The sequence below is a fragment of the Corvus moneduloides genome, chromosome 4, assembly GCF_009650955.1.
Source record: "Corvus moneduloides isolate bCorMon1 chromosome 4, bCorMon1.pri, whole genome shotgun sequence".
NCBI lineage: Eukaryota > Metazoa > Chordata > Aves > Passeriformes > Corvidae > Corvus > Corvus moneduloides.
In genome coordinates, this window is record NC_045479.1 from 35,207,041 (window position 1) to 35,329,765 (window position 122,725).

The window sequence follows — 122,725 nt, forward strand, 5'->3', positions numbered from 1 at the left end:
ATTGTCACAGTATTCCTGAGTGTTATCTACATGTTTATTTGGCAGTAAGTTTTACACAAAGGTGAATCTCTGTAGTATTTGGAGATTGGATTTGTCCTTTAAATTCTTATAAAAGGTGAGATGGAAGAAAAAGAGATGGAAAGAATTATACAGAACTAATGCATAATAATAAAAGAAAATAATTATTAAAAAAATTACAGGTGCTGTAAGATGAGTTTATCAGCAGTGCAGAAGATCAACAGAAAAAAAAAAAAAAGTGTCAGTAAAATAGTGTGGAAGAGGGGGGAAAAGAGCCACATCTGAAATAGAATTTTGTCATTGCTGAAACACTCTGAACAGCAGAGTGATGATGTATAACCCCAGACTGGGTTCTTATAAATGCCTCTGCCTCTCAGTATACTATGTGGCTTGTAACTGTGTTCAAACACCCACCTTCAGGCCTGATGCTACCCTGAAGTTTCACCAATACACAGGTGCATGTATTTGAGAAGAGCTCTGCCTGCAATGTGGAAATAAATCACGCAAATGAATTACATTTTACTTTTTATTTTTAGTATACAGCTTTGGCTAGCTAAAAATGGGAATGTTAGCTGCCTGTATAGCTATACTCAGATTTTATTGATGAAAACACACAGTAAGTGGCTTATACCTAATATTAAAAGCTGTGCTTCAAATTCTAATTGTATATATTGGGGCTAGAGTTGGTCTTAACAAATTATCTGGTAAAAAGGCAATGGAATAATAAAAGTCAAATATAAATAACATGGCAAAGACTTACCATTTTTTAGAAGCATAGTCAGGTACAATCTGATTCTGAGTACAGAGATATTTTTATGTTAATCCCTAAAATATTTGCATAGTTTTATGGCTAATACTTTATATTGAGCAATATCTTTTGGAAGCTTAGGTAGGAGAAGAGAACAGTGGAAATGTAGGAATGAAGGGCCACTGGAAGCAGTTAAAAATGGGAGAAATGACAAGGCATGGCAGGACTGCAGCACGAGGCATCCACACCATCGTGCACAGTTCCTCACATTTTTCAGTGACAATGTGGGAGTTTCAGAAGCATTCCTTCCCAGCCTTTTTTTTAGGGGAGTAGACATTATTCTAGTCTTAGTTTCAAGAGGGTAGAAGGGAGGGAACTCTGTGGGTATTAAAGCTCTTTTAGTCAATAATAAACAGACTAATTAATTTTGGCATTTAACGAAATAAGGTTTGAGTTGGATCAGCTTTCCAAAGAAGCTCACAAGACAACTGTGTGGTCAGTTACACAAAATTTGAGGATAGGGATTGAGGCAGGAATGCAGAGTTGAAGACACATGAGAAAGCCAAGACAGAATGATAAACTGCATATACATTAATATTTAAGTCGCAGACAGAGGAAATGTGTGGAGTAGAACAGTGCTGCCACACTGCAGGTTCATTAAAACCTCTCTGGTGCAAGGCCTGCAAGGGCTAGTTCACACTGTATAAAACACATCACATTCTGCCAGTGTCACCTTCCTGGAGCTAAAAGGGCTGAGTGGCCTGTGCAGGAAATGGTTCATGGGTTTTAATAGATGTCTGCTTTCTGACAAGGCCAAAGCAGCCCGAGTTTGAAGTTTAATTGTAAAATGAAAGACAATCTTAGAGCCATCCAATCCAGCTCCACTGAAGATGTAAGGTTTTGCTGTAGGCTTCAGGAAGAATCCTGACACAGTTCCTTCTGATTGTTGCATTTAAAAAAGAAAGTTGTCTAAGTGGGACAAAAATAGTTTAATACCGTTTATCTTATTACAGGTTGTCATGAAGTTTTAAACATAACTTCTTTTACAATTTCCAGGTTTTCCTAAGGTTTTGCATTAGCATACATCTTAGTGGCAAAGCTTAATTAATTGCATCAACACTGATTTATTATCACTATGCACAATAAGTTTATTAAATTCTTTTCAATTACAAACACAGCTCTAAATTTTAGAAAAGCACAGGGCTTATAAAAGGCCACAGCTGTTCAATGAAAATGCTTGATGATTATACGGAAAAATGCTATATTTTGAGAGTTTCCTTTCTATCAAATGCTAAATGCATTAAGTAGATTTGGGCCAAAGTCTCTTAATGCAAATATAGGATACCAACCCCTATCTCAAAAAACAAAAGTACGTATTTTTCTTTTAGAAGTTGTCCTTTAATTTGCTGTACGAGTACATAAACATTACAGCTGTGACTGTGATTTATCTTCTATTTCTTGCCTGCATGAAGTTTCTGTACACAAATACTGACAGCAGTATCAGAGACTGTTTTGGTTCTAGGCCCTGGTATATAATACAACTTGAAATTTCTGCCTTACAAATCATAAAAACAGGCAGATGAAGCATTTGCTTTCTCGAAGTTTTATTTTGATCTCTAGTTGATCACTATTTCTTTATAATGGTTAAATATTTTGCTGATATTTTAAAATGATTCTTATTTAATTTTTAAACCAAGTCACTATTTTTAATGATATGGATGAGTAGATGAGTCTTGTTAGTAATGACAGATTTCTCTGTATAAGCTATTTTTCTTTATAAGCCATCATGTAGCAATGTAGCAAACAATTTAAGATTTGTCACACAAAGAAGCAAAATAGCCTTGGATTTTAAGGCTATTTTGCTATATATTGCTCATATTTCATTGTAATAACCCTTGTGATAATCCAAGCTTTTTGTAATTAAATGATGACAGCTTGAAATTAAAACTGTTTGTCAGGTTTTCAAACTTTTAGAGAAGAATTTTAATTCTGAGTCAATTAAAAGGAAAATTGATAAGGAAAATACTGTCATAACTTAAATAATTTTCATTCAGTGACTTTATAAAGCAAAGTAATCTTCTAAAAACAAGCTTAATTTTGTATCCTTTATTTTTAAAAGCAGGTTATGTAGTATGTTTAATAAAAGGGAGATTATACTCACTTCAGGGTGTTGAATCATCTTGTTACATCTTGATTGAGCATGAATAACTCACCTAAGCCCCTCAAAACATTTATTTTACTTGATTTTTTTTTTCCTGGACTCAAAAATTATGATTCCTAAATTCAGTCAATAGTCTAAATATCTATATTAAAAAAAAATAAAACATACATTGAACACAAATCTTCAGACTGGAAAAAAAAGACAAAACCCATTATGAATATTCAAAATGTGCAGTATCCTGGGTTTTTAAAATAAATATATATACATATAATCTTATTCTATACCTAGCAGAGAGCCAATTTCTTTTCTGTGAAAAGTGAAAAAATGCATATAAAATGGAAACCTTCACAGCAGAAATGGCTTTCAGATATTTTTAAGGCACAAAAGCTATAACTCCTCAGCCTTTGCCGATTCATGCTTCATATTTATAATATACATAAAAATTAAATACATGTCTAAAGTTTCAAGGTATTATGGTTCTGCTATATACTCTGGAGATTTCCTACAAGTACTTACAGATAACAGTCATGTTGTTTCTCAGTGACTTACAGTGTAAGCAGAATCCATCACTGTCAACAGCTTAACAGACAAAAGATAGATTTTTGAGCAAGATGAAAAATGTTACAGTTGAACCCACTGTTTTTTAAACAAATTAATTCAGTCATTCCCAAATCCTAATATGCTTCTTTCCCATTTAAACATGGGAGTGGTGACAGTTTTCAACTGGAGACCTCTAAGTAAATGAACCACTAAGAAATTCTCAACTTTGATAGGTAGCCACAATCAAAACCTTTAAAACACTGGAAATACAGATATTAACCAGCTTTTTTCACCACCTCAACAGAAAACCACTGAGTAGAAGTAAATGATGGATAAACTACACCTTGTTCAAAAGGATTTATGTTTTTCTTTCTGTACTTGCCAATATTTTCAAAGGTAATTTGAAGAACAACAAACATCATCTTTGCTAAATTTGGGGAAAGTGACATTATAAAGCATAACTGATGCCTTTTTTATTTCCCTACAGAATACTATAGCCATCCATGATCAAAAAACTGTGTCTGGTGAAAGCTAAATCATGTCCACAGCAATGTTCAGTTCCACTGGCATGAGCAGTCTATAGGCTCTTGAATGACGTACGTAATTTCAGTGCCATTTCCTGAGCAGCGCAATGGCACAGTCAGGACTCGTGTTCCCACTTCTCGACAACATTTACAGAATCTTAGATGGCTATCAATATTGACATTGAAAATTGTTGCAGATGGGCATTTTCCATCACAAGAAGCCACGTTTATCTAAGAGTAAAATAAAAGAAAATAAGAACAAGAATAAAAATTCGATAGCTCAATTTTTTAAATAAAAAGATTACATTTCAAACTTCTTTGTGATTAAAACCCATTTTTACATTTGAAAAGGACTTTGGTCTTAAAAATTATTTTATCTTCTAAAATTCATTCATTCTAAGCTTAGCCACATTTAAAATAATTTTTTTTTAATTAAACTTTTCTTGATTGTTTAATCACATGTTTTGTTTCAACCTTATGCTATGGATACCAAAACTGAATCCCCAGTTTACAAATTAATAACTTTGAAACAGCACAGTTGAATCTGTGTCCTTTTCATGTTCAGTGATAAAAAGTTAAATTCTTCTATGTAAAATGAAGGGAAGTTTATCTTTCTCCTTGAAGGTTCAAGAGGAAAAGCATATCAGTGAAAAACCTTTTCCCTTTTTTATTTTACTGTTTGTGTCTGAGGGCTGTGTTATCACTCAGAGAAATATATCCAAAAAGTAGATGCAGTAACAAACCAGCTGGAGCACATACTAGTTAGAAAATTATTTGTGCTCTAGGCTTCAGCAGAGCAAAGATTTCTCTCACTGTTACATTATGTGAAGAATTTTCTTAGCTGATACATTGACAGAAAAAAAATTACACTTTTTAACTAAACTTAAGCAGAGTTGAAATGGTGGGAAATCAAGGCTGGCTATACTAGGTCTAGTTCTCTTCATGACAGACTTAAATCTGATTTCTTATGCAGCGGGGGCGTATGAACGTTGCTTTGAGCCACTCCCTTCCAAGCCTGTGATGAAATATGCCATACCCATACAAGTTAGACCAAAAGATTACTCTTATAACTGAAATTTCCTGAGATTTGACAGGAGTAAAAAAAGATTTTGTCGTCCGCTTTAATAGTCTCAGTTATTAATTAATTAAATGTAATCATGCTCGGCCCTATCCAAGGTTTGACAGCAGTAATCTGGCCAAGAACAAATATGTAGTTCCCAGCCAGTCACAGCTGATACCACCATTTCATGGGCCAAATCAAGATCGAAAAAGAGCACCAGTGGGGGAGCTGGAGAGAAAAGGAAGGGGAGCTAAGGGTATGAGAACATGAAAATCTGGAGGTACTTCTGTGTGAAGGGTAAGGGAATCTGGACTGTGTGAAGGATGTGCAGCCATCAAGGAAAACGTGAACAAGGAGATACTGGGAAAAGGGGGCTGTAATACAGACGGAGGTGGGATGGTAGTAGGTCTTTTTGGAAGGTCAGTAGAGAGGGAAGAAAAGATAAAATGTTTACAATAGAAAGTCATAAAAAGGAAGGCTTCATCTGTTGCGCCATTCAAGACCTGACTTGGCCAACATTCTTGTTGCTCCTCTGTGAATGCCTTAGTTCTACAGCAATGTAGAACTGCAGCAATGTAGGCCGCAGCTGCGCAGAGCACTCTCTCCACGACTGCAGCACTGATTCCTAAGAGACACTAGAATGAGTTTGTTTCCACTCCCTATCCATTTGCCTAAATGCCACAGCTCTTAGCCTTTTTGTCTGTGGGAGAGCAGAGATCTTCACAGAATTGGATGAAAGGGCAAGGATCTTTTCACCTAGCTTAAAAAACCTGTGAGTTTTGACTAAGCCTTTCATTTTAATACTCTTTATTTAGTTAATACCATGTCCTTATTTTGTCATATTGCTGTCTCAGCCTAGGTTGTTAAAGTAACTGTGAAGCTCTCCAGACTCTTCTCTTAACTATGGAAAATTACTCTAATTTCATCTCTATATTTATACTCCCTCATTATCAACCCTTCTAAAACTAAATAAATACACCACACACTCCTACTATTAAAATTTGAACATGTCACTATTGACCTTCTATCAGGATGACTTTTAACATGTGATGACATTTTGCCTCTTCCCTAATGACTGCTTAGGATCTTCAACAGAATCTTGCCAGAGGCCTTTTAGAAGTTTTCAGATACTTTGTCAATTGCTTCTCTTTTAAGTGCTACATGAGAAGCACATTTGCTGCTCAGAAATTTCCCAGCGTCTGTAGATGGGGCTACACCAAAGCTGAGAAATAAGATGTCTCAAGCAAACCCATAAATAAATGGGATCATGAATTTATGATATGGAAACCTATACTATGTGAGGGAGAAGCCACGAGCATAAACGTCTTCAAAGAGGAATGTGGCAGTGTTCCATCACATTTTAAGTTGAAACATTTCTACTCCTCTTTTAGAGCAGGATATTATTTCAGCTAAAGAATTCAGTGCCTTCATTAGTTAAACTAATTATGGTCTGTAATTTTCATTTGAAGCCAGATGTTTCTCCAGGTAGGAGGGCTCAGTCTCTCAGTAATAGAAATAGCTAGTTTTACTCCATATATGAGTAGGATAACATTCCTAGGGCCAAGAGTCTGCTTTTGAGAAGAAAGCAGCATTTTTTGTTGCTTGTTGTTAGTTATAACCAACTTCTTAATACTTGGTTTGCCAAGCCATAGGCCCAGCATTGAACAGCTCTTTTATGCTTACCGGGCTCTGACTTATACAGTCATTTTTTCTTATGGTTGTCCTGATTGTCATTTTCTGGCAAATCCTTTCTTCCTTTTTGCCTGATAAAATACAAAAAATGCATACTGAATCAATACATCTTCTGTACTGTACTTCCTTCTTTAAAAAGTAAAAATATAAACATAATTTAAATAATTATACTTTGTTTTCATTAATGTACACACAGAAACTATTACTTCCATAATTTTCTTTTAAAATCCAATATATTAATAAAGAGTTCCTGTGCAGTATTATCTATTTTTAGCTGGCACATATGAGCATCAAGTGGCCCAAATAAGCTATACAAATTTTTAAAATATTAAACAATGAATATGTTTTTACATTGCACATATTGCAAGAGAAATATATGCAATTAGAAAAGAAAATGTCTTTAGTAATTTCGAATAGTATTAGAATTAATTCTGTTTAATTGGGAATTTCTAATGCAAATGGGATTTTGATCCTGACTTTTATAAAATTTTCAGAACTTAACATTTGAGAAGGTGAAGCTGTGAATGTGATTCCAACCTTCATGATATTTTTCATTATTAAAAATTAAGTGTAATTATATTATTTTAATATGTTTTTGAGAAAGATGTCTTTCAAAGCTTCTTTGAGGACATGCATTTATTTGCTAAATATGGAACACTTTTTATCACCACATCTGAAGCATGTAGCACATGAAGTCAGCATACAGATCTAGGATGAGGGAAATACTGAATTTTTATGTTCAGTCTTGGAGATATCGATAGGAGGGGTTTCTTTTTTAATTTGAAAAATAAAGCTGTACAGTGAAAAGCCATTTTTTAACATGGTAAAAGTCATAATATAATACTGAAACAATAAACATAATTTTTCATGCTTCACTCTGTTTCAGACCATTATTATTATCTGTGTAACAGCAGTTATTTAGATCTCCTGATTCACTACCCACACTACCCACCAAAATGATCTGTTAGTTTTGCTGTGCAACCATTCTGGACATACAGCATATAAAATAATAAGCACTATTCAGTAGTTTCTTGACCTTCCTTCATGGCTGAGTGTACAAAAAAACAACAACTCTTCTGTTCCCCAAAAACTTGAGAGCACTTTTATAAGATAAATGATCTCTGAGTAACCAAGATATTCTGCAACCACTGCTCCATTGAGTGCTGAAAAATTAGGTTGCCTGCAGAGTACAGCTATATTTTAACCTGTGCATTGAAGAATCAAACAAAATTATGTTACTGAATTAGCAGATCTCTGTATGAGCAAAGCTGTTAGACTATAACATTTCTCTTTTCTTTCCTCAGAAACACTTTAAAAAATTCTGTGATATTTTCATCTGAAAGTGTTTGCCAGCTTGAGTATGTGTAGACAGTGCAATCTTTGTAGTGCTGCAAGTTATATAGAGATATAAATCTAACATTTCAGCATATAAAGTGCTGATGTCTTAGGAAAGCTCTGCTGCTACACTTTTCTCTCTCCAACCTCGAACTGTAAAAAGGAACTGCATTCAATATCAGATGTGCTTTGTTTACTCACTCCTTATTTGAGTAAGGAATTTCTGTGACCTACCTATCCTAAAAAGCAAAGAATTATGAGTGTATTGCAACAGTTCTGTAACAATTTGTAATTTCTGGTATAAAAAGTATACCTTGCCATGGGGTTGTATTTGTATGTGTTGTGGCCCCCTCCCCGCCCCTGCCCTCAGTATTTCCTTAACTTTGTAAAACATATTACTTGTGACAAAGAAGAAATACAGTCACCCCGAGACAACAGCATAAATCCATGTCTGCAAAGGTGAGACCAGACAGTAACACACACTCTTGCTCTATTTTAAGGGAAAAAGATTTCCATCATTAAATTTAGAGACCTGGGATCAGATTCAGAATCTCTTGGTAAGAATATTCAGAATTATGATTTTTTTAAAGTAACATTTCTTATTAAAACTACCCTGTATATTAAGTTCATGTGATAAAACCAATTTCAACAATGAGCAGGAGGAATAACCATCAGCAGCATATGCCATAAATGGATGAACCTAATTCTGACAGGTGCTGAGCAGTGAATCTTAATCAGGCTTTAGAAAACCACTGATGTGGGAGGCCAACAGAGGATCAGCATCTCTCAGTAGCAGGCCCAGAACCATTAACTGCATGGTAACATTTAATGATGGTGACAGCTATGACACATATATCAAGCAGTGCTTACATTATTATCAAAAAAAAAAAGAGAAAATACATTATTAAAAATAATACCTGGTTCACAATTAATATTATCAGTAGGCACTACTGGACTAATGGCAAAGGGTAATAGACCCAATCCAGAACCTGCCAGAATCATTAGGAATAGAAGATGCTCATGAAATAAAAACATTTCTGTATAAATGACACTTCATTAATTCTTACACTGCCAACTGAAATTTTTCTTTTAGCAAAAAATTATGAGCTTTCCTGTTAGTCTTCTACAATTTAGAAACTCTGCAGCTGCTTCAAGTCTCACTAAAGATGGCCTACACTTTATTACCCTCCTGGTTATCACAAAACTGGAATGCTTACTTTTAAACCAAACTTTTGGAATTAGTCTCTCTATGGCAAGGTAAGAATTAAATGTATCCACTCACTTTGCATGCATTAAATCAAGCTCTTTCAGAAAAGTTATTTGTTCCCATTAAAATCCCAATGTGTTGCAAGCTCTATTTATAAGTACTCAACTGCTTCACCACAGGGCACATGCTTTTAGTTAAAAATAAAACAAAATAAAAATAAAATAGCATATAATTTTATGAATGATATCTGGGGGTTTTAGCAGCCACCTCAGCAAGTATTTCTGAAGTATAACAATGCCTTTCCTGAGGCCACAGAATATGGCCAAAATTATAAATCTTCCTGGTCCGCAGAGAACCAGCAGTCAATAATTTTTAAGACTAATTTTCTAAATAACACCAAGCTAATTTTTTTTTTGGATGGGCAGATTTAAGTATTTTTCCATTCAGTTTATCTCATGAGAGAAAGACTATTGATTTTAGTACAATTCTGGTGTGTTACTTCTCTGGTAATTGTCATAAAAAAATAGATTCTGTTGTATTAAAATACCTTTCGTTTTCCATGTTTTGGTTACAATGGAACAACAATATTTGCAGTTCACTTTCTAAGACTCGCATAGCTTGGAATCTTGGTGTTGTTCTGTGTTTTATAAATATCACTACTTCCCCTTATTTCTCCAAATTATATTCAATACATTGCACTTCAGTTTTATATAATAACTGTGCAATATATGGTTATAAGTCTGTGACTTGCTATTCAATAATATTAAGTAAAAGGTTGTATACAAAAGTTCCAAAGACTAATTTGCTTTTACTCTAATGTTGAACACAAAAAAGGCCAAAAAAGAGGGTTAAAATTTTCTGTAATATTGAACATGTCCTTGCTCTACACAATTAGTTTTACAAAAGTGTTTTATTTATATATATACACATAATTATATACTTAGATAATAAAAATTTTTCTAGTCAAAACTGCAGAGAAAACCAGTTTTTTCTCAATCAGTTTTTTAAACTGCATAAATTATGAAAATTTTATGTCAGCTTGAGTCACATTTCATCATATTTTAAAGTTACAAACTCAGAAAATGTGAATGTATTCCCAGATATTAAAAGCTGATTTTATATAAGCATTACTATCATCAATATTACTGTAATTTTTCCTCATTTCAGATTTAAGAAAAAACTTTCCAGGATTTTGGGCCTAGAAAAAACATATTAGGGATACAGAATAAATTGCTAAGTTTGAAGATGTATCGCAAAATGTCATTGAATCAGGAATCAATTTTAAGAGGAAATATTCTTGTCTTTTCAGGTGAAGATCTTACAGGCGCTATTTTAGAGCCAACTTAATGATAAAGAGAATGCTTTCAGTTTTTTAATTGAGACAACTTTTAATCTTCCATGGGTTATATTTGGAGAGATTTGGTTATACTCCAGAACAATAATATTAAAAATCACCGAGTCAGCAGCCAAATGAAGCAAGGCCTTTTAATAAGAGTAGTTAGGTAACTACAACAATTTTATGTGATTTGTAGGGGGAACTGCATGCTTTTTCACTCTTTATGTCCCAGCAACTGAGGTTAAAAAATAAGCCCTCCAAAACCAAAGCCAAACTAGCACATATTGCAGCCTTCGTGACTTACAGGTCTTGCAGCAGCCATCATTATACGTCTGCACAATTCCTCCATTCTAGGAAAATAAAAGAAGAATATAGCAAAAAAGTCTGGGCCCAATGCAAAGGAAATTGTGTCTCAAGACATTCCACATTTTAAAGATGCCAAACTAATAAAAAGTAGTGTCACTGAAATCGAGAGAACTACACAGATATGTATCAGCTGAAGGTTTGCTTCACAAATTCTTTAGTCTTTGAAACTGAAAATGAACTCACTGATGACAAGTTCAGTAGTGTTCAGTTTTCATCTGATCTAGTTTCCTTTGAAAAAGTCATTTAGTTTCTATCAGCATGTTTTTTATATCATCCACTACCATCTATTTCCCCACCACAGAGATTTATTAGGATAGTTTCAAAATTTTACATGAGTAGCCCAGATCTGCATATCAAGCAGACAACAGAACATAAACAGAACTCTTAGGATAACAACAGACAAAAGACAGACATTTTTTAGCTTCTATATCTTCATGTGAGCATAAATTTTTTACCTCGTTACAGAAAAATTACTGAATAAAGTGTTCGAGAACTTCTTAAATGAGCACTTAAACTCAGATATTCCTGAGTTACCCTGAACTGCCTGTGAGAAAGGCTTTCTTCTCAGCTACTAGTTCAAGCATATGCTTAGCATCTCTCAAAAACAGGTCAGACTGACTCAGAAAGTTAATTTTAGGGCTCCATTCCTTAAAATCTTAACCATTATTAGTAAGGAAAGACCCTAATAGATGATGTTAGAATGGTTCTAAGGAAGAAACTCAGAATAAACTCACAGTAGTACAGGCATTAATTTTAAATAGAATACCTTCTTCAGGATTGGAAGAAATAGGAACTTTTTTAAACAAATGGAAGGAATAAGTAGGACTAATAGCAAATGTATAATCTGTAGTCAAGGCAGCAATGGTACTTACCCTTTCTACATATATATTTATTATCATTTTTAGTTCATATTAAATATAGGATGTACTGCAAGTGCAAAAATTTTACAAGTATTATAAAGTTAGAGAATTATTAACTTAGAAGTTAAACTGCAAACAAATACACAATCTTTGTGAAGAGTACATGTTCTTCAAAGCAGTTTATATGGATATGCCACCTTTACATTTTTAAATATATGATCTAGGTAGATACCCTGGATACCTTTTGTTATGTTACACAAATTTTAGTTTAAGAGACAATAAAGTTTATATATACTCTTTTATCTTCCTAATCATTGCACAACTTAGGGAATTTTTAATATAGCTGACTTTTATATGCAGCATTTCTGGATTTCTTGATCTGATTTATTCACTGTCTGTGTTCTATGAACTTGGCAAAGTATTATTCCAAGTAACATATAGCAATTAGCACTTTGTATAGTGTTATGTCAAGTATGATTCCAATTCCACAATATTCTAATAGCAGTCATCAACAAAACCCAAGCCAAACTTTTACACTCCTCACAGATACTTGGTCACTCAGAAAGAAAACTAGAGTATAGGAAATGACTGCAAATTGCTCATTTACATATTTTTACTTACCACTTTTTTAATTTAAAGAAAGTATGTGAAGTTTGCATGTGTTGTGGAGTATAAGCCAAATTCCAGAGCAATTATTGTCACTTACCTTACCCAAAGTACAAACCTTTGTACACTCAGTGTCATTAAATGGGGGACAGACAACACTTGACCCCAGTACAATAGCCCCTGCAGCAGTCTTTGCACATTTGTAGTTGGTACAGTTGGAGGTCCAGGTGCTTCCTTCCTGAATATATAAAACAAAGCCACTGTCAGGAAAGCCAAACACTTCAACTTTATCTCCAGCCTAAAATGTCTATAAAAGTGGTGCCCTCATGCTGTAGCATCTACTGGAGTGCAAAGTCTGCTGCAGACCACCCGTAGGTGGCAAAAGGCAAAGATCATCCTCTAACTACCAGAGGTTACTCCTCCCCAGAGCCATGGCTCTAATCTCCAGCATGCTGCTGAGCATGGGTGTCCTACTGCAGGATGAAAGGACTCTGTGCCAGTTCAATAATTTCTTTTGCTCTGAAATCAATTCAAAGTATGAACCAAACCATGGCCACATCTAAATTTCTGTGTATGTGTATGCTGGGGCACACCATCAAGATCCTGAGCCCCAGTGCCTCAGTTTGCACTTTTCCTTTCTGTAGTAACCAGCATGAAGAGAAGAGTGGCCCTGAGAAGAGGGGGACATAGAAGTCCTGATATAGGCTCAGAACCTCTCAACACATCTAAATCACAGTACAAAATTTAGAGATAAAAATTGAACCTTGCCCTGCAGTTAAAGCATATCCAGCCTTAAGTAAATGATGACATTTGAATATCTTTGTAGAAAATATTATAACCAATAAGATATTTACATGTGTGAAATGGCAGGTCTTTAGATAAGCACACTCATTTCCAGTTATACATCATAAACAGTCTCTAACTGTGTAACCAGCAGTAAGGAGGTATGAAGCAAGACTGACAGCATGAGTTAACTAAGAAACACCTGTCAGACTCCTGTCTATTGTATCATTACAGTTATTTCCTATCTCTGTTCAGAGGCACTTACCTCATACACAATCAGCGTTCCATTCTCTGTATGAAAAGAGCAGGACACGTTTTGACACGTACCACAACAAGTATGGTGGCTGAAGGAAGGAATATATACTTGATGCTGGAAAGAAAGGAAAGAAAAAAAAACAAGTACTTTTTAAACATACATTATGCAGAAATTCTTTGATTTCTGAAATTAAAAACACCAGGGAAAACAATGGATGGATGGATGGATGGATGGATGGATGGATGGATGGATGGATTGACAGATAGATATGTTTATATAGTCTGCTAGAAACTGCCTCTCAAAATAATCGTGTACCCACAAGATACACATCATCACTGTTAAGTTCTCAAGTTCTTGCTGAGTAAACAGGACTAGCAAAAGTCTTCACCAAAACCTTTATCCTATTTGTGCAGTTGTGCTCACAAATTGCATCATTCCTGTATTTTAAGAATACTCACAGCTTCACATTGCTGGGAACAGTTCATCATTGTGAAATGCATGGCATTGTAGCCTGTGTTCTGATCTTTTTCTTGTAAACACTGCACAGTGTAACAAAGGTCTCCATCCAAGTACTGAATCACTGACTGTCCAGGATTCAGTACTGTGACCTCTTGGAAGATGCACACATCATCCTTCTCTAAAACCAAAAGAAATAAATGTTAGCAGAGGGAGAAAAAAAATCATGAAACAAATTAACAGAAACACTGATAAGACAAAAGTAGGGCAAAGTCCTATGCACTGCAAAAGTATTCTGTCTTTTCGACTTGATTGGTTTGTGGTTTTAATTACCAAACAAGAGCAGGAGGAATGATAATTCAGTTTTAGAAAATGCTACAATTACAAAACTGCCTAAAACTGATAGTGTTCGTACTATAGAAGTAAAAAAATTCTGTTGTTCTTATTTTAAAAGTGTTCTAATATTTACCATTCAGCTATTCTGTGCATCACAAAATGTAGCCTTTCTGTCAATTAAACTACTATGTCTACAAATACCTGTGGGCCAGTAATCTGCTCAGGCTGTACCATAAATGTGTGCTTGGCTCTTGGAGGCAGTTTAGCCTGGGCTGCTGCCAAGACTGCAGCTTGCCTCAGCACAGTGCAGCTGAAATCTAGTCTACATGGGTAGCTGAGTGAGGGACGGGAGCAGAGCTCTGATCTTAAGACTGGCTACCTGCTCTTGTGCTGGCTGAACAGGTCAGTTGCTCTGTGTGAGATGTCATCTCATGTGTGCTTGAAAGCAGACCAGGAGCAGCTGCCCTGCTCACACTCAGCTACCATTCACAGCCTGTTTCCTATTTGCCTCTCACCAGAGAGACTGTACCTGACTCTGAAAGCATGGGCAGTTCTGCAACACTCCCACACCCTGCCAGAATAGACATAAAATGGATGGCTTAGCAGACAAAGCACCACATTCAGAAAAGAGAGTATCATTGCATAACTAGATAGAGACTCATCAAATTAGGATAAAAGAGCATTTACGTTTGAGAAGGTTATAATGGTCCTATTTATGCTTTCTTTGCATAAAATGGTGTGCATAAATGCATAAAAAGCACCTTTTTTGCTAAAAACTGAAACACAACAATGAGGAATATGAAAAAGTTACCACAAATGTAGTGAGTGCATCCACAAGCACTGGAAACACTGCTATCTATTTTTTTAACTTCTCCCTGAGTATAAAAAGATAAAAGTTTACAAAGTCATACACAATTAAAGGTAGTGCTACATGGACAATTTTTCTCTAAAAATGTAAAATATTACTTTCATCACTTCCACCCCTGGTTTCATAAAAGAGAAAAGCTGCAATGTACGCAAGAAACAGTAACACATTCAGAGTTATTCAATGTATTTATCTCATCAAACAGAAAACAGCACTTCATTTTCCATAGGGGTGCATAGAATAGCAGAGTCAATAAACAGCATTTTTTCCTGAGAAAAAAAGTTTTTTCAATAATAAACATATTAGCAAAAGATTGCCTCCTAAGAATTTTCTTCTGAAAGAGTGGTGAAAGCTATTTAAATCTAAAAGTCCTTAATAGACTTTATGTTATGAAGTCTTCACATAAGGAACTTCAGGCATGGGATAAGGAAAATAGGATCATTATGGTATTAATGGGAGTTTGAACATTCACTCATAATTATTTTCCATCTCACAGTCTCTATTATGACAAACTACAGAGAAGCAAAATATTCATGACTTCTCACACTAGCTAAATTCAATAATGTTAAATCATTTTAATCAAAAGCATAAGTGATTAAGAAAATAACACATTTCTTCAGATGATATATATAATCATAAAGTTCATACCTCATTAATTATTTTTCAAAATGGGAATTACTTATGTAGAAAGCCTCACTAGCATACTGTTTCATGTCAACACTGACCAGGATAAAATTACAGTTTCTTTTTTTCTTTTTCCATCTTAAAACACACAAAGTGAAATTTCTCCAAGGAATGGTTAACAACACTATGCAGACACTTGTTGGAATCACATGCTTCAGCTGGGACTGGAAAGGCAATCCCACCCTGTCCCTGTTCACTCTTTACAACCAATTGAAACAAGGAGTGTAAAAGGGAGGGGTAGGAGAGTGGAACACCATTATTAACAATATTTAAAAGACACCACTTACCAATTTACAGGTCAGCATAGTAGCATTTTCACAGCTACATTCTGAAGAGATAAAGAAAACTGTGTTAATCAATTAGCTAACTCTTAGCTTTGGTTAACAGCTGTGACTAAGGAATAAAGAAATAATTACCACAACGCCATTCAGGACAACATTGCCCAAGTATTTTTTCCTTCACAGGTGTCATGTCATCTGTACAAATCATAGGAGGCTCAGAACAAAGATTTTCATCACAAACTAAATGAGAGGAAAAGACATATGAGAATGTATTCAACTTTCCTTCATGTTTTGCAGCTTACATTACTTTTCTAAAATACATTTAGAAATTACATTTCTAAAATAACATTCTTCTATATAAATATTATTGTATTTCTTAAGCATCTGAATTATACTTGGAATGAAAAACTAAACAAAGATTTTCAAAAGTGATTTTAGTTGTCTTAGAACAAAAAAACAACATGGAAGCTGTTTTATTAAATTTGTTTGAATATATGAACAATTGCATATTAATACTCCAAGGATAGGATTCAGTGCCACATTAATACACTGGTATTTAGATCACTGTGAAAATAACAATATTCTGTCTGGTGAACTAAATAACCTCTCCAGACTCCACTGACTGGGTTTGTTAGCCCACCACTGAGTATACCAAGAAGCTTGAACATACCTCAAACGAGGACACCCTCATTTGGATCTCTTAGTCTATACCTGTAGCCCACCCTAACTGCTGAATCTAAACAAATCCCCACACACCCACACACTGTCTGTCATTTCTACAGAATTTGGTGACATATTGAACTCACAGCAGTTACACTCACCGCAGTAGTAATGAGGACAACAGTAGTGTATGGTATTAAGGTCTACAGTGAGAATTTCCCCTTCACTGCACAAGGGAACAGGCTCAATACAGGATTCACAAACTAAATTTTAAAAAAAATCAGACATTTACAAAGTTTTAAATACTAAAAAGTTAGCACATGTGAATTCCATCTAATAGACTATATAACAAGCAGTATTGTGTTTGTTACTCAGATAACAGAACTTCTAAGGTTTTTATGGATATAAAAACTAAACAAAGTTCAAATATGATGTTCAAAATTATGATGGAAAGAAAAGATCCCCAAACCCAAGGATAATTATGCTCCAGTCAGCCAGATCTGTGTGAAATCTCACTGACCTCTCCAAGCATTCCTACCTTAAGTTACTTGGTTTAGAATTATAGTCTATTTTTGTAAATACTTGGCTATTCCTAAGCTCTCCATAAAAATATTAGAGGCTTCTTACCACAGAGATGAGAGAAACAACAGGGATCTTCCTGTTTTGCTTCAACAATAAATTGGTCTTCTCGGCAGTCTGGCTGGGAGGCATTAAAACAAACTGAAGGATCACATTCTGTAGGATGTGAAACAAACAACTTTTTTAAAGGAGTCACTGAAACAATACAAAAAGATTAAAAAATATATTCTTCATATACTATGTAAAATAAAATACACCAAAGTGATTGTAAATCAGGAGTAACAAAAAACACAAACACAAAAAAATATTGGAGAATGTTTAAAAAAACATACATTGTTGCCTGGTGCTATTTAGAGTGTCCCAGTCTGTCAGCAATCAAACCAACTTGTAACACAAATTTTCTCCCAACATACAATACAAGTATGGAAAACTTTCCACTAACTGTGGTTTTGTATTTCCCTTACCGCATCGGTACTGTGGGCAGCAGGACAGGGGCTGGTAGCCTACCACTAATTGTTCATTGGGTTTGCATGTTGGAATAATGGCATCACACAGTGACATGTTACATTCTGTGGGATAAAAAACAATCAATTTTGACATCTTTAAACAGCTACAAGTGCAAGTCCTATAGTTCAAACTATTTATACCATCTAGTACAGAGATCCACAAAACAAGAGCAGCCGAAGTCAGCTTAAAGTTCACTCCATACCATCACATAGATTTTTGAGCTCAACCCAAGCAAGCAGTTATATCCCTCTTAAAACTGGTATTCACTTGCTCTGCTTCCTATACATGAAACCAGCTATAAAGTCCCATTGATGTTCCTTTAGCAAATTCACAATACAGTATTGGTTACAGGTATCTAATGAGCAAAAGGACCATATCAGCTGGACCATATATTCTCATCTGCCTTGAATATGTTATGAAGAAATTAGTATATTTTGCTTAATATTTTAAGAGCAAAAAACTTATTCTTTTTCTTAACAATCATTGCTAGGCAGAATATTAGTATTCAGAGATCAGCTCCCAAAAAACTTCTTCTGGGAAACAGCAGTAGATCAGAGGATACTGCTCTTCACACCAAAGCACTAGAAAGAAAAGCAAGCAATCTCTGATGACTTCCCCAAATACCAAGGTACTTCTATCATTGAATATATATCAATTTATTATTAAATTCCTTGCAAGAGCTTAAAAAATAATTTTTAACAGAAGATTTGCTTAACTGGTGGACCTCTAAGAAAAAAATTTTTTCGGTGAATAATTCTTATAAAGAATAGAAGCCTCAATTGCTGGCCCAACCAGCCACAAGTACTTGAAAATTAATTCTAAAAAATGTTACCTTGAATTTAAAGTTTTTCAGCTGCCTGTGAATGTCATGCACTTAGACTTCTGTTACTGAACACAAATGTGGTACATACCACAAACTTTCTTGGGACAGCAAGCTCTCTCTTCAATGACATCGAGTAGAACTTCCCCTTCTCTTTCACAGACTGGTGCTGGATCCTCATTGCACTCAGGTTCTACAGCAACAATGCTTCCATTTTCTAAACAGCTGTACATGCAGCACCCTCTCATGGACCCATTCCAGATCTCCCCAGCAGAGCGGGGCTCTCCTTTATTATCTGTACATGCTGGGAAAAACAAACCCCCGTGATATCCCTTCAACAAGCAGACAGGTCCCATTTCCTGCAAGCAACCACGACTTGCATAACATTCTGCATAAAATAATATCACTGTGGAGCATTATCATAAAAGAATCCAAGAAAAAGGATGATGACCTTAAGAGCCCCAAAGGAACAAATGCTTCACTATGGTGAAAATGGGTGAGGGCAAGGGACAGAACCTGCCCAGGTTATTCCTTCCTAAGTTCTCAAGGGAGGAAAGCCTGGGAGCTATAGAAGAATGATCACTATTTTCCCCCCAGTAGGGGTACATCAGCACTGGGTCTTAAAGCCAAGATAACTGAAAACACAAACTGCTGCAGCTTGAGAAAAACGTAGGCTCTGTTCAAGGGACCTTTCTCAGATTCGCGCTTACTGAGGACTGACACAGAACTTAAACTCATCTCGTACCATGAACTGTTAGTATAACTGCGGTTAATATTTCATAACTGCAAAACTACTCTGTCCTACTGTACTTACTACATTTTTCTTCTGGTATACAGAGGTCAGAGTCTGTTCTATGCAGAATGGTGCCATTTTTACACACACAGTCTTCCCTTAAATAGGAACAGGGAGAATCTTCATAGAACCATTTATTCAAGCATGTCTTGGCTTCACAGGGTTGCACACAAGGCTGGTATTCCTTGCCCTCAGGACAGTTCAGTGCTGCAAGGAATAAAAAAGGACATTGAGTGCTTCTGTATTCTTTCAGAATTTCATTGGATAAATAGGTAGTAATAACAAGTGAGTTAGCACAGAAAGCATGCATTTATACTTTTAACAGTACTCTGTTACAGCAGCTAATTCAATGGAGATTAAAATTCATTCATGACTAAATGATGTATACGTATCTTAAGAACTTGTACCCTGATTTATCAATGCTGTGATAAATTGAGATGTTACTTACAAGAATAATAGAAAGAAATATATTTTTAACTTATCACTCGAAAAACTTCATCACTAAAGCCACATAGGGATACAGAACATGGCTGTCTGCTTACAACAATAATCAGGTGTCCTCCATTTAATGCAGATGTTGTGCTTGTTGCACAAAGCCACATATGCAGAAAGCGCATCACACTCATAATTCCAAAAATTAGAACTGTTGATCCACATCTTCTCACAAAATTCCTGTGGTGACACCTAGGAACATATTGCAATTGGGAATTAACAAGTATAAGGACTTTCTGTAATTAAAATAAATCAGTAATTAAGCGAAATAATATAGCCATAAGGGAAAAAATTGTTAGCAGTGTCTAAATTAAAACATATCATTTTTGTCAGAACACTCATTCTGCAAAACTTAAACTGACGAATTTTCTGTGCTCATCAGCAGACACAGAACACAGATCTAGTGAGATTGTCACACTACTTACAAGAACTTTTCAGTATAGCCCTGTCAACTAAAAGTGAACAATCTCAGCTAAACGTTGCTGCTATACCTTCCATACAATCCTTCTGTGAATTAATTACTTATTACTCTGTTTCTGTGTCTGTAGGACCTGATAGCCTATGTAACTGAGTCTAAATGCAGGTGGTGCAACCCATCTTATTTCTGTTGGATTTGTTTGCATAAATTTTTAACAACATGTAAAAGTCAGATTTTATTTCATTCTGCCTGTTCACTACTGTGTTGCAGCCGAGTTCTCCCTGTGATTTCAGTAAGTTTTCAAGCAGTCTCTCACTTCTGCCAAGAAGGTCATGATGATTCTGATGACTGTGTTACCTATCCTTGACGAGCTGCTCCCTGCCAGAGTGCACAGTATGCTCCATCCACTCTAGCTCTGCCACCATCTTGTATATGAAAAAAAACAAATTTCACAATGGATGAACCAACCCCTTGAAAATGTTGATGGTACATCAGTTTTTGCTATAAACCAGGAAAAGATGCCCTATTAGAGTTCTCCTGGGAATGTATATGCAGTAGGAATTCTGACTCCTCAGATTTCCTTAAATTATTATAAAATTAGTTATGTCAAAACAATTATGCAAAGCATCCTACTACTCACTGGTGCTACTCTATCTTCTAGATTCCAAACCACTGCTCTCTCCCACTAAGTTTCTGAGGCAAATATCTATTAATTTTGTATATAAAGAAACTACTTTAGTTCCTTCCTTTCAGAAGAACTCCCTGAATTTTTTCTACCTCAGGAAATTGACGAGACGTCTCAGGAATTTGAAAGACGGGGCTCAGCTGCATGCAACACCTTTAACAGCATTTGTCTGTGATGAAAACTAAAGTGTAACACAATAAGAACCAAGGGTGGAAAGGCAGAACAAGAAGAAATGAATTAGGAACGGGAACTCCAGTATCTCTCAGGAAGAAAGGGCCACTTGAGTAATTAATCCTTTTTATTTTTAGTTAAGTGGGGGAAGTCAGTCAGACCTCAGGGATTTGGGGCTTCCTCATTTTCTGTTCTGGGAAGCAGCTGTGCTGCACTACCCACCTCTAGTGATAGTCTGCATGCTACAGCTATATCCCCATTAGAAACTACCGTTTGTGGAAACAAATGATAGTGATTTCTGTAAGAAATGCAACAAAATTGTCAACATAATATTTGACTATGTCAAAAATTTTTAACTGAAAATTTCTTTAGTCCAATAAGTCTCCAACTGCATGAATCGCTGTTGTGTGCAGGAGAAGCATGAGGTTTTCTGTTCTAGTGATCCATGTTAAGCATTTAATAAAAATAACACCTTCGGAATGTGTATATCTTGACATGATGATCCGTTGTCTCTTCTTTGACAATTGCCCATTAAATAATTTCAAAAAAACAGCGTAATAGCACAGGGATCAATATAGATGTGTGTTTACAATGGACAACATGACTAAAGTACTAAAGCCAACGTGACAGGGGTATTACAACCATCCATTCCATTGTCAAATCATAAAAATAAGCAAAACATGAAAAATGTGCGTGTATCCATCACGCTTTTCTTAATTATACAACTTTTATTAGATTTGCTCCTGCAATTTTTCCGATCATCATACTCACTTTCTTGTGACAAGGGATGAAAGTGCTTCTGTTTAACAGTTCCATACAGTATGAGCAGTTATCTTCAGTACAATTTCTTGCTGGCCTCCTGGTTGTTACATCAAGTGATTTCTCAATTTCCCAACTCTTAATGAACATTTCGATTTCCTCCATATTTGTAATTATGGTCATGTTTTGCATTTTCAAGTCATCACTAGGATCTCCATTACAGACCCCTGGAGACAGAGCGTCATATTCAAAGCACAAACAAACATGCCACATTTCATTTGGGAAAGAAAAGTGCACTTGATAAGTTATGATCAACACTGCAGCAGGCTGACCTGTGCAACTTAGTCACCTGAGTTTATAAGTTAAAGCAGCTGTATACCCACTGCAGTTCCAACTTCCTGCTTGTGATTCTATTCTCAGCTCAATGGCTTAGTAAAGCAAGTAGATCATACAACACAACTCATGATATCTTTCACAGCAATTTACTTTTGAGAAAAACTGCTACCAAAATGTGCTGTTGACTGTAGCAAATTCACTGACACAGCACTAGATTCTGATCTCATTCACTGAATATCAGTTAGTTCCTTGGGAGTAACAGTAGATGGTTTTCAAATTAACTGCTCGTCACTGATTATTTGACACTGTACTGAAATTTAATTGAACATTCTAAGTGCAAGAAGTTATGAAAAGAATCTTTTGATGAACAAATTGCTTTATCTAGAGAAAATATTGTTCTTACTCAATTTATTAATACAAAACCACTATAAAAAACAACCTTCCCAGACCTCTGACATTCATTGTCTACCTGAATTCATTATTGTATGCATTCTGTTGATTAATCAATTAAACTATATGATCTCTTTAAGTGAGAACAAGTGAGTAATGCCAAAACTTTGATCTTCATACTGGCGTTTTATGTCTCGGGTACTGATCAGGCAGAGCTACTCTCTTGTTTTCACTTTCCTTCTGCACAGGTAAGCACATCCTAAGCCCTTGCCCTCCTGCTTTCAGCCCTGCAGTCTGATGCTCTCCAGGGTCCTTTGTTAGAACTGGATGAGCTTGGTGTAGCAGGTTGTTGTTCTTTCAGACAGCATGGAGAAATACAGAAGATGGCATTTAAATAAGAAGCATTTTACAGTAGCACCACTTTCCAGTATTCTTAACTCTTATGCTTTTTGCTGCAGATCACAAACTTAGAATTTTTAAGGCCATGCTGCAGAACTGCAGAATCAATACAGCTTTAAAAATAAAGCAAATTTACCACATAGTCCCACAAATTTTCCTAGGATGAGAAGAAGAAGATTGCAGAATCCCAGACAGGAACAAACAGCAGAGAAAGGAAAGAAGCACCAAAGAAAGCTTCAGAATTTACTGCAAAATATTAGGTAGTGCAACACTTTTAAGCTAAGTTTGGATTTGTCTGCATTGTCTTACTCTCTTTATCTTTCCATGACACAAAGAGGAACTATTCTGTAAGTCTTCCTACATTTGACCTCATCTCATCCCACTCGTTCTGCATGCATAGAGAAGATGGCATGATACTGGGAAAACATGCAGAGCCAGCCTTCACCTTCTCTCACTAGATCTTTTGTTCAAGCAGAATATAGAAATTGATTTTAAAGACTTGATTTGTTTATATTTATATTTAAAGCATATCTGATTTGCTTTTTAGTTTTTAAAACTAAAAGTGGTTTAAAAGATTATAAAAAGTTCATTTTCCTTTTCAATATGAAGTAGATTATGTAAAATTAAAAACCACCAGAAAATGAACATTTATGATAAAATTTAAGTAATTTTAAATTACCTGCTTAGACTTTATATTATTCATACTGGAAGAATTATAAAAAGACTTAAGAGAAGCCTGAAACCTGCTACATTTACTATCATTGTAATTCAAGACTGAGACAACTCAGCACAGTTTTGGACCCTAGACCCAGCCTCAAGAGGTCTAAATACACATTCTAAATTCACTATCCTCACAAGAATTGGACCCTTCCCAAGATACAACTTTTGTCAGTATTTTCATAGCAATAAGCTGCTACTGTTAACATCAGACAGTTATTCTTTTCTCCATAATCACTGAAATATACTGTCACTACCTGAACTTCTTTAGCAGCCACTTCACTAAAAATTTTCTTTTTCTTTACTTGGCTTCAGCAATACTCTTAAAACAGGCAGAAATAAGTAAATGAAATAAGTAGATTTTTTTAAAGTTATTTAGATACAAGGTGCTGATCACTACTTGTTCTGCAAAGTACTTTATTATCACACGGTGATTTTAAACAGAACAATTAATTTATTATTATTAATAGTCTTTCACAGGCCCTCATATAGGATTGTCAGCATAGTTAATGAGGGTCACAAGGAGAGCTATAGGGACAGCTGGTCACAGACACAAAAGGGAGCTGCAAATTTCTATTGGGAAGTTTCTAAATAAGAAAAGAATTGCCACCATAGCCTCACCACAAAGTCCTTCTGTCTTCCTCGATGTGTTGGAGTGTAATCCATACTGTATATCTATGATGCCTGTAAGATGAGCCCACTTGATGCTAATACCAGCTGGGGTATTAACAACATACATTGCACCAGTATCCTGAACACTCAGTCCTTCTTTTGAAAATGGTAATGGTTGAATTACAGAATCCACAATTACCTAAAATAAACCAAACACATTTTAGAAACAAAGCCAGATTGCAATGATGTATTTTATATGCATTTCTATTTTATAACAAAAGGTTTTTTTCACAGCCTCTACCACATATGACAGTCACAGTGCTTAAATCAGAGAGCTTCCCACCAGTGCTACTTCCAAAAACTGCAAATGAAGTAGGTATGAGGAAAAAAAATTCTAATTAAGGAAAGAAGAAATCTTATTTATCATATATTGTATGATAAAACAAAACCCCTTTCCACTTATTCAAAGTCATCTGTTCTGACTTGTTACTGACTAGCAGGAAAAGTAGCTTAAGAATTTATCATGTCTAGGGTTCTAGGGTTTCTGGAAGTATAGTCTCAGGCATAACTGCTTTTGCAGCTTCTTAAAAATCTTAAAAGAACCTTAAAATGTCATTTTGGAAAAATGACATTTAAGTGAAGCATGGTACCAGAAATGTATATTGTTTTGCTTCTAGCATAGCATGAATTACTGGGAACCTGAACTGCAAAAGTAGTCCTAATCCTGTGTTTCATTTTAATTCTGATATATCACATTCTACAACAACATAGCTTTCCAGCTATTTTTTAAGAGTACACACACTGCTGATATATACTTACTTTTCTTGCTAAACGATTGATAAGTATTTGACATGTGTGTGTTGTGACATTCAATTTCTTAAAACAGAGCCCTGAAGTGTTTGCCGGTGGCACCTTGAAAGAAAAGCAACAAACAAGTTTTGTTACTATCATTTTTCTAATTCTGTGCCTGTGCTATTGGAATTTTTTTTATTACTTTAATAATATCTTTTAATATTAATGCATTTTATAATTAGCAAAATAAGTAAGCACTTACTAGTTTTCTTATTGAATTTGCACTCTGGAAAACAAAAATAAATTAGAAGCGCAATAATAATCAGCAGGATTTTATTTAGAAAAAAAAGTTACTATTTTCTTTGTCTTTAATGTTCTTCTACAATCAGCTACATAATTAAATTGATTTAATATATTCCTTACAAATAATAAAAAATACACACTCTGCAGCAAATTCTGTGCATACGCTGAAAGGCCCTTTCAAAAAATATCTCATGAAGAACTAAACATGCAGACTTCTAAAACTCATCTGCATATGTGTTCTGCATTCCCTTCTCTAGACTGCAGCCAGGAAACAAGAGAGCAATTTAGTAGAAAACCTCTAAAACAATGCAATGCCCTTAACGGTCTTAAAGTTCGAACATACAGTTGCCCAGTGAGAGTAATAAGAGGGATGGGAAGGCTAGAAGCCTGTTGAAGCCCCTCATCACTGACTGGTTTGTCGACAAACCAAAGATGGACTCAATCCAGTTGCTCAAGGGCTGCATAAACTAGGACTGTCGACAATGCAAAGGAAATATTTGTACAGACTCTAAGGATGAGACTGACCTGATCTAAACTGGCAATCTAAAAATAGAGTGGTCGAATCTCCTGTGTAGACAAGAGTTAGACAACTACGAAGAACAGCTCATCACAAAGTCATTAATACTTTCCTAAAATAACTACAAAATATAATTTTTGACTATTAAAAATATTTTTGTATTTTGACCATATTGTACAGTACAAATTCAAGGTTACAGGAACACTTCTGTGTGAAGAACCTGAAAGGAGACATGCATATTCAGAAGTTATGTCACCTATGATAATTTAAAAGGAACTTACATTTGAATTTCCTTATAACACAACAATTAGTATTCAACTCAAGATAAAATTTTTTTCTCTAGACAGCATTATTAAGCATGCTTCTTGAAAATTAAACAACTTGGCATTTTTCATTGAGTATGGCTTTTATGTATAAGTTTTAATTGACATATTTTTGCAGAATTTCAAACTTATAACACAAAAATTCAAGGAACAATTATAATTATTACATAAATTCAAAAATTTTACCTGATTAGCAGGACATTTTTCAATATGAGCAACAATAATTTCTCCTGGTAACTTGACTAAAACATAGGAAGCCATATTGCAGAGGGCTATGTTGTTTCCATCAAACGTAATAACACTCAGTTCAGACAGTACAGAACACTGACCTAAAAAAGAACTGTCATTTAATGAGGTTACCACAAAACTGAATACAGGGCATTTCTAAAAGCTTTCAGTTCTAACATTATTTGCTTTTGCATATACATTCATAGTAGATAGATAGATAGATGACCTTGTTCTGCAGGCAGCATATTCAGCCATAAGCAGAAGAAAGTGTTTAGGTTACTCAGTGGAAATACCTTAACCTGCTTCTGTGTGCCCAGGGTAGGGGAGAATGTTTAAATTGGTGACAATTTTCACTTAAGTCAATGTTTTAAAGGCAAGGTTAATGAATCTGCACAGTGTGAGATAAAGTATATGCATAAATATAGATAGATAGATAGATAGATAGATAGATAGATAATTTGAAATACTGACAAGGGACTTATCTGTCTTATCTTGAAGCAAATATAAAGTGCAATATTGATTTCATTAATACTACAAGGTTTTAAATATGACTTGTCTTTAGCCTTTTTGTTCCCCCTGCAGACATTCATCCACCAGTTTCTGCACTTGAATAAAAACTGCAATTAGAGCTAAATGAAATATGAGGGTTCTGTCTTTCAGAAAATCTAGTACTTAATTTATTTTTCTTCATGAAATGTTGAAATTTTAACATTTCTACTGATAAAAATTCTGAAAAGTCTCAGCTGAGAAATATTGGTGTTCGCATTGCAGATGTCATCTCAATGTTTTCATTAAAAAAAAAATATTTTGCTTCTCCTGAATGTCAATTCAAAGGTACCAAAACATTCAGTATATTTAGTTCTGCTTTGCTGATGAATACCTCTTTTTAATTCATTCCACTGTTTAACCCCTCATTCTCATTGTAATAACCCTTTATTTTATTAATTGAAATGTACCAAGGCTCCATGTTTTACTTAAAAATAAAACAGCAACTTACAGGGACATTCCCATTCTGGACAACAGCTATCAGTGTTAACTTGAACAGGCATTCCTCGAAAACCACAACCTGGCTTCAGCACATCCTTAGGGCAGTTCCTTGAAAGATTGTATAACATCCAACCCATATTAACACAGACATACTGGCTACATTTGTCAACAGGTTCGAGGTATCTTGGCTGTCATATAAGGAAAAAACAACCAGAGTCAACTTTAACTTCATTGGTCTTATGAAGTCCAAGAAATTACTTGTCCATCTCCCAGGTCTGAGAGAGATTTACCACATCTACCTGCTCCTCATTGCTTATTTTGGAATGACTTGCATCTGTGTGGTAGTAACCAGTGACAATGATGCATGTCCATTCATTCACACCCTTCCTGTTCCATCCAGCTTTGGTGGAATACCCTATGTAAAGCATTATGCATTGAGGCTACACGTTATCATCAGTAATAATCTGAAGCATTTTAAGAAACAGAAAACCATGCATTCCCATCATTTTAAACCCTATGACAAAGAAACAAGTGGAAAAAGGAAAGTCAGGGTGAGATTATGCAGAAACACCAAAATTCCAAGGATTATGCCTTTTTCTGCAGCTCAGAAATATATTTAGCTATCTAGAACAATAACATGGCTTTAAAGCCTTTTTTTTTTCAGAGCAATACATCTAAGTTGCAGAATATATCAGGGCAATGTAAGAGCAGCAATAAAACTATTCTCTAAGAATAACTGAGAATTTTTTTAAAAAGTAAATTAAATAGAAAATAGGAAATATTTTAAATCTCAGGTAGGTAGAATAACAGAATGGACTGAAAATTAATATATATTTTAACATGTAGGGGCAAGTAAGACTGATCATACCACACACTCAGAAGATGTAGACATCAGTGTATGCATCATGGTGCCAAAGTAAGCCTTGTCAGCTACAGGCGTCATTTCTGAAGAGGAAGGCAGAGCCATTCTACCACTAGAATGAGATATATCTATTATAGTTCTGGTTTGCAGCTCTGTGGCCTCTGTTACACTAAAGTAAGGTGTAATGGGTTTCTGTGTTGGCATTTTGGACGTATCTGATGTTGTTACACCCAGGACTCCAGAAACAGAGATATTTTTGACTGAGGTTGTATTTCTTGAAAAAAGCAAACTCTGAACTGCAGTTACTGGCAAATAAGGTGGGGAAGATTTGTCAGTTGTGGTTGTCTTCATCTTGGTAGCATTTCTTTGCTCATGTGAAGCCTGACCACCTTCTGAAATATCCACAGTTTTTTCAAATGAAGTTGTGTATTCAACTTCTGATGCTATGTATGAGGTACTCTTCATCTGTGATAATGGACTTGTAGTACCAGTTGTTTTCATTATGTTAATCTTTGGAGTTTCTCTAGTGCTCTGTGAAGCTTGAGTTACTGCAGTTGTAAATAAAGGTTTGTGTGCTTCTATGGTGGTAGGAACTGAAGCTGAAGCCATATAAAAATCCAAATTGATGACAAAAGAATCAGTGGTTTTTGTTGTGATCCTAGAGGCTAGGGTAGCTCCTGAAGTAACTAATAAACTGGCTGAAGAACTAGGCAGCATTTTTGCAAAAATATAAGGTGCTTTTGAGGATGTAGCATTCACTGTTGTGTTCGTGATCATTGGTGTAGTGGACGGAGTGATGATTCCAGCTGATATGGCTGATATTTTTCCATCTTCTTCTGAAGAACTTACCGAAGAACTCGGCTTTCCTAGAGAAACATTAGAGATAGGAGTGATCTTAGGAGGAGGTGAAGGCATAGAGGGCTGGCTTACTAAAGTGACGTCAGAAGTTGTAGGCATTAGTAAAGAGGGCATTACAATGGATGTTTTTAGTGCAGCTGAAAAGTTGGTAGAGAGACTTATTTTTAAAGTGAATTTAGAAAAATCCACAGAAGTTACAAGGTCTATAATTGGAATTTTTGAAGTTCCTTGTGTATCTAGAGATGAAACTGATGCTTGGGTAGCACTTATATTTTGTGTTAGTGATGATGTGCTACTGACTATGGGAATAAATGAAGAACTTGTAGTCTGAGATGTCACATAATATGGTACTTATGTTGATAACAAGGTTGTAAATAAAGATAATGACCTTGTAAAAGGAGGATCTTTGGAAATGAAAGTGCCTGAACTTTGAGCCACAGGGTCAGTTTTCAATTCTGTATCTGAACTTTTTGGGTACTCTGTAAGTTCTGAAGTGGTTATTGATGTAGCATTTAGAGGTAATACCAATGTCCTGAGAGGGAAGAGTGTAGACATAATGGATTTCATTGGCTTTTTAGAAATGGATGACAATGAAAATAAATCAGTGTGCATTATATGCTTATTTTCTGTGGAGGCTTTACTTACTACAGACCTATCAAAGATTGTTGAATTGACTGGAGGAATGGAAGCACCAGAAGGTACTGTGTAAAGACTTTCAGAGGTAACCATGGCACCTGCTATAGCTTTGGGCTTCAGGGAGGTAAACAGAGAATGCACTGGTGTAGATACCATGCATGTTGCAGGACTTGAAGAAGTGTTTACAGGGATTTGAGAAACAACTTGAGGTGAAGATATTGTCATTATTGGCAGAGCAGCAGAAATACTGCCCTTTTTTAATGGAGATGTCTGCTCAGGAACACTCATTGAAATTTGCACTGAAGATGAAAATGGCTTTGGAGGAAAATTAGTTGAAGAACTAGCATTTCATGATATCAGAGAAGTTTTAGACAAGGGTTTTGCAGTTTTGAAATATGAAACTGTGATTAATTGAGGAAAACTTGTCTTAGAGCTAGAAAATCTAGTAGTCATTGGAATTTGAGGAGCAGTTGAAGTCAGTGCAGAAATGGGTGTTGGGTAAACCGCAGTTTGAGTAACGCCAGACCTAGTTCTAACAGACAAAGCAGATATAGGAGAAGTAGATGTGCTTAGTGTCAATCGTGGACCTAGAAGAAATACAGGTCTTATGAAAGTTGCTCTGTCAGCCAGCAAGGCAGACAAAGACACTTCAGAGTGTATTTCTGCTCCCTTAGGATGACTTACTGAAGGACTCCTACTCTTCCCAATCCCTGCAGGCAGCTCAGAAGTGACAAAAGATATCTCGGAGGTTAAAGTTGTTAGTGCTGAGGAAGGTCGAACTGTTCCTAGCTGACTGGTTCATGTTTCGAGTGAAAAAGGAAACTACCACTAGGGAAGTGGGTGTTAACACTGCAGAATGTGTTGGAATAAGACTTGCACTGAGCAGGGTTGTTGGAGTTGTTATTGTAATGGGTAAAGTTATAGATGCATTAGAGCGGGCAGTATGTGAAGTGACTGCTGAGGCTTGAAGAAGAATTGGAAAATCTGTTGAAGGGATGGGTTTGGAAAGGGCACTAAGGCTGGCTGTGCTGTGAAGTACATCAGAAGGCTCCACTGTACTTGGTAATGAAAATGTTGAATAGGTGGCTGCATTAGATGCTTCCAATGAATAAAAGTCTGTAATGGATTGTGCCGACATATTAATTCCCCTTGAAGCTGTGTTTGCACTCATGGTTATTTTGTCTGTCACACTGATGTGAGTTGATTCATTCCCTGAAGTAACAAGTAAAGGAGGTGTCTGAGGAAATCTCTCTGTGGTAGCACCCATGTGAGAGATTAACGGTGAAGGTTTCAGTCCAGTTTCTGATTCTGTAGGTGTCACAGGTATGCCTAAAAGGAAAAATGTGTGTTTAACTGTCTTTTATGTATTATTAGAAAATAAAAATAGCAAATCTATCTACTGCCCATTTAAATATCAAACCCCATTTAAATATTAGCAAATCACATCTTGCCAATGGTTCCAGGTCATCTGATGACTTTGAGGAACTCAGCTGACTCAAAATGTTTTCTAATTTTCTCTGCAGAAATGAAAGTAGTTAATTTTTATTATTGGTGAAAACCTTGATTTTGCAGAGCAGGTTTGAAGCAACAAGGCAATTCCATAGAAAATTCAGTAAATCCAAAATAGTAAAATATTTGAAATAAATACATCATTAGAATATAGTATACTATACGAGATAACTTTGTACTAGCAAATATCAATCATAATGTATTTAATTCAAAATCTGTACAATAAAATAAGATACAATATTAAAGTGACATTTTAATATTAAAATAATACTTTATCCCCCAAAATAAGCAAATAATGTGGTATCTTTGCACACCAGAAATTATGAAATAGATGAGCTGAATTTTTTAGTGGTGTGTCATTCTCTGAAAAGACTGAACATTTTGTCACATCTCTGCGTCTTTCATCTGGGACCTCTTCCTTACAGATGCATAATATACTAGCATTATATAGTTAAATATATAGTTGCTCTGGGTATAACATAATCACAAAAGGTTATATATGACCCACTATTAGAGAAATACGAGAATTCAACTTGAAATATAACTTGTTTGAATGCAGAAGCCGTATTTTGGATGATTGGAAATGGAGTCTATGTCCCAGAGAGACTATCTTCAACAGAAAGGTGTTCTGAGAAAGCATTTAATTTAAAAAAATGTACATTTGATTAATCCTTTCCTGAGATCTCTAGAGTAATTTGTAAGAGTAGATCGACAGAATAAAGTATACTTACAGTCTTCTGGATAAACACATCTAAGTGTGACCTCATCAAGGATCATGTTTTTGGGACAGTATGGCATGCATCCTTCAACCCTTTAAAATATTGCATAGTCAACTCTAAAGCCACAGTAGAAGTACAAGTTAATTTTAAATTATTTTGTTTTGGCCAAACAAACCATTAGACTGTCTTTTCAGAGTTCTGAAAACTTTCCAATGAAATGATGAACATAGCATTTTGAGGCATTTCAAGGTAAAAAAGTTATTGAGCAGCATAATTCTATTTCTAAAGTGTTAATCATTATTTGCATAGGCTGATGAACATGATAGCTTTGGACCATTCTGCTTCCACAACTAGGTGGAAGTTTAGATCCTGAAGCAGAAAGGTTTTCCACAGAATGCTGAACTTCTCTACAAGACTGTTGTTTTACCCAGATATGTTCATTTTTGATATCAAAATATTTAGACTGACTCTATAAAGCCTTTTTCTTGTGTCCTTTCAACGTCAGAGAATGCAGACAAACCACTATATTCCCAAGCCTTTTTTCATTCTGGGGGGACTATTCAATAGGAAAATCATGACATTAACAATAAGTGTTCCCATAAGGAAAAAGCTTAGAATACGAACAGAGAAAATTAGTAATATTAATAGTATTACTGATCATAAATTGCATATGCCTAGGGAGTCTGAAATCTAAAATATCCTTTATTTTCCACCACATTGTGCTTTGTGCTTTTAGGCATTTTTCCTCTTAGTTTACTGTGGTTTCATAGAGGTCAGGGAAGAACCATGGAGACAGGAAACCTGTTTACTAAATCACAAGGTAACATCACCGCTCTGAAATCCCTCTCTTCACGTCGATGGGCATCTCCCAGTATAAAAGTTCCCTGTTCTTACAGGAGAGGGCGTATTTCTCCCTTATTATTCCTACAATTTTTGATCTCTCTCATGTAAACACCAGACAGCGTGTTGTTTTAGCATCATGGTATGCTGGTTTAGGATGCAACTACAAACCCATAGAAGGAAATAACCTTCATTTAATTTAATAGCTTTCTACTTAACCACTACCAGAAGCTAATCCTCTGGGCTAAATACAAACCCTCATTCTTGTGTTGGAAATCACATGTTAAAGGGAATACAAACGGTGGGAAATGAGAGGCTTGTAACCAATGTTTTCATATGACTTGTAAGAGTTTCTCATAAGAGTGATATTGAAATTGGGGTAGTAAAAATAAATGCATATTGCAGCAGCAGTAATTCTCAGAATGCATATGGTATGCTTAATACGAAAAACAATACAGTAGCAGTATGAGACGAATTTTACTTACAGAGGAAGAAATTTACATGCTATTCCTTCAGGATCACTACATGTCTTAAAACAAGGATTAGCACAAGATTCATATCGCCATTCACACATCCTTCTGTAAGGCACAGAAGCACTGAGTTCTGAGAAGGAAAGAAAGGGTATTATTTATTGATTTTATAGTCAATAAACAATACATTTACAGCCTTTGCTATAACATACGTTGGGATTTTCAGATAAATGAAAAAATGAAAACCAAGTAGACAAATTCTTTAGAACTTTCAAAAAATGTGAGATTTTGTTCAGTTTCAAGTATTTTAAATTCATTCAAGCTAAAAGACATTTCAAGCTTTGACAATAAAAATAGCTATTCACTTTTAGAATATACTCTGTTTCAAAACCTAAAAGATCAGTTAAACATAGTGAAGATACTGTTGGTTGCACATGTAATACAATTACTCAATTCATTTAAAAGAATAGATATCTATAGACTACTAATGAGATATTAACATACATCCTTTTGTGACATGCCACTTCCTTTTTGAAAGAGTAAACCAATGAAAATATAGTTCAAAGATAAAGTGACCATCATATCTGCAAAAATTAGAAAATAATAGCATTTTGAGATGGAATGGAAGACAAAGAAAGTAATTAAAGATAGGATAAAAAGTTTGTTACTACAGCTGATGAGAGACAAGAAAGAAAGAAAGTGCTCTGAAGGCAAGCAGAAAAAGAATGTTTATCCCTAGGGATTATGCAAAATTTACCTTCAATACTAAAGCTACTGAAATATTTGAATTCTTCTGAATCATCGTACTTTTCCACTTTAACACTGGATGAGGTGAGAATGATGAAAAAGCCTTTTTTACTGTGCAGTTCGAAGGCACTGAGCCCTGGACTCCAGAGACCCTGGTGGTGGAAGAAGGTGGCTCGTCTCTGAAAGGAGGCACTTACTTGCCACTGCTCCAACCCAATGGTTTCATTGTCATGTACATACAGAAAGTAGTTTGGTCTTTCAGCAGATTCAAAGGAAACAAGAGATAGAGCTTCCACAGAAGAAAGAAAAAATAATAAAGATAATGAGATTTTCACAGAAAACAACTTATAATTGAGATTAAATCCTACATATTGGCTGTTAAGTGGCTCCTTTTAAAAACCTGTTTTTCACCAAAAAAAAAAAAAATTCAGCTTTAGGTTGCACAGAAGAGTTAGAAATGCAGTGCAGGACCTAAAAGAGACTTCAAATGATCATATAATCCAGAACTACCAGGCAGCTAATCAGTTAGATCAAAACTGCATTCAGCCTACTGCTACTAACCTTCAAAAATGATTCATAAGCAGTCTCATACTGGAACTTGCATATCTTGGGAGTTTTTCTCAAGTTTGGACAAATGTCTGACAGCTTAGCAGTGCCAAAATTTCATTGGTAAATAATATCATGTTGTAAGAACATTGAGGTCAGGCTTTTTTTATATACAGTCATATCCAGAAATACAGTAAGAAAATCTGTGGCCAAATAAGAGACTTGACCTCTATTTGCTCTACCACAAATCAAAAGTGAAAAAAATTCTCTGAAAATGCATTAATTTATAAGAAGATTGACTTAGTAGCTGATTTTCAACTTGAATAAAGTCTTGAAGTTCTTCATTCAAGAGGAATACTATCTTATCCCTCATTTCTATGTGAAAGTCACCTGTGTATTGCACAGAGATAATGAATGTTTTACTTCCACTTTACATGGGGAATTGACAAGACTGAATTAATTCTTCTGTTGTATGTATTTTCCATTTCAAAATCACATCTAAAAACCTAATTTCCCCATGGCAATAAACAACGAAATGTTTGTAAACTTAGTTTGAAATTCTTCTGTGGAGACAGAACTTCTTTTGGGCTGCTGATTTTTGAGGGTTTGTGATTTTTTCAACAAATTAAATTATTTGAGAAAGCAATGACAAAATCTTTATTGATTTGTCACAAATTTCATATATGTGAAGAAAGAAAAATAATTACAGAAGGGAAAATATTTAAACATTTATTTTTGTTGTATAGTTTGGGTAAGGCTCAATAAGTGAAAAATAGAGCTTAGGATTCAGCTGTTCACCTAACTACCTTCTACATTGCATAGAGATGCTGCTTGTTAACAATGCAGAAATAGATTGATCATTCTAAGTTGCACATTTTCTAGGTCAGGAAAAGTAACAAATAAGGTGAAAACATAAAGTAGAACAGATTTTACTGGAGACAAAAATATCCTGCATTGACATTCAGTGTTGATATTTGCTAGATACTTGTATAAAATTCACTGGTTTCCACTTATACAAACTAACTGGATTTTTTCACAAAGTTATTCTATTTTGTAATATTTCTAAAACAATTCTTGAAAAGTCAGCTTTAAAGCTGGAAGTGAGGCTGTCTTATATTAAAAAAAACCCTAAAAATTTAATCCCTCCTTCATTTTGAAATTGGCCACTTACTCCAATAACTAAAAATACCTAGACTATTTTAGGACATTTAGAAGATGCAGCAAAAATCATTCATATAGTTCGAGATACGTATCTCACCATTAGCAAAACCCCTGAGAACACTTACATAAATCTTTGTCTTTGAAAAGACCTGGAGTTATCATGAAACTGAAAATTACATTTCTGTGTGCTCCGGTTCTAGGCAGGGGAAATATCCTTCTGCTGGATACATTAGCCCCTATAATTGTGTCATTCACTCCAAAACTTGCCAAAATATAGGGTCCTTCACCAAGACCTAAGGGAAGAAAAATCAAATAGAAAAAGAAAAATCATCATCACCTAACATACAAAACTTACGTCTTAATTTTCCACTTGGTTCCACTTGGTAGTGGTAACATGCATAACTGTCCTTGGCCTTAACCCTGACAGGCAGCTAAGCACTACACACCTGGTCACTCACCCCATATCTCACAAAAGAATTAAAGGGGAAGAACTGAAAAAAACTCGTGGGTGGAAATAAAGACAGATAAATAATGGTTTGGTTTGAGTTTTGTTTATAGAGAAATAAGGAAAAAGAAAAGGAAGCAAAAAAAAAAAGCCAATTGCAAGAAAAGTGATGAAAAAACCAAAATTCTTCACCACCAGCTGACCACTATGTAGGTGGACCCTAAGCAATGCCAGCCCCAGCAAATCCCCTCTGATTTCTGTTGCTGAACACAACACCATGTGTTCTGCAACATCCCTTTAGTCAGCTGGGGTCAGCTGTCCCAACTCTGTCCCCTCTAACTTCTTGTGCATCCCCAGCTTGCTTACTGGTAGATCAGCATGAGAACTGGGAATAGTCTTGATTTATGTAAGCAGTAGCTAAAATACCACTGTCATCACAAATACAAAATACGTTAATTAAATTCATGTTAACTATATGAAAAAAATTAGCCAAACCAGTACCCCTTCCTGCTTTTTCATAGAATTATAGAATAATTGAGGTCAGAAGACCTTTAAGATCATCCAGTTCAACCATCAACCTATCACTAGGATGATGTTCACCATCAAAACCATGTCCTTAAAACTTCTTGAGTAAGATAAAAGTCCCTATTACAAAGTAATTGTGGAAAGTCAGCCATACCTAGCATGATTTACATGCTACTACTGTACTAGGCCTGACAGGAGGAGAAAAAAACCATCCTTATAATGATGCTCATTATAGGATGCAAGTCATCCTAGTCATCAAAAAATGTTAAAAGTCAGATTCATGTCATTGCACTTAGTCACGTTTCCCTTTTCAGTATCTATTGCTCCCTACAAAGCATGTACACAGTATCCAAATATTAGAACAGATGACACAGGAATTTATTCTGTTAAATGAATACCACTCTCATTCTAAGGTACTGTTCTATTTACAGCATGGTACTGTGAGACTTGTGCATAAAATCCCGTAGCCTATTGAAGTCCAAATGTTGTAGGTCCCAGCTCTGAAATTTATAGTACAAACACAAGGTAACATCCTTCTGGAGCTTCTCCCTGACTGCTACCATATGTTGTAGGATGATGGATCAATCCACCTCCCACACTGCACATTATGAAGTTATTAATGGAGATATTAGGGATTACTAGGATCATTCAACACAGCTGGGCCACTAATCTTCCCTCATTAAAAATAAAAGCAATGTTAAAACTACATACAGCAAGTCAAAGAAAGAGCCCGTAAATTAACTGAGTTTTTTAATATCAAATAAGGAATATCAAATACTACATACCTTGGTTGTAATATTCACAGTCATACGCTAAAAGTAAAAGAAAACAAGCACATTATTATTATTATTACTACAAAGTAACAAGAGAATCCTTGCATATCTGCATTCTAAAAATGTAAAGCTCACTTTCAGCAGAGGAAGTTTCATGTCCCACAAGATACTTCAGTCAGTGATTTTATTTCCTTAGACCTCTGTTCAGTGACAGCAGGCCTGAAGCAGGAATTATTCTACAGCCAAGAACCCTTCTTGCTGTCAATGAAAAGAAGAATGAACTGGATCTCTTTGCAGCCCTACACAGAAAACTGGACATCCACCAGTGCCTTTCCCACAGTCTCTGCACAAACACATCCTGAGCACAGCCAGACCTTTGCAGCAAAACAGTAAATTTAGGTGTATAAGAACTACACAGCTAACACAGAGACAGCTTGAGAGATGTGAACTATGTTTATTATCTCCCTGCTTCTGTCATATTTGTACAATTGGGCAGAAAAAAGCCAGAGATGCCTCCCAGACGAGCTCTGGTGCATGGCCAGCTGAGGTACCTACCACAGAGCAAAGGAGATCGCCAATGAATTGCTGCTCCCTGCTGGCAGCACTTGTGGGCATAAGCTGCAATACTGGTACACAAACACTCACAGTCCCCACCAAGATTGCAGTTGCATGTATCTGTGTGACAATTTTTGATAAAAGAAGTGACATCAATCTACAGGGGGGGAAAAAAAGAAGAAAAATAGGTGGCTTAATTGCATGAGCTGTACAAATTCCTCTTGCAGCATTTTCAGCAGGAGTTTTACTTCTGGATTGACTGAAAGAATTAAACACAAAAATAAGGTATTTTTCAAAGTTTGGGCATATTCCTACACAAAAAGTACACTTCAAATGATCAGCTTATACCTAAGTTACAGGTCAAAAGAAAAATTCAGTCAGTGACTATTAACTTGCTTGTCCACACACCTGCTGTTCATCAACTTTAGAGAATTATTGAAGCTGGCAGTTCTGCTCTCATAAGGCAAATACTGCCATCTCTAGTCATCCTGTCAGTTTTGCATGAACAACAAAATCAGAGCTGCAACTCTGATTACCAAGTTATTAAATTAATAAGTTGTAGAGGGGATTTTTCCCAGGGACAGAAAGATTAAGACCACTGGTGACATTGGGCAGAAAAAAAAATATTTCTGTACTTATAAAGATTTTAAGATAATTTGCCCACAAAACTTCATTAGATCAGAAAACGACATTCTCACTCTAAAATCCTATCACAATATTTCATGGTTTTACATGATACACTATTTCTTGAGTTTAAATCATCTTTTTCGTAATATTGAGCAATATTTCCGAAACAGTGTTCTTACTCAACACATGGAATGTTTAAAGAAATGCTTTTCTTCAGTTTAGTCTCTGGTTGAGCTCAGTTGTACAGCACTCAAATGGCACACATCAGATTACAGAAATACCATCACAGTAACAAAGCAGCACTTATCTAACACAAAGACAGCTTCTCAGCTGGCAGCTGCTAGAAGCTGGCAGGGACTGGATCAAGTGCAGGGAGATGTTACTGTGCTTTCATTCTTTTACTTGTTTTGAAAACAGGGATACCCCTGGGGATGTGAGGGACACACACGAGAATTAGCTCCATTGAAAATGGCAGTAGTAGCTTTGTAGGAATCACCAAACAGCAAACTGGCCCCAAAGACCCTCAACCTGTCTCTCATGCCTGAATAACAGCATCTCTCCACGGGTCAGCAATATCCTGCTCTTGTGACAAACTGGGAGCCTTGGGCCAAAGCTTCTGCTGAGTTCAGGAATTATGAGGAAGACCTTTTTATCTGCAAATGTTCAGGTTCCTCAGACCCTGTTGAATTCAGTGCTTATCTGGACAACTGCAATCCATCAGTTGCTGCCAGCCAGAGATGCAAGATTTTGTCTCCCTGAAAACCGGGCATTGCTGCCCGAGTTGAACTCCAAGGCCACCTGTCCCACAGGCAGGAGTTTGCCTGCATGCACTGCAGGCTCTTCAATCACTCACATAGCAGGAGCAACAAAAAGCAACAAAAAGCCCACATCTATTATTTTTCCATGCCCCCAATGTCAGTCTCTGCTTGGGCTTTTTTCTCGGCACCCAGTTCCCCACCCAGCAGTCAGCTGCACATGCCCTCGATAGGAGGTCACTTTACATTACATTTGCAGAAGCTGTACTTTCACATGCTGATTAATAGGTCCTAAAAACACATGAAAGATGTTTGCTTTACAGACTGTCCCATACAAGATAAATATGTACATGTGGAAATATTTGACTACTTATTAAATTACATGTTTTGCACCTGGCATAGATTTTTTAATATAATTATGCTAAATTTTTGGCATCATATTTGCAAATTCTAATCACAACGTGGATATAGAAAACGAATGTTCAAGAGAAAAGGTCTTTCTAAGTTGCTATAATAATACACTTTCTTAAAAACCCTCAGAAGTTCCATTTTATTTATTATTTGCCACTTTGAAAATACACTCATTATTATGTTCTCAGGCACATACTCAGAAAATTCTTTACATAGTAACTTAAGTCAACATTAATAAATCTCTTGGGTTAAGCTACTGCAACCTCCTACACAGGCAAATTCCTAATCATGTTGATGTCCAGCTTCAGTCCTGAAAGTCAGGAGGTTCAGCTGGGACGGTTAATGACATCATTTAGTATTAATAATCATGAAGAAAGCAAGAGACTGAGATGAAATGTCATAGTGGTTCTTGTTTGCACAGGTGTAAAGAAGCACCTAAATACCATTGGGAGGCTAAAATTGGAAATAGAGAAAAGTGTATAAAGCAGGTCTTGCATTGGTAACGGGTGGATTAAAATGCCATAAAAGATTATCACACAAACTTTTGTTGTCCCCACCTTGTCTAGACTTAACTAAAGGACATTCTCATAACTCAAGCCCCAGGCTCAGCCAGATATTGGGAAAACAAGGACACCAAACTTCAAAGTTTTGATAAAACCAGATGATAAGCTGTCAAACAGTTAAAAATACCAATAGCTCTGAAGCTGAAATCTTGCTCTTTCATATTTATTTCTATATAGAGCAGGACACTTAACAAAATAAAACCATTTGAGCTAAGCTGTAGGTGCATTACACATACACTTTATTTTAGAGTCCTTCCATTTATACAAATTTACAATTTATAAAAATTTAGCTACCTATATAGATAAAAGGTATAAATAAAACCTAGAGAATAGAACCTTGATTATTCAGTCGACTAACTCACAACTCTGTTACCACTACTATATTTAGATTCCAGTCTTGAAAGGAACAAGGAGCTCTGCACAAACATAGCGCACCCACACAGAGATACTTGCAGGGATTTACTCTGTATCCTCACATTCAGACTGAAGGTAATGGCAAGAAGAAGTTAATTACTGGAATTTTATTATTTTCATGACAGCATATCTTGAATATTTAATAAACTTACCACATTGCGACAAGGTGCAAAAAGATCACTGTATAAAATTGAGCATTCCTTTTTGGCATAAGGGAACTTGCTCTGATGTACTTCACATGGTCTCAGTGTTTCATTTGGGCTCTTGCACTTGAAAACAAGGAAGAACACCACAAATATTTTATAGGTAGCTGTGTTTATCAGGTACACCACAATATTATATAATTCAATACTTACATAATCAGAAAACAAAAAATTTAAATGCTATCTTCTTCATCTTCTTTCCATGATTTGTTGTTATAATTGAAAACATTTGCACAAAAAAGAATCTGTGTTTCGTTCTAAAGCACAAAAATGTTCCTGCTGTCTGCTCAATGCATAAAGACAAAATGTTTTCTTTGCGATACATTATAATCATTACCAGAGCAACCAACTGTAACATCACAAACAAATACATAGTCCAAATCCATCCTGGGTGGTTTTGCACTGACTTTAAATGGAGTCATACTACAGATGGCTTTAGCCCTGTTAGTTCAAATAAAGCCGCAGTGGTAGGAAGGGAGCAACTCATTAAAAAAAATAGAGTCAAAGATCATCATGATAACTCGAAAATGGCTGAGGTACAACAGCATCACTTAAAGGGTCTCTTCAAAAAGAAAAACAAAAGAACAGAAAAATACAGGAAAGGGACATTCAAGCTCAGAGAACACAAGTTCATCCAAAACCATGCTGTCTAGGTGCAGCAGGGAAGGTGGGTGTAACGCACCAGGAGGGTATGACGACAAATCCACAGGCATCATCGAGGTGTCCCACAGCAGCCTCAGCTGCAGTGCAGTCACCCACCTGTGCTGCCCTCCTGTGCAGTTGCTCAGACACTGCTGTGAGGGAATGTGTGGCCAATCCCAGGAAGGAGAAGCCCTGGAAGCATCTCATGCTTCACAGTGCTCATACAAGAACATTTCCCAGTAGCAGAGCTGGGTTTTAGGCCTCTGGCTTTACAGTATTTAGATTTTTCAGAAATGGTGACCAGGATACACCTTTATAAAGGCCAAAGGTCCTTTCTGAAAAAATCCCTAAGGCCTACTGCGGGGGCAGATGAAGTGTCAAGTCTGCCTGAGCACAGCCTAGCAGTAAGACCAAGGTCGAACTTAGATCCTGAATGTTCTGGCAGACACAGACATTAGGAGATTACATGATATTTTATAAATATAGATCTCCACCAAAAGGTAAGGTGAAAGTCTGGGCGGCATAAGCAAAAGTTGTAACATCCTGCAAGTTAATGTGCTGTGCTTTTTAAGGGAGACGCTGAACTGATAAATTGAAAAAGAAAAATTCGCACACTTCATACAAAGTATTTACACATTTGTTTATGTACGACCGTCTAGATGAGCAGTAATTCTTCAAACATTTGCCTTGTTTCCTTACAAAATTTAAATGTTTTATGTACAATGAAATATATCTGAATGGAGATATTGAGGCAGAGAAGCCTCAAAATCTCTATTCCAAAGCATTCTTTCATGAGGTGAGAAACATTTAGTCAATTTTCTGCTGTGTCAAGGAGAGAACAGATTAAAAACTGGTCCTGACAGACATCCAAAGGGAGAATGTCATAGGTTAGCAAAGCATAGTCCCAGAAGTGATGTTCTGCAAAGGAGTGCTTACAGCTTCCTCTATGACTTGACAGAACCTATCAGCTGGCCAGTTTGAATATAGACAATTCTTTAAGCCACTTAAAGTTGTGACCGCCTCTGTGATCCACACTTAAGAATAGAAACCCTGAGGCAGAGGCTCTCTCTTGTTTCTGGTGCTGGGACAGGTGGCTGCGGGCCCCGTGCGGGGGCCAGTGGGCCCAGCCCAGGCCCTGCTTGGGCCAGGCCGGGCCACGGCCATCCTGGAGCCGATGGGCCCTGTTCCACCCGCGGAACCCCCCCACAGTCCTGCTGTGGGCAGCCAGAGGAGCTCGGCTCCCCCCCCTCTCCACTGCGATAAGCCATATTCCAGCTACGTGAGATTAACCCTTTTAGTGCTGTGAAGAGCTGAAAACCTGAGGGAAGAGAAAGAGGAGATGCTTAAAGCTGAAATTCTGTTGTGAAGCTATGATATATCAGAGTATCCCGTTGTAATTCCATGAAGATATGGAGGGTGGAGTGTTCAATTCAACTCGTAAGCAAAAGCACCTGCGCTGAGATAGGCAGATGCTGAAGCAGCTGTAATTTCATGAGAAGTTTGAACAGGGAGAGATGGAAGTGATGAGGACTTTTGCTCCAAATGGAAAAGGAGAAAACCTCAGTTCCTAGAGATGCTCCCAGAGATAGTCCTAAGGATGAAGATGAGGAAGACCCTTTGCTCCCAGGGAAGGAGAAGGGCCTCTGTTCTTAGAGATTAAATGCTCCCAGAGATGGGTGAAGAGATCTTTTGTTTCAGAACGGCTCAACCTTAAAATTGTACCCCAAAAAACTTCAAGAGTGGACCCTCAAAAGCAGTTGTGGGAAAAGCTGCAAGTTGGGGGAAGGGACTCACATGCAGGCAGAGAGACTCCTCTTCCTAAATGGACTGAACAATATTTGGAAGTGGGCGGCTGTCTCGTTGTGATAACGTTTTCATAGCATGAGCAAGAGAGACTCCTCTTCCTAAATGGACTGAACAAGGTTATTATGGAAGTGGTAAACAGACTGAACATCTTGAGGGTTGTCTTTTTACATTGTCAGTGGGAGAAGGGAGGAAGGTGGGGGGAGGAGGAGAGTTCTGAAGGTGTGGTATAATTTTTTTTCCCTCTTTTAGGTCTGTTAATAAACTTCTTTATATTCTTTCAAGTTTGGTGCCTGCTTTGCCTTTCTCCTAATTCTTGTCTCACAGAAGATAAGCAGTAATGAGTATTTTGGACCAAACCACTACACTAAATTGGTGTTTCTGTCCAGTTACAAACCCAACCTGCTACAGAGAGCTTTACAAATGATGATTTTTCAGGAGGTCCACAAGGCTATAAAACTTCACATCTCAGCACAAATTAATGAAAATCCTATTCTCCTGTGTTGTAAACCAGAGTTATGGCCATCCGCTCTCCACAGCCTCCTCCTTCCTTCTCCTCAGAAACCAAGTTTCCATACTGGACTGTGCCTATTGCTGTTCTGAGCCTTTTCTGCCCATCCCTTCACCACCTCTGCTTCATCAGTTTACTCTGTTTACAAAGTGCAACTAAAATAAATCTTTGTTTTATTTTCAGTGTTCAGAAACTCTTTTCCAGACCACTTCTTTCCAGCATTCAGATTCTGTTTACTTTTGGTATCCTGATGCCTTCAATCCCAGAGAAATTACAATTGTTTTTAAAATTGGGATTAATCAAAAACATCAGAAGCAGTGTACCTAACTTTGTAGAATACTGAAATCCAGACAATTATAATTGTTTTACATAGGGGAAAACATATCCTGCCCTAAAGAGATTGTTTGGTTTCATTTAAATTCAGGATATGTTTGCTATGACACAAGACATTATTAACACATTTCACCTCTACAGACACAAAATTTAAAATGTCCTGTTATACAGTGACCATAAATTTAGAAAATATCTGTACATCGTGTGCTTACAATGTGCTCATTTAGAAATTAAAATTATAATGTTTTTTCTCTAAATTTTGATTGGACATTGGACTTACCTGTCCTAATACCCAGCTGTCTCCAAACACCTGTGCATTTCTCACCTCCATGTTGTTTGATGTAGTCAGATCATTTGAAGTATATTTGTCAAAATTTCCACACAAGCCTGCCAGTTTGCCCTGAAGGAGAAGAAATTTTTTCATAAACTAACAGTCAATAATTGGCCCAAATGACACACATGGAATATAAAAATTTTAAGTGAAAAGGGTGAATGCAAATCTGACTTATATTTTGAAAATATCTGATGCTCTGCTATGCCTGCAGTTCCATATTGCAAATATCTTTTAACATAAATCAGTGGTTTTCTTCTTGTTTTCCAGAACTTGTTCTTAGTGCCTGCCTGTGAAAATGGACTGGAATCTAGTAATATTTTTTTCTGAAAGCTTAGTAGTGCTTCCAGTCCAAAAGTCAAAAGTTCAGGTGAATTACCTCATGATTGTGAAGCCTGACTAGGTGTTGTCATTAAAACTTGTTAACTCTAATTTTAGCTCACAATAGCTAGAACATTTGTAATAGCAGTTATAAAAGACACAGCTGCAACTTTATTGTGTTGGGTATGCACTTCTGATGCAAAACCTACGTAGACATGCATACACCCATAAATATATATTAAAATAGATATTTCTGCGCAACAGTAAAAAGTAAAGTTGGATTTTTAGAGTGTTGTGGCTCACGCTAATGAGTTCTTTTTTCTTAAGGTCTGCTGCAGACATCTTACTGAACTGGAGCCTCTGGAAGAAACAGTCATTGGAAACAGAATGAACTGGAAGAATTTGTGTTCCTGAATGGAACCTCAGCTCCCTGCTAGCTTACTCAAAAACAGAAGAAATTTTTTTCTCCATGTGTATTGTTGACTGATAAATCAACCTGTAGGTGAAGTAAGTATGTTACAGCTATTTGGACAGAAGCCTATAATAATTTTGCTTTAAAACCACATTAGATGGTCATTATAGCTTTGACTTACACTTCAGAAAATCTGATACTGTGTTCTAGCCTAGCATGCTTTCTTTTCTTTTGCTGAATGAGCCCCACCTTAATACATGTGTTCATGTTTGAAACAAAGGAGAACTGTAACTCTGAATTGCACAGATATGGTTACTCTGCCAGCACCCAAAGACTGAGTTGCAGAAACACCAAGGTAGATGATGACATAGGAATGGAAAATAGAAGAGCAACTGGCAAAAGAAGAAGCCTTGAATTCTTGCTTGCATCATGACAGAATCCTGTCACGATATATCTTTCAGGTTTAAATGTAAGTTTTTGTCTACATCCTTTCCTGTATTTTGTCTTTTTAAGTTAAACCCAAGATGTGACTCTATCTGTTCATCTCAGAAGCCTCTATTACATCCCAGGTTGCAGATCTATCATCAGTCTAATGCAATCTGTACTGCAAACTTGCCATCTTCCATGTCACTAGATATGGAAGCTTCTTTTCCATTGGCTTTAGCAATTATGCGAACACGCAGTGAACTGGGTATCTCAAAACTACCCCTCCCTTTGAGCCCCCAAAGTATCTTTGAGTCAGAGCTGAATCCCTGCATATGTCCAAGGTTGCTGTGTATCAAGCAATGGGGTAAGCATACATGTAGCAACCACTCCTTCTCTTCGGAAGTTGCATTCTCCATCTCTTCTTACCTGGGAAATGCTAGCCACTGAACACAGTGATAAAAAGCTATACCACTGGGAGTCTTGAAGAAAAGAATATCACGGTTACTCAATAAAAGATCACATTAGCAATATAGAGAATCTACACAAAATCTCAGGTTTATATTTTGGCTCACCTTCCATCGAGGTCCAACTTTAACATGCATCATTGTCTTCTTATCCCATAGAATTGTAATGTCCTGTTCTGGAAAGTGTATCACAGTATAATATCCAGCCTTCCAGAGCTGATAGTTAGATTTGTTTTCCTGTGCCCCTAGAGTCTTCTGACACAAACGAATATTTATTAAGATCTGCTAAAGTAGTGCTACCAAGGTATACAAACAGATAACAGCAAAATTTATATTGAAGAATACTTCAGCATATAGCTGAATCAATAATATTAATGGAACTGTTTAATACTTTGATATTTTGTCTTTTCAGTCATTCAAGTTTGCTTCATACTTTGGTTTCCCTTTCGAAACCAAGCGGAAAGAAACTCATAAATGCCAGTATGTTCCAGCTCCTTGAGACTTTTGAGCAATCTTCTTTGTAGGACAAATAGAACTCGGGGCAAAAAAAAAAAAAAAGATGTGTCCTGGGACCTGCTGCTTTATCCTGGCCTAAGCACTTGTACTGTATTAACTCAGACTGAGAGACGCTTTCCAAAAACATGCTCCTTTAGAGCTGTAAATTTGCAGTGCTTATCTTAAAGGGCAACACAAAAAGGAAAGAAAATAACTAACCTGTTTCTCAGAAGGTTCACTAAAATAAATCTCAGTATCTCCAACAGTGATGAAAACATTCTTCGAGCAAACAATATCATTGTCAAAGCACTTTTTGTTCTGAGCAATTATAGATATATTTGAGTTATCTGTGCTCTGTAACATTAAGAAGAAATCATTTTACTTATATATTCAATTGCATTTCACTCCTGGAGATTTATTCTATGTTTACCATCACAAAAAAAAGTGTATAATTTAGAATTTACACACTTTTGAAATTAAATTTAAGTAAGTTACCAAACCAGGAAATGCATTTTTAAATTCAAAGCTGAACTTTGGAGTTAAAGAGCTATTATGCTCAGCTGTGACTCCTCTTGCTAAAGACTTCACAAACTCAGAGGATCAGGCTACCCCTAAAATAAGAGTCTGGTTTAGGCTTTTAAAACATGCTTATACTTGGAATCCAATATTTACAGCACAGTGTGTTTGTCAAAATTGAGACACGCTATAAAAAGAGCTTTATTTTTAAACCAAGGTACATGAGATCAAGCTGTTTTCGTATTTTTAAAACCAAGGAACCTACCATCTGCAGTAGTTGATAGAACAGTTTCTGTGCCACCACTCATCGAATTTCACAAAACTATGAGTCATACTCAGTGTTATTGGGGGGCGTAAAGGTTTCTGCCAATATTTTTGTTTGTGGGGTGGGGTTATTTTAACATTTAGAAGATTTGAATACTTTGTTGTCTTGATTTACTGGTGTTTTAGTACTTTAAACTCAAATTTAGTGCCTTCCCAGTCCCACACCTTTCGGCTCTACAGCCTGTACATTAATTTTGCATTCTAGGCACAAAAAACCCACCTTTGCACCTTGGCTCAACATATCTGTTTATTCACCTACAGCTTCTGTGGTTCTTCTGTATCCTGAGGGAAATTCATATGCACCTTGTAATTCCCCATGCTAAGGTTTTTACTTGAACAAAGGAGATCAACTTTCTTTTCAGAGTTGCTAACACTACCGCAAACAAATGCAAAGTTGAGTTATTCCTATTATTTCCGATTTTAATTTGCTTTCCTGTTCATTTCTGAACCAATCTTTGCAAATCAACAAGCAGCCATAACTGTAGAAATTACTTGAGAAAGTTAATTTCGTAACATTAATGAGCCAATAACACTGTTTCTGAATCTGGTTCGATTTTTGATCAAATTCAGTCCTACAGTGATCACAAACCTGAGACAGACATAAAATAAAAATCTTACAGACTTGAAATAAAAATCTTGGAAGTGGCAAGTAGCACCCACTGACAAATCTAGTTTTATATGGGACACTTGGGCAGTGCTGGGAATAAAAAGCTTCTCTTCTTGATAAAACTCTCCTTACTCCCACCCTACTTTAAACATAGTCTCTGAAACTATGTTTAGAAGAAACTAATTGCAGGTGCTAATGGGCATGGTGTGCAAGATGGAAATGGTGGCTCTCAGCATCTCCCCAGTCCTGGGAACTACTCTTGGCTCCTAGCAATGCTCTTGAAAAGCTCCACTTGGCCATAACAGGAGGCATCCCTTGCCTTGGTTTATGCCCACAGAATCTCTCCCCAGAGCTTTGCTCCCTCCTGTGGTCCATGTACCGCTGCCCTGGTCAGTGTACCCCCAAAAGGTGCTGGCTACTTACTCCTAACTACTTTTTGCCTGTCTCACATTTGTACCCTTATTTATTCCATGCTCATCAAAATTCAAGAATTTTTTAAAAAGCAGTAATTTTTCCTCATCAGTGATAAACATCTCATACAGAAAACATAGGTGCTATAGGAAGCAGATCGTGTATTTTTCCTTAATAGAAGTCACAGTGACCAAACTCTTTAAAGAACACTTTCAATCTAAAATCAAAAACAAACCCAACCCCAGATGATGGAAAGTGTAGAGGTACCTTTTTGCCACACGGAGGAGGTGCTACAGTTTTGCTGCCTTTAGCCTAGCATAGCCCACAATCCAGAGGATGCTGCTACCTGGCATAGAAAACACTCTACAGCAGGCGAGTGCTTGTGAATGCAATGAACACAAGCTGTGGGAGACTGCCTGCAAGCTCTATGTTACCCTAATGCCAGGGCTTAGGAAACAGATGGTATTTGTCAGCAGTTAGCTTGGAAGACAACATTTACAGTGGGTAAAATTATTCACTAACTGCTTAGTGGTAAGGGGGTGTAGGAAATCAGATCTCCATGATTTAGCAAGGGAACTCAGTTTAAAAGTATCAAAAGCTTCAAGGTAAAGCAAAGTTCATCTGTTCCATTCTGTTGTAAAGTTGTTTTAGGTTGCACTCAAAATAAAATTGGTCACTACCTTATTGGGAAATACACTATGTTTTAATTAAGCCAGGCTTGCTGCTGGAGTCAGTACAACAATTGTTCCCCTCCAAGTCAGATAACAGCCCAGAGCATTTTTTGATTTATTGGATGTGATGTGGTAAATTAAAAAGGAGACAATCTCATTAGTTTGCTAGATAGGATGCAAGCTGATACATTCTGTGCTGGCCAACTGGAAAGCAAGAAAGCAAGCTACCTCCCCACCATGGCTCAGTGCAGACAAGGACTTTGCTTGCAGTCTCTAGGTCTATTTGATGCCGATGACACTGTGGGCTCTTTTCATGGCACAGTTCATTTCTCTTCAGTTAGCTTAGTCTTAGCAAAAAGGGACACTCAGAGTTAATAGGGAAGGAATGTCTTCCCCATAAGAAAAGAAATTAAGAGCTTGATTTTAAATAAGGGTAGTTTAATCAGGCTAATTATCCCACAGTAGAAATACACCTTTTTTGGCAATGAAGACAAGTCCTTGAGGCAGCAGCGGGTAGCTGTATTAGCTATGCTAATTGAAGCTGCTGCCTGTGCCTTCTGGCAGTCCAGGCCAATCCCTTCATCTGAACAGCATCAACATACTCAAGTCAGAAGTTTTTGTGTATGGTTGGGATTTGAGCCAAGGGCATGAGCTGAGTTATATTTCAAGTTAACTCTGAAGTACAGAGAAGCCTGGAGCCAGGAAGTGTTTTGCTGACCAAAGGCAGAACAGGGAGTCCTGAAGACATGTGCAGTACTTCCTTACTTTAGGACTGCATGATGGTTAAATTACTAGAAATGATGCAGGATGGAAATGCAGAGAGACTGTGGTAGTAGTTCAGTAGACTTATGAGTAAACCAGACATTTAAGAAAAAGGGGTTTTGCATTAAATCCTGAATCTTCTGTGCTTTCTCTTTTTCAAATTAAATCTTAGACCTAAACACAAACATAAAAATATCATTATGCATTACATGTCTCTTATGGCTCTAAGCTTTCACAAAATTATTTGCTTTACATATATACTCTTGCCATTCTCTCCATATACCTCAATAGACACCTTTCCCAGCCATACAGTACTAGACAAATTCAAACTTGAAAGACAGTTTCTATCACAGTCTTCAAATTATTCTGTATCCGCTTCACATGCAGTCTCTTCTTTCAATAAAGAAGAAATAAAGTGCAATTGAAACTTAACACTTAACTAATACCAATGCAAAAGAAAGGACTATTCAGATTAGGCGAGGATCATCTGATGTTTATATAAGACGTGAGGTCTTAGGCAAATCTCAAGAGATCTTAGAGAATGTGATGGTATAAATGATAATGATCGAGTTCCATCTCTCTAATCTGCACTAAATCCAAACAAATATGAAAACAAGCTTTTGTTACTACCACTAGAAGAAATACCTGAGTAGATACTAGGAGCAGGTCTAATGAATAACAAGGTGGGGGTTTTTTTGGTTTTGTTTTTTTTCTGCACAGCCTCTTTCCAAGGCAGAGTCACTCTTTACCTTTTTAGGTAAAATGCACCCAGCAGGGGATGTAGTACAGTTCATCATGTGAAACCTACTTACGCTGACAGAAACTTGAAATAAAATGGTTTTCCCACTGCAAGAGTATCTTCCCACGTAAATTACCATATCCAGCCCGTTCCAACTTAATATCAGTTTCTTTGTGATAACATGGAGTTGCCAAGCAACAGAAGAGACAGAGTCACAGCTCTGGGCAGTCAGTCAAAAGCTCATTGTCAGTCCCACTTCTCAGGACATTCTTTTTCTAGACTTCACTGCACTTTTTTCCATATTTCTTCCTAGTAGAAAAAGCAAAGCACTGCTTTCCTTTTTCTGGTTTTTTTCTGTTTGTTGTTTTTTTTTTAGCAGTGCTTGGGAATGCTACAGTCTATTTTTGTTAGAAACTTTCTATTTCAATATCCTATTAAAAATTTTCTATCCCTTTTAACCACTAACAATGTTGTGTAGTGTGCTTACATTGTCAAAATGCAGCCTGGGAGAAGACAATTGAAAAGTGGCTGTATTTATTTCTTTGAAAGTTTCATTAAAATTTCTCTAACTGTTCAGTGTAAAGACTCATTATTTTCCATTCTTAATATCCTGATTTACCCCTTATCTTTGGTTTATTCCTTACAATACACTAAATTGCAAACTAGGGTGGCCATAAAGGCATATGAGGACATCCTGGGAATGGAATAGAGATAGATTAGGTCTATCTTCCTTTTGCTTTAATGATGCTTTAGATGTTTTCATATATAGACATAAAAAAGAAGCGCAAAAAGCTCTAAACATACTGAAAAAATATACAATAGTTTAAAAAGTAGAATTTGCTTTCTCCTTCCTACATATTTTTAGAGAGATTCCTTAGCTCTGTTCAGACCTAACATTTCAGGAGATTTTATGGAAAGTAAGAATTTGTTTGGTTGTGGTTTATTGGCTCCGAGTTTCTTCTGAAGGAAGTTAACATTTGAAATTACTTCTAGTGAGCTTGATCTCGGAGAAGTAAAACATCTTAGCCCAGATTTAGTGATAGCCCAGATTTCTTTGGGCATAAATATTTAAGTGATTTTGGAGAGCAGAGAAATGCCTTGGCATCAACATGTTCTTGCTCTATTAGTTTCCTGTGCCATTTTACTATGGACCTGATCTCCAGATAATCAGTGAAAACACATTAAGTATGCAAAAATTATTTTAATTTACACTAAGAACCATCTCTTATTGAAAGGCTTCCTTTGCTTTGCTGGTGCACTAATTTCTTCTTTACCTTTTCAAAATTATATGTACAGTCCATGTCACTTTATTCGATCCCTGTTTTTGCATCCTGTACTAATTTGTATCAGCAAATGTTCTTCCCCATAGCTATTAAAACAACAGAGCAATATTGCTTGGAGTCAACAGATGGCACTGAAACACACTGTCTCAGTTTGGGAAGAAATCCACATGAAAGTTGGGAAAAATGTTATAGGAAAGACAGTGGGTGATCCTCTTACACAGGAGAAAAAAGAGAGGAAAGGAATAGTAGTAGCACTTTTTTTTCCACTGATATTATAGATTTTTATTCAGCTATTAAAAAAAAAGAACCAAAAAACCCATTTAGGAACTAAGAACCTGAGAGCTAAATTGCTCATGCAAATGCACATTAATTTTCCTTCACATCTTCTACATGGCTGCAGATTATTTTCACTCAAAATATGGCACAGAAGCTTTCAGTACACTTGTAAGATATGATCTATTTCTAGCTTTGAAGCACAGTTGAGTAGAAATGGAGGAGAGCAACATGACTGAGTAGATTCACTGATGAAAATTCAAGAAGACTGAGATTATTCTAGCTTCTGACTCATCCTCAAACAACTTCCAGATGTTTGTTAATGCATCCATGATAACTCTTTCCTATTTCTTTAAAAGTGACTTCTGAAAAGGATACACCTCAGGCAGAATAAACTCTCAACTCCAAAAAGATGCATTACAATTATGTATACATACACATACGTATATATACAAGCAATAGGAAAAACATATCATGATATATTTTCTTTATACATTGGGGTTTTTTTCTAGCAGATTTTACTGCAATATAGAGCTGTTGTGTCTTCTGAAGGTTTGCAACAATAAAGTCTGAATACTTTTTTTAAAATATACAGATAATAATGAAAACACATGACCGTGAATATTTTATCTACTTAAAATAGAACCTTGTTCTAACTCAGTGTTTCTTAATTTTGAAAACACTAGAGAGAGATCACTGAAAAAGTTTTGATTTTTTTTAAGAGAACTATATTAAAAGGTTTGAGAAAAAATCTTTTAAAGCAGATTTCCTTTTGTTTCATTTACTTGACTTTGCCTGCTCATGTACCATATTTAGCTTTTGCACAGGTCATATTACTGCAATCCCTTTCTAATTAAAAATGAGACCTTCTGCAGACTGAAGATTTGGGAACATTTCAATATTTGTTTCCAAGTGACACATTCTGCAACATGAACTATTCTGAATTACAAATCAGCATCAGAGTTGGTGGTGTTAGTTTTAATATCTAAGCATGTATTTATATGTGTTTATATGAGACCTGTTAGTCTTGTTTTATTAATAAGTGCATTATAAATGTTAATATTTTATCACTGTTGGTGGTAATGATAAAGTGCAACAGGAAATAAAGGACAAGAGCTCCAGCACACGATTGCAGGAACTAGAAAGCTGGTATGTGCACAAAGCTTTTATGTTTTTCAAAATAAAAATGTTAAGCGTGTTCATTTACACTGCTGAAGTTTAGTTTTTATACATTCAGAAAAAAAAAACCCAACAACTCATATCCTAACCTAAATCAGAGCAAATTTAATTCACAGTTCCCATAGCTCACCAACACCCAGAGTCAGAGGCCATAAACTGCTAAGCAGCACCTCCAGGGGACTGGCCCAAGCATCCCACCCCTTCAAACACAGAGAAGGGCTGGGGGTTACTGCTGCCACCACAGCTCTGAAACAGCAGCACATCATGCTGGGTTTTCCTCATCCTGTACTGCGCTGGATCAACAGACCATGAAGCTGTACTCACCAGAGGTGCTTCAACTCAGGCAGCCTCTCTTACAGTGAACTGCCTTTTCAGACAACAATAAAACATTTTGGGGTCATATAGCCAAAGGGCTGTTGGGTGATGAACACTAACCCAAAATCAGAAATTCAAGGCAAAAGGTCACTAAATGGCAAAGGTCTCAGAAAGAGAATCCAAATTTTGAATCACACTATGCATACACAATCTCCAAATTGCCATTCTCATGGTAAGAAACGTTTCCCCAAGCCTTTTCTGGAAGCCCTCCATGCTAATCTGCACAAATTGAAAGAAATCTTTCCTTTGTTGGAGAATAAAAGTGATTCATTCACTGCATAATTTAATGGTCTGGAGAATCAGGTGGAGGAGGCGGAAAGGCATGTGGAGGTAATTGAGTCTGAAGTCATTGATCTGAAGAAAATGGAACCAGAGCATAAATCCATTGCCAAATGTAATCAGATCTTTTGCTCACAGAAGGAATAGAACAAATAGAAAAACAGCTACAGCTGAAGACAAGATGGAAAGGGATGTTTCCCAGAGGGAGCTTGCTATTGACCCTTACAGATCTTCCAGAGACTCAGAAAAAAGAGGGCATCCAGAAAGGTTTCATCTGAAATCATGGGCCTGATGAAAAGCAAACTGTTGGTACTCTTTGCAACTAGAGCAGGGCAAACTATTCACAGTAAACGGTGTTTTCACTGAAATGTAGTCTCCCTCTTTTTTGGACACAAATTTTCACGCAACACATCATTATTTCTACACTTACACAGTTACTGCTGCTATAAACAATTTGACAAGTGTTTTAGGTGGAAATATTTTGGTACATCATTTACTCATGAAACTACATGCTAGAATGTGACTTGAGGATTAAATATGTTAATTAAAAAATTAAAGGTATTCTGACTGAGACCCCATGCACTGCTTTATTCCCTGAAAAAATGGAAATTACTTTTAGAGTCTGGTGTCCAATTTTAAACATTTGTAATTTCAAATTCAACATTATTTATTTTCCCATTAAATCTTCAAAATCTGTTAAAAGAAACTATTTCTCTTAACTGTGAATAGTCAGCTTGACAACATTGATTAACCATGCACCTGCAGCTTCAAATCCACTGTAGGGTGACTAACAGCAAGAAGAATGTATTTATTTTACAAATAATTATTTTTAAAATGTATTATTTTACAAGATATAAATAATGAGAGAGACCATAGAAAATATTTAATTCTACAGATTTGCAAATTTCATGGATCTACAGTCTGGCTACCTGGCACAAATGATGTTGAAAAAAAGCTGCACAAAATATTAGATATTCAATAAGGAAGAATAGGATAAATGCTACTTCTGACTCCTCAGATGTGTCAAATGAGTAATTGAAAATTGCTGCTTTCTGTGTGATTGCTCCAGTTTATGCCCAGCCATCATGTAAAAAATTTACCAGTCAAAATAAATATATCAGCAAGTAATGGCTAAAAGATTATCAGTACATCAGCCAAGCTCTGTATTAAGCACGCTAATAAAAAGTACTATTAACTAAGAGCTTTGAACTTGCTTCAAGTTACAAAAGAAGGGGAATGCAAGAAAAGAGTTCCCTGGCTCTACTCCCCAGGGCAGTCCAGGTATCTAGCTCTCAGGACATGTCAGCAACAGCAGAATCATTTGGGAAACTGTTCCCAGTGGTTCCTGAGATGATGCATGTTTTGTTAAATGAATTTAACAAATGGTCTCTCATGTAATGTCTCCTGACCCAAAAGAGTTACATCTGCACTTCTAATTGGCATAATGCTTCAATTATTTGATCAAATGGCTCAAATGGTTGTTGCTTTCATAATCCTCCAACTTTGGCTTTAAAAGAGCTTTCATGATTACATCAAAAAAGCTTAAAATGGTGACTTTAAAATGCTCAAACCCCCAACGGCAGGTGAAAAGAAGAGAAAATATTTTTATTGCATATTTTGAAGTTAATACTAATCTATTAAATAGGAATACTTGAGGATAAGAACTTAGTTATGCTGACCTTCATCTTTCAGGATATAGGAACCCTTTTCTGTGCTTTAGGACCTCCTTGACAACCTACTAAAGTTAGTGGAAATACTTCAGTGGGGAGTTTGGAGTATTTTTTAAAAGGCAGATGAGCATTGCAACAGAGCTCCTTCTCATTTGAGAATATTCTGATGGGTAATTTATCCCTCTAAACTCTTGCTTGAAGTCTGCCCCAAAGCAGGTAAAATATTTTTTCTGAGAAATATTACTATTAATTTTTCTGAGAATATTTTTTCTGAGGAAAAATTATCTTCTTCACAGAAGAGAACATGTCTGAGGGGCTCCAAGTGCACTGACCTTACAAGCCTTAATGAAAATGCTGAGCTGCAGGACTAAAAACCACCACAAAGAGAGAAAAAGGCCAACACTTGTCATAGAAAGACATCAATTTTACTATAAAAGCAGAAGTCTATGAAATAAGTAAGTGGAAGAAACAGATGGCAACTAGTAAAAAGTTTGCCAGAAAAATAATCCCTTTTCTTGGGGGAAGAATGTAGCATCATCAAAGACAATAAAATAAGACAATAAGCAAGAAAATGGAAGAAAAAAGATACTTAAATATTTTAAAGTAAGAAACTGTTTGACTTTATCATTCATATTTCGACTAGCAAAATGAAGTGTTTACATGATCTACACTGATAAACGAGGCGTAGTTTCTCACCTTAAATGAGTTTGGGAAAAAAATAAAGCTTGAAAAGCTGGAAAAAGTCTGAGAACTCTGAAAAGCAGATCTATGTAGGCAGCATTTTCATTATTTGTGTCATGTTCACCTGAAGAATGGCCCATTGGCAGTGTGCCACATGCCTTATTATCTGGCTGTCAGCTTTATTCTTGGACGCCAAATGCTCCCCATGGTTTGCTTCCAGATAGGTTCTTTCTTACACAGCAGAGTGACAGGTGATATTTGATTGTAAAAGCCAAACATTCCAGTATCATACTGAAGTTTGAAAAAGCAGCATAGATTTGTTTTACAAACCTCTCTTAATGAATGGCACAAGAATTAAGAAATTACAACCTACCTTTCCACATCATCATACCGGCAAGATGATTTTACAGGTAAAGTAACCCGTATTTTTTGCATCTTAAAGGAGGAAGGCTTGTACAAAGGTTCACGTATCTCTAAGAATAAGAGCTCTTTTATCATATATGATACATGCCAGGAGTTTGCTATGAGGTATTATTATCTTTTTCAAATCTCTCTATTTACTTTTTAAACACACTCAAAAATCTGGAAACAATGTATTTTATTTCACAGCAGTGAATACTCTACTAAAGCATACTTGAAATAAACTATTTGCAGTAGTTCTTGTTGAGAAACTACGCTTTATTCTTAAGGTTAGACAGTCAGAAAAATGAGTATTCTTCTAAACATACTACTGTAACTGAGAAGACAGTCTTAAAATAGCAACAATTGTAATAAACAATAGTGGTTTTAGTAAAAGACTATATTTTTTAATGTCAGTAATGGTATTTTTAAACAAAAAGCTAGCAATGTACTCTAAATGTGTGCTATGAGCAACATTAGCACGTAGCTGCCAGACAATTTCAATGAATGATTTCATTGTTGAATTATGAAATCATTGTGTTTGATATTATTAAACACATACAAACCAGATCTCATGCAGATCATGTTCAAGAAGAATTTCAAGCAGCCTGAGCTCATCATTAGCCCTAGGCCAAGAAGGGCTTATAGATAATTATTAAATAAATCTATAGCTTATACCTACTTCTAGCAGTTTCTATAGTGATATTCTTTGTTCATTGTGACAAAAGCATGGTTAAGCTAAACCAGAAAACATTGATTTTTCTTTTTCTCTAAACCACATAGATATGCAAGAACACGCCCAGGTACCATTTTCAAACAGATGAGCACAAAATGTCATTTACAGATTCTTCTTTCACATCTGTTCTACATCTGCTTTCTTAATGTTTGTTTCTATAGCTAAACTCTTGATGTTCAAAATATTTGTTGTATCATGGACACAAGAAAACTTATGACCAATCCTCTTACCTTTAGCAGGTAAGTTTGGCAGTCGCTGACATAATCATACTCCAGTCCATCAAAGGTGTAATAGTGTCGGTCTCCATAGATGGTGCACACAGCAGGACAGGGGTAACTGGTGCAGTTGAAGACGCCTCTCCGACAAACACTGCAAGGAAAACGAAAAATCAGTATCTCCTCGTAATGGCAGTCATTTGCTGTATATTTTCAAGAAAATGTTTTCTTGTGGTCTTTATTTCAAATCATACAGAAATTCATTAATAGAATAAAATTCTCAGACCTTGAAACAGAGAGCTATACTGTGGATTGCTTCTGAAAATACTGGTGATGCCATGGCAAAAAAAGTGTTGAACATTTTGCCATCAGCCCATACGTACAATAAAAATGCATTAAAAATAAATGCAAAATCTCAAACTTTGCATGGCTTATGCAAATATTTCCATCACTGTCTCCGATATAAATAAGGCACAATGCCACAACATGCTCCTTCATAAGACACCAATCGTCTATTTTTTCTAAATTTTGATAAAGGTCTGCAAATTTTCGAAGGAAAATACTTCAAGTGCTACCTGTAGGATTTCAGGGTATCAGACATATATGGAATGAGTTTAAGAAATTAACACTGATATTTTGCAAGATTATTTTTCCTGTCACCTACATTCAGCGGCTCACACAAACTTGTATGAAAGTAGTACTGGCATCCTCTATTTTTGCTTTGTGTACGTGTAAATGCTCAGTTGATTTGCCAGTGCAGTTTTTAACTGATCAAAAGCTGCCATGCCAATTTTTTTTCATTATTAAATACACACTTAACTGAACATAGATATTTTGACTACCAAATTAGCGTGGATGAAGAACTGTTTTGTGCCCGCATGAATCAGGTAAATCTCCTTTAAAAATATGCTGGGTGCTAGCTCATTTTTCAATTCTAATGGAATTTTTTTTTCAATTTGCTCATGTTCTCCCTATACAGTCACTCATAGTAACTGGTAAATTACACTGCAAACCATGCAGTTCTCAAAGAAACAGACTATTTACTGCTGTCATACATTTAATATCTCTCTTTTTCTCCTTGGTTGTCTTTCATGATATTCTACTCTGCAAAATGCCACATGTCTTCATTTCAGAGACTACCAAATATGTGTGGAATTAAGCACTTCTTCTTGACTGCTTTTTAACTTGGATACCTTCAGCTTCCTTTTTAGATCTGAAAAGGCACTCACTCCAAAGGCTTCCTACTTATCCAAGTCTATCAGTAAGCCTAATGAAAGCTATATCCTGTAACTATCTATAAACAATCAAAACTATAGTTTTGATTTTCAAAGTACATTTTCTGTATCAGTTTCACTTTGGGTCTAGATCCAGATGATTTGAAAGTATGCAAATGAACTCACCAGGTGTAACATGGAGTAGCTATCACTTCTCCTGACAGAAACTCCCTGTCTTTCCAGGTGCATGGGCAACTTTCAGGAATATAACATTTCCCTCTGTGCTCAGCCATCCTTCAAAATAAAAGAATTATTAAGATGAAAGAGTAAATCCACAAGAAGATCAATATAACTGAATGTGTAGTGAATCGTTGAAACCCCAGCAAGGCCAACCAAACCAGTCTTCCATCCAGCCAAGGAAAATTGTTCCCTCAGCAAAAGCTGTCCAAATCAAATGATCTCCACTGTGCACAGCTGGAGACCTTGCCAAGCTCACTGCTGCAGCTCTCCTTCTATCTGGAAAGGGATATGTTGATGTGGGCAGCAACTCCCATGCATGAATGTAGCTAGTGTAGGTATTTCTCTCTGAAAACTGCAGAGCATCTGGGTACCATGCGAGCGGCTGAGCTGGCAGCCAGATTGCCCTTCCCTCTCTGCTGCTCTCTTGTCCTGCTGTGCCAGGAAAGCAGCTGGACTGGTGTGTCTGCTCCTCTGCACAGACAGCACCTGTCCTGTTCTGAGTGCAGAACAGTGAGCTGGCCTATGGCACCTGTTGCACACTTTATGAAGCACAGTGATGGAGGTTACTTGCCTACACAAGGGAAGCTGAAACAACCAAGGTTAAGAAAAACAGGCATTTAATGCAAAAAGTGTCAAATCTAATTAGATCAGTAAGTGACCCAGAGATATGGTCAACCACATTTTTGCTATCTCATTTCCACCTATTTAGCAATGTTAACTTTTATAACAAAAATTGTGGTAGCCTGTTAACCCCCTGATTCTGTATGTTCCCCCTGTTCCCTCCCTAGCCTTGGCCACTCCCTCGGTTTCTCCCTATTTGCTCCTGTACCCCAACCCCGCCCAGGGACCGCCCTTGGGCCCCTGACAAAACCATCCCACACCCAGACCACATTGTCTCTCTACCTCTGAACATCGTGGGGACGAGATGTGATTAAAGCCATCTCAAACCCTCGTGAGAGACCCTTCTCTACCTTCTTTACCATTCACTACGTTGTAACGCTGCTGGCTGCCGGAGCCAGATCGCAGGGCTGTCCGAAATGGACTCCAGGATGCCACTGATCGCATGGCCCTAGGAAACCCTCGCTGAGCTGTCAGGCAGCAGCAGCCTGCTAGGCAGAGTCCAGCAGTTACAACAAAAAATGTTGCTGACACAACATTTCATCATGACATGTGGCTCAAAGTACAATCTGAGATTGTTTCACTGGAAGTTGAAAGGAATATACAGCTTAGAGTTTTCTTCAGCCCATTACTAGTTCATTAAACAGCAATCAGCTTTAAGTAAGAGTCAAGTGTTCAGAAAACTTCTTAAGGATGGGAAAGCATCAGAACAGATGGCTTGGGATGGTACTTAGTCTCTGTCAATAGAAGCAAAAAGTCTCCCAAGAATAACATCGGTATTGCTGGTGCTGCCTAAAGATAGATTAACTTAGCCCCATGAGGTCCTTTTCCGTACTACTCTGTGCTTCTGCAACTCAGTTTAGCTCCATATCTCTAGCTCAGTGTAAGGGTGACTTTCAGTGTATCTTTGGGTGATGAATTTAGTGTCATTTACTGTCATGGGCTGTTATATTATTCAATTTTTAAAGTATACCAGAGACTTTCAGTGTTTCTAATTCTTTTATCACCTCTTCAACTACTGACTAAAAGAATGAAAAGCTGTTGTGCAAGAGCTTTAACAGAAAATGTAAACCATTTTTACTTTAGGAAGACCATTTTTTGCATACTAGAGCCCATCCTTTCATGGGTTTCCAAAGAAAAGGGTTTCAATACCACGCACAAACTGCTCTACTTTATAAGCACCATAAATACCCAGGATGCTAGAATAAGGTGCCAGACTCCAGGAGAATTCAGGATTCCACCCCAAATTCTTAGATCATTCAGTCAAACAATGGGTAGTGGTAGAAATAAGGTGGCAAAGGAGAACCAAAGAGAAGAATGCCAACTTAAGAGAATTTTAAAAACTACATTACAGTAAAATGTCTCAAAACAAGTTTTTAATGACTTGTCCACTTAGATTTAATAGCAGGAGATATATGCTTAACATTTTCTTGCATAAAAAAAGAGACCTTCTTAAACTAATTTTTAAGATAATACAGCTGGCCCCTTCTTAGCTAAAACCATACTCACTTTCTGGAACCATGAGCCTGAAAGGCATAATTTAGTACAATTTAACAACAAAGACATTACTAACCGTACTAAATATTATACACTTACTTTTCAACCTAATAGCAAAAAGAGTGTTTATTCTCTTATGTAATAAAAATAATTCATGTGTTTTACTCTACCATTTGAGAGAAATTTAGAAATTGGCTTGTTTGTACTCCTGTTATCATTTATATTTCAGAAAACAATCAAATAATACTCAGTTTGAAATGCTATGACTGTGAGAGCAAGACTTTAGCTCTGTTTTTTAACTTTTATTTTAATTTCTTCTAATTTTCAAGTTAACTTTCATGTCAATACTGCTAGTTTATTTTCATGCAAACATTTCATGGCGATATTTCAGCAAAAATTTACTAGTTTATTACTTCTAAAAATTCATGCACTTTTTGTGTTAAAAATAATTTTTTATTCCTATAACACTAATGGTTCTGAAATCTACCTTCTCAGTTGAGGTAGAGATTTTGGAGGACTACAGATTACCAGGCAAGAACTAGTGAAATCTTAAATAGCTATGCATGAAATCTGTATCTCCACCAGCACTTAGTCATCTATGAACATGACAAGGTGCTGGAAGGGGACTGGTGACGGTCTCATTTATACTCTGATCTGTGCACAACTGATACACTGTCAAGAGACCACTGGCTACACACACAGTGAAATAAAATGGAAAGCTGAGAAAAAAAAGGGAGCACTCCACCTGAGATGAGCAGCAATTGCAGCAATTTGCACAGCATATTTGACTCCTCAATCTGCAAGTGCATGCAGGAGGTGTCAGGGGAGGGAATGGAAACAAATGGAGGGAGTGAGTGGTGGTTGCTCCTGACACAAACTACAACAGAAGTGTTTAGATTTTATGCTTGGGTTTGACCCTTGCCAATCTCAGCAGACTGTTTCCAGGCACCAAATACAAATGCACAAGCTGAGAAAACAAAAAAAGAAGAATGAGGGGAAATAGGGCAGAAACCTGCCCTCCCTGCCCCAGGCTGGGCATCAACATTGCAAGCCTGAGTTGAAATTTAGGTGAGAAAATGACTTGGGCAGCAATAAGCAGGAGCACAAATGGTTTTCATCAAAATTTTTTGTCACGTTTGCTTTCCCATTCAAATGAACTATACTCTGCAAGTGGTGGAAATCACCTCCTGTCCAGACAGTCCCAAATAGCAGCCAGTTGGACTGGGAGCAAGCTGGATAGCTGATGGCCTTTTAGCTGTTACTGTGTGTCTGCGACAATTTACAGAACAATAGTTTCAAAATTAGAGGTGTGATACCACTGGTATTTAAAAAGCAAAAAAAATATGCAGAGTTGAACTGTGGAAAATATGTACTTGGCTTGTGCTCCAGGTTGTTCCATCAAAGCTTACCCAGGGGGGCAAATGCAGCCACTTGCACAGGGTGGTGATGGGACACAGGAGAAGTTCATGGCAAGGTTTGCACAAGAGATCCCACAATTCACACCCGCTGCTGGCAACCCAGGCACAGGAGATCTGCAGTCATAGTAGATTTTTCCTTCAGGGCATATGTGAACTTCAAATGCAAAATGCAGGTTAGATAAAATCAACTGTTCTTTTATGCTGAAAGTTTTCTATTTGTTATTGTTCACAGTCCATTTATTTGCATACAAAGTGAGGTTTCATTACAGTTCGTATACGAATGCAATCTGAATAACAGTCTATAACATAATCTATATTACAGAGATATAAAATTAATATATGTTCTAATGTAAAAAAACAGTAATATTAAGCATCTGGGTGTATGCATCCTGGATCTGACACACAGTCTGTTCTTAAAGATGGAGCAATAATGCATTAGAAAAAATCCTTACAAGTGGCATTCTAAATCCACTAGAAATACATTAAAAATCTACTTTCTAGAAATAAAGATCTTAAGGCTTCCTAAACATGGATAATGAGCCTAATTATAGGTATTCCCATGAGAACACAGACCTAGATGTCACATGCAATCATTTATTTCTTTTAATTTCCCAAGTGACTAAGTAGTACAATTTGTGCTACAGAAAAAGAGGAAAAAAACCCCAAGACTATTTGTGCTCCTAACCTCCTATTTTAAATACGTTGTGATGTAAAGTATCTCATATTTTAAATACATATGAGGAGAAAACCAAAGTACTATTCAATATCGAATTCTCTATTTGTGCAACTTTTATATGGGACAAGACTGTAAATTACCTATGTTTTCTGTAGTGGCTTCAATACATTTCACTGTTCCATTCAAACATTGACTAGAAAAGAAAAGGAAACCCATGTTTATTCAAGGGAAAAATGTTTTGTAGTCACCATGTTAAAAAAGATTATACAATTCAACCTAATTTAAACAACAGAAATCAGGAAGAGAAAGTGGATTAAAATCCAAAATCTTGAGTGCTGCTCAATATTTTGTTGGTATTTCCTAACTGCTGATCTGTAGTGAGGGCCTAAATTCGTAGTTTATGTACTACATTATTTCCTAAATTCCAGCAAAATAAAAAAAAAAAAGGTGAATATGTCAATCCCCGTGAGAATGGAGGGCCAGGTGATTTAGGATGCAGGCAGTATAACACAAAACCTTATCCACCGTGGCTTACAGAATTTTCCAGGTACTTTGTTAAAATAATGAGGTACATAATCCAGTTTATACTAGACTCCCTTTTACTAAGTGTGCAAAAAAATCTTGATACAATAAACTTTCAATATACATGAAAACAATTCTCAAACCACTTAAAGTAGCATCCAAAGTGTGACACAAGAAAAATAAAACTCTTGGCACTCAAACCTACCAGGAGCCTGTTGGCATAGGAAGGATTTCTCCAGGCTGGAGGGCTTTGCCTTTGTAATGACAATGACAGCCAGATCTGTTAAAAGAATATTCATGCATTTAGATACAAAAGCAAGATGAAATGGGATTTAAGGGCCATCTATTTATCAAGCTATTATGATAAGCAGGACTTATCACATAATAACATATAACATAATTATTCATTAACTCAGTCCTTATATGTACAGTATTCTTTGAAAGACAAAAACTTAAAGACGACAGTCAGACTGTATTGAAGTCAGTGGTAAAACTCATATCATCTTCAGCAAAGCCAGGATTTTCCTCAATCTCTCTACTTTTTATTTGCTGTTTCTGTGCATTATTCTAATAGAAAGGACTTCTTCTCAGTTATGGGAGTAGAATGGCAACATGCAGTTCCTGCTTAAAGTGTTGCTAAAATCATGAGATAGAGCAGTTATTATACAAAATCCACTAACTCTGTCTGTGATAAGAGCCAGATGGGTTAGAAGCAGCAACAGAATTACCTAGAAACCATGCAAAAATATGCGAGTAAGAAGCTAGTTCACCCTCTTGAATAATTTGAAACAGTCTTTATCCCTACAGTACGAACTTTACTGATCTTTCCAAAATATATTTTGCAACGAACAGAAATTAACTACCCACGGTGATAAGCTGTAAAATTTTGGTATGCAACACACAGAAACTATTTCCTCTCATTGAACATTTCCTCCCATTAAACTGAAGAGGTTTGTATTGTGAGACAGAAAAAAGACACTTCTAGCTGCTCTTTCCATACTATCCCTTACTTTATATATTGGTGCTTTATAGATTCCTTCTCATTTTTTTAAGTGTTACTAACAAGGTTTTCACATGAAAATGCTATCCCATGAATTAAAAAAATTTCATTACCCTTCTCTAAAGCAGTTTGACATATCTGGTCTGAAGTGCAGTGTATGTGTGTACATGCAGTAACAGGTGAGGCCCCACTATTGATTAGTAAGAAAGAATAAGAAATCTTCACATATTGTTTGTTATCTTCTCTAGGCAGTCTACATCTTAAGGGAAATAGCAGAAAAGCTACTTTAAATCTTGCTGGAAAGAGGAAAATATGCCCATACATAAATTCTATTTTTTTATTACTTACATTGATACACAAAAGTTGACCGACTCTTCAAAATACTTCCCATCAGGACAATTACATCCTTCTGCACAGTCATCAGCACAGATATTTGCCATAGAAAGTGAAGCACAGGAATGTTTACAAAAAGAAGAGCACTGATGATAAAGCATACCACTATGACACATCACAGCTGGAGGAAAGAGAGGGAGAAAGAAGGGAGAACAGCATAGTCTTAAAATGCGAAAAATAAAAAAAAAGCAATATATCATGTAAGTTCAAAAAAAGCAAATCAAAGTGGTCTCTTGTTCCACTGGGTTTAATTGAAAAGCATGAGCAAAACATGCTGTTTTACCAATTTCTTAAGTTAGACATGTTTAGATTCAGGTGGGTTTGTGTTAAAATAATTCTTTGACTGGAATAGTCTGTTTAGTAAATAACTATATTCTTTCTATGTGTTAAATTGGGCATCTATCTAATAATCCAGGCATCCAAGAGAGAAAGAATGGTCCAGCTAAGGCTAAGGCATTGCTGTATGGCTTAGAAACAGAAATACAGGAGTTGGACTTGGATAACCCTTGTGAGTTCCTTCCAGCTCAGGATACTTTAGGATTCTGTGAAATGCCATGTTTTAAATCATTATGGTATCCTACTTGTCAAATCACTGCCCACCCTGCTCTGCCCACCCTAGAGAGCCCCTGCCAGCCAAGCTCCTTATGGAACGGCTCCATTCCTGCCACTCCCTAACTACTTTATCTTAGTAGGGGCTTCCATATGACTTAGGGGTTCAAAGAAGGAATTCCATTTCTCTCTGTGACCAACAGAAAGGGCAGGGACTCCCTGTTAGGCAGGTCAGGGGCCCCAGCTCAGATGCCTAATGTAAAGGCTATTATCATTCTCCCCTAGTACATCATTGGTGCAATACCAGTTTCCAGGAAAAAGCCAAACCCTGTATTTTGTGGAGTGAATGAAATTTTTAGACTTTTGCACATTTCTAAAAGATATTCCAGTACGGAAACGTTACTCACCACAGTAAGAGACGTGGGATCTGAAGTCAACGATGACGCCGTGCTTGCCGCAGACATAAGCATAGTGCGCCAAAGCGTTGCACAAACAGCTGCTTCCACATTTGCACGCGTCAAAGCGGCAGAGCTGGTGGTATAACCCTGGACTGATGTACGCATGGCAGGGAGCAAAAATGTCTTGGTTGATGATATCACAGTGAGATGCGTACCCAGCTAAGAGAGGGTGACATTGTTTTAGCCAGATCCATTTTAATATAACAGTTAGTCAAATGAATAGCATGGAATATTTAAGCCAAACATAGCCAGCTGTGCAATAAATCCTTGCATTCAATGTCATTCTGTAAAATTCTATAGTTTAAAATAGATATTACAAGCAACTCCCACAACAGTAAACTCCACTTAAGATAAAAATAACTATACCAAAAAAGTTATGCCTTCCTCTACTAACACGGAAAATTTAAATGCCAAAATAATATATTTCAAAAGAGTAATTAAAAGAGTCCCCAAAGCTTGGGATATGGTTTTCCTACTTGACATTTCATTTAGCTTTGACATCAACAATGGCCATGTACTTTTTGGCATGTGGTCTCAGGAAGTATTACAAAGCAGAGCTTGAGGGCATGCAAATCCCAAGTTGGCCATACACCTTCTAACAGCAGCAAATCCTCCTCCAGCCCTCCAGCCACTGAAACAGACTACCACCACAAGTGGCAAAATAGCTAAGGAACACTGTAGTGTGGATTATATTTAAGCCACTTTTGCTGCTAAAAGAATGCCCCTACCCATCAACCTCCATGTTCATTTCCATGTACACACATTGACAGAAGACTTTCACATTTTATGGAGTCTCTCAGTAAACTAGATTCAAGGACTGAACTTGACTTGGCTGGAAATTAACCTGACAAAATAAGTTATCAAACAAACAATAATTTATTTTTTTTAGTTTCCTCAGATCAATATCATCTCACACCTGGAAAAGATGCCTGTGCTTGTAGCATGGCGTGGATCACTTCACTCTCCACTGCTCTTTCATAGTGATTATTAGAGGATCATGGGGAAGTTCGGGCTTGAAAGGACCCTCAGAAAGTCATGCACTCCACCCTCCTGCTCTAAGCAGCTTATGTTTATGTCAAACATCCCCTTCACTGAGATAGCACAGAACTGAGGGTGAGGCACAAAGGCTCTGAGCTGATCTGACTGAGAGATACTGCTTTAGAAGACAGACCATGAGGAAAGCATAAAAACTCTTAGAATGCCCCACATTGTTAGAGGTTTATTGTTATTCTAGGCTTGCTTCAACAGGCTCTAAATATGGATAAATCCCACATCTTTAGTGAGATCTGATGTCTGAAACACTAAAAACATTAGACTACATTCTGTCAGAATTGGCAACTACAGTCTACCCATTGTCTTCATTAATTGAAAAGAACAGCAATGCAAAAAGGAGACAGTGAAAGTTCAACACAAGCCATAGGCATGCCAACCAGCCAAAACTAAATCTTTACTCAGGAATTTGAACAAATCCAAGGCTCTCATATTGTCTGCACCAGTTTTTGTCAGAGAACATAGATGGAGGATAAAGAAACTTTTAATACAACAAGCAGCAAGAAGCCAAAGACAGGATGTTTGACCTGAACACTGTCTCCTGTACTTTCTTTATCAATCTACAAACATGCATCACATCTTTCCTCTCAACTGGCATAATTTACAGGACCATAGACAGCTAACACTCTACATGTGTAGTAGACAGCAGAATTTAGTACTCACAGCAAGTACATCCAGCACTAAATGACTAGCTATCTTTTATTTATCAAGTACTCACTTCAATTTACATGCTAAACGTATGGAAAGAACGGTCTTTGCCAAAAAAAAAAAGAAAATTAAAAGAAAAGAAAGTGCACATCTAAACCTGGAGCTGAAATACATGAAATACATGTATGTGAAACTTCTTCACAGAGAAAACAGAAACTATCCCATAATAGTAAGATACAGCTAATTCCAGATTCCCATGTGAAAACATACCATTTTGCTGATTAACGTTGCAAGGATCAACCACAGGAATATTGATAGGCATGGAGCAAGCTGAGGAAACCTTCCATGCATTGGCATGAAGTTGTGGGGTCCCTTCTATCATCCCTGCTGGAGATCTGAAAAGGAAAAGATCAACACTGCAAGCATCCTGCTGACCTTAGGGACTACATGGGCGAGGATGCAAGTTCATTAAAAAGGCTTAGATGCATAGTCACATTGAACAGTCAATGTGCCAAAAGAATTTCCGTCTGTCAGGTACAGAAGAAGAAAGGGCATGTGAAACTTTTTCCTCAATATTTAATTCATGTGAAAATGCTCCTGCTCTCAAAGTCTGCCTTCACTTATGCTTAATTCAAGTACTCTGGAATCAGTGGGAAGATGCATTAGAGGAGATTTGGCCTTTATCCCAGTACATAAATGGAGTGAAATGTCAAAATTTGATCTGTTAGCCAATTTTGGAGTTGTAGAGCAGGGCTTGTTTGCAGTTTGCATTTTGATGTTGGTTTGCACCAAGTATTTCAAAAGCATTTATTAATGCCAGACAAGTTTTGTGACATTATAGCTTGAGGAACTTTGGAGAAAATAAGGTTAAAAAGTAAGGAAAGTGTGCCCTTCTAATTCAAATATTCCTGTGGTTCAGAATTACATTTTTTTACATTAAAACTTGATGTGGGGAGGAAAATCGAGCAGTAGTGAACCCTGTGAGGATGATGCAGCTATTATCACCCACTCTTTTTCTCTGTGCTCATGTATTTGCTCTGAAGATAAGGGAGCAACAAGAAAGAAGAAAGTACATTCAAGTAATATTATCATCCAGTAACTTCTACAAATAATGTGGTAGCTTTCTATAATTTCTTAGCAAAACATCTTAGAATGCCTAAATTTGTGACTTTGATATTTTGAAAAGAGACTACCATTTTAATTAAGACATTTTATATTGGTTATTTTAATGGTTTGTGCATGTTAATGAAATTAAATAATCAGATTATTATGTTCAACAAAACTTTTCACTTGTTATTAAACACGATATAAATGTACAACACACAACTCACAGAAAATCATCCCTTAAATTTCCATTGTATGTTCCACATAGTCCTAATGTTCTTCTCTTCCATCTGACATCAACTTGAACATAGATCCTTTCTCCATCTTTAGCAAACAGTATCTTCAAACCAAAACTAGTTTTCAGTTGAACAAAGAAAGAAGATATATTCTGAATTTCAATAGCCCCTGAACACAGAAAAAGAAGAAGGTAAACAAAGTCACTGAAACACAACTTCCAGGTTGTACTGATTTACCCACTAAAAAAAAATTTTTTTGAAAACTCAGAAATAAAATTAGAAACTATGCACAATCTCACCATCAGACAAATATCCTCACCCATTCTCCATCTGAGCTTATTTCCAGTAACAACACAAATCAGGAATTCCAGCTACTGTTGACAGTAAAAAAATCTCACACCTTTCTGTACCTGTGAGTTATCTAGAAACCATGTGTGCACCTCTCTTTGGTTTTTTTATTTTAGAAGAAGGCAATGCAACTGCAGGCCTCTGGCAATGAGAAGACAAGACAAAAAAACTCTTTGTTTCTTAGTCTCCAGTGATATTAAAACACTAATTTACGGATCTCTGTAAAGTGTATTGAATCTTTGGATAGAAGGTTCTGTCTTACCACTATTGACATGACATCAGTACAGCTCCTTCCTTGGACTGTATGTGAACTGAGCCCCTATCAAATTCCCAGCTTTCCTTCCCAGCAAATCCATTATGTGAGGAAACTGAAATTTCACTGTCACAGTATTCATTTGCTATACATTGTGGGGCTACTTGCAGCTGGAGGATTAAAGTAGATCTACTTGATCTACCTTCACAAGCAGCCTCTATGCATGCACACAAACAGACTCAGGCACATAAACCAAGAGAAGAAGATAAAATCCTTAAAGATGTCCTTAGGTGACCAGACTTACTAGATACACACAATTATCAAGAATGTGACACTAAAATATTTTTCATAGATTATATTTGTTGCAGACTCTGGAAAGAGGCAAGAAAGTGAATAGGGACTGATTCAAAAGAAATAAAATGGAGTTACAAATCAAATTATGAAGCAGAACTGTCAACATAGAGCTATGAAACTCATTTCCACAGAAAGTTGTGAATGCCAAAAGAAGAACTGTGACTGGACAAATTCAATGAAGAAAAGACAAAGCTGCAACCACCAGCACAGGACTCCCTAAACTCCGTTTTGTTGAAGGCTGGGTAAGAACTTTACTCTCACTTTACTCTTTCAGAAAGAGACTAAAAATCCAGTAACTGGTCAAAATAAGTTTCAAAATTTAGCAATGTAATTTCTACCTTCAGTGCTTAATTTTATAACATGCTTTTAGGGCTGGTTTATTTTACTATCCTTTCCAAAAATGTTAAATAAGTTGTCTGAAATCACAAAGTAAGTCAGCAGTGAAACCAATACAAATCCCATGGAGCACATGGATTCTATTCCATTCTATTTAGTCAAAAAAGCTTTAAACAAGATAGACCTTATCATCAAGGGCTCTTCACCTCCTTTTTTTTTCTCACCTCCTTCCCCCTAAACACAAACAAAATGAATGGAATTTCTAGGTAATCTGTTAGATAAGAAATGCAAACAAATGAGGGCATATAGAAGAACTGTTTCACAGACAATAAAAGTAAATTTCTATAATTATTATTAAAGTTCCAAGAAGTAAATTATTGTATCCTTTTATAAGTTATGTTTAAAGAAATTCCCTTTTCATAGACCGATATTACTAAAAAGTTTTGGAGCATATAAGGGACAGAATGTGAAGTCTGGTAAAATTCTTCTCCATACACTTCTTACCATTGAGATTAAAAACTTGGTTAGGGACAGTTTGGATTTGACCATATCTTGTGATGGTTACTTGGTTCCTCGCATCATCTTCAAGAACTAGTGTTACAGACTCAATGCAGGCGTGGTCAAAGTTCTAAGTAGAAACAAGTTTCACCATCAGAAACAGGCAATGACGTTAATATTACCATGGAAAACAGAACCAAACAAACGGGGGCAGGGGGACAATCATACAGAAAGGAAATATCAGAACTGTCATCAGGTAAATCAGTTGTAAACTATGGCTCAAAGCATTAAACAAAGCACACAAAATTAAATGTACAACATAATACAACATTGCTTATGTGTAATCTCCATATGGCAGGAGAATGCACTTTCGTTATCATGGCGGTCTTATAGTAAGAGGGCAGAGGTCCCCAGGTACTGATACTGGGTTCAAAATTCCGTATTTGCACGGCCACCCTGGGTACTGCTCATTGATGGATTAAGCAGTGGTAGATCAAGAGTCAGATCCTGTCTAAACCAAGCTGCTGCAATCAGAACACAAATGCAGCAATGCAGGAAAAAGAAACTTTGGCGCACATGAAGGTGTTTCTCACCATGAAATGTAGTGATGATCTCTGATTACAGACAAAAAGGATATAAATTCTCCAGTATTATATTACAATAATTTATAAATATCTGACTGTTGAAAAATGGTGACCTATAAACTATGTCACACACATCATTTTAGTGTGCAATCCAGGCAGAATTCATGAACTTAAATACAGGACAAAAACCCACACAGAATTAGCTGACACCAAGCATCTTGTGCTCCCTGGGGACCCCTCTGTTTTCATATAGAAACTTTTCAAGGTGCCTAGAGTTGTACAAAGGGTTATTACCAGTGGAAATCTTGTTTCTCAGTGGCTACCTAACCAACCATTTCATGCTTGAGGCCACCTGAAATGCAGAAACAGTTGTCTCAACACCTATGCAGGAGAAGGAGGTGCTTACAAAAAAGGCAGAGAGGCACCAGCTCATAATAGTCAAGCTTTTGAAGGAAAGACATGAGAGACGGTCCCATAGTAGGACATTGCTCTCTGCTGAGGAGTTCAGACATCCCTGTCCTCAGCACATGGGCAGCTGTGAGTCACACTCTCAAAGCCCCTTCTCCTGAGAGCCTAATAGCCTCATTAAATCCATTCTCACAGGTAAGTACTTTTTATAAGCACCTTTATTCCTAAAGCCTGTTTTTGAATGTCTGCCAAAATATTTTCAAACAAGTATGTGTGGTGACTAATCTCATAGATTTCTAAAAGGCATTGTTCCAACAAATTAAATATGTTATGCTATATCAAATAAAAATCTAAAGCTACAAAAAAATAAAAGTCTTGCCTAAATAGTGATGTATTAAACCTACAGTGTTGCCAACAGCAGCTTTTCCAAAGCCTGACATCTGTTGGTACCATAACTAAAGGTGTTTATACAACTTTAATATGCATAAATGAGTAACTCTTTAGATTGATCTCACTAAAGTTGCAACAGCTTTTCCAAAGGGCAATACAACATGTAGCAACACAAACAATTACAAAAAAAAAAATCTGTGAAATTGTTTCAGTTTATATTTTCTATTTAACATAACCAAGTAGTTTACAGTAGAACTCCTAGAAGATTGCTTGAAATATGGATGGACTCGTTTTTTTCAACATTAAAAAAATAAAAAAGAAATGGCTTACCTGTCCACAAGGTGCTTTTTGTAAAGTGATTGTGAATTTGTTTTTTCCAGTGCCTTTTACCAAAATGTACTGGCAAATCCCAAGAAAGGTAAAATGACGTCCATCAAATGTTGTGAAATGAGAGCTGCCTGTGATGGAGCACTCAGCTTGAGAGAAAAAGGATAAAGAATGTTCACTTCCACAAGAATGTATCATTAGTCTGCAAACTATTTAAGAGAGAAAAAAAAACCTTTCTACTGATTTCTAAGCATATAACCCAGGCTAACTTTAATCTATGTAGCTATAATGGCATTTAGAAACAAATTATGCTAGAGACACCTATTTCCAACAGATACCATCTCATAAAGAACACATCCATGTGCAGCATCTTTTGGGTCTAAATAGATGAGATGCCTTTGACAAAAATACAAAAGACTTTTCTCTTTAATACTTTATAAATAAAAATTTACTTATTTACTTTATTTATCTCTTTATTATTCAGAAGTATCCTAGAATCTTCTTTTTTTTCCCATGACTCAGCATGAAAGAGGACAAGCCTCTTTCTCCATCCTTCTAGGTATTATGGCACTGCTTGTTACCACCGGTATGAAGAAGATGCAGGTTTCAGTGTCTGTCCTCAGGGCACACCTTTTTGGGTTTTTTTTCCAGTTCAAATCAGGAATGCACAGCAGAAGCAAGTCTCCAGCTCATCCCCACTTACTGCACTTTCAATCACACCATAGGGTAGCATCAGAGCACATGAACTAGATTCATTTTAGCTGCAAGAGGTGCTCTGTGGGAGCACATCTAACCTGCTCCCACTGCTAACAGCAACTCAGTTCCTAGGGCCAGACCAAAATAGTCGTAATTAACCCCCCATGTCTGCACACAACACACACAGGACATAGAGAGTGGTTCTCAATCTCAATTGTTTTACATGACAGATCCACAGTGACAAGCCTTGCTTAGAAATTGTTAAGCCTTATTACCTCATTCAAAGAGGGCTCCATAATTTGTAAAAAAATCTCTCTTTCAGAAACTTCATAATATAATCTTGTCTGAGGTACAGAACTATCAAGGAAGTTTCACCACTTGCCTGCTGCATGTTCCTCTGTGTAGCTCATTACAGAGACATGCTATCTTTAAAGATAAGGATCATTATTCAAACATGAACTGCTATTAAGAGAGAGAAAATCCAGCACACAGCATCAGAATGATGGTTTTCTTATTATGTACATTAAAGTTGCACCTAGAAGTGAGGAGATCCTTATACCTGGCCCAGGTACTGCACAGGCAGTAAAAACACACCATCTGTGGCAAATAATACTGAGCATAAACAAGAGATAGAAAACAAGAGGTGGATGTAGCACACTGAGGTAGGGAAGCAAGTGGGAAACTGCAGGGTGAGTATTGTCAGGCAATTAACAGCTTCATTCCAGCTGGCCCACAGCTACTGTCAATATCCATCTGCCTAATCTTTCCTAAATTAGCATCCAAAAGTCTTGGGTCATATATGGTTCTGTTGTCTTCAGAAAAGTTTATAATTTTTGTTATGAAGTGAAAAAAGAGTAATGAAATACAAATACCTGGACAATCATGATCAGTGCAGTTCCAAATACCACCAACACAAACACTGAAAAGAAAAATCACAAAACACAGAAATAGTGTTCTGATCTCTAGCAAAATAAGTAGCTTTGAGTTAATTAATATACCTTGAATTCACACAGAATAACCTGTATATTTTAGTGATACACAGGCCTCAGACTGTAAAACATAGATGGTAACTATTATTTAAAATGTAACTGTGACTACGATATTAAACTAACTATGGACAGTAGCCACAGAGAGATGAAACACACAGGCTTTCACATACCAGTTGCTACATTCTTGTTCAATCTTTGAGCCTACAGGAAAAGCAGTTCCATGATAAATACAAGGACAACTTGACAAAGAGATACAAGTTCCATTTTCCATAATGAGACCTATTGGGAAAGAAGTTAATAAATGAGATATAAAACAAATTAACAAACTCCAGATCACTGCACTTCCCCATCTGACTCAAACATTCCAATCTGCCAGAAGGTGATGTCATCAATCTTAAACAAGGACCAGCAAAAACAGTTGCCCAGTGAGTGCAGAGAGCTCAGAGTGAAGCTCCCTAAAAACAAGTTTTCACTCTGAATCATTGGTTTATGAAAAATCTCTGACTTAAGCATGTAGAACTACACAGACTCAAAAATGAAAATATTCTGAAATCTCATTATCTTTAGTCCATCTAGAACTAGGATGGTTCATAGTCCAGTCAATAATTTTTATTCAGTACAGGTCTCAGAAACTTTAGTTTCTTGTACAGAGCATGACACATTCTCTTTAAGCAAAATTTCTATAGATTTTTGAATAATTCAAATAAAGGAGACTAAATCTGTGCAGTATCTTACTGCAGGAAGCATTAGTAATGGCTCCATATTTTAACTGATATTGCATGCTGAGGCAATAGCACAGAATAAAGGACAGAATCACAGTGACAATGATAACAGCTCCGGCAGAATTTACAATATTCATAATTTTCAGTCTTTAATTTTAAGCACAGTCTATATATACTTCATTACGATATTGGATACTAAGTTTACATGTATTTTTTGAAATAATATTGATAATATTTACCATCTGGACAGTAACAGCCATCTAAACAGTGCAGGTTGCTGCCAAGACAATCTTTTTCAAATGTGCAGGTTGGTGGACAACAACTGATACAGTCACGGTGAACAAAGGTGTCTTCACACTTCTCAGCTAAAAAAACCCCACGGTATATTGAACATTAGTGCAATTTCTCTTTCCATGCTAGAAAACCCATTTCTGTCAAATAAGCATTGTGCAGCTCCTCTGGTATAGGTAGTTAATCAGATCAAGTACAATGAATGTTTTGGAGGAGGTTTAACTGATTAACTATGGTGAAGCTCTCATCAATACTTAAGTCTTTCTTCAGCAAATCTTTATAGCATCTCTCCAAAATAAGTTATAGCCTTTGTGACAGGGAAATGTGCTCATGTCTCAGCCAGTTCAAAGTCTTGTGCATGAGACTGAGCTGCAATTGATGGGTGGTAGTGATAATAAGAAGGAGCTGCATTAACTGCATTAATTGTGTTATAGGGCCAGTAGAGGCTGAAAGATGTTTGTTCTTTGTCCTAGAATATGATCAGCGCACATGATATTTCAAGCAATCCACAGACACATGAATTTTGTAAGGATCTAAACCATACCACAATGGAATTAAAACATTCCTCTAGCAAGTCATGGACTTCATTGTTTGCCAGCAAGAGTGAAACTGGCTGATCAACTTGAGTATCAAGTTTGAGTTCTACAGAGACAAATGTTGCCAAGATGAAATTATTTGAACTGAATACATGGGATAGCTCAAAGGTCACACAGTACGCTTTATTAAAGAGTCTTACTACAGGCAGGAAAGTCATCCCTCCAGTCCCGCACCGGGGACCCAGCGTGAGAGCATGCTCTAGCGTACTCTGTCACTGCCCTGCAGTATGTTTCATCATCATCCACTCTGAAATGATAAAATAAGAGAGTAATCAAGGAACTTAAATCCCATCTACGATTCCTGCCATGTGACATGGCACAGGATATTTCACACATAGCTGACACCACTTGGTCATAAAGGCACACAGGGAAAATGTAAAAAGGAGCAAGCTACACTGAATACACCATTGTGGTTTTGTCATTTGATCTCACAAAAATTTATTTCATTTTAATATTACTACAATGAACAAAACCACTAATCTATTATTTTTAAAAAGTGTCGCTTATAGTGAAAGAGAAACAGGACCTTTTCGTGAAGACAATGGACAACTCAAGAGTCTCAAGATCCCCATCTCAGGCCTCTCCCTCCTGCATGATGTAGAAACTCTGACCTACACTGATAAAAGACATTCTGGTTCAAGTAAGAATTTCAAGTCTCCAATTGCCTTGAACTTCGATGACAAGAACCTTATTAGTCGACTCCTGTTGTGCTGAAATTCTCAGAGCCAGAATATCCACTGAATACCATGGACAGGCTCAGGGATTTACAGCACAACCTTGGGCAAGGACAAGATTTCTGTCTTAGTCTATACAGAAGAAGCTGTATGGTGGATTTTTACCAGAATCAAGTAAAAAGACATTCATTAATGTTTAGGCAAGTTCAAATTTTATTCAGATGTAAGACACATACGGTGAAATACCACCAAACTTTTGTTACTCTGGAAGCCGAACAACTCATATCATTCACTGTGGAAGATTTGATGCCAAAATTAACTAGTCATAACATGACATTTCTATTATAAGCGTGTTTATGACAGATCAACTAAATTTGCTTCTCAGCACACAAGATCATGCTTTCAAAATTAATCATTTTAAGAACGTGTTATACTGTGTTTGTATTCTGCTTTCAACACATCTGTTATCAAATCAAACACCACTATACTCTTTGTTACAGTGATCAGAGTCTCTCCAACTCTCCTTATCTAATCCAATTAAATGGGTCTTAATAGAAAGAATACTTGGCCTATACTATGGCCACACAAAGGACTTAATAAACTGATACTAAGCCACAAGAAAAGAGGTCTCTTTTATAAACAAAATAAGCCTAAATTAATGAGGTTCTGAGACACAGAAACTTCAAGGTTTTTAACATTCACAAAATTCACATCAACACACATCAGATTGTTGACAAAAATCCAACCCTCCTTAACACCACAGCACTGATCCAATATCCTATTTTAAAAATTTGGGTTTTGTTACTCCTCAAAAGTTACAGTAAACTCATGTGTTACAAAGAGACCATACAGAGGCAACTCATCTCTTTTCTGAGCAATGTTTGCCTACAAACACAAATTCTTCCATCTTGACCCAATGGTAAATCAGAAAACTAAACATTCATCAAGAATTGAACTAACAAGTTTTAATGGATTATACTGAGTGATCCTTATGTTTAGTCTTTTGATCCTTTCTGTATGTTTTTGATTAAACCGGTGATACTCTGAGAATTATATACTCTGGTAAATATCCTCCTATTTGTAACAACTACATCTTAATTTGAAAACCTTACTAAGGAGAAAGTGGCACATTGCTCAATTATCTATTCAATTACTGGAGTACAATCTTAACTTGAATGACAAGAACTAATCAGGAGTCTGGAGAGCTAAGGGAAAAATACCAGGTTGCCTACAATGCCAGCAGCTGAGGGGGTGTGACTCCCACCAAAGCAAATGAGAGTTGAATTTCTTTTGCCAACTCTGAATTTAAGTATATGGAAACATTTTGTAAAAATTCTACTAATTTGAATGATAGTGGTTACTCATAAAAAAACAGTCCAGCTGTGTCTGACAAATGGTCCAGCTTCTCCAGTATTGATGATATTTCTCCCTAGTGTCATCTTCATACAGTTCTGTTTCAGGGCCTCCAGATACAAGTTTCATGGGTTTTTTGTGATTAGCAGCTCATCTTTTGTCATGAGTGGTTCTCCATGAATTTATCTTCCACTTATTTTTCTAGTGTTTCCTTGAATCTATGTAAGCCCTTAGCAATCAAAATATTCCTTGTCAGGCTGGTTCTGTGTCCTTTGCTCCCACACAAAATCACCCCATGAGAAACTCCATCTCTTTCATTTTGAACTTAGTTCTTCCTAACTTCCTTCAATGTTCTTTTATTCTGGTCTCATACAAAAGAGTGAGCATTCATTTCATGTGTCAAGATTAAATACACAAGAATGCCAGTACTTACCTGCAAAGATCATTCATACAGCTTGAAATATAAGAATACGGATCTATGCTTTCATGACAGCTGAGAAAAGGAAACTGTAGGAATATTTGGCACTTGAAGAATATGTCCTGTGCATTAAGGAGAATCAGTAAATGAAAGTTAGCCAGTCCTTTCTGAACAGGCATCATTCTTCTTTGTTTCCCTAGTCTAAGGTCCTTTATATCCCCATTAAAATTTGAGCATTGTGCAGTCTCAATTTACTATTATATCTCCTTCATTATTCTTCCTAAAATTTGTCCTCTCTGCCTAGGCCTGCTTGACTGCATGCTGGTCCTAAACCAGCTGGGATGAAAAAGTGTGAAATGACAAAGAAAAGCATTTTGTATCAATGCAGGAGCTGACCTGCAGCTATTTCTGCCTTATTTCACAATTGCTAAAATAATGAGTTATAAGATGCCAGGACTGGAAACTGAACCCAAGTTTAATGCAGTAATGAAGAGCTCTGCCAGCAGACTGGTGCCACTTGGCACATCCATCTGAGCCTTTGTACTTTTAAGCTAAACATATGAAGAACATCAGGGACTCCCTAGCAACAGCCCTGATCTGAATCTCCTTTTTCAAAGTCTTAATGCATTTAAGGTTTTTTCAACATTGTGTATATTGTTAGATTCTTTTACCATCAGTAGGCAGTGAAGATTAAGGAAATTCGTGTATTTACATGTATATGCATGTATCTATGTGTATACATATAAAATATGGTAAATTTACCTCAGTGGATTCTGCATCGGCTGAGCAAGGACTGGAAAAATCTGAGGCAATAGGGACACAAGCTATATCATCTGAGGCTTGCACAGCCCAGCTATTTGCAAATTCAGCAATGTCTTCTGTATATTCACCTACTGCATGAAAACATTGAAAGAGCAACAATAAAAAAAATTGTCAACACAAACACATAAGACAGCTTTGAAATCTTTAATCCTTTTTCAATGTGCTCATTACCTCAATTACAGATGATTTCAGAGTACAAGTTGTAAAGAAAAGTGATATTTTTCTTTTTTTAATTTCAGGTTGTATTTTATACTACATTTAAATAAAAAGATTGAAAAATACATGACAAAGTGTTGGCTTGGGTTTTTTTAAGTGCAATCACTGATAGTTTTATAACAAATATACAGATAATCACAAGTGTAAGGCATTGAATACTTAAAAAAAAATACATTTCTTTGAAGCAATTTAAGTCTTTCATCAGGTTTCACAAAGGTCATTTACTGCTATTATCTCCCTCCTTTTCCCTTATGCAGAAAAGCCCTACAACACACATTCACAATATGCCCAGCTCTCCTCACAGCATGAGCATGGGAGAATTAACAAACAAGATGCATGACTGGAAGTCATGGCAACAGGCTTGGTTAGATACATGAACATACAAGAAGGTTGGCAGTAAAGAAACAGACACAAAAATCCCATATACTTGCAGCAAGAACTAAATATTGCATTTTCTCTATATTCTTAATTAGGTTAGAAAGGGTATATTGCGTCCACTTTGAAGAACCTTGTAGTAATTGGTATCTGTGCTGTGGTTATCTATATCGTTGCATGACTAGGAGACAAGATATTGAAATGAGGGGTTTTTTTCCCAGAGCTGTACCATATAAAACTGAATCAAACTTCTAGCACAAGAGGTACAAAGTTGGACACTTGCAGTGTGGAAAGCCACAAAGCACACTAATCAGATACATATACTTGGATCTCCACAAATAAATGACAATAACATCCTAACCATCAGTCTGTTTTACTTAAGAGTGAGGCAGACTTAAAGTATTTCTTCCACTCTGACAGAGTATTTCTTTATGCAGAAAACCCTTCCCAAACATAAAAGGCTGGGTTTGATCCAGAGGTGAACCTATTGATATAACTCTGCTTCTAGAAAAACATTAAAAATATTTTATGTACATTTTGACATGGCTTGAAAAAAACTTCTAGGTCTTTAAAAAATACCACAAAATAAAATCACTGTCCTTGAAACAGTTCATAGACACATAGATACATAGACACAGTCTTGCATATTAAAGTAATACAAAGATGGCATTAAAGGTGAAGATAAGGAAACAGAAAATGAGTTTGTTTTTAAACTGTACTTTGAAAAGGAATATTATATGCCTCGCAGCAACTTATGTATTTGAGCATTACAAATAATGAGCATTTGGACTCTGAAAGACTCAAGATAGCTGTAAGAGCTACCTTTACACTACTCAGGGAAGTACTTTTTTTGGGAGAGATAAATCATGATATCAAATGATTGATAAGATATAGAAACTCTTAGGAAAATGTTGCAGCTTGGAAGGGAGCTGAATTAGCAATCTATTCTCATGAAGATCTCAGAACTTCGTGCTTGCATTTGCAGAGTCAAGGCACCATGTTATACAACTGGTTCATGATTAAAGTGATTCATATGGGTCTCAGCTGTACAGTACAATAATGCTATCATTTCTGATAAAGAAAAATGCTAGAAGAAATTATGATGGTGAATAAATTTAGCTCAGAAAATGAAGACAGGTATGAGCTGGAAATCTTTTAAAACAGATAATACATTTAAAGATACTGAAATTACTATTTTTTAGAGATAATTTGAATTCATTATTTCCTCCAAATATTATTTTTCTCTATTATTATACATCAGCAGATTACACTGTTTATTAAACTTACTGTACTCTGGTGTGCAGAAGTTACTGCAGAAAACTTACTGCTCTCATGGCAGAAAAGCTATGAAAAATTTATACTTAGGCAGATTTTTAAAGGTTCTGCAAAGATAGGTACAGCGAACTTTCCTTCCCTAAGAAAGTTTAAAATCTCCACTACCAACCATAAAAAATGGGAAAAAAAGTTACAGTGGGATACCTTTTGTGACTTAAGAACATGCAGAGCCATGGGACTAGATTCTCCCGCAGTTAATGGTAACAGTAAGATAATCTTATTTTGTTTTTATAAGAGTGAGAAAAATCCTCCTCATATTTTCAAGCTTGTTCTTGTTCTTTTTTTTTTTTTTTCACATTAGTTGCAAGTAGGAAAAAAGTCCCCGTGGAGTATTCCCTACCTAAGCTACAGAATACAAGTTTAAAAACTCATCTCTGCCTCAGACACAGCACAAAGCAGCTCCTCATCCTACAGGGTAGTCACAGGCCCATAGTCCACCATACCAACCAGGAGATACAAGGAACTCCCTGGAAACAGCTTGGAAATGTATTTATTTCAACTAGGATTTCTATGATGTTGCTATAAAGGAATAACTCGAGATGGTGCTCTTCCCTCCATCTTTAAACACAGAGAAAACCATAAACATTTGTTTATTTATTCATTGTTTGAAGGCATTTTCGTCAGCTAGGATAAACATACCACAAGTGCTTTGCTGAGCAAGAGGCTTAAATGTATATATAAATACTTTCTTGAACTAGGACCTGTTCCCTTTTGCATCTTTAACGATGAGGAGAAGGAAAAGTAGAGCAGATACACTTTTTTCCTGAAATAACTGAAACAGGACTGCCTTTTTACAGCATGATATTTATAAGCATTGTATTTAAAGTGAACATGGAAACTGTTCACACAAAGTAAGGGTAAGCTATTTACTTACTATTTTGAAGTATCAGGTCATCATATTTATTGCCATTAAAATTTCCACACAGGCCACAAGGTTTTCCCTTATGCTCTTCTGTCAACTTAATATAAATACCAGAGTTTCCATCCCAAGCAAGAGAAAAACCAAAGGTAGTCTTCACCAGAATATAGTCAGCCAGTCTCTCAATGAAAGCATTTCCAACTGTCTGAGGCAATATTAATCTGGAAAAATATAGTCTACATCAAAGATCTCAGATGAGGTGAGGTTCATGCTAGAAAAATACGACATAAAACATCACCTGCTAACCCAACAAACACTTTTTCCTGGGTGTACACAGTCACTCCATTCAACTCTTCACCATGTTTTTACTATCTTCTGTTTAATCCTCTGTATCGACCATCAAAAATGAGTGCTTTCTGTTGTATACACCTATCAGCTGTACCAATTATAAGCTTGAAAGAATAATGCATCCTTACTTTCAAAGCCTGGCACACTGCATTGAGGAATTCTTGAGTTCACAAGCATGCTGCGTTGGGCAAGGAGCTATATGGTGCTATGACCACCAGCAGCCCTTCTGGGCACTGGGTCATCACTGGGTTAGACATCTGTAAATGGAGGAACTTGCAGTACAGAAAACACCACTGACAAAAAAGTTGTAGCTCTTCCTCCTTTGTTGAAAGACCACTGGACAACAATAAGCACAGATCTAATCTTAATCCTCCAGAGTTGCTTCTGTTGGGTTGAACAGTATCACGGTAGCTATCATTCTCAGATACTAAAGGCCATAGCATTACAAAGTGGATGGCAAAAGCACCTCAACAACTTTCTTAAATTTTCTGTACTTTATCAACCAGTAAATATACTTCTGATGGCCTCAGGCACATCTTTTTGCTTATTAAAAAAAAAGAAAAGGTAAATTTGGAGGTTTGCTGTACCTCAGAGATGTTTTGTGGAGTTTTTGCCCCAGAGGAGCTTAAGATCTTTTTTTGAACCAATTCAGACTTGTCTAGAAGAAGATCATGTCTTATATTAGCTATAGCTACCAAGAATAAATAATAATTGCCTTGTTCAAAATGGATGCACCAGGGATTAACTAGGATTGCCTGACACAGACTTTGTCTGTACAAAGAAGGAATGAATAATTACAGGTTACAACTGAGAAGTTGAACACAGCTAATGCAGGGAGTGTATTCTATTCTTACTCAGGTATTTTATCAGTACTGTTACATCTGCTCACACTAGAGCTCTATCAGCCCCCATATAGAACAGCAAGGGATCAATAAAGATACAGATCAAATTAATTTATCTGGATTGTGTAAGAAGCATCAATTTCCCAAACTCCACATTATCTTTTTGCAATAAAATATTAAAACCCACCATTAGAACACTCACCTGATTCCATTTTTTCTTACTTCATGTCCTGAAATCATTATTTCTTCTTGGTTTGAAAAAAATAAGCTGATGGACCTATGACAAGTATATACTGAGCCATAACAGTGAGGACTGTTATGAACCTTTGAGAGAAAAAATAGACACACAATAAGAATAAATGCTTGTCTTCAATAATTTCACACCATTTTTATTAAATTTGTATATGATATTTTACATTTTTATGCTCCAGTTACTGGAAAAGCTTTACAAATAAATACCTAGAATATTACAAAGTCACAATTACAAAGATACACAAAACTCAAAGTTCACACTAAACAATACTGCTGAGAAATACAGTAACTGTTTAATAGTGCATAGCATCACAGGCCAGTAGTCTAAATACTTGATGAAAGAGACAGGTATTGTATGCTTGACAAACTTCAGAGACACTGTAGTGAGCTAGCTTATAGTGGCCAAAGTAGGAGCTTGTTACTTGCACTAAGGAAACACCCCTATTGCTCTGTTTCTAGAGGTCTGATCTATAAAACAGGATTACAAACCAATACAGAACCTCAGTGTAATAGCAGCACTGCCACCTGAGACTGATACCAGCTGAACCACAACATGCCTTCCCAAACCACTCAGGATCTCCTGAGATTTTGAAGTGCTCCTGCAGATTATGGCAGGCATCTAGTTTACATGGATCTGTTAAAATCCATTTTGCACTGGCTTTTCAGCCCTACTAATGCAGAAGGGTAGACTTTTCTGAAGTGTGCTTCTCGTCATTATATGTATATAGCATAATGAGCCAGGGGGTTGATTTAGTCACATATCAACTTATCTCGCTTGAATACAGTACTCTCAGGTCTTGAAAACTGTGGGTTTGTGCTTGAGCAAAACTTACACAGTTTTCACAAATCTCAGAGGGAATGAGCCACCCAAACCTGCAGAATGTCCTATAGCCTTCAAAAGCCTGTGAGCTTATTTTAGACACCACTGAAGAGAGAGGGAAACATGTTTTGAATCTTAGATGCCGATCGTTACCGAGATTAAAACGTAGACAGAGTTTAGATAGCTCAAATATGACTTAATGTTACTCTGTGTGTCATCATTCTCTGAGAAGGATGGGAATTTCATCACCAGTTTACTTGACAGTGCTGTGAAGCTAAATAAATTTGTAATTGGGAACATTTTACCAACATAGTGATGGAGGCTGTAAAGGTAACTGTTTTGAACAAAATATCTATGAGTAAACACATACAGTGCTAATGAATACTGAATTAATCTTCCTTAACTGACACTAAATCCTGGAAGTAAAAATCAGTTACTGTTTCTTTAGGTGAAATAAACTAGACCAGGAAAATCATTAAGAGTTTTTACATGTATAAAAATAATCATAATTAAAGACAACATAAACATTATTAGTACTGGCAGATGGCTTCTATGTAAAACCAACCCAAGACAGAAAAACAATAAAGGAAAATCAAAATAATTCTTAGGTTTTCTTCTCCTCTTGAGGGGTGGATTATTAAAGCCAGAAGGACCATAATGTGAGGATTTGGCAAGGTTTTTGTCTCTCCATTGCCCAGTCTGTCTACAGTGTCACATTACTTATGACTTTGCTGAGTAAACATTTTCAGTTTTTAGTAAAATATTACATTTGTTCCAGTAATTGAATGGAACCTTCTCGCTTTCCAGAGCCACTGGAATCCACTGACATATTGATTCTAGATTTTAATATAATCTTGGACTTTGCTATAGCACTTTCTTAAAACCTCTAAGAGGTCACAGCTGCACATAGAATCCAAATATTTAAAATGAAATCGTGAAAGAAGGGTGCAACAGCATCTCTCTGTAACTTTAATAGGTAGAAATGGCAGTTCTAATGGTAGATTTATCTTCACTAAGTGCTGTTATCTGAGCGAGAAAGAGGTCATCTGTTTATAAATGAAAAACAGTCCTCAGAGCAGAAATTAGCACCTAGATCTGCCCTCATCCCTACGACCACTGGACCTACATGGACTCAGAATTAGGATACTTCTTGTCTCTTCTTCCCTGCCCAATCGGCTCCAAATCCCAACTATTTTGAATAAGGTAATATAATGAGCTTGTATCCTCTCCCCACAAAAACCACCAGTCTGACAAACAGGGCATCTCTCTTCGAAGAGGGTATAGGTTTGAACTCCCCCGACCCAAAGTCATTAATCATGGGTACTCGGCAATTTGAAGAAACTACTAAAAAAGAGTGCCTTCCATACATAGGTCAAGATGAAAGCTTTTGAGCTGTTAATCTTCTCTGCATGACGTAGAGGTAATCCAAAATTAGAATGCAAATCCCTAGAGGGGACAGGGTGGGGGAGCAAATCCCATTGGCCAAGGAGGCAGATCCTCGTAGCATGCCAATAGCTGTGAATCAGAGCCTAGCACATCTGTGCTCCTCATTAATAGGCAAGTGGTAGCTGTTTGCACTTCACTCAGCAACTCAGTGGGTTTTATTACAATCTGATATCTGAAGCGTAGTGAAGTTTCTGAGGTCTGCTTTAAGACCCACTTTTGCTCCCAGAAGGGAGAGAGAAGAATTCTCATTAAGGACAGGAGGAGTAGGAAATGCTATTTTTAATATGCTGACTCTTTTGATTATTCATCAGTATTTTGAGTTACTGCATGTAGGTTTAGGCATTTCCAGAAGCTTTCCAAATTTCCACAGTTTTATATTTAAGTAATTAATGCCCAGTTTGGTACATTTATTGTTTCTCTACTTATTTTACTTACTTGTTTACTTTTATATTTACTTACATACTTCTAGTGTATGTACTTACTTACATATGTACATACTTACCCAAACAGTGTATTGGGGTTCCAGAGTACTGCAGTCTTTTGCAAATATATAGGAGCAATTTCCTGGGAAGTAGTAGTAGATGCCATCAAATGTTTCAAAATTATACTGTCCCCACGATTTGCAAATCCCATCTCGGTCTTTACCAGTGTTAGGTACTGGAGAAAATACATTGAGTTTACAAGAAGCATGGTCATCAAAAATTGACAGGTGTCACATGCATCTACAAAAGTAGGAGCTCAGAAAGGAAACAAGAGCTTATAAAGAAAATACATAGCAAGTACAAAAGATAAACTTACGCCTTCAACTTTAAATAAACTCAGTACTCTTTTTCAATCTTAAATCTGAAGTTTTAGCCATGTGCAACCATTGTTAAGTTTTTTATTTGCTTCAGTGAAGACATTTTAATTACAAGTAGAGGCAAGGGATTTAGATATTCTGTACATCCTAGAAGACAATTCTTGTTGATCCCTACACACAGCAGATTCCAGAAACTAATGTATTTAAATAGTGGGTAATTTAAATTGCAATAAGCCACTGCTCATTACAACAAATGCAGTGGTTTTTTGGTTGTTCAACTAACTTAGAAAAAATCTGTCTGGCTACTGATAAACTAGACAATGGTCTATCTGCTATTGCATCTATGTATCATTACAGCCCAAGTGCTAAAATGTAGGCATTTCTGATGTTGCTTTCTCTATGTCCCTAATGCACATAATTTTAATCCTCCTAGCTACTGGCCAAATGAGAGTCCTAGTATAGAGTAATCATAAATATGCTAGTAACAGTATTTTTTTCAAAATCTGTATCCTAAATCTCCCTGAAAACTGGCACTAAACAATTTTGGCCCAAAAAACTTACCAATTTGGCACCTGCTTCCTTGCGCCTGAAATAACTGACAGTCACAGTCACCTGCTTCAGTGCAGGCAGCTCCATTAAGGCACTCCTGAGGACATGAACCTGTAAGCAAGCATTCCAGCCTTTTAGTAGATACAGTATTTTGCAAACAGGCTGAGAGATCAGTTAAATCTGTTTATTGTTAAATCACAAGCAGATATATTAGCCGAGAAAATTAACCAACAACAATCTCCATTTTTTAACATATGCTTCATTTTATCCTTCATGTTCCTTGGTTAAAAGAGAAGCAAGGTTCTCGTTTGGTTTGAGACTTACAAACTAACAAAGGAGCAAAAGGTCAACCTCCTCCAAGCAAACAAAAGGTCAAGTTCCCATGTAAAGAAATCAAATCCCAGTCCTGCTGATCTCAAAATATACAGGACACAGATCATTCTAATTCACTAAATTCAGCATAATTTATACATATATTTAGCTTCTCCCTCCTAAACATTACTGCAAAGGGTACATTCAGTTTATGAACAGGACAGAATATATATTTGAGAGTCAAACCCAGTCCTAAACAACCTTCCCCACATGCAAAAAAAAAAGTCAGCTAAAAGGTTATTTCTGCTTCAGAGGTGACTGGAATCAGAGACTTTAGATTCCATGGGAATGACTTGTTGTATGCTATAATGAGTAATTTTTTCCAAAAGCAGTTACATTAAATGGTTTTACAGTCTCTTTGAAGGCTAAGACCTCCTTGTCATTTACTACTCATTCATTGAGGTGGGTCTAAATCATAATTCCCCAAAAGTGGAGAAGAAAACTAGTCCCAAAGCAAAACTTCGTCAGGTTTTGCAGATAGTTGCTTGCCTTCTTGGTGTAGGATTAAAACTCTACATACATACAAAAGCTTCCAATGTTGCTGATGGAGATTAAAAAAGCATCACAAAAGCTTCCAATGTTGCTGATGGAGATTAAAAAAGTATCACAAAAGACAGAAAGTAAATGAAATAAACAGGCCCTTCCACTCCTGATGAGGCCACAGCAAAGCTGTGAGTGATATTAAATGGGAACAAAATGGGACCTTTACAGTAAAGGTACACAGAAGCTACCAGTGATTAGAAATATCATCCATCATTGTGAAAATTCCTTTCCATGCTTAGCTTTGAATTTTTTCCATTTAAGAACTGCTTTCCAAATATACATAGATACTCTGAAAATACCAACAAAGCAAAAACTACTGTTTCTATAACAGCACTAATGGGGAAATCTTCTTTGCTGTTTTTAGAATTTTGAGTGATAAAATTGCATATATTCATTTACATAGAAACATGCAAAAGAAGGCACCTACCCAGGCATTTTCCAAGAAGGATATGAAAATTCCAACCAAAGTTGCATACAGTGAACTTCTCTGTAAAACAATTTCTGTAACTTGGGCCTGCTTTACATGTTTGTCCAGTGCTTAAAACCCTCCAGGAGCAGCTTCATGCTCATTGCCTGAGTATTCCTTTCCCTTTGCACACTAGTTACAAGCCTCTCTGACATACTTACATCCTCTGACAAGGCCAGAAAAAAAGTGGAAGAAATGAAAAATTGCAATAGAACTAATCTTTAAAAAAAAAAAAAAAAAAAAAAACCAACAAAAAAACCCCCCAAAGGATTGGCATCGTTAGCTGTTCATATTTGGTTGTAAGGCCTTATTTTGAAAGTACAATTTTAACAGAAAATTTTCCTTCTTTAACATGGATAAAATGGGAAAAGGAGACAGGACAGGGTTTTGTAGGAGCATGAGGAAGAAGGCTTCTGCAGTGCATGGTAACACAGGGGAGGAAGGCAACATTTTCAGGGCTCTCTCCTCCTGCAGGTGAGGAGCACAGCACTGACCTCCTGGTGGACTCCGCACCAGAGCCCCATGATGGTGAAACCGAGAGGCAGCTTGAACCTGTCAGAGAAACATAAAAGCAAAATCAGGGGGTTTGTGATTTACAAATGAATTGATAAAAGCCTCAGGCCTTGCAGTCAAACACTGGGTTGGGACTTTTAATACAGAAGAGTAATTTGCATCTCAGCCAGCACATGGCACAGTCATGGGTGCTGCTGGGGGGATTGGCAGCCTGGGAGGAGAAGCATCGTAGCTTTTGAGGGGACTGGGGTAAGATACAGCTGCTCTGTGAGATCATTACTGGCCTCTCATCCGTGCCCTCCAGTTCCAGTGAATCACCAAGGCTCCACATGGGAAGTTTTGCATTTACATTTGGAAGGAAAAGGGAGGGGACAGAGTGCATTCTGCCTTTTTCACTTCACTCATACCCACAGTTGGAGAGCTCCCTCTACTGCATCCCCTCCCCTGAGTCATGCTCTGAGCTGCACCCTGATCATCCAACTATGGCCAGTCTAGCTGCAAGGGATTTTGTGTTCTCCTTGACATCCTTCAGAATTGCATTTTGGTTCATCCCAAACAAAAGAGAAAGCAGATCTGCCTGACCTGCTTCCTGTTTAGGAACAGGGAGCCTCACGCCATGAGGAAGCCCTGCATCTGGCCCAGCACTCTGCTACTGCAGTTTGTCACGTCGCATTGTCCCTTCCAAGAACTGATCCCATTCCGGAATGAAAGTACTTTGGGGCTTTTGCCCCCACTAGCCTGACTGGAAAGTTTACCAGGATGAAGTGCTGAGTACTTAAATATTTCCCACTTATATTTATTCATGGCCAGTTTTAATCCCTTCCTTTATAAATCTGGTCCTTTTTGCTTAAATAGCTCTTCTTCCCTCTGTTTTTTATTTATTTCTTATCTGATGTTTTATGAAAAAATAGTTACCTTTCTGCAGTCCCCACAAACTTAAGTGCAAGCCTTCGGCTGCACAACTAAGTGAAAAAATTGTTTTAGTCTTTGCTTGTAAGCTAATTTCTTTCTTCCCTCCTGATTCCACTCATTCTCCACATCTGGAGTTTGAACTGATGGATCACAAGGTGAACAACACTGTGCAAGGAACCTGTTAGGATTGGTCTTGCCAATGCCTCTTGCAGTGACACAAAAACTTCCCTTTTCCAAATGGAAATACGTTGTGGGATGCATCCAAGTAGTACAATCTGTCTGAAATCAACCTGAAATAGATTTCATCGAATCACCACCTGGGAGACCCCTGCACCAAAATTATTCCTGGTGCCCATGGTCCATTGCTAGCTGGAGAGGGTCCCTTCCCTCCTTGCACAACAAAACCCAGTTCCATTTTTCCTGACAGCTACTCCAAGCTGCCCGCCTCAGGAAAGCAGCTTTTGGCCTTTGTGTCATTTTGCAGAGGTAGAGTGACAGCACTTCCCTGCTGAGGGCCCTCCAAAAACACCACCAGTCCTGCTTCTCTCAGAGGCTTGATTACCCTTAGCACAGTGTTTCATACCAGCTGCCTTCTGACTTGGTAGGGGTATGTAGATCTCAAGGGGCCTCGGAGAAAATCACCCCTGGTTCAGCTGCAGGCTCCCCAAAACATCCCAAGGCAGCCTCTGGCTTCCTGCCTACCCCTTTCAAAAGGGGTTATAACCCTTGGCTGGGCTCCATAGCCCAAGTGTGTATAAGTGGGGGAACAAGATTCCTCCATTTACGATTGAATTTCAGCACAACATTGCCGGGATGCAGCAATGAGGCAGTGTTGGGGCCAAGGCGATGGGAACCAGAGCCAGGCCGGAGCCACCAGGGCATCATGGCCAGGAGGGAACTTTGCCAGTGGCGCCACCATTGTGCCTCTCATAAACACAAACAGCTTTCCAGGGCGTTCTGTTCACCCTCACAAAAGACGGAGACGCCCCGGGTTTATTTCCCATGGTGTGCATCAGTCAGCTCGGCAGGGTAGGTCATCCACTGGGCGCTTTGCTGAGGGAGAATGAAGGCATGAGGCCACGGCTCAGGCAGGGTGAGCAGGTGGGGAGTAGCTGCTCCTCCTCACTGTCCTCCTATTACCATAGTCCTTCTCCCCACAAAGGCTCATTTGTAAGGATGGCAAAGGCCCAGAGCAGAAAAGGGAGGAGGAGGTATAACCTACCTCAGCTGTTACAAGATCTCTTTTCTGTCGAGTTGCATTAAACTCATTTCTGGAAGAAAACAAAAAAGATCTTGTATTATCAAAGGTCCCTGGAGCAACCTGAATAAGCAAGTCCCCAGAGAGAAGTGTTTCTCTCCGATTACCATCACTTTATCAAAGAGGTCTTTCTTGGGTTAACATTTCAAAAGGTGATTTTTTTTGTCAATGTCTCATTTTACAGAATTGGGCGGCACTCCAATTTCTACTTGGACAGGGAGGTACCTGGAGCTTTGGGGAGACATAAATAGGCAAAACAGACTTACACAACAGGATACAAAATTGTAAATCAGCTTCTTATTTACTTCATGCTACATGTGAGTGGCTACAATTCCCTAGAGTGTTGCGTGAATATACTCTGATGGTACGTTTGATAGCAAGCAATGACTCTCCAGCTGGAGCCAACTTTAATTTGTGATTAAGTTTAGAAACAAGGGCATCAAGCTATAAAACACGCTTAGTTCCACCAATATTCCATGATGGCACATCATTTGACGTGCACATGTGTCCACTAGATATATTAGAAGTCGTAAGACATACAAAGCTTTATCCAACTGGATGCTTCCATTGAAATTGATGGCATAGATCCCATTTAATTCAATGGGATCAGGAACATTGCCTAGTTTGGGTTTTGTTTGGATTTCAGCTTCTATGTGAAAATTTGTATTGAAAATGTTTATTTTGAGGCTGTATAGCACTTACTTCTCTGTGCTTCAAATAGCAGCTAGGATTTTATCATGCAGTTAAAACTGTGGATGGATACTTGTTTAATGTATTTTTCCAGTCATGAAATCATGATCTCATGCTGTTTTCATTCCATTATTCCTCTAAGCTTTCTTGAGACCATGGAAGTATCATTTTTCATAAGGACCTCCATTTTTCTAACAGACGACCCATGCCCATTATGTAAATACTTGGAAAAGAGTTGTAAACATTCTGAAACTGTGTTCTACATCCAACCTACATGTAGATGACATTTTACATGTTGAGTTCAAGGCTATATTTTACTTTCTAACTTGCACTGCATTGCACTTGCTCATTCTTGTTCTGTTTGTAGGACTTGACAAATAAGGAATAAAAACTTACCTCAAAGTTCTTCTCAAAAGAGAAAGCTTGCAATAAGATCCTGTAGATTAAAAAATCATGAAGTTAAACATTTTTTTCTACAGCCTCACTCTGCCCTTGGCAAGCAATGTCAAGTTTAAAAGAACATTACTGAATTTTGAGGTTTAACAATCCTGAGTTTTCCAGGGCACCTTTGCACGAACTCTGTTTCCAAGGAATGTAGCACTACTTGCTCTCCTTCCTAAGAATTTGAGTCTCTCACAGACTCTTTACCTGCAGGTTTTCATGGTTGTAGTTCTGGTACATGCTACCATGAAGAAGTAAAAAGAGTTCATAGTTCTTCAGAGGCTCATAACAAAAAAATAGAACAGGTAGACAGGTAAAATAGAATCTGAGCTTTCCAGAATCAAACTTCCAGGATTTGAATAATTTTCTGACTGTGGCTTTTAAGACTCAATTGTAAATAATTTTAAATGAGTCCATGCTTAAAACAAACAAACAAACAAAACCAAACAAGATCACAAGACAATTTTTCATATTACATTAGAAATCTTTATAATTGTTGCGAGGAAATGATCTATAAGATCCAGCTGCATTACATATAAAATAAGGTAATTTCTATAACTAGGAGAGCAATTACTTACCCTAGCAGTCTAAAAATGTTTAAACAAACTGCAAGTGCAGTGTTCAAACAAAATCATATCTCATTGAAAATCATTAAATGCTTACTCATCTGACCATAACAGCAAGAAAGGCAAGAAAGATTTTATTCATAAATAATTATTTTGTAACAAATTCAGACATAAAAAATGAATATTTAAAAGAAGTTGTATTTTAGTTTCTACACCTGTGAGAGAGAATGGTGATATATACTTGTTTAAATTGCATTTACAAATTCCAGCAAGGTCAAAAAATATAATGGTAGAAAAAGAAGTAGCTGTAATACTAAAATATTTAGGAAAAACTTTTGAAAACTTAGTATTACTACAAAAAATGGAATCAAATTCTTACCTTGCAAAGAGAACAGCAGTGAATGCAGCAAGAATATACTCCATGGTATCATTAAACTGAGCTTTCCTACAATGTTCATTTCAGTATAAGTTAGGAAAAGGGAATTTATCCAAATTAATGGGTTTGATTATATGGCATCTTACAACTATGTATTTCTACAGTGTGTTTAAATCCTTTAGACGTTAGATAATTGGACTCATTATTTAAAATAATGCAATGCAGAAAAGGAAAAGAGCAGGAGACATGAAGCTTGGTAGCTACATACAGCTTCAGGAGCTTTGCGAGCGTTGCGTACAACTTCCTGGCTGCATGTCTCTCATTAGCAATGCATGGTAGCTCCTCAGCACAGCCTGTATTAGTTACACTTCCACCAGACCTGCGAGCATTACTCCCTTGTTGAATTGAATCGGCCCTTTATAACATAGCAGACAATGACAGAAATGTTGCCATGTCATGGTGGTTTGAGAGATCCTTCAGTCGTCACACACCTTTGTGTGCTTTGGGGCTTGAGCTGAGTGCTGTTCTCTACTCCTTAGTACAGCAAAATGTTTTTGCAAGACCCTGAAATAATACCACTGTATAAATTATAACCAGATGGTTTTAGAGATTAACATGTTAATGTTCTTTCTCTGTCCTAAAAGGGGATAGATGAACGTCTATTAAATAATACATCTAGATTTTAAGAATATTCTGGATGCATTTCTGGGTACAGTTTGCTTACAGCACAAAAGAAGGCTTCTCAGGGGATTATATTTTGGTTTTAATAAATCATGTTATAAAAACTTCGTATCAGGAAAAAGGAGAAAGAAGTCAACAGGACCAGAGGGTTTCATTTCTAATTTTCATTAAAATTTTAAATGATCATGTTTTAAAATAAAAGACTCTTACCTGCTTCACCATAATGTAAACAGAATCATGAAAAACCACAGCTTTAAAGACACATATAATGCTACTTGAAATTGCTGCTGCTCATTTTATTTTGCAAAGCCTATCTTTTGCCTAACCCTCCATTCTTCCTAGGAGGTGCTTTGTAAGACCCTCTGAGCATGCTACAGAAGGTGGGTTTGGACCCAAATAAAATTTAGAAGTTGATGGCCTCTCTCGGGTAACAAGTTCTCCCATGCTTTCTTCTAGCCCTTTCTCTTTCCTGCTCCCCAGATGGACAAGAGAAAGTAAATGAAAACTCAGCTTCTTCAAGCACAGACAAGCACAAAACCCTGTGTCCACACAGAAGCCAACTACTGGCAAAGGCTTGGGATCATTGATGGCACAAGGGTACTTACTGAAAACTCATACATAGCACTACACTCTTTGGGAAGTATTTCTTAGGGACTATTTTTATTACTGTTGGATCAGGGAAGCTGACATTCCCATAATTGCATTTCAAGAGGTTTTTATGCTTTGTTTTTACTTCTGACTAGTTACAGGCTGGTTCCATGGACTGGCTGCATCTCTCAGCTCAGTTGCACCTGCTGCATGTGGTCCAAAACCACTCCACACCACAAACAGAAGCAAAAGAAGTGAATTCCTAGGCCATATGGACACATTGATATAGTCACTCACAGACTTTTATGTGAGAACTTATAGGAAATAGACTTTCACCATCTCATAAACTTACTCTCAAGGCTGCTCTCGAGATGAAACCAAGCATTACATCTTCCAAATTCCATCACTAGTCTCTGTATAATCTTACTGTCAAGCTAAGTCTGGTTTAGAAACTGTTCCGAGCTGCTCTGAGAAATCTGACTTGGGATTCCTTCTTTTCTCAAGACTGTATTTCTCACCGTGCTTCATATGCAGTTTCACAACTAAATTAATGTAGTATTAATAGAAATGAACTCTTTTGGTTTAACAGGAGAAAAAAAAGCTATCCAAAACAGCTTTTTTGTGAGTTTGGTTTGGTTTGGGGGCTTTTTTAAACAATTTTTCTAGAGCAAAGTTGGTATATGTAGTCTTTCACAGTTGTTTAACTTCCAATATTTAAAAATAGGCCAAGCCTTATGAGCTGCAAAGGAACTTTGTAAGAGTTAAAGCAATCATAAAGGCTTCATAAAGTTTAGACATCTCTGCCAAAGGCAAGGTAAGAAACAGCGAAGTCCCAAGCACATTAAGCATTTCAGCTAAGGAAAAAGAATTATTCAGCCAAGTACTCTGAACTGTAACTCACAGGACTATATTAAGAGATTTAAAAAATTAAATCAAATTATATCAAGGCAACAACACACATTATCTATGCAAGTATTAGAATACTCCTAGACTGGCACTTCTGAAACAGAAAAAACTGCACTAGAAAAGAATTGCTTTTGTAAGAAAACAAGCACAATACAGAACACACTCGTCCACACTTTAAAATGCCAGTGTTACATTTTTAAGTTACAGTTTTTTCTTCAAAAATAAAATTTAAACATTTCAATGTTAATATATTTGTATATTGCAGTCAAAATTAATTTTCTCCAAATTTTCCAACATAACATCAGGGAGGACTTAAATTTATATACAGGTTACAATGTTTCTCAGGTTTATAAACAATGGATAAGGAAATAACTGCCTCCCATGCCGTGGGCACAAGCTTGCCCTGGTTTGGAACCAGGCCCACTGCCATCGCTAACAAAACATGGTATTTTCAATAAAGAATTCAAGTGAGGCCACATTTTGTTGAGCACAGATAATCTTCCTAAGGATTAGCGTTGGTGAAACTAATGAAAGAGCTGGACAATAGGAGGTTAGGGCCATTTCCTCTTTTCTGAGAACCATCTCCACAGCTGCTCAGAACCTTCCTACTGGTTTGAAGATCAAACTCTTACTACTTCTCTGTTGATCTGTGTGTCTTTGGCCAGAGTGTATGCTCAATGGTAAGTGCTTGAGTACCATCCCTGCAGAATGAGGACATGAGGAAAGGAGACATTTTTACAAACACCTCCAAGCTTTACTCACAGCGGTTACAGTTCCCCAATGAAGTTAAGCCCTCTAGTGGATGATCAGTAAGTAGCTTCTCAGAATATAAACCTTCAGCCATCCAGGCAGACAGCAGCCCAATTCTACAAACATTTCTCATTTAGAAAGCAAGCATGTGGGAATGACATCACTCTACAGGATTAATGGGGCATTTTTATAGGATCAGAGTGCGTTTTTATTATTTTAAGTCTTCTGGTTGAAGAAATGACATGCAGATATCATCTCTGAATATATTAGTAGCAATGCAAGTTTTATTTTCAGCCTTTCCACAAAAGAACAGCAAAACAATAATCCCCAATTGTTACAAGCTGTTCTGTGAGCAGAAAAACAGGTCCATTAGGCTTCCTCATAACTGTGAAATCCACCCCTAAGGTTACTGGCATCAGGTATTGCATCTGCCCCTGCCTCATTAAGTTCCACACCACTCCAATTTTGCATCATCTCTTTTCCCCCCATCCCAGTCATCTCACAGCTAGGCAAGAATCAGTTTTGGACAAGCCACAGCATAGGGTATGTATGTGCCAACTGGCAGGCAATGAGTGAGCCATTGCTTTTCAGTCACACAAGCCAAACAACTAAAAGACTGTTTTCCCTCAGCTGAAATTAATTATCATCAAGACCCAAGTTTTCACAAAACTCACAGGAATTCAAGCAATCAAACTCAAAGTTAGCTCTGCATAGCATCTTTTCCTTGGAAAACCAAGAGGCTGAGCATTGCAGTTTTCAGCAGCCCAAGAGCTTAGAGTGCAGGAAAGGGGGACTGAGAATAGCAGACCATGCATCCTGCCAAAGATAGCAGGAGTCTGGGATGGAGTGTCCCATTTGCTTAGTGTAAAACCAAAAAAATCCTGGTATGTAAATTGGTGATAGAACATAGAACAGTCCCCTTTGCTTCAATAGGAGCATGAGAGGTTTGAATACAAGCATTCCTCTTCTATCCAAATCATGGAATGCAGTTATTTTGTGGCAGAAAGTGACAGCTAAAATAGGGAGATGGATGCAGAATTCCTTTTTTAGAAGGAATTTGTTTGCTATATGTTTAACTCTTGAATAACTGTGAGTATACCTTTACTACTTTTCTACTGAAAAAGCAGAGGCATCATGACAAATGCTTAACATTAAAAAAACAGCTGTAAGCACCTGTTCTATTAAACTAGAGCAAAAGGGTGAAATTTTACAAGTCATTCCAATTCCCTAACTCACAAGGTAAGCTGGTTTGTGTTGACTGAGTACACTGAAAAAAATCTCCCATTAAGCAAATGAGAATACCATGCTAAGAGAAAGCCCAACAAAAATTATAGTACCAAGGTGCTCCTCTGATAATTCCAGTACTGGCATACAAGCCTGTGACATTAAAATACCAGGCTTGGAGAGCAATACAGCAGTATTGAGTAGCTGGGCTCTCAGTGTCTTAGTCTCCAGTGTTTCTTCCAGTTCCACTCCAAACTGGCTTACTAACACAGAAAACAGCTCAGGGCTGTGCTCACACTGGTTGGGTCAGCTTGTATCCAAGGCCTCACACTATTACTTGCAACTCTTCCTAAGGACAGAATGAGTCTTTTCAACAGACTGCTGTTGGTCCATCTCACACTTACTCAGGATTTACATTTTGTCCTTGGGTCAATGGATAGGAACTGAAACTTCTCCAACATTTAATAGCCACATTCTCTAGCTAAATTTTTGAAAATTACTTTTCAACTCACTTTTTCCACCCTTTCTTCCTCCAAGGCTTTCAAATTGCCTTGCAGCTCGTAACATAAGCAGTTACTCCTCTGTGCTTGTACTGTGCAAACATGTGGTCGAAGGATTAATTACTCAGACCTAATCTTAAAACACAAAATCCTTGATTTTTTTACAAAATACTATTTTTAAGTGAGTATTTCAAGTTTCCTACATTTAGACACACCAGTCCAGGACTCTGTCTCTGCATTATCTGGTAATGCCAGAGTTCAACACACCCCCTCTCCTGCCCCCATAATTACTTTGGTTTTCACAATGTCGACTACCAGAAAGGTTAGGATGCAAATCTTCCACAAACCACTGTGTTGTTGCATGTACCCACAAAATCCACCATGTGAGCTTTCTTTATGTTTGGATTCATCACACACATTCATCAACAGAAGAAAGCTCTTCTTTATTCTTAAGACCCTAACTGCCCAGAATTACTATGAAAAGATAAAAAAGAACTGCCATCAGCCCTCTGATTTCATTTGATACAAATCCCTTTGTGTATCAATCTCAACACACAGTGAAAAAAAAAAAAAATCTATCTATCCACCCAAGAAAAGGCAATTTAGAAACACGAAAATTATCAAATTCTTTTTGTTTATTGACTGTCACATGATTTAGAGACCAATTTTAACGGTAAGACTTCTGGTAGCGTGCACGAGCACCAGGTCCTCCAAATTTCTTGGATTCGCAACGGCGAGGATCTGCAACAAGCAGAGTCCTATCATACTGGATTAGAATGTCCTTGATCTCTTTCTTGGAAGCTTCATCAACATCTGTTTAAAAAAAAAAATCTTTAGTGTAAGCAGTTGCACATGGAACCATATTAATACCTTTTGCAATAGAACAACCAAAAGCCACACACTGCCACTTCAAGCTAATACAACAATCAAAGTTACTTACATTTTTGATAGTAAGCCACCAAAGCTTTGGAAATAGCTTGACGGATAGCTATTAAAAAAAGATGAAAGATCAGTAAGGATTGCAAATCTATTCAAAATTTAAACACAAAGTGTCAATTATCTGAGAAATGTGCTATTTTGTTCACTGCCAAATTGTCCTTTCTCTCCTTAATATCCCCTCCCACATACTCCACGTGACCTTTGGCAAATCGTAAGGAATCTGTGCCAAGAGGCCACCCACGACTCATTTGTCGATTTGACAACTGCCAGCTAACCAAGACATTGCACAAGAGCTGTCTGATCACCTTCTCTCCCGAGTTACTAACGCAGGTTCATTGCCTATCTACAAGCGGTCAACTTTCAAAATCCTTAGACAACAGTTCTCTGAAATGTCTATACTTTTCAACAAAGATAAAATTGATTGTGTGCTGAAAGACTAAGGAGGCAAAAGGGTCAACAGGATAGTCTGCTTGCTGGAACAGAAAAACTAGCACAGTAACCCACAGTAACCAGAACTCACACCACGAGAATGGGAATAACTGTCAGGATGTTGTCACACTTATCTGTCAAAACATTAACATCAGGATTTTGATGAAAATATGAATGTTCTGAAAAACACATGCTACCAAGTTTGAGCCTGAAATTTGCCTCTGCTTTTTATGCAGCATCAGCTCCACTTCATGAACTACAATCAAATTAGGAGCAGAACAAATCTATCTTTTGTCAAGATGAACTCTTATCAACAGCTAATGCAAATATATTCCCAGCCTTCTCTGCAAGGGGAAAACTGCCCAGCTTTGTTCATCACCTGAAAGATGCTTCTGAACAAGATGGAACTATACAACTAAGGATACAATTTCTAATGCTAAACCCCTCCCAAAATCCTCTCACACTGCACAATGTAAATGTAGCTCCCAAGCATTTCCTCAAAACTTCATCATTTTGCTTCATTCGGCTTACTCTGTTACAGCTTTGCACATAAAAGGTAATTAATAAGCCCTTATGAAAAACTACATTTGCACAGTGGAGAAAGAAACAGAACAGAGTTTGGCAAGTCACTATCCCAAACATAAGCCTCTTAACTACATGGCTGCATTGGGTCTGGCTGAGGTATTTTCCCGTGACAGCTCTCACTTGGTCTGTGTTCTGGCTACAGCCGAGCAGTGCTTGCACAGCACCAAGGCTGTGCCTACAACATTTCCCCGTCACCATTAGGCTGGCAGCAGTCAAGATCTTGGAGGAAACATAGCCAGGACAGCTGATATTCAAACTGACCAGAGGATATTCCATATCAGAGGATGTCTGCTCAGCAGTAAAAGCAAAGGAAGAGCACCTGCTACAGGTATTGAGGTCCCACTTCCTGGGAAGTGGCTGAACATTGCCTGCTGACGGAAGCCTTTTGTTTTCCTTTGCTTCAGCACAGCCTTTGCTTTTGCTTTAATAATCTGCCGTCCTGACCCACGAATTTTTCCATCTTAGTTTCTCCTCCTCCCCATCATGATAAGGAGAGAAATGACACAGCAGCTTGGTGGGCACCTGGCATCCAGCCAGCATCAACTCACTAGAGTGGCTTTGCCCATTCCAACCCACACCAAGAACCATACCATAGATTTGTGCTACGTGGCCACCACCCTTCACACGGACTCTGATGTCAACACCAGCAAACCGTTCCTTCCCCAGGAGGAGGACAGGTTCAAGCAGCTGGGAAACAAAACACAAAGAAAATTCATTTGTAATGAGGATTAGAGCTTGTAATAACTTACCAAATACTCTGAAAAATAAGAGCCTTGATTTTAAAAGCACACACCAAGGTCAAGTACACCGCTTGCAGAGTTCTTTAACATTTACTAGCGCTGTCGTAACATACATTTACTGAAGTCTTTGGTTTATTTCAGTTTCAAATATCTTAACAGCAAAACACATGCACATGGGAATTAATAGCAAGGGAACAGTTTAACTAGAATGCCGTAACTACATGTAAAAAGTAAGTTCATTGAAACTGAAGACCTGGAATAATTTATAGGTAGTTTTCTCCACTTAGATTCTCTCAGCATTTTCCAGCAGCTATTGTATAAAGTTCTAAACAACCTTTTTAAAATTAGGGCTCCAATGAGGGCACCTATTTCAGCTTATAAGGTGTACAGGAAATGCAAAAAATACTTCACATTAAGTGAAACCTGTTAAACAAAACACCCCATCACAGAAGTGCACTTTACTTAATTTTCATAACAGCATCTGTATTTTAGGTAATCAGTTAACAACCAAAAATTTGGTACTTTCAATAAGACAAGCAACTCGTCTCCAGTATCAAGCAATTACATGTATAAAGGGGAAGCAGGGTGGATGCTGGGTGGATGCTTACTTTATACTGCAGAGTTCTGGGCTCAATCATTTCCAGAGGTCTTCCATTAACTTTAATGAGGCCATTCCCTCTCTTGCAGTGGGCAACAGCCGTTGCAGTTTTCTAAAAAGCCAAATGTGTATTAACACAGCATTCCATTTTTGCATAAGCAGCAGGAACTTCCATTTCATTTTAACCATCTAGCAATCTTAGTCTTATGCCCGAAACTAACATTTTGCACTAAACAAAACAGTACTTCTCCTTACACCTTCACAGTATTAAGGCAACATCTTAATAAAAGTTTCAGTGTTTGATTTATAGTTACAAGATCTAGTTGTACACGACGGAAAAGACCCCTCCATTCTACAACACCCTTTTTTTACGGCTCGTTTCGTCGCAAAAGATTGGTACCGTGAGTTACTCGAGACTCTGCATTCCAGCAGTGAGAACTTTACCTTCCCGCCACCACCTCACAACGTGGCCCTCGAATACCAGCAGTGGTAAGCCAGGCCGCTGTGGACTGGGGCGGCAGCGTCGGCCACTCCCGAAGACTCCGGTGAGAGGCAACCCAGATCCACTCCCGAGCCGAACAAACCCTTCCCCCCAGCTCCGCAGCGCCCCAGGGACACGGCGCGCTCTGGCAGCCACGGAGCGGGACACGTGGGCTGCCGAGCGGGACTCACCCCGCCGGCCCTCCCGCGGCCAAGCCCCGCCGCACGGCCCTGGCCAGGTGCTGCGGCCGAGACACCCCGAGCGCGAACGGCCCAAAGGAGCGGCCCAGCCCGGGAGCGAGGAGCAGACGGTGCAAGCCACCATGCCCACGCCTCACCTTTCGTCCGAAGACCTGGACGCTCTGCAGGGGGCCCTTGGCCGGCATGGCTGTTCCTGCAAGAGAGAGGGAGCGTTATCAGCGCGGGCGGCCGGGGGCGCGGGCGGGCGCGGCCGGAGCGCCCCGACACTCACCTGCCCTCGGCGGCGGCTCCGCGGAAAGGCCGGACGGGGCTTCCTGGCCTCGGATCAGGGGCGCGGGCCGCAAAGCACAACGCCAGCGCTTCCGGCAGCGCGACAGAGCGCGCGCCCGCCTCCGCCCCGCCTGGCGCGCTTTGCGGCAGCGCAGGGCCCCGGCCCCGCTGGAGGCCCCGGGGGCGGCGCGCGGCGGGCAGGGCCCGGCCGGGGCACGAGCGGCGGGCAGAGCGCTGGCGGGGACGCGGCTGCGGGAAGGGCTCCCGGGAGGGATGGGGAGCGGGGACGCGGCTGCGGGAAGGGCTCCCGGGAGGGATGGGGAGCGGGGACGCGGCTGCGGGAAGGGCTCCCGGGAGGGATGGGGAGCGGGGACGCGGCTGCGGGAAGGGCTCCCGGGAGGGATGGGGAGCGGGGACGCGGCTGCGGGAAGGGCTCCCGGGAGGGATGGGGAGCGGGGACGCGGCTGCGGGAAGGGCTCCCGGGAGGGATGGGGAGCGGGGACGCGGCTGCGGGAAGGGCTCCCGGGAGGAATGGGGAGCGTGTGCAGCCTGCGAGAGGCTTTGTCCGCTGCTGACACCGCAGTGCACTTCGGTGGGTGCCGGTCACAAAGCAGAACCTAGATGGGCTTCTGCTTTAAAGAGAACATAATGATGCCATGCCTGAAAGGCTTACAGTCACTCTTTGAACCTCCTCGAGACGCAACAATCCAAATTACATAGCTTTTATAATTTTAAAGTTTGGTTAGCTGGAGAAGATGATGCATTAAACCCTGTCTTCTAGGACTGTACGCTCTACACTGTACACTGAGACATATTCAGGCAATGCTTTATACTCATTTAAATACTCAGTAATTGTTATATTTAAGATCGACTCAGAGTTCTCTTTAGATTTAGTGCATTCAGGGAACCCCACCAAATTTAGCTTCTGTCTGCGTTTTTTTCTTGTTTAATACCTGTCATAAAATACGGAATTTAAATCACTTTCAGACTGAAAATATTTTACTTCCAATGCTGTAGTATTTAGTATGCAAAATTTTCCAGGACAAAAGGAGAATCTTTTGATGAAGTGAGGTCACGCTTCTTAGATATTTTAAATGATACGGATTTAAATTACTATGATGAATTAGAAAGTTGACTGCTCAAATGCAACAATCAGTTTCTTTGTCTTTGGACAGGATTTTAAATAGTGAACATTAGTCATCAGTCATGTGAGGATTTAAACAAGCACTTAGCTTTATGCAATTTGAGTGATTAGTTCTGTTCAAGTGAATAGGACTGTGCAGAATGTGTAAGATTTGGCACATCTCAAACCCTCGATTGTACAAAGCTTTAACATGTGACCTGAAAAGTGATTTATTTTTTTAAGGCTGTTTCTTAAGGAACAGTGTTCATGCAGTCACACGTGTCTATCATCCAGTGTTTCTCTGTCATGGAAAGGGAATGGTCACCCTCTTGTTAGCCAATTTCAGTTAGTTTTTGTAGATGAGTGGAAATCTCAAAATCGATTTAGGTTTTACATATTTTGTGAAAATAGGTGGCTCTGCATAGCGGAGATCTTTAACTTGCGCAATGAAAGCAGCTGCAGGAGCTGAAATATTAAGACATTATAAAACCTTTATTTAGGTGAGAAAGAGAAAAGATAATACCTAATTAAGCCAGTTAGACAAAAAGGTTCAGCTAAGACTTACGATCAACTCAAAGGTGAGCCATTAGTAATTCAGTTTTGTTGGGTGCCCAGGGAACTTTTAAAGAAGAAGAAAGCAAATCTAAATCTATTCCCTATGTGGGTATTATCTGAGGTCTGCTACTGAAGACCTATGTTTTAATATGAAGTATACCATTAAATAGGTATTTTTCAAGTGTTTAAAACTTACATTTTGGGAGCATGCTTTCTTAGGTCTTTAAAATTCATCCTCATTTGGGTGTTCATCTGCTGCATGCTCTTCCTGGAACTGAAAGCAATCATCCTAGAGGAGCCTGTGTGAAAACCAGGGATATGCCTATGTACATGTATCTGTCTGCCTTCTAGTAGCAAAAGAAGACAGTAACCAACATATGTGATCAGTTCGCCTGGAAGATAAGGTTAAAGGCTTTGTGCTGCTTGTTCCCTTTGCTTTCTAGCATAAAAACAGGAATAAGAGCTAAGAGGTTGTAGGCTGTAGCATTGTAAGAGTTAATTGGAGCATGAATATCACCGTATACAAAACAAGCAAAAAAAATGATAGCAGAATGGAAAAGAAACCCCTCAGGTAAGATACTATACTTTTACAAAAAGTCCCAGCACTAACAATATCCCTATTTAGTTTTACTGAGCTCAGAGTACTCTAAAATGGTAATGTGTCTCAGATTTCAAAAGGAATACATGGTATGGATCTCCAAGCACCACCTACAAAGTCTTGTGTTCACTTCCTTTTTATTTGTGAAATAATTGCACCTGTGGAATGTAAGGCATTTGTTTGGTGGCCTTCTTTTTTTTGTTAACCTGACTTCTCACCAGTGTGAGGACTTACATAGCGAATAATCAGACCCAGAGAAATTAAGGTGTGTTTGCTGGTAAATCACTCTTAGTAGAAAGAGCATCTCATTAAAAAGCGGGCAGGTTTGTACTTACCTAGATAGGACATTTTATTATTTCCTAATAGAAGGAAAACTATTTGGATTTTACTCAAATGTAAGTCCTTGATTTCGCAGTCATTCTGCATTCTACTAACAGATGATGTGTTGTGTATCTTTGTAGCAACAAAATTCTTACAACTACTAAGTCTTTCACATGAGCATTTAGTGAGGCTCTAGTGGATTGAGTCTCACTGCCTGACCTCCTCTGCTGGTTTGACCTCTTTGCAGGCTGTGATGTAAGGTGCTGCTGTGACCTACTCATGTCCCACGGACCAGCCACGTGCGGTGCTGCTCTCTCAGTTTTCTGGAAACAGTGAGGGTATGGCAGCAGGATGTAACACTCTTAAGGAATGTTTCCGACAACGTCTCCAGTTGTTGCTTCACTTTGTGACAGGAGCACAAACCTTGTGTACATAACAGGGCTCCACAGGGAGGAGGGCTGGAAGGGAATGGCAGGAGGTGGACAAAGGTGAGCTAAGCAGTCAGTGAGTTGGGCTCAGGAGAGCAGCATTGAATCTATTTGTTTGGAAATTTGACGGTGCAGAGCATATGGAAAACTGCAGTACAAAACCTGTGTGTCAGTCCACTGCCCTCCAAGACTGTCAGGCTGATGTAGTGCAACCCATGAACTTTAAATTTATACTTATTTGTTACTTGAATGCTCACAATTTATTCAGCAACACAGGAGTCAAATATATTGAAGATTTTTGTGACTTACGTGCTTGTGTGGGTTTTTTTTATTTCTGGGATTTTATGTAAAAAATATGTTTTTATGTAAAACAGTAAGTGACTGGACTTCCATGTGAAATCATGATGTTGGTTCTCCACTTGGATCTTGTCATCTTTGAAATCAAATTCCCTTGTAAGTTCAGAAGGTAAACGTTCAAAGAGGACGGCATTTTAGCTTCCACTTAGCACAGAATTATGTAGCTGCCAAGAGGGTAAGGCAACAAAGAGTCAAGGTCAGTATATTAACAAGGCCAGCGGTAATGTGACTCTAAATTTCCTCCTGTTTAAAAAAGAGAGAAAATGCTCTCAGTGGATAAATAATTGGACAAATAGTGAGATTATCTTCCTTATGTCTTGTCTGAAACATAATAGAAAGGTAAGAGCTATGGCAAAATACAGTCAGTTACTTCTACATATATTGTCATAGGAAATAAAATTATTGTGAAAGGAAAGGAGCATTTAGGGGAAATACAAAGAAACATTCTTCTACACAGTCCATAATCACATTTAAAAAGATCCGCGCCTTCTACCAGAATGTCCTGATTTGCAATTGATTGTACTTTTGTAGAATTTTGTGTGGTTTTTTAGCAGAGTGGATAATTTTAACCAGGGAACAGATATCTTCAGATTTCATGCATGATAAAGCAAATTCTCTGAAGTTTTTACTTCAGACACCAAGATCATCTCTTCAGAAGGCAATGTTGGTCTTGCACCATTTTGTATCTTTTGAAAATTAGTGGATACCTTCGCTAGGAGGTATGAAGTATTTCAGGAAAGAAGATACTGACATCCTTTTTAAATGGCAGCTCTTATAATCTGAAAGGTCTGGGATACCAGAATATAGTTCTCATATTACATTTTGCAACTGATGCATGCTTGCTGATAACGTGTAATTAGCTAATGGATCCCATTATTTCTGAGGTTTGCTTTTCACAGATCATATTCATCCAGGCAACAGCTGAAGAGTTTTCTAAACTCAATTAGTGCAAGAATGCTGTGGCCAATGGAAAAATGTTTGATGCATGCCAGAAAACAAATCTTCCCAGCTCTTGAAAATATGTTCTGAAAACAAATATGGATCACACAAGATTTTCATAGCAATAAATATTTTTTTTCCTAAAAATATATTTAAAATCTAAAGCAAAATTTTTGGATTAATTATCCTTCTCAAATGAAACTCTGTAGCATAAGCTCTGGAACATAAGGATATGGGTTATCCTGATTGGTGTGAATACTGGCTCCCATTTGCAGGTTAAAAATGTTAATGTCGCATTGAGATTGAAAACACAAGCCAATTTGTAATGTAGAAATTGACACAGTAACAGGCTCATTCACACTGGAATTCAATGCATGTAAATAATTAGCAATACAGTCATTTACTTAGGACCAGGCTTAGCATTGCTACTTGGGAAAAATCACAATTAATTATTGTCTTGACTTTCATTTTGAATGAATAGCTTAGCTCTTTCAGTACAATAAACAAAAGAAATACAAAGCCCATCTTGTATCTGAACATATAGACAAAGATTAAGGCTCATTGTTTCAGCTCTGTTACCTGGCTTGTTGCTGAAATCTGAAAAAAGTTGTGACAAATTTGCATCCTAGTTACAATGGCTGGAAGTTTGTATTATCAGTTAACATACTAACTTTCCAGATGGAAAGTTATGGCTCATTTTAGAATCTGTCTCTATATGAAAGGCTAAAATTTCATGATCTAGGATTTAAACTTAGAATATATAGTTGATCTCTCTTGCAGCATACACGGCTTTAGTGAAATCTATTGACAGCAAATTAGAATTACTTAAAACTCTACTCCTCTGCATTCACAGAAGCTGCTTTTAAGTATGTGTGCGTGAGCTCACACACTCACACTTGTATGTCAACAGGAATCAAAGCTGTAAGAAGCCGACCTGGCAACAACCCAGTACCCCCAAGCTACACAAATAAGCAAAGAAGTAAATAGAATCACGTACATGAAACAATTTATTTTCTTAGAACAGAACGGCATCTCCAAGCTTCCTGCTGTATTTTGCTGCCTCTGGAGGCTGCTTCTCAGTTTAGTTCCCATTTTTAGAAACTAAACACAGCAGGGTCCAGTGGGATCCAGCTGCCCTCTCTCAGCTCTTCTGCAGAAAGAGAAATCCTGGGTCTTAGCTTCTGCAGGACTATTGGGATCCTTTCTACTTTCTTATATTAAAGAAATATGGGGAAAAGTGACAGCAGAAATAGACACCTATTTCACACTTAAAATATGGGGGGTTTGCTCCATTTGGCTTAGTTATATTCAGATTGCAAATACAGTACTGCACTCCATCATCTGTAGGTCTATACTTCTCTTTAAATCCCACTTTCGACATAACACGTACAGACAGCTACTGACTTCTAGTAGATAAAAAGGTGCAATTATTGTTATTAACTGCAGAAAAAGACTTAAATATGCACACACTTTGCTGAAACATCAGTCGTGGTTTAGAGCAGAAAGACATAGGCTTCTGTGAAGTTATATTAATATCTACTGAGGTAATTTCTATTTCTGATTTTGAATGTTTGTTGTTTCAAGTGAAACATTTTCCATTGCCTGTGGTAAGAGAGCAGATTAGGCAGAAGTATCAGAGCTCGTGAACTGTTGTGTACTTACTGACCTACCAGGGAACTGAGACATTTTCTCCAGAAACTGGAGCAGCTGAACTCTAAAGGAGAATGAACCCTTTTGGCAAGGCTTTGTAAGGTCTCCGGATGGAAAATCTTGTGTTTATGAAACAAAGAGAGCAAGCAGAAATGCAGTGACTGAACAGCGTGTAGAATTAAGGGAAAATAATAACACTTTATTCACACACAGCTGAACACAGCTAAGTTATCTGGACACTGCATGCTGTCAGGAATCATGGAATTGTCAAACACAGCAGAGTACCTGTCTGGTGTAGGATTTACAAAGTGGTTGTTACCTATTACCAGCTGTAGCTCTTGAACTGAAACAGTTGTCAATGCCTTGTTAGATGTTAATAGTTGATGCATTTTAAAGTAATCTATCCACCCTCACCTAGCCCTTTGTTCAGGGACTGCAGAGAAGTCGTAGAGTCTGGTATCTCCAAATGACTTCCGTAGTTCTTTCCTCCACTGTTCCCAAGAGAATCTAGCCCATAATATCTACACACTAGGAGATCTGCACAGTTCACAGAAACACAAACACACACAATATTACAACACACGTATTAAAATGGCATTTTTTACAAGATCAAAAACAGATAGAAAAAATGAAGGGCTGTGGGAAAGCTTTTACCAAATAAAAATGTCTGTGGAGGCTTGATCATATGTGGGCCTGTGAATAACACTCAGGAGACTATAAACTTTAGACAAACCAGATGGTTAGACAGCAAACCAGATGCTTTTATTTATGAAGACAAAGTTCACATTTTGTAAGGTACTGTGTTCTTCTAGAGTAGGTTTCACACACAAAGTAGAAGAATTATATATGTGTCCTATGATGCTGGACTGAAACATTCATGCAAAAAGAGTCTCATACAGTAGTCCATTGTTCTTTCAGGACCCAAAGGAATGGCCTGAAGTTGTGTCAGGGGAGGTTTAGGTTGGGTATTAGAGGAAGGTTTTTCACCCAGAGGGTGGTTGGGCCCTGGAACAGGCTTCCCAGGGAAGTGGCTGGCTCACTATCCCTGGAGGTATTTAGAAGAGGTGTAGATGTGGTACTTGGAAATGGTTTAGTGTTGGATTTGCCAGTATTGGGTTTATAGTTGGATTCAATGATCTTAAAGGTCCTTTCTGACATAGACGATTTTGTGATTTTATGATTGGTGCCTCTAGTTTTACACATGAAAGACACAGTTGATGAAAGCTTACAAAGTCTTGTCAAATAAAGGAGTTTGGAGAGTAATGTAAGTATAGAAATACAAACTCTGGTGATTTTATACCACACAAAAATCAGGTGCTTAGATTGGAAATGAATGCCAAATTTCAAAAATGTTTCAAATGTATATGCGATTTAGATGCTAAATCTCCAAGGAATACAAAACCTCTGCCTTTAGGTAACTTAGGAGCCTGAGTTCTGTTTGCAGAATGACATAGATTCATAGTTTATATCTAACTGAAAGTTAATTAGATTAAGCTTTTTGAAGTACCTCTACCTTTTGTAACTAGGACTTCTGTTCATTATCACTGGAAGTCTTTGAAAAATTTCTTTTCCATCTAGCATGCTGTCTGTATCAAGGGGAGTAAACCTTTCTGTTCTACCAATTCCATTATTTTGAGGGGTTTGAAAGAAAACCAGTCGAGTATCTCACAGACATACCAGGGTTGTTCTTGGGACAAGTACATCTGAGTATTAAGGGTTTAAAGAATGTGTTCCATTGGATTTAAAGATGCTCTGAACTGTTATACAAGCACTTTTCCTTTTTTTTTTTTTTTTAAGATTGGGGTTAAAAGCTCTTTAAGTCTGTTTATTATGCATTCTGAACTCAGTTTCTAGTCGTTTATTTTAAGAGTTAAAGTGTTTTGAAAAAAGGTCTCATATAATCTCTACTATGTAATTCCATTCCATGGTCAGCAGCATTTTAGATAGGTAAGCCACAAACACAATTTTTCACAATATTCCATCATCCTAAAATCTGTTTAATTGTGATTATATATTTTTGCCTCTTCATATGGAGCTGATACAAGTGCTTTTTTATCCATAGACAGCATCCAGTTTCAGATCTGTTGATGTTCAGTTTGAAAGGTGTTTATACCTTTTTGCTAAAATCATAGAAAACTTGACATTTTTTGTATTGTATTAATTTTTAAAATGTCATTCATACAGTTCATATGTAACAGAAATAATATTAATAATGCTTTAATAAAATACTAAAATGTGATACAGTGATTTATCATTTTGAACATAATATTGTGCAGTTAGTTGTATGTCATGATCTTGACAGATATTTGCCTTTCAACAGCACAAAAAGTCAAACCATCATTCGTGCAAAAAGAGAGACCATCTCTGTGTGATCTCAGGATGTGCATGCATGAATTTCCTCTATGCAGTGATCAAATCCTCTGACTACAAAGACTTAAACAAACTAACCTATAGTTGTGACTGAATGTGCACAAGGAGTCCTTGCCTTCAGCATCAGGAGCTGCAGTTTTAATTTAACGATTTAATTCAGTGACTTTATTGATTGCTCACAATGAGGCCATTTGGAAACCATAGCAACAGAAATCTTGCTTTATATAGAGTACTGTCAGTGCAAACTGGCCTGCTTAGAGCTTGAAATGCACATTTTATCTAAATTCTCTATGTTCCTATTAATGTCTGCAAGTTTGGATTTCAAATTTGTTGGCATATATCCCTAAGTAGTGATACGACAACTGTTCGATAGGTAGCTCTGGTCCAAACGACATAACACTGCTCGAAAGAATGTATGCAGTTATTCTTTCCCAAACCTCCAAAAGAAACAACCACCTTATGGGATGTTCTAAAAATGAAAAATTAATCTCGAAATGCATTTTCTTTCAGCTATTCCTGCATTAACTCTCCAGAGAAAAGGCTGGGCAGAGGGTTTCCCTCGAGCTACACTGTAAGGACCAGTTGATGATTTCACGTGACTCTTGCATAACCATCTAGTGATCAGACCTCCAGTTGTTCTAATCTGATCTAGATTTGAAATCAGTTCACTTAAAGTGACCTTTGCAACATCTATCATCTGTTTGGAGTCCTGTAGAATACTTGTTATTGAAGGCTTCCTCAAACACAACTGAAAACCACAGTCAATGATCTATTCAAGCCTTTTCCACTCCACGTCTTCCTTCCGTCCCTTCCCTCCTTGCTAATTCTCTCCTTACCTTTTATCCCTTTGCCTCTCTTTGCTTTGTCAGAGGGTTGTGACAAGCCTAGAGCAGACTCAGTGCTGATCTAAATGCATGTGGGTGGCAGGAGATGGGGAGGGCGAAGCCAGCTAGCTTGTAGCCCAATGTAGCTGTGAGTGTCCTTGTGACATGGAAGGTGGGATCACACTGGGGTCGGCATTAAAGCCAGCTGCCATAGAGGTGAATGTTAATGTTCCCGTAGCTTTTCCATCACCACCAAGCAAGACCTGCACCTCAAACATAGTAGACAAGCTACAGTGAAGTGTGTTTGCACTAACTCAAATTTGTCACTACTTCTCTGTACTAAAGAACGCCTAGAAATCAGCTGATTTATATTACTGTCATGGATTCAAAAATAATGCTTGAAAAAATATTGCAATAAACTTTGATGTGGATCCCAAAAGCAACACTTTTTAGTCTGACTTTGTCAGGGAGCAGGCGGAGTGGGCCAGTTCCTTGAGGTGGGAAGAGCCAGGAGCTGAGGGTGACCCCAGCACAGGCAGTGCCTCCCCAAATGGGCACCATCCTATGGGGGCTGGTGTTGTTGTCCATTTCACAATTTTATATTACTTTGGTTTTTCAAGCATGGCTTGCTTTTTGATTTGTCTGTTTCTGAAAATCCTGCAAGCCCTGCACAACACCCACTTGCTAAGAGAAAAACTTACTGCCTTGAACTGTCGACAGTTTAGTATATAAATATTGTGGATTGATTAACTCTTTGTGAGCTACAACCCTTTTGAACTGTTCCATGACTCCTTTGGTAGCTGCATCTGGCAGTTTGAGCAGCACTGCTCTAGCCAATAGTTTATATAGTTGGCAAACTGCTTTGTTAATTAAAAAAAAAAAGTTATTAACCTGGAAGTAAGCAGGCATTTTTCTTAAACATGGAACCACTTTTACTGAGATGCCTCCTGGCATTAAGATAACTGAAGAATTTATTTGTAGTGAAATTGTCTCTAGAGGCCTCCACCACCCTAAAGTGTTTTCTATCCTCTCCTTAGGCACATGCATCCAGCATCACCCACAACCAATAGGCTTGAAAAGAAACAAGAACCCGCCAGTAGTGGGTGGGGAAAAAAGCTGGGCTGCTGAAGTGGGGCTGCCAAAGGGACCTGGTAAAGGACAAGCAGGTGATGAGAAATAGAGCTGGTCTGAGCCCTCGCCTACTGCCGCCTTCACTGAACTCTCCCCATGAGAGTTTAGATTCCTCCATTTGCAAATTGTCATGGATGCTTTTGTGCTTTTTTTTTTTTTCCTTTTTCTGTGTTTCGTTCACAGAAGGTTATTTCTGCTGCTCCAGGAGAGTGGAAGGAAGCCCCAGCTGCTGTGTTTCCCCTCTGTCTTGCAGCCCTGACAGAACCCAGGCTGTGCCAGCTTGACTTGCACACTGGGGGCTCCCTCTGCCATCCTGTAAAGAGAACGGGGGGAATTAGGGTTATTGCTTGTAATTTGCTCCGTGACACTGAAACATGTACCTCCCTGTACAATCTATACCCACGTGTGTATTTAGGATACTTTAGCCCGTGTATTGAATGTTTTTCTCGCACACACACACAAATGCGTGTGTCTTGGTTTCGACACAGTAATGATCCAGCTTCACTAGTTTGCTCAATCTGCTTTGCAGCACTCCAGCAACTCAGGGTAACTGTAAAGCCTGCTTAATTGGGCAATTTCAACTTTATGGCCGCTCTGCATCCCTGAAGCAGTAAAAGGCAGACAGAATGCACTGGAAAATCTTGCCTGTCATGTGGAAAAACTAAGGAAGCACAAACCTCCTCAAACCAGCCCTCACCCCATGTGACTCACCTCTAGTCCTGTGGGGCTGTGCTGGTAGCAGGATGTCCAGAAGACAGGCATGTGCAGAGATTAGGCAGAGCTTACCTTTGCAAAAGTGCAGGCATAGCCCCTTCTTTAAAATGTACCCTTCATTGTTTATAATGCAAGTTCTCTAAAGATAAGGTGCTTGGGATGTAAAAGTTACACCCTGATCTCATCAAACCTTTGGACTATGCATGAGCAGAAGACCTAGAATCTGTGGTGATGTTTATAGGATCAAATCTTACTTTTCAGAAGCACCACTGATGTAAAATTTTGTCTTTGGTTCTAATAACCCATCTAGAAGAATAACCACTGCCAGCAGTCTTATCACCATTCTGTTAGTCTTTCTTGGAGACTGTTGCAGTTGTTATTTTCTATATGAAAATAACAGATGTAGTCCAAGCACAGGAGGCAGGACCGGGAGCACTGCTGGTGCCAGTATGTGCTCTGAGTCCACTCCTGACTTGCTGGCTGGCCTTCAACCAAAGTCCTAGATCTGAGCACTACCTGCTTTGGGAAAGCTGAGGTCTGGGTTTGAAGCTTGCATTTTAGACCTACCCCTTCAAATGTTTTCTGTAACTATTTGGTTGAAACAGTTCTTCCAGGGGCAGGGTGTTAAATATACCAAGGAGGGGTTAAGTGGATCTGGCTGTTTGATTCCCTAAGGAAATGGGAGCTACATTCTAGAGAAGGAAGGAACATGGGCTGTGCATGGTTCTGAACTTCTCACAGAAAGGCTCAAGATGAAATATGTAGATTTTAACTGGAATATGAAGTTATTGCTAATATGTTTGTCAGCAAAAACCATCTCTAGGATGAAGAACTTTTATTCTTAAGCAGGAAGATTTAGTTTAAGATTATGTAAGTAAAGCACCCACACAAAACCTGCTATTTGTTTTTCTCATTCCATTCACATTAAAAAATATGTTTTTTCTGTTATAAAAGACTTGCTTTGCACTTACTCTTAGCAGTGCAAGTAGCTGGAAATGTCCCTTTTGAATTTTGTAGCTGCTTAGTTACCACAGCTTCTTGCTATCCAAATAGACTCACTCTGTCAGGGCTGCAAGATGGGGAGAGATAAACACAGGGAGCAATTGTGGCTTCCTGCCACCAGCCCTGCTCAGAAAGCAAGAAAGCAATAGCAGATGAACCGTTGCTGCAGCAGCGGTGGGAAGCTGTGGCCTCAAAGGAGTAGGGGAGAAAAAAATCCAACCAAATATCTTGAGAGCAGGATAAATAATGTCAAATAATGTGCTCTCTTCTAGTCCTGCTTTGCTTAGTCAGTAGTTTTAAGGCAGCTGTTACTCTGCCAGGAAATAGTCTGTGTAGATATGCTTAGAAAGTTATCAGGTCTGAGTTAATGCAGTGGGATATTCTATATGCAAGACCTACAATGGTGGCAGCCAAATTAAAAATAATGTGGTATAGTCATTTATCAGCTGTAATTGTCGCATGAGTTTTGCCTAAGTGTAATTGTCAGGTGTTGAGTTTTGTTACCTGATCATATATTTTCCTTGTTTATTCAGTTTTGGAAACTGTGAGTAGAAAGAAACAAAGAAAATTAGCTGACGGGAGAGAAAATGACAGAAATGGAGAAAAATCCCAAACAATAAAGTTGAAAGTCAAGAGCTCCAGTGGGGTGAAAGAGGCAAGATCCAAAATATGAACAGCTGTCAATCAGAGTAGCCTTCCTTGGGCTCTGGTGGGATGTGGAACAGGCAGTTTTCCTATCAGAAACGGCAGGACTCACTTTGGCTGTCATAGGGCTTTGTAACAGGAGTTTAATCAGACACACTTTTGGAGAGGGAGGGAAATAACAGCATTTGTTTGTTGTTTCTTTAACTTTCAGCAAGGCTGAAGGGGGTGCAGCTAACCGCTGCTAGCAGGAGCTAAGCCCAGCCGTGTTTCACACCAAAGGAAGGTTACACAATGCTGTGGGTGGCAGAGTATTTCTGGGAGGCCCAATTTACTGCGGACTTTGCTTGCATCACTTCCTGAAATAGAGATTGACTTATGTGATATATTCTTATTTTTATTCAGGTTTTTTTTTTTTTTTTCTCAAACCACACTTGCATGCTCTTTGCAGGGTTGGGTTTTGAAGAGAAGATCATAAAGGCTCAAATCAAGGTGCACTGTATTTTAACATGACTTCTCCCTGACTCTTCTTTTTTTTTCTGTTCTTCTGGCATCTCAGAATGGAAACTCTGCCAAAGCACTGAATGAAAAGGGAATTATATTCTCTGCAATATTTGTCATAATTTTAATTCACTTTACTTTGGGCTGTCCTCAACTTGTGCTTTCTTAATGTGCTACAGATTTCCGAGCTGACAGTGGGTAACAGTGAGGAGCCAAGAGCTGGTCAGCATGCAGCTAGGGTTTAAACTCTCAGGAAAGTGTAGGAGGTAGTTTAGAATTTAAGTTGTTTTGTTGGGTTTTTTCCATGGGAAAAAGATACCTCTTCTCTGTCCCTTGAGCATGGGAGAAATGTGAAAGAAGGGAGGTCTGGCAATTTCCTGCTTTCCTACTTAGCAACCCCATGACAGCCACTGTCAGTGTCCTACTCTTTAGCCTACTATTTACCACTCTCTGTGTATTTATGATGAAATTATTAACAGAAGGGAATGTAAATATGATATATTGCACACTCAAATTCAATCTCTACCAGGACTAGAGGGGAATTCAACTCTTGGAAATAGTGTTTCGATTTGTTTGGTGTTTCTGCATGACATTATTTAATCAAAAGCCATTTGTTTCCTTGAATTAGTCTTGATTATGTTTTTCACTATTAATGTGGACTAGGCAACAAGTTCAGCTTTGAGAATTAGAACTTATTCTTTCTTGTGCTACAACAGAAAAGGGTGTGGGATAACAATCAAAATAGACATGGTTCATCACTCAAAACAGCTCATCAGCTGCGTGGTATGTGCGCTCTTAACTGTAATGAAAATAAAAATGTGCTCTTTCTGTAGTGGCTTAAATCAGTATATTTAACTTCTCATTTTCAACTCATGCATAATTAATGAAACATCTCAGAATGCTATTTCCAACAATAGGAAACAAAAGAAAACAGCAATTAACTCTTCCTCCCATATAAACTGCACTTGGATTATCTTGTTTAATAGGCAGCATCGGACCTACACTCCATGATTTTATCTCACCTATTTTTCCTAGCTCTTTTGAACTTTTAAGTCCAAAGTCTGCAGTTCAGTTAATTATGCATTAAGAAAAATGGAATATATTTATTTGTTTCCAGTTTGCTCTCTACTAATTTCATTTAATTCATGGCCCTTATTGTAAGAAATAATTCTATTCACCTTTTTGATCCCAACCAAGGTTTTTCTGTAGGTTGTCAGCATATCTTTTTCACATGCCTCTTTCCCAGTGTGAAAAATTTGATCTATATGGTGTTCCCACACAGAAGCTGGCCAGTATCTGTTGCTTACTTCTAGGACATTCCTACCACTGCTTACAGTATTTGCATTTGGATTGCGGTGACACAGTAATCAATTTTTATTTAATTTGGCTTTTGGCCATTGCAGGTATTTCTAGCTGAATATCTGCTAGGTATTTTTTAGGTTACCTTCCGAGATACATCCTAAAGTGGACACCTGTCTTCCAGACATAGGTTTGTATTGCACACTGATGACCAGGTCCCAAATCTTACACTGCCTGCTCTGAAACCTGTATGCAGTCAGAGGATAGAATAGTGATCTTCAGTTTAGGAAACAGGGGATCATTAATAGTTTTTCTGGCAGCAAAAACCCATTTGCACTAAGGTAACCTGCTCTGAGTCTTGTGCTCCTCTGCTTAATAATGTGTCATTTTCACAAAGGCTATGAGACATTGGAAAAAATAGCTGGTAGGCTATTATATGTCTTAATTAAAATTATAACTTTAAAATTAATTATTATTGCCTTTTATACCACCTTTGAGACATAATATTTAAATGCTTAATTTAACATAGTGAAAATTCCAGATCTATAACAAGGCATGCTAAGCTGCATTCTGGTTTTTAGTGCTTGTGGTCCTCATTGACCCTTACTGGACTTACTGCCTATAAAATGAAACTCTAAATGAGCAGCACCTGGGAAGGCCAAAGAATGACTCTTTGAAAACCCTTGTTCAAATATGCCAGAAACAGGGAGAAGTTGCTGTAGCACTAGCAGAGGAATTTGTCAAAGGCGAAGGAGACTGGCTATAGCCATATTAGGGCTGTGAAAAAGGCACAATTTTGCTTCTTCTGTATATTTTCTATCTGAAAGATCTTGATTCTATGTTTTATCTTCCTCTGAGGATTAGATACCTGTTTACACTGAAAAGGATTTTGTTCCTACCTTAGCTCTTTGTCTATCCTGCACAATAACAACTGCTAAAGAAAAACAGATTTCTTGCTGCTCTGCTCTGTAATTGTTGATGAAATCTGTCTTATTCCAATTAAAATGATAAATCATGGTGTCATGGCAGATTTCCCATGCTTTGATAGAGCCTTGCTGAGACAGTTGTGTTCGGTTTGTTGTCTTGTGTGGGGGCTGGTTGCTCAATACCTCTCAGTTTAAGTGAAAGCTCCTTTTGTCCGGGGACAAGAGCTGGAATGCCAACACATGGCACTGTCCGTGTCCCACAGGAATAGGTGCCGGGCTGCTCAGCCCCCAGCTTCCCTCTGCTTTAAATCAAGACCTGTTGAAATAAGCACACCTCTCTGACATGCTTCATTGCTCTGTGATTTCTGGACAAAATCCTTATCAACCTGTCACTTTGCCTTTTAAAAATGCTGTGGCTCCTTCCGATGAAGGAAGAATGGTTTTGTACAGCATCCCAGGACCACACTCTGCCTTATCTTGGCTGAGAAAGGTGCCAGTTTCATTTGCAAAGTGCTCCCAAAAATAAACAAGAAAAAATCTGAAAATATTTACTGCACATCCTGCCACTGCACATCCAGAGATAGAAACATTTTATGGCATATTAGAAATAACTGTTGCTTCCACTCAGTGTTGTGATGTCAAGTATCTTCCTTTCATAAAAATACTGATGTAGTTTCATTTTCGTCCAATTAGCGATTATTAAAAGTGTGCTTTTGCAGTTAGAAATATTCACCCAAGGTTTGCTCAGTTTTGGAGATGTCAGTCCATGTTCTGATTGTAATTCTTTTTCAGCCAAGAAAATGAAGAGCAGAGGATAAAACTACTGCTTTGTCTTTTCTTCTAAACATCTTTTGTGGTTTTCTACCTTGCCTAAGAAGAGAGAAAAATAAATTAGACATAACGGTCTGTTACTTCCTTGACTGTATTTCCTCTTTCCCTAGATCTGAACTATGCTTGCACAGGTTTGTTTACACCAACAGTTCAGTATTTTGTTGATTATCATAATTTTTTATTTCAATGTTAAGCTTTTAAAGCAGTATGGATTACTAAAAAGGCAGTGAAGCTAAATAAAGCTAATGCTAAAACACTGTTATTTGTGGTTTAAAGGGATATTTCAGATAGTTTGCATTTTGCAAGATCCCTGCACATAATCGTTAATAATGGGGCTTTTTAAGAACACTCACTGATTCTTATAAAACCAATAAAATAAGACATGGGAATCTTAAGCATAATAGTATTATGGATATAAACAATTAAAAATATTCCTCCCAATTTTAGTTATTGAAATTTAACTTAAAACATTGAACATCTTATTTTGCTCCATACTTGCAGTTGTAGCTAAAATCCACCAATGAGCACAAGAAATTCTCTCTTGATTTCATTGTAATATGGATGAGATACTTTAGTATTAAATTATTCTGTGGTTTTGGAGAGAATCGAAATGAAACTAGAAACAGTTTCTTTAAAGCTGTCTGCAGTTTTCATGTTTCCAACAGATTGCTCAATTACACTGCAAGACCTGAGAGTTATGTTTATCTTTATCTTTGAACTGTGAGTATATTGTATCAGGAGTGACTTATATTTTTTAAAAATAAAAGACATTTTTCTGACCTCTTCACATGCTAACATATCAGTAAGCAACTGTTTCAGCACGCAAAAGCAAGAGACTTGAAGTTTATTTTTGTTTCTGAGTGCTTTTACATTTCTGCATTCAAAGCACAGGAGTGCTAATGAAGTGCTTTAACTGCCCTGGAAAATAAAACACAAGGATTAACTATTCAACAACTTTAGAGATCATGATGGGGACATCCTGGGCTATTTCTGAAGCTGTGGAGTTCCCTATTTTCTGTAAAGAGAAACAGTGTGAGGCAATAGATACTCAAAATGTGTAGATTCACCAGCCTCAGAGGGTGCCAGGTAAAGTCAGAAGGAAACAAGTAAGTTGGGACACCAGAGGATGGTGCAAGGTACTGCTGTGGGAAGCTCTGTTACCATCTGGGTTTGGAAGGAGAACACTAAAAACCCCAGCACAGCTGCAACAGCAAGAGAGAAAAACACTGTTAGGGAGGGAGCAGCAGAAAGGCCATGCCTTTAAGGAGTAACAGGAAATCCTTCTGTAATTGCACTTATGGTAAGAGGAAGGCTGAGAAAGCTGTGGTCTGCTGCATTGAGGGGAGAAAAGATCTAAACAGATGATGCTGAAAAGGCTAAAGTGTTTGATGCCTTTTTGATGGAGAACCCTCTGCAGAGGACAACTGCTACCAGATACTTGGCACAAATAACCCAAGTGACAGAGGACTAGGGTAAAGAAAGCACAAGCACTTGAGCAAGATTCCCAAATCAGCTAGTGAGAATGTCTCCCAGTAAATTTCATCCTGAACCTTTAGACACAGTAAGCCTAGATCTGCTGTGGAGGATTGCCTCATTTCAATGTAGCCAACTAAAAGTTTGGCACCCATTGCATCCATTCCTTTATTTTAGGGACCCCTGACCCCTCCCTAGGTCTCTCCCTGTGCTGCCCATAGTCCAGGATGCCATTTCTACCCCCTGGGACTACCAATTCCTGCTCTGGTGACACTGCAGCCAGTCTCCAGCTCCTCACAGCCCTGCCCTGCAAGAATACTTAAGATTACAAATATATTACCATGTGGTCTCACTCCCTTTTCAGTAGATATGTGTAAATAAGGAAGGGAAATATCCACTGACCCCTGTAACAATGCAGATTAAATCTGTTGTCTTGCATTCTCCTTTCCAAAATATCGGTATCTGCCACCTGTTCCCTCTATATCCTGACTTCCATGGAAAACAACTTTGTTTTCCTAGCATGTCATTTAAATAAAAGTATTTGCTCTGCACATATCTGCAATGTTTGTTTAACTCTTAGAAACTGCAAGTATTCTGCACCTGACAGGTTGCATAATGTGGCTCGGTGAAAGAGAAATATGGTCAGTAAGGGCTTAACATAACCCTTTCATCTCTCTTCTTACCAGCAACTTGTGTCTCTGCAGTTTCCTTTTAGAGGGTGATTTGGAACTTCCTTTTGAGCAGCTTACATTTTATCTCTGGTTAGACATGAAATAACTCCACACACTGTACTGGAGGGAACATGTTGTTCTAATATCACAGGCACAGCTGCTTGGGCAGAGGAGACTATTAACAACGAGGCATCTAGATAAAGTAAGTAGATACCTGCAAAAAAAAGTTGCTACCTCATTAGAGATATTCTATCTTGCAGAACAGCTCTGTTTGAGAACCCATTTGGCTAGTGGAATATGAAATGAAAGGACAAACATGCAGATGATCCTTTTTAATCAGTTTAATTAAAAAGGAAGGTTAGTACTTACTTTTACTTCCTTTCCTTTTAATCAAGCAAAACGTTTAATGTAATTTGTGTACCACCGGCCGCCAAAATAGTAGGAAAAGCCCTGCTGCACAGTTTTATCAGCTTAATCTTTTCTTCTGAATGTCACTTGGCATTTGCGCTCAGAACTCATATAGACAAAAATCCTTAGAAAAATATCCACTGCCAGACCAGCTGGCTGTGTCCTAGTTAAACTCTCTTTCCACTTTTAGCTTTGTATTGCCAATGAAAGATATCCAAACAAGACTATTCATTGGTGAAAAGCTTGACTAGAGAAGTGCCGATTGCTGTGACAGTAGAGAGGGAACTGTGATTTGTTTGGGTTTTTTAACGGAAAAGTACCAATCCCCCATCAAATGCTGTTCTTGTTTAGCAAAGGTGACTGCAGTGGCAACTGCAGAAGAACCACTGCAATCTCAGTTTCCTGTTATCCTCGAGGCAGGGAAGAAGCCACTAGTACCAGTTCAGCTGCTTCCCAAGTTCTCTGAGTCTGTGGCTGAGTAAGAAGCACAAGCTGGGAGGATCGAGGATATTTATATTTCTTTAGCTGTTCTGAAAGGACTTCTCTTTCTTCCTTAACACGCTCCTTTTATATGATTTTTGACTGGCAGTCTTTCCTGATCCAGATTGTCACTGCTCTAAATGTGTCTTTTCTAGATCCTCCTGCCCTCAAAAGAACTGAAAACAGTTAGCATTTTACTAACTTCTTCATTTAGAAGTTATTTAGTACAGACAGACCTTCTCATTTAGGTATATTTGAATCCCAAATAAAAATTAATGTGACGATCTATTTGCCTTTGAAACTGTCTCCAACATGATGAATAGACAACTCTAAGAGAGGAAGAGAGAATAAGTGAGAAAATGTGGCTACCTCACATCTTTGTTTACTAAGAAAAAAGAGAAACTTGGAAATTACTAAAAAGAGAAATGTGCTATCTGTGAGAAAACAGAATGGAACTGGAAGAAGCCCCCATGTGCAGCTGTGGTACTGATGTAGTTGCCCTTCCAGGGCTGGTGAAGGGACAAGGCCAGTAGAGGTGAAGTCCCTCCAGGCAAAACATGTGGGAACGAAAAGATGGAGCTGAGCAGGGGGAACACCTCTGTGCAGCAAATAGTGGGTGGCAGCCTTTTAGGATAAGAGCAGCAAAGAGCAGGGCCAAACCAGATGAGATCAAATTGCCCTAATTTTTACAAGCGATTAATTATATATTGGGGTGGCTTTTTCATGGGTCCAGAAATTGTATGTGCTCCTATGAACTAAAACTTGCACATGTTTAACAGACCTCAGTGTGGCTTGCATAGCACCTTAAAGAACAAAGCCTGTGTATAAAAGGATACTCAGAGAGCCAAGGCA

General features: G+C 37.6%; 2 protein-coding genes across 5 annotated transcripts; both read right to left on the reverse strand.

Annotated features, from left to right (window-relative positions):
• Positions 1-1,736: 1,736 nt before the first annotated feature.
• Positions 1,737-94,069, reverse strand: OTOGL (otogelin like). 4 transcript variants are annotated; one of them, XM_032107413.1, is made up of 59 exons: positions 93,743-94,069; positions 92,753-92,792; positions 91,631-91,679; positions 89,478-89,535; positions 87,615-87,713; positions 86,757-86,911; positions 83,939-84,060; positions 82,562-82,767; positions 79,702-79,832; positions 78,955-79,061; positions 76,635-76,741; positions 75,847-75,972; positions 75,056-75,164; positions 74,769-74,815; positions 73,204-73,349; positions 71,498-71,621; positions 69,694-69,871; positions 68,633-68,757; positions 66,614-66,823; positions 65,613-65,778; positions 64,470-64,544; positions 63,883-63,935; positions 63,058-63,220; positions 59,480-59,587; positions 58,095-58,233; positions 47,179-47,313; positions 46,573-46,716; positions 44,791-44,910; positions 41,171-41,287; positions 38,249-38,405; positions 37,706-37,732; positions 36,076-36,243; positions 34,254-34,532; positions 33,512-33,629; positions 32,199-32,278; positions 31,018-31,287; positions 28,471-29,330; positions 27,613-27,790; positions 26,574-26,716; positions 25,507-25,530; positions 25,272-25,364; positions 24,462-24,651; positions 22,011-22,225; positions 20,016-20,157; positions 19,495-19,680; positions 18,772-18,984; positions 17,818-17,922; positions 17,402-17,509; positions 16,936-17,037; positions 16,250-16,354; positions 16,121-16,161; positions 15,096-15,159; positions 13,951-14,129; positions 13,502-13,606; positions 12,572-12,691; positions 10,926-10,971; positions 8,996-9,067; positions 6,735-6,814; positions 1,737-4,222 (listed from the first exon to the last, which is right to left on the reverse strand). In XM_032107413.1, the coding sequence occupies exons 1-59, from the start codon at positions 93,819-93,821 to the stop codon at positions 4,022-4,024; spliced, it is 8,109 nt and encodes a 2,702-aa protein (XP_031963304.1). In that variant the 5' UTR covers positions 93,822-94,069; the 3' UTR covers positions 1,737-4,021. The 4 variants fall into 4 exon arrangements, with proteins under 4 accessions (XP_031963304.1, XP_031963303.1, XP_031963305.1 ...); XM_032107412.1 differs by having other exon boundaries at positions 46,573-46,719; XM_032107414.1 differs by lacking the exon at positions 25,507-25,530 and having other exon boundaries at positions 46,573-46,719.
• A 4,934-nt stretch (positions 94,070-99,003) lies between these two features.
• Positions 99,004-102,751, reverse strand: RPS16 (ribosomal protein S16). Its single transcript, XM_032107360.1, has 6 exons — positions 102,632-102,751; positions 102,498-102,553; positions 101,690-101,791; positions 100,932-101,028; positions 99,329-99,376; positions 99,004-99,201 (listed from the first exon to the last, which is right to left on the reverse strand). The coding sequence occupies exons 2-6, from the start codon at positions 102,543-102,545 to the stop codon at positions 99,056-99,058; spliced, it is 441 nt and encodes a 146-aa protein (XP_031963251.1). The 5' UTR covers positions 102,546-102,553; positions 102,632-102,751; the 3' UTR covers positions 99,004-99,055.
• Between the last annotated feature and the right edge of the window lie 19,974 nt (positions 102,752-122,725).

Excerpts from the sequence above, each read along its gene's own strand:
- OTOGL (XM_032107412.1), bottom strand. The coding sequence starts at position 93,821 with ATGAACATTGTAGGAAAGCTCAGTTTAATGATACCATGGAGTATATTC. Across the intron at positions 82,768-83,938 it reads GTAAGAAAAAATGGAATCAG|ATTAATATTGCCTCAGACAG; the intron begins GTGAGTGTTCTA and ends ATATTTTTCCAG. Across the intron at positions 41,288-44,790 it reads ACAGCTGGGTATTAGGACAG|TGCAAGAGCCCAAATGAAAC; the intron begins GTAAGTCCAATG and ends CTTGTTTTCAAG.
- RPS16 (XM_032107360.1), bottom strand. The coding sequence starts at position 102,545 with ATGCCGGCCAAGGGCCCCCTGCAGAGCGTCCAGGTCTTCGGACGAAAG. Across the intron at positions 101,792-102,497 it reads TCCAGGTCTTCGGACGAAAG|AAAACTGCAACGGCTGTTGC; the intron begins GTGAGGCGTGGG and ends TTGGCTTTTTAG. Across the intron at positions 99,377-100,931 it reads CCACGTAGCACAAATCTATG|CTATCCGTCAAGCTATTTCC; the intron begins GTATGGTTCTTG and ends TTTTTTTAATAG.